The sequence below is a fragment of the Pseudonaja textilis genome, chromosome 3 (genome assembly GCF_049901715.1).
Source record: "Pseudonaja textilis isolate UNSWEBS1 chromosome 3, rPseTex1.2, whole genome shotgun sequence".
In the NCBI taxonomy this organism is placed as follows: Eukaryota; Metazoa; Chordata; class Lepidosauria; order Squamata; family Elapidae; genus Pseudonaja; species Pseudonaja textilis.
This window is the reverse complement of record NC_141992.1, coordinates 320681-458921: the sequence shown is the minus strand read 5'-3', so window position 1 is coordinate 458921 and position 138241 is coordinate 320681. Positions and strand designations below refer to the sequence as shown.

At 58.8% G+C, this 138241-nt stretch overlaps 3 protein-coding genes across 4 annotated transcripts; 2 read left to right on the top strand and 1 right to left on the bottom strand.

Annotated features, from left to right (window-relative positions):
- The first annotated feature begins 32323 nt into the window (after positions 1-32323).
- Positions 32324-102245, top strand: SLC12A5 (solute carrier family 12 member 5). Its single transcript, XM_087928770.1, has 26 exons — positions 32324-32555; positions 78876-78970; positions 79189-79320; positions 79622-79768; positions 80587-80641; positions 81325-81460; positions 83855-84118; positions 86867-87078; positions 87360-87527; positions 87971-88069; positions 88400-88457; positions 88734-88908; positions 95681-95799; positions 95961-96059; positions 96179-96298; positions 96503-96607; positions 97112-97280; positions 97409-97604; positions 97888-98057; positions 98270-98401; positions 98701-98808; positions 99155-99277; positions 100600-100796; positions 100928-100942; positions 101046-101179; positions 101813-102245. The coding sequence occupies exons 1-26, from the start codon at positions 32447-32449 to the stop codon at positions 101899-101901; spliced, it is 3426 nt and encodes a 1141-aa protein (XP_087784896.1). The 5' UTR covers positions 32324-32446; the 3' UTR covers positions 101902-102245.
- Positions 102246-108170: 5925 nt separating this feature from the next.
- NCOA5 (nuclear receptor coactivator 5) lies at positions 108171-117838 on the bottom strand. The gene is given in 9 exon segments (XM_026721764.2): positions 108171-109246; positions 109350-109673; positions 110376-110575; positions 110707-110833; positions 110935-111065; positions 111145-111184; positions 111187-111398; positions 112931-112997; positions 117735-117838. Coding segments are annotated over 8 exon segments (1698 nt in total). The 5' UTR covers positions 112969-112997; positions 117735-117838; the 3' UTR covers positions 108171-108620.
- A 5814-nt stretch (positions 117839-123652) lies between these two features.
- On the top strand, positions 123653-128561 carry CD40 (CD40 molecule). 2 transcript variants are annotated; one of them, XM_026721766.2, is made up of 9 exons: positions 123653-123716; positions 124959-125049; positions 125337-125462; positions 125722-125868; positions 126158-126251; positions 126777-126835; positions 127041-127157; positions 127683-127708; positions 127842-128561. In XM_026721766.2, exons 1-9 carry the CDS (start codon positions 123666-123668, stop codon positions 127962-127964), a joined length of 834 nt encoding a protein of 277 aa, XP_026577551.2. In that variant the 5' UTR covers positions 123653-123665; the 3' UTR covers positions 127965-128561. The 2 variants fall into 2 exon arrangements, with proteins under 2 accessions (XP_026577551.2, XP_087784888.1); XM_087928762.1 differs by having other exon boundaries at positions 124959-125054; positions 125342-125462.
- The last annotated feature ends 9680 nt before the right edge of the window (positions 128562-138241 follow it).

The following is a 138241-nucleotide window of genomic DNA, read 5'->3' as shown; positions in this document are numbered from 1 at the left end:
CTTACGTGGTTCAATGGTCCTCCCCCAACTGGTCGAATAGCATCTCTTACCTTGTTCAATGGTCCTCTCCAAACTAGTCCAATGGCATCTCTTACCTGGTTCTACGGTCCTCTCCCAACTGGTCAAATGGTATCTCTTACCTGGTTCAATGGTCCTCTCCCAACTGGTCGAATGGCATCTCTTACCTGGTTCAATCATCCTCTCCCAACTGGTCTAACGGCATCTCTTACCTGCTTCGATGGTCCGCTCCGAACTCGTCGAATGGCATCTCTTACCTGGTTCCATGTCCTCTCCCAAATGGTTGAATGGCATTTCTCAACTCCGTTGGCATTTCTTACCTGGTGAAACAGTTCCTCCCAACTGGTCGAATGGCATCTCTTACCTGGTTCAATGGTCCTTTCCCAACTGGTGCAATGGCAACGTTCAACTTGTCTAATGGTATCTCTTGCCTGGTTCCATGGTCCTCTCCTAACTGGTCCAATGGAATCTCTTACGTGGTTCAATGGTCCTCTCCCAAATGGTCCAATGGTATCTCTCAGGTGGTCCAATGGTATCTCTTACCTGGTCCAATGGTCCTCTCCCAAATGGGCGAATGGCATCTCTTACCTGGTTCAATGGTCCTATCCCAACTGGTCAAATGGCATCTCTTACCTGGTTCAATGGTCCTCTCCCAACTGGTCGAATGGCATCTCTTATCTGGTTCCATGGTCCTCTCCCAACTGGTCCAATGGCATCTCCCAACTGGTCAAATGGCATTTCTTACCTTGTTCAATGGTCCTCTCCCAATTGGTCCAATGGCATCTCTTACCTGGTTGAATGGTCCTATCCCAACTGGTCTAATGGTATATCTTACCTGGTTCCATGGTCCTCTCCCAACTGGTCGTATGGCATCTCTTACCTGGTTCCATGGTCCTCTCCAAACTGGTCCAATGGCATCTCTTACCTGGTTCAATGGTCCTCTCCAAACTGGTCCAATGGAATCTCTTACCTGGTTCTATGGTCCTCTCCGAACTGGTCGAACGGCATCTCTTACCTGGTTCCATGGTCCTCTCCGAAATGGTTGAATGGCATTTCTCAACTCCATTGGCATCTCTTACCTGGTGAAACAGTCCCTCCCAACTGGTCCAGTGGCATCTCTTACCTGGTTCAATAGTCCTCTCCCAAATGATCAAATGGCATCTCTTACCTGGTTCAATGGTCCTCTCCCAACTGGTCCAATTGCATCTCTTACCTGGGTAAATGGTCCTCTCTCAACTGGTCGAATGGCACCTCTTACCTGTTTCAATGGTCCTCTCCCACCTGGGTATCTTTCCACTCCCAACTGGTTGAATGGCATCTCTTTCCTGGTTCCATGGTCCTCTCCCAACTGGTCCAATGGTATCTCTCAACTAGTAAAATGGCATCTCTTACCTGGTTCAATGGTGCTCTCCCAACTGGTTGAATGGCATCTCTTACCTGGTTCAATGGTCCTCTCCCATCTGGTGGAATGGCATCTCTTACCTGGTTCAATGGTCCTCTCCCAACTGGTCCAATGGCATCTCTCAACTGGTCTAATGGTTTCTCTTACCTGTTTCCATGGTCCTCTCCTAACTGGTCCAATGGCATCTCTTACCTGGTTCTATGATCCTCCCCCAACTGGTCGAATAGCATCTCTTACCTGGTTCAATGGTCCTCCCCCAACTGTTCGAATAGCATCTCTTACCTGGTTCAATGGTCCTCTCCCAACTGGTCCAATGGCATCTCTCAACTGGTCTAATGGTTTCTCTTACCTGTTTCCATGGTCCTCTCCTAACTGGTCCAATGGCATCTCTTACCTGGTTCTATGGTCCTCCCCCAACTGGTCCAATGGCATCTCTTACCTTGTTCAATGGTCCTCTCCCAACTGGTGGAATGGCATCTCTTACCTGGTTCAATGGTCCTCTCCCATCTGGTAGAATGGCATCTCTTACCTGGTTCAATGGTCCTCTCCCAACTGGTGGAATGGCATCTCTTACCTGGTTCAATGGTCCTCTCCCATCTGGTGGAATGGCATCTCTTACCTGGTTCAATGGTCCTCTCCCATCTGGTGGAATGGCATCTCTTACCTGGTTCAATGGTCCTCTCCCATCTGGTGGAATGGCATCTCTTACCTGGTTCAACGGTCCTCTCCCAACTGGTCCAATGGCATCTCTCAACTGGTCTAATGGTATCTCTTGCCTGGTTCCAGGGTCCTCTCCAAACTGGTCCAATTGCATCTCTTACCTGGTTCTATGGTCCTCTCCGAACTGGTCGAATGGTATCTCTTACCTGGTTCCATGGTCCTCTCCCAACTGGTCCAATGGCATCTCTAAACTGGTCTAATGGCATCTCTTTTCTGGTTCCATTGTCTTCTCCCAACTGGTCTAATGGCATCTCTCAACTGGTCTAATGGTATATCTTACCTGGTTCCATGGTCCTCTTCCAACTGGTCGTATGGCATCTCTTACCTGGTTCCATGGTCCTCTCCCAACTGGTCTAATGGCATCTCTTTCCTGGTTCAATGGTCCTCTCCAAACTGGTCCAATGGAATCTCTTACCTGATTCTATGGTCCTCTCCCAAACAATCGAATGGCATCTCTTCGCTGCTCCAACGCATCTCTTACCTGGCTGAACGGCTTAACTTACCTGGTTCAATGGTCCTCTCCCAACTGGTCCAATGGTATCTCTCAGGTGGTCCAATGGTATCTCTTACCTGGTCCAATGGTCCTCTCCCAAATGGGCGAATGGCATCTCTTACCTGGTTCAATGGTCCTATCCCAACTGATCAAATGGCATCTCTTACCTGGTTCAATGGTCCTCTCCCAACTGGTCTAATGGCATCTCTTACCTGGTCCAATGGTCCTCTCCAAACCCGTCTAATGACATCTCTAAACTGGTCTAATGGCATCTCTTTTCTGGTTCCATGGTCCTCTCCCAACTGGTCTAATGGCATCTCTTACCTGGTTCAATGGTCCTCTCCCAACTGGTCCAATGGCATCTCCCAACTGGTCAAATGGCATTTCTTACCTTGTTCAATGGTCCTCTCCCAACTGGTCCAATGGCATCTCTCAACTGGTCTAATGGTATATCTTACCTGGTTCCATGGTCCTCTCCCAACTGGTCGTATGGCATCTCTTACCTGGTTCCATGGTCCTCTCCCAACTGGTCTAATGGCATCTCTTACCTGGTTCAATCGTCATCTCCAAACTGGTCCAATGGCATCTCTCAACTGGTTCTATGGTCCTCTCCGAACTGGACGAACGGCATCTCTTACCTGGTTCCATGGTCCTCTCGCAAATGGTTGAATGGCATTTCTCAACTCCATTGGCATCTCTTACCTGGTGAAACAGTTCCTCCCAACTGGTTGAATGGCATCTCTTACCTGGTTCAATGGTCCTCTCCCAACTGTTCGAATGGCATCTCTTACCTGGTTCAATGGTCCTCTCCCATCTGGTGGAATGGCATCTCTTACCTGGTTCAATGGTCCTCTCCCAACTGGTCCAATGGCATCTCTCAACTGGTCTAATGGTTTCTCTTACCTGGTTCCATGGTCCTCTCCAAACTGGTCCAATGGCATCTCTTACCTGGTTCTATGGTCCTCTCCGAACTGGTCTAATGGCATCTTTTACCTGGTTCAATGGTCCTCTCCCAACTGGTCTAACGGCATTTCTTACCTGGCTCAATGGTCCTCTCCCAACTCGTCTAATGGCATCTCTTACCTGGTTCAATGGGCCTCTCTGAACTGGTCCAATGGCATCTCTTACCTGGTTCAATGGTCCTCTCCCAACTGGTCTAATGGCATCTCTTACCTGGTTCAATGGTCCTCTCCCATCTGGTGGAATGGCATCTCTTACCTGGTTCAATGGTCCTCTCCCAACTGGTGGAATGGCATCTCTTACCTGGTTCAATGGTCCTCTCCCATCTGGTGGAATGGCATCTCTTACCTGGTTCCATGGTCCTCTCCCAACTGGTCCAATGGCATCTCTCAACTGGTCTAATGGTATCTCTTGCCTGGTTCTAGGGTCCTCTCCAAACTGGTCCAATTGCATCTCTTACCTGGTTCTATGGTCCTCTCCGAACTGGTCGAATGGTATCTCTTACCTGGTTCCATGGTCCTCTCCCAACTGGTCCAATGGCATCTCTAAACTGGTCTAATGGCATCTCTTTTCTGGTTCCATTGTCTTCTCCCAACTGGTCTAATGGCATCTCTCAACTGGTCTAATGGTATATCTTACCTGGTTCCATGGTCCTCTTCCAACTGGTCGTATGGCATCTCTTACCTGGTTCCATGGTCCTCTCCAAACTGGTCCAATGGAATCTCTTACCTGGTTCTATGGTCCTCTCCCAAACAATCGAATGGCATCTCTTCGCTGCTCCAACGCATCTCTTACCTGGCTGAACGGCTTATCTTACCTGGTTCAATGGTCCTCTCCCAACTGGTCCAATGGTATCTCTCAGGTGGTCCAATGGTATCTCTTACCTGGTCCAATGGTCCTCTCCCCAAATGGGCGAATGGCATCTCTTACCTGGTTCAATGGTCCTATCCCAACTGATCAAATGGCATCTCTTACCTGGTTCAATGGTCCTCTCCCAACTGGTCTAATGGCATCTCTTACCTGGTCCAATGGTCCTCTCCAAACCCGTCTAATGACATCTCTAAACTGGTCTAATGGCATCTCTTTTCTGGTTCCATGGTCCTCTCCCAACTGGTCTAATGGCATCTCTTACCTGGTTCAATGGTCCTCTCCCAACTGGTCCAATGGCATCTCCCAACTGGTCAAATGGCATTTCTTACCTTGTTCAATGGTCCTCTCCCAACTGGTCCAATGGCATCTCTCAACTGGTCTAATGGTATATCTTACCTGGTTCCATGGTCCTCTCCCAACTGGTCGTATGGCATCTCTTACCTTGTTCAATGATCCTCTCCCATCTGGTGGAATGGCATCTCTTACCTGGTTCCATGGTCCTCTCCAAACTGGTCCAATGGCATCTCTCAACTGGTTCTATGGTCCTCTCCGAACTGGACGAATGGCATCTCTTACCTGGTTCCATGGTCCTCTCGCAAATGGTTGAATGGCATTTCTCAACTCCATTGGCATCTCTTACCTGGTGAAACAGTTCCTCCCAACTGGTTGAATGGCATCTCTTACCTGGTTCAATGGTCCTCTCCCAACTGTTCGAATGGCATCTCTTACCTGGTTCAATGGTCCTCTCCCATCTGGTGGAATGGCATCTCTTACCTGGTTCAATGGTCCTCTCCCATCTGGTGGAATGGCATCTCTTACCTGGTTCAACGGTCCTCTCCCAACTGGTCCAATGGCATCTCTCAACTGGTCTAATGGTATCTCTTGCCTGGTTCCAGGGTCCTCTCCAAACTGGTCCAATTGCATCTCTTACCTGGTTCTATGGTCCTCTCCAAACTGGTCGAATGGTATCTCTTACCTGGTTCCATGGTCCTCTCCCAACTGGTCCAATGGCATCTCTAAACTGGTCTAATGGCATCTCTTTTCTGGTTCCATTGTCTTCTCCCAACTGGTCTAATGGCATCTCTCAACTGGTCTAATGGTATATCTTACCTGGTTCCATGGTCCTCTTCCAACTGGTCGTATGGCATCTCTTACCTGGTTCCATGGTCCTCTCCCAACTGGTCTAATGGCATCTCTTTCCTGGTTCAATGGTCCTCTCCAAACTGGTCCAATGGAATCTCTTACCTGGTTCTATGGTCCTCTCCCAAACAATCGAATGGCATCTCTTCGCTGCTCCAACGCATCTCTTACCTGACTGAACGGCTTATCTTACCTGGTTCAATGGTCCTCTCCCAACTGGTCCAATGGTATCTCTCAGGTGGTCCAATGGTATCTCTTACCTGGTCCAATGGTCCTCTCCCAAATGGGCGAATGGCATCTCTTACCTGGTTCAATGGTCCTATCCCAACTGATCAAATGGCATCTCTTACCTGGTTCAATGGTCCTCTCCCAACTGGTCTAATGGCATCTCTTACCTGGTCCAATGGTCCTCTCAAACCCGTCTAATGACATCTCTAAACTGGTCTAATGGCATCTCTTTTCTGGTTCCATGGTCCTCTCCCAACTGGTCTAATGGCATCTCTTACCTGGTTCAATGGTCCTCATCCCAACTGGTCCAATGGTATATCTACCGGTTCCATGGTCCTCCAACTGGTCAAATGGCATTTCTTACCTTGTTCAATGGTCCTCTCCCAACTGGTCTAATGGCATCTCTTACCTGGTTCAATCGTCATCTCCAAACTGGTCCAATGGCATCTCTCAACTGGTTCTATGGTCCTCTCCGAACTGGACGACGGCATCTCTTACCTGGTTCCATGGTCCTCTACGCAAATGGTTGAATGGCATTTCTCAACTCCATTGGCATCTCTTACCTGGTGAAACAGTTCCTCCCAACTGGTTGAATGGCATCTCTTACCTGGTTCAATGGTCCTCTCCCAACTGTTCGAATGGCATCTCTTACCTGGTTCAATGGTCCTCTCCCATCTGGTGGAATGGCATCTCTTACCTGGTTCAATGGTCCTCTCCCAACTGGTCCAATGGCATCTCTCAACTGGTCTAATGGTTTCTCTTACCTGGTTCCATGGTCCTCTCCAAACTGGTCTAATGGCATCTTTTACCTGGTTCAATGGTCCTCTCCCAACTGGTCTAACGGCATTTCTTACCTGGCTCAATGGTCCTCTCCCAACTCGTCTAATGGCATCTCTTACCTGGTTCAATGGTCCTCTCTGAACTGGTCCAATGGCATCTCTTACCTGGTTCAATGGTCCTCTCCCAACTGGTCTAATGGCATCTCTTACCTGGTTCAATGGTCCTCTCCAAACTGGTCCAATGGCATCTCTTACCTGGTTCAATGGTCCTCTCCCAACTGGTCTAACGGCATCTCTTACCTGGTTCCATGGTCCTCTCCCATCTGGTGGAATGGCATCTCTTACCTGGTTCAATGGTCCTCTCCCAACTGGTGGAATGGCATCTCTTACCTGGTTCAATGGTCCTCTCCCAACTGGTCTAATGGCATCTCTTACCTGGTTCAATGGTCCCCTCCAATCTGGTCCAATGGCATCTCTCAACTGGTCCAATGGCATCTCTCAACTGGTCCAATGGTATCTCTCAACTCAATGGTATCTCTCAGCTGGTCCAATGGCATCTCTTACCTGAATGGTCCTGACAACTGGTCCAATCAAGCTGGTCCAATGCCATCCTCAGCTGGTCCAATGGTATCCCTTAGCTGGTCCAAAGGCATCCCGAAGCTGGTCCAATGGAATCTCTCACTTAGTTCAATGGTATCCTCCAATCTGATTGAAATCACCCAGGTGGTACAATGGCATCTCTTACCTTGTCCAGTGGCTTCTCTTACCTGGTTCAATGGCATCTTGTGTCTGGTCCAATAGAGTCTTCCCAACTGCATTAATGGCATCTCTAATATAGCCCAATAGCCCTCTCCCAGCTACTCCCATGGCATCTCTCAGCTCATCCAATGGGATCTCTCAGCTGGTCCAATGGCATCTCCTACCTGGTCCAATGGCATCTCTTATCTGGTTCAATGGTCCCCTCCAATCTGGTCAAATGGCATCTTTCAACTGGTTGGATGGAACCTCCCAGATGGCTGAAGGGGATCTCTCAGTTGGTCCAAAGGGATCTCTCAGCTGGTCCAATGGCATCTATCAGCTGATCCGATGGTATCTCTCAGGTGACCTAATAGCATCTCTCACCTAGTCAAATGAATCTCTTACCTGGTCCCGTGACATCTCTTACCAGGTCTAATGGAATCTCTTACCTGGGTCAATAGTCCCCTCGAATCTGGTCAAATGGCATCTCTCAACTGGTTGGACGGAACCTCCCAGGTGGCCGAATGGAATCTCACAGTTCGTCCAAAGGGATCTCTTACATGGTTTTCTTGTTGGATCACTTGCCTGATTCAATGGTCCCCTCTAAGCTCGTCCAATGGCATCTCTCACTAGTCAAAAGGCATCTATCAGCAGATCCAATGGCATCTCTTAGCTGGTCCAAAGGCATTTATCAGCTGATCCAATGGCATCTCTTAGCTGGTCCAATGGAATCTATCAGCTGATCCGATGGCATCTCTTAGCTGGTCCAATGGCATCTCTCAGCTCATCCGATGGCATCCCACAACTGGTCCAACGGCATCTCTTAGCTGATCCAATGGCATCTCTCAGCTGGTCCAAGGGCATCTCTCAACTAGTCAAAAGGCTTCTATCAGCTGATCCAATTGCATCTCTCTGCTGGTCCAAAGGAATCTATCAGCTGATCCAATGGCATCTCTTAGCTGGTCCAATGGAATCTATCAGCTGATCTGATGGCATCTCTTAGGTGACCTAATAGCATCTCTCACCTAGTCCAATAATATCGCTTAACTGGTCCAATGACATCTCTTACCGGCTCCAATGGCTTCTCTTACCTGGTTCAATGGCATCTTGTGTCTGGTCCAATGGTGTCTTCCCAACTGCATTAATGGCATCTCTCATATAGCCCAATAGCCCTCTCCCAGCTACTCCAATGTCATCCCTCAGCTACTCCAATGGCATCCCTCGGCTGGTCCAGTAGCATCTCTCAGCTGGTCCAATGGCATCTCCTACCTGGTCCAATGGCCCCCTCCAATCTTGTCCAATGGCATCTCCCAACTACTTGGACAGAACCTCCCAGATGGCCGAATGGAATCTCTCAGTTCGTCCAAAGGGATCTCTTACATATTTTTCTTGTTGGATCACTTGCCTGATTCAATGGTCCACTCTCAGATGGTCCAATGGCATCTCTCAGCTGGTCCTAAGGCATCTATCAGCTGATCCAATGGGAACTCTTAGCTGATGCAAAGGAATCTATCAGCTGATCCAATGGGATCTCTCAGCTGGTCCAAAGGCATCTATCAGCTGATCCAATGGCATCTCTTAGCTGGTCCAATGGAATCTATCAGCTGATCTGATGGCATCTCTTAGCTGGTCCAATGGCATCTCCCAGCTGATCCGATGGAATCTCTCAGGTGACCTAATTGCATCTTTCACCTAGTCCAATGACATCTCTTACCAGGTCCAATGGTATCTCTTACCTGGTGCAATGGTCCCCTCCAATCTGGTCAAATGGCATCTTTCAAGTGGTTGGACGGAACCTCCCAGATGGCCGAATGGAATCTCTCAGTTGGTCCAAAGGGATCTCTTACATGGTTTTCTTGTTTGATCACTTGCCTGATTCAGTGGTCCACTCTCAGCTGGTCCAATGGCATCTCTCAGCTGGTCCTAAGGCATCTATCAGCTGATCCAATGGGAACTCTTAGCTGATGCAAAGGAATCTATCAGCTGATCCAATGGCATCTATCAGCTGGTCCAATGGCATCTCACTGCTGTTTCCATTACATCTCCCAACTGGTCCAATGGCACCTCTCACCTGATCCAATGGCATCTCACATCTGACCCAATGGCATCTCTCAGGTGATCCAATTCCATCTCTCAGCTGCTCCAATGGCATCTCTCAGCTGGTCCAATGGCATCTCTTACCTGGTCCAATGCCATCCCTCAGCTGGTCCAATGCCATCCCTCAGCTGGTCCAAAGCCATCTTGAAGCTGGTGCAATGGAATCTCTCACTTGGTTCAATGGTATCCTCCAATCTGATTGAATAGCATCTCTCAACTGGTTGAATGGAATCTCCCAGATATTCGAATGAAATCTCCCAGTTGGTCCAATAGCAAGTTCCAGCTGGTCCAATGGCATCTCTTCCCTTCTTCAATGGTCCCCACCAATCTGGTCGAATGGCATCTCTCAACTGGTAGAATGGAAACTCCGATGGTCGATTGTAATCACCCAGGTGGTACAATGGCATCTCTTACCTTGTCCAGTGGCTTCTCTTACCTGGTTCAATGGCATCTTGTGTCTGGTCCAATAGAGTCTTCCCAAATGCATTAATGGCACCTCTCATATAGCCCAATAGCCCTCTCCCAGCTACTCCCATGGCATCTCTCAGCTCATCCAATGGGATCTCTCAGCTGGTCCAATGGCATCTCCTACCTAGTCCAATGGCATCTCTTACCTGGTTCAATGGTCCCCTCCAATCTGGTCAAATGGCATCTTTCAACTGGTTGGATGGAACCTCCCAGATGGCTGAAGGGAATCTCTCAGTTGGTCCAAAGGGATCTCTCAGCTGGTCCAATGGCATCTATCAGCTGATCCGATGGCATCTCTCAGGTGACCTAATAGCATCTCTCACCTAGTCAAATGAATCTCTTACCTGGTCCCGTGACATCTCTTACCGGGTCTAATGGAATCTCTTACCTGGTTCAATGGTCCCCTCCAATCTGGTCAAATGGCATCTCTCAACTGGTTGGACGGAACCTCCCAGATGGCCGAATGGAATCTCTCAGTTCGTCCAAAGGGATCTCTTACATGGTTTTCTTGTTGGATCACTTGCCTGATTCAATGGTCCCCTCTAAGCTGGTCCAATGGCATCTCTCAGCTGGTCCTAAGGCATCTGTCAGCTGATCCATTGGCATCTCTCAGCTGGTCCAAAGGCATCTATCAGCTGATCCAATGGCATCTCTCTGCTGGTCCAAAGGAATCTATCAGCTGATCCAATGGCATCTCTTAGCTGGTCCAATGGCATCTATCAGCTCATCCGATGGCATCCCTCAGCTGGTCCAACGGCATCTCTTAGCTGATCCAATGGCATCTCTCAGCTGGTCCAAAGGAATCTATCAGCTGATCCAATTGCATCTCTCTGCTGGTCCAAAGGAATCTATCAGCTGATCCAATGGCATCTCTTAGCTTGTCCAATGGAATCTATCAGCTGATCTGATGGCATCTCTTAGGTGACCTAATAGCATCTCTCACCTAGTCCAATAATATCGTTTAACTGGTCCAATGACATCTCTTACCAGGTCCAATGGCTTCTCTTACCTGATTCAATGGCATCTTGTGTCTGGTCCAATGGTGTCTTCCCAACTGGATTAATGGCATCTCTCATATAGCCCAATAGTCCTCTCCCAGCTACTCCAGTGGCATCTCTCAGCTGGTCGAATAGAATCTCTTGGCTGGTCCAATGTCATCCCTCAGCTGGTCCAATGGCATCTCTCAACTAGTCAAAAGGCATCTATCAGCTGATCCAATTGCATCCTTCTGCTAGTCTTAAGGCATCTATTAGCTGATCCAGTGGCAACTCTCAGCTGACCCAATGGCATCCCTCAACTGGTCCAACGGCATCTATCAACTGATCCAATGGCATCTCACTGCTGATTCACAGGCATCTCTCAGCTGGTCCAATGGCATCTCTAGGCTGATCCAAAGCCGTACCTCAGCTGGTCCAATGGCATCCCTCAGCTGGTCCAATGCCATCCCTCAGCTGGTCCAAAGGTGTCTCGAATCTGGTACAATGGAATCTCTCACTTGGTTCAATGGTATCCTCCAATCTGATTGAATGGCATCTCTCAACTGGTTGAATGGAATCTCCCAGATGTTCGAATGGAATCTCCCAGTTGATCCAATAGAAAGTTCCAGCTGATCCAATGGCATCTCTTCCCTTCTTCAATGGTCCCCACCAATCTGGTCGAATGGCATCTCTCAACTGGTAGAATGGAAACTCCAATGGTCGATTGTAATCACCCAGGTGGTACAAGGGCATCTCTTACCAGGTCCAATGGCTTCTCTTACGTGGTTCAATGGCATCTTGTGTCTGGTCCAATGGTGTCTTCCCAACTGGATTAATGGCATCTCTCATATAGCCCAATAGCCCTCTCCCAGCTACTCCAACGGCATCCCTCAGCTACTCCAATGGCATCCCTCGGCTGGTCCAGTAGCGTCTCTCAGCTGGTCCAATGGCATCTCCTACCTGGTCCAATGGCCCCCTCCAATCTTGTCCAATGGCATCTCCCAACTACTTGGACGGAACCTCCCAGATGACCGAATGGAATCTTTCAGTTGGTCCAAAGGGATCTCTTACATGGTTTTCTCGTTAGATCACTTGCCTGATTCAATGGTCCCCTCTCAGCTGACCCAATGGCATCTCTCAACTAGTCAAAAGGCATCTATCAGCTGATCCAATGGGATCTCTCAGCTGGTCCAAAGGCATCTATCAGCTGGTCCAATGGAGTCTCACTGCTGTTTCAATTTCTGCTCTCAGCTGACCCAATGGCTTCTCTCAGCTGGTCCAAAGGCATCTCTCAGCTGATCCAATGGCATTTCTCAGCTGGTCCAAAGGTATCTGTCCGCTAATCCAATGGCATCCCACAACTGGTCCAATGCCATCCCTCAGCTGGTCCAATGCCATCCCTCAGCTGGTCCAATAGCATTGCTCAGCTGGTCCAAAGGTGCCTCATAGGTGGTACAATGGAATCTCTCACTTGGTTCAATGGTATCCCCCAATCTGATTGAATGGCATCTCTCAACTGGTAGAATGGAAACTCCAATGGTCGATTGTAATCACCCAGGTGGTACAATGGCATCTCTTCCCTTGTCCAGTGGCTTCTCTTACCTGGTTCAATGGCATCTTGTGTCTGGTCCAATAGAGTCTTCCCAACTGCATTAATGGCATCTCTCATATAGCCCAATAGCCCTCTCCCAGCTACTCCCATGGCATCTCTCAGCTCATCCAATGGGATCTCTCAGCTGGTCTAATGGTATCTCCTACCTGGTTCCATGGTCCTTTCCAAACTGGTCTAATGGCATCTCTTACCTGGTTCCATGGTTCTCTCCCAACTGGTCCAATGGCATCTCTCAACTGGTCCAATGGCATCTCTCAACTGGTCCAATGGTATCTCTCAGCTGGTCCAATGGCATCTCTTACCTGATTCAATGGTCCTTTGACAACTGGTCCAATAGCCCAATAGCCCTCTCCCAGCTACTCCAATGCCATCCCTCAGCTGGTCCAATGGTATCCCTCAGCTGGTCCAAAGGCATCTCGAAGCTGGTCCAATGGAATCTCTCACTTAGTTCAATGGTATCCTCCAATCTGATTGAAATCACCCAGGTGGTACAATGGCATCTCTTACCTTGTCCAGTGGCTTCTCTTACCTGGTTCAATGGCATCTTGTGTCTGGTCCAATAGAGTCTTCCCAACTGCATTAATGGCATCTCTCATATAGCCCAATAGCCCTCTCCCAGCTACTCCCATGGCATCTCTCAGCTCATCCAATGGGATCTCTCAGCTGGTCCAATGGCATCTCCTACCTGGTCCAATGGCATCTCTTACCTGGTTCAATGGTCCCCTCCAATCTGGTCAAATGGCATCTTTCAACTGGTTGGATGGAACCTCCCAGATGGCTGAAGGGAATCTCTCAGTTGGTCCAAAGGGATCTCTCAGCTGGTCCAATGGCATCTATCAGCTGATCCGATGGCATCTCTCAGGTGACCTAATAGCATCTCTCACCTAGTCAAATGAATCTCTTACCTGGTCCCGTGACATCTCTTACCGGGTCTAATGGAATCTCTTACCTGGTTCAATGGTCCCCTCGAATCTGGTCAAATGGCATCTCTCAACTGGTTGGACGAAACCTCCCAGGTGGCCGAATGGAATCTCTCAGTTCGTCCAAAGGGATCTCTTACATGGTTTTCTTGTTGGATCACATGCCTGATTCAATAGTCCCCTCTAAGCTGGTCCAATGGCATCTCTCAGCTGGTCCTAAGGCATCTGTCAGCTGATCCAATGGCATCTCTCAGCTGGTCCAAAGGCATCTATCAGCTGATCCAATGGCATCTCTTAGCTCGTCCAATGGAATCTATCAGCTGATCTGATGGCATCTCTTAGCTGGTCCAATGGCATCTATCAGCTCATCCGATGGCATCCCTCAACTGGTCCAACGGCATCTCTTAGCTGATCCAATGGCATCTCTCAGCTGGTCCAAAGGAATCTATCAGCTGATCCAATTGCATCTCTCTGCTGGTCCAAAGGAATCTATCAGCTGATCTGATGGCATCTCTTAGGTGACCTAATAGCATCTCTCACCTAGTCCAATAATATCGTTTAACTGGTCCAATGACATCTCTTACCAGGTCCAATGGCTTCTCTTACCTGGTTCAATGGCATCTTGTGTCTGGTCCAATGGTGTCTTCCCAACTGGATTAATGGCATCTCTCATATAGCCCAATAGCCCTCTCCCAGCTACTCCAATGGCATCCCTCAGCTACTCCAATGGCATCCCTCGGCTGGTCGAATAGAATCTCTTGGCTGATCCAATGTCATCCCTCAGCTGGTCCAATGGCATCTCTCAGCTAGTCCAAAGGCATCTATCAGCTGGTCCAATGGCATCTCACTGCTGTTTCAATTGCACCTCTCAGCTGACCCAATGGAATCTCTCAGCTGGTCCAATGGCATCTCTCAACTAGTCAAAAGGCATCTATCAGCTGATCCAATTGCATCTCTCTGCTAGTCTTAAGGCATCTATTAGCTGATCCAGTGGCAACTCTCAGCTGACCCAATGGCATCCCTCAACTGGTCCAACGGTATCTATCAACTGATCCAATGGCATCTCACTGCTGATTCACAGGCATCTCTCAGCTGGTCCAATGGCACCTCTCAGCTGACACAATGGCATCTCTCAGGTGATCCAATTCCATCTCTCGCTGGTCCAATGGCATCTCTAGGCTGATCCAATGCCGTACCTCAGCTGGTCCAATGGCATCTCTCAGCTGGTCTAATGGCATCTGTAGGCTGTTCCATTGCCATCCCTCAGCTGGTCCAATGGCATCTCTCAGCTGGTCCAATGCCATCCCTCAGCTGGTCCAATGGCGTCTCTCAGCTGGTCCAAAGGTGTCTCGAATCTGGTACAATGGAATCTCTCACTTGGTCCAATGGTATCCTCCAATCTGATTGAATGGCATCTCTCAACTGGTTGAATGGAATCTCCCAGATGTTAGAATGGAATCTCCCAGTTGGTCCAATAGCAAGTTCCAGCTGGTCCAATGGCATCTCTTCCCTTCTTCAATGGTCCCCAACAATCTGGTCGAATGGTATCTCTCAACTGGTAGAATGGAAACTCCAATGGTCGATTGTAATCACCCAGGTGGTACAATGGCATCTCTTACCAGGTCCAATGGCTTCTCTTACCTGGTTCAATGGCATCTTGTGTCTGGTCCAATGGTGTCTTCCCAACTGGATTAATGGCATCTCTCATATAGCCCAATAGCCCTCTCCCAGCTACTCCAATGTCATCCCTCAGCTACTCCAATGGCATCCCTCGGCTGGTCCAGTAGCGTCTCTCAGCTGGTCCAATGGCATCTCCTACCTGGTCCAATGGCCCCCTCCAATCTTGTCCAATGGCATCTCCCAACTACTTGGACGGAACCTCCCAGATGGCCGAATGGAATCTCTCAGTTGGTCCAAAGGGATCTCTTACATGGTTTTCTTGTTAGATCACTTGCCTGATTCAATGGTCCCCTCTCAGCTGGTCCAATGGCATCTCTCAACTAGTCAAAGGCATCTATCAGCTGATCCAATGGGATCTCTCAGCTGGTCCAAAGGCATCGATCAGCTGATCCAATGGCATCTCTTAGCGGATCCAAAGGAATCTATCAGCTGACCCAATGACATCTATCAGCTGGTCCAATGGAGTCTCACTGCTGTTTCAATTTCTGCTCTCAGCTGACCCAATGGCATCTCTCAGCTGGTCCAAAGGCATCTCTCAGCTGATCCAATGGCATTTCTCAGCTGGTCCAAAGGTATCTGTCCGCTAATCCAATGGCATCCCACAACTGGTCCAATGGCATCTCTTAGCTGATCCAATGGCATTTCTCAGCTGGTCCAATGGCATCTATCAACTGATCCAATGGCATCTCTCTGATGATTCAATGGTGTCTCTCAGCTGATCCAATGGCATTGCTCAGCTGGTTCAATGCCATCCTCAGCTATTCCAATGCCATCCCTCAGCTGGTCCAATAGCATTGCTCAGCTGGTCCAAAGGTGCCTCATAGGTGGTACAATGGAATCTCTCACTTGGTTCAATAGTATCCCCCAATCTGATTGAATGGCATCTCTCAAATGGTTGAATGGAATCTCCCAGATGTTCGAATGGAATCTCCCAGTTGGTTCAATAGAAAGTTCCAGCTGGTCCAATGGCATCTCTTCCCTTCTTCAATGGTCCCCACCAATCTGGTCGAATGGTATCTCTCAACTGGTAGAATGGAAACTCCAATGGTCGATTGTAATCACCCAGGTGGTACAATGGCATCTCTTACCAGGTCCAATGGCTTCTCTTACCTGGTTCAATGGCATCTTGTGTCTGGTCCAATGGTGTCTTCCCAACTGGATTAATGGCATCTCTCATATAGCCCAATAGCCCTCTCCCAGCTACTCCAATGGCATCCCTCAGCTACTCCAATGGCATCCCTCGGCTGGTCCAGTAGCGTCTCTCAGCTGGTCCAATGGCATCTCCTACCTGGTCCAATGGCCCCCTCCAATCTTGTCCAATGGCATCTCCAAACTACTTGGACGGAACCTCCCAGATGGCCGAATGGAATCTCTCAGTTGGTCCAAAGGGATCTCTTACATGGTTTTCTTGTTAGATCACTTGCCTGATTCAATGGTCCCCTCTCAGCTGGTCCAATGGCATCTCTCAACTAGTCAAAAGGCATCTATCAGCTGATCCAATGGGATCTCTCAGCTGGTCCAAAGGCATCGATCAGCTGATCCAATGGCATCTCTTAGCGGATCCAAAGGAATCTATCAGCTGACCCAATGACATCTATCAGCTGGTCCAATGGAGTCTCACTGCTGTTTCAATTTCTGCTCTCAGCTGACCCAATGGCATCTCTCAGCTGGTCCAAAGGCATCTCTCAGCTGATCCAATGGCATTTCTCAGCTGGTCCAAAGGTATCTGTCCGCTAATCCAATGGCATCCCACAACTGGTCCAATGGCATCTCTTAGCTGATCCAATGGCATTTCTCAGCTGGTCCAATGGCATCTATCAACTGATCCAATGGCATCTCTCTGACGATTCAATGGTGTCTCTCAGCTGATCCAATGGCATTGCTCAGCTGGTTCAATGCCATCCCTCAGCTGGTCCAATGCCATCCCTCAGCTGGTCCAATAGCATTGCTCAGCTGGTCCAAAGGTGCCTCATAGGTGGTACAATGGAATCTCTCACTTGGTTCAATGGTATCCCCCAATCTGATTGAATGGCATCTCTCAAATGGTTGAATGGAATCTCCCAGATGTTCGAATGGAATCTCCCAGTTGGTCCAATAGAAAGTTCCAGCTGGTCCAATGGCATCTCTTCCCTTCTTCAATGGTCCCCACCAATCTGGTTGAATGGCATCTCTCAACTGGTAGAATGGAATCTCCCAGATGTTCGAATGTCATCCCTCAGCTGGTCCAATGGTCCCCTCCAATGTGATCGAACGGCATCTCTCACCTGCTTCAATGGCATCTCTTACCTGGTTCCATGGTCCCTTCACAACTGATCCAATGGCACCTCTCAGCTGGTCGAATGTGGTTCCTCCTGCGATGGGTATTTCTGGCCTGGTGTACAAGTACTCTTTCAGGATCAGTGCAGGTCCTAGAGGCACCAGGGCCAAACTTTCTGCTTGGATTGGTTTACCTACCTCCCCACCCAAAAACTCTGGACGGATGATAGGGTGCTCCTGCTGGAGGAGGAGAAGGCGCTGCTGCCCTCCCCTTCCAGATCTTCCTGCAAGTGCTGCAAGGGACAAACCAGATTGTGGCCCCCTCCTATGTAGTACCTGAGCAACAGTTGATGGACATCATGACCCCCCAGTCCTTCCCCAGACCCAGGGCAGGAAGGTGCATTCGCCCCGAATCCCATCGGGGATGTGGATTCTAATCCTGGCTCTAAGTCAATCAGGAAAGCCTTTGAACCTTGGGGTAGCCACTGCCTCAGCCCCACAGCGCAATTCAACCCCCAGATCTTGCACCCTGCGACCTACAGAGCAGGACCCTGCCCTCAGGGAGAGCCCTTTTTGGTCACATTTTAGGAGGCACCACCCATGTCTCCTTCTTAGGTCACAGCTGCAATAGTGCTTGTATTTTCATCTCGGTATTATAATCCAGATACTCTTCAGAACATTGGCAGGATCATTAGTTTTAATTTCTAAACAAGAATGGAAACATTCAATGCACAGCACAGCTTTCTCCCTGTCTGTTGCTCCTGTTCTTTTTGAAGAAATTATATCTTTTAATGGCTCTGTTCCAGTCACCCCACCAGGTCTCCTATTACACTCTTTAAAATAGAATTTCCCTTTCTTTCCTGTGCTCAAGAGCCCAAATGGATTGGCTTATTTGTCTGAATATCAGTGCCTAGATAATAAAAGGATGGATTTTATGAGGTACTACACAATCCCTGTCCCACTAGGCAACCCAGCCCCTGCCTCATACCTTGTCAGCAGGGGTGGGATTCAATTTTTTTAACAGCAGGTTCTGTGGGCGTGGCTTAATCAGTGGGCGTGGCTTGGTGGTCATGTTATTGGCTGAGTGTGGCCAACTCAACATCACTCACATCGAGGCACGCATCTCCTCGCCAGGCCTCTCATGACTGTGGAGATGCTGCAACAGTCGTAAGTGTGAGAAATGGTCATAAGTCACTTTTTTCAGTGCCATTGTAACTTTGAATGGTCCCTCCACACAAGCAAAGTACCAGCAAAGGCAGGAAAAAAAACTCCAGAGAAGTTCCAGAGACAGGAAGTTTAGTCCTGCCAAGGGAGGACTGCTAAGGGTCAACGGAGAGGCAGTTTCTGTAAGCAACACCAGAATGTTTCCTTCCTGCCTTCCTTACAGGATTAGGCCAGTAATTTCTTCTAACAACCGGTTCTCCGAACTGCTTAGAAGGTTAACAACCGGTGCTAGCGAATAGGTGGAACCGGCAGAATCCCACCCCTGCTTGTCAGAGGTATTCCCTACCTGATTCAATGAAATCCTCGGCTGCATTAAGGGAGGGATTGAATCAAGATGACACGAAGTGTTGGTTCCACTTTATAAGGTCTTGCTAAGAGCACACTTGGAATATTGCATCCCGTTTTGGTTGCCCCCAAAGAAAAAAAGATGTTGAAACTCTACAAAGAGTGCAGAGAAGAGCAACAAAGAGGATTAGGGGGCCGGAGGATAAACCATTCAATAAATGCTTGTAGGAATTGGGCCTGGCTAGTTTAAGAAAGACTAGAGGTGACATGATACCAGTGTTGCAATCTTTAAGGGGCTGCCCCAGAAAAGAGGGGGCCAGGCTATTCTCCAAAGCCCCTGAAGGCAGGACAAGAAGCAACAGATGGAAATAACCAAGGAGAAGGAGGAATTGCCTGGAACGAAGGAGGAATTTCCTGACAGTAACAACGAACAACCAGTGGGATGGCTTATCTCTGGGATTGTGGCTGCTCCATCACTGGAGGTTTTGAAGAAGAGACTGGAATGGCAGAGAATGGCTCTTGCTTGGGCAGGCAGTTGGACTAGAAGCTTCCCCCAGGCTCCCTTCCGATGTCCCAGGATTCCTTCAGCAAAGGCAGAGCTGGAAATCAGGGGAGACCTTTCAATGAGGCCTCTGCCTTGAAACAGCCCATATTCAACTGCACACCACAAACTGCATCAGCACAGGAGGCCTTTTGTGACACGTTGCAGGACACTTATGTCATCAGCCCTTTGATGACAGAGTGTCAACGTTCTGACTAGTGAACCCAGCCAACTCAGCATTCCGAGACTGTTTTATTGAGCACATCATTTCGGCATGGATGAAAACAAAACCAGATCTACCTATTTCCTATGGTTTCAGTATAATTAGAGAATACATAGCTGCCTCTCTTACTGTCGCAGGTCACATTGTCCAATTAGATGTTCTGGCGTCTGTGTGGCTAGCTGAGAAACAGAAAGAGGCCCGTGGAAGGCCTGGTCGGTTTCAAGGCTGATGGTTGGATCCCCCTAGAACAGGGGTGTTAAACTCACGGCCTGCAGGCCACGTCTTGCCTGCGATGTGGTTAGATTTGGCCTGCGGAGCAAAACAGGGAAGGACTGGCTTGTGGTGCCTCAGGCCAGCCCAGGCCAGCCAGGTGCTGATCTGCAACCTGGTGGCAGCCATCCAGGCCAGAAGGCAGTGAGCCGTAGATCCATGGGGCTGCCTTAGAGCTAGCCAGGTGCTGCCCCCTCCCTGGGTGCACATACAGGAGAGCATGCAGAGCCTGATGTCCATGGGACCATCTTGCCCCACAGGCCGTGTTCTGAGTGCTTCCCTTTCACCCAGGATGCTGGCGCTCACCGCCTCCTGTGTGCATGATGCCCGGGGGGCCAGCTGAGGTGGTGGGGTGGGGTCTCACTGGCCCCAGGACGGCTGCATGGCTTGGATCTAAGGCTGGCTATGTTCCAGCCTGGATAGCCACACCAAGTAGCGGCGCAGATCAGCACCGCACCAGAACCTCCATGCCCCACTCGCCAGCCTGGCCTCACCACCCACAAGGCTTTCCTGCCCTCATGTGGGGACAGAATGAGGACCTTAAGGCCAATCGGATGGCGGGCAGAAGCCATGGTGCTTCTCTCAGCCAGCATGGGATGGGGGATAGGCGATCGTAGGGGCTTTGGGGCTGGGGGCGGAGCGGCAGGTGGATGGTGGTGGTGTGCAGCTCCTGGCATTGGGGGAGCATGTCGGGGAGCACGGCTTCTGGCCTTGGGAGGGCGTGGAAGCAGAACCGCCCTTTTGGCATCAGGCACAGAGGCAACGGAGGGGAGAGGGGACCAAGAGGGAAGTCACTGCTCAACAGGTGACTTTTTTAAGCTGACAGAAGCTCTGGGCCTTGCTGGCCGTGTTGGGCAGAGGCTTCCCATTTCAACCCCTCCCCTCACTGTTGCCTCTTGCCTCCCCCTTTGGGGAGGGAAAGAATGGGAGAGATAAGAGAAGCTGGGGTGGGAGCTTCTCGCAGCCTTCCCCGGGGCTCAGGGGTGGGGGAACTGGGGAGACAGGGTGTCGTGCCACCAGCGGCAGGTGGAGGGGGGGTGCAGGGCCCAGGCCCTTGAGCACAGGCCACTGAAGTAGTAATAGGTGAGAAAAAGAAACAAGCACTCCCTAAAAAGGAGGAAGGAGGCGATGGGAATGAGAAGCAGGGGAGGAAGAAGGGAGGGAGGGAGGGAGGAGATTATGAGAGGGAGGGGTGTGTGTGAGAGAAGTCCTGCCTAAGCACTTGGCCACTAGCTGCCCTTTCGCCACCCCCTTGCCCCTTCTGTCAACCGTGAAGCTGACCTGCGAGGCCATTTTGAGGCTTCAGTGTTGCCGTACGGGAGCTGAGGGATAGGAAGGGGGCAGTAGAGATAGAGGGGGCTTGTAGTCAAAGCAAAATACTTTCTCCTGGGAACCAAGGACATTCCCATAGGTAGCCAGGCAGTGGAGGAGGGATGTCGCCTGACCACCAGACGGGACCTTGATTGGACCATGAGACTGACTGTTTGGGAAAAGGGAGGAACATATTCTTTTAGTTAAGTGAAAATCACAGGAATATTCAGAGTCGGTTTTCACCAGCTTATGCCAATATGATATGTCCAATAAATCAATTCCTTGCGGAAAGTACTTGCCTCTGAAGCTTTGTTTATTGTGGACGCATTACTTGGAACCCTGACACCCTCCTCTCATGGTGGTCTCCCATCCCATGCTTTGATTACAAAACCAGGTCTCCTTGCGTGGAGAAGGGGAGTGGGCCTCCCTCTGACCCACACAGGCTTTGCCCTCCTGCACACACCACGAGCAATCTGGCCAAGGACGGCAGCCTCGAGGAGGAGGCGGCAAGCACAGCCGGGGGGCCCTCAGGGAAGTGGGGCTGGGCTGGGCTGTGAGGTCCTGGTGCCCTGGAAGCTCGAGGGCCAGGCTGGATCCTTGCCCTCTGCTGCCCAGGGCTCCGGGAAGCCCGCCCCACCATCCAGGGGGTCCTCCATGTGGCCTGAGAGGGATGGCGAGGCTCCTCTGGTGGACGAGGGCTTGGCACTCGCCCTGGTCTTGTCTTCCTCAGCTGGAGACCATGGATCCCCCGAAGCCCTGCCCAGGCCACTGCAGGTGCCCCCCGACACGAGTGGCATGGAGCTAGCCATGCCCCCCCCCCGCTCCCCTTCTGAGTTCACCACAACCCTGAATGAAATCGAGTCTGACACCCCGGACTAGAAAGTGAGAAGCACCCCCCCCATTAATGAAAGCCACGGACCCCTCTCTCCCTAGGAAGGGCCTTTGGGTTTCTGAGGGTGCTTCATATTCTGCGCTTTCACCCATCTAGCTTCTGACAGGGCATCTCCTTCCACTGGCATTTTCCCTTGAAGAGTCTGGAATCCAGAATTCCTTGAACTCCGTAGCACGTCCCACTGCGATTGGACCTGGAGCCGTTCTCACTACTGGCCTCAGCTCTGAGCCCACCACCGTCTTAAGTCAACCACACAGTGGACCACTGGGCGCCCTTTTCCAAGTAGCCGAGGCAGTTTTAACTCCACTGTAACAGGGTTTATGATTTTCACTGTGGGGGAGGGTCCTATGAATTTCAGGTCCAACTTTCAGCAGGGCAGCTTCAGTTTCGGGTACTTTGTGAACAGACACACTTTCTCTTCTATGTGAAACGGATCTGAGGTGACCACTTTTCATCTGCCTGCACTTTCTGGCATCTGCCTGGATGACAAAGGGCTCCTCGGGGTTGGGTGCTTTCGGACCGGTTCCTCAGCAAACAATCTCTGCAGCTCTTCCAAAGCCCCTTGGCCCTCCATCGTCCAGGTTAGCGACTGGCTTGGCCAAGGTTTTCCTACCCCGTTTATAAGAGTTTGGTGATAGGCAGGGTGATTTTAGTGAAGGAGGGGACGAACTGCCTGTAAAAGTTTGTGAACCCCAAGAAGCTCTGCAGCTGATTTGGGGTCCGAGGGGCTGTTCTAGTATGGCTTTTACTTTCCCCAAATCCATCTCTACTCCGTCCCTTGACACTCGGTAGCCCAGACAGTCTTTTTGCAGAATTCACACACACGTTCACCTCCAAAAGTTTCTTGAGCACCTGGAGCACTAACTTTACATGCTCCTCCATTATCATTTCAGTGAAGATAAGGATGTCATCTAGGTACACTTGGTACAAGGTACACTTGTATCGGCGATCATGCAGCGCCTCCTGAACATCAGTTGCCTGGATACTGCGGGGGGACCCTGGACCCCAAACTGCACTACTTGGAACTTCGTAACTGGCAACTGAAGGCAACTTTCCACTCATCATCCTTCTTAATCCTCACCCTGTAGTAGTCCTCCCTCAGGTCTAGTTTGGTGAAGATCTTCAACATGTCCTTCTCCAGGGGGAGGGAGTACATGTTCTCTCCACACAGTCTATTTATCCCCCTAAAATCCACGCACGGCCTCATCAACCCATCCTTCTCCTTAAACAGCGCCAGGGCCATCGCATGGGAATTTGGCCCGCTAGATAAAGCCCCGGATTATGTTTTTATCAATGTAGTTCCTTAGTTCCTCCATCTCCTTTGGGGTCACAGAGTACATTTTCAGCTTGTGGACTTTCCCCCCGACCTAATCCCGGTAGTACAGTCAGTAGGGCGGGTGGGGAGGTAAGACGTTGCGTTCCTTCTTGCTGAACACCTCCCCCAGGTCTCTGTACTCTTTAGGAATGAGGAGGATCTCTGGCAGCTGCGCTGAGGTGGACTTCAAGTGACCCCCTTATTCTTTGTCCTCTCTTGTCCAGCCTCTCCCTCGAGGGCTCCCACTGGAGTGGGGAACCTCTTTCCCAGCTCCATCTTTCTCTCCCTTTTCTTCCACCATGTGGTAGGGTCCCATTTGTCTAGCCAGGACAGCCCCAGGATCACTGCTTCCATCATTTTCGGCGCTATCATAAAATGGATATTTTTGATGTTGGGGTATCTCTAGCCACATGGGCTGTTGAGTGCATCACAGGGGAGCCCCCTTTCAGTGAACCGCCCACCTGCCTGAACTTCATGGATTGGGGCAGCTTTCTCACTCGTATTCATCATAGTCAGCGTGCTCTTTAAGCACCGGGTGCAGCCTGAGACTACGAGTGCCTCCCTGGGTCCCCGACTTAGTCCCTGGGATAGAGAAGGGACGGACGGTTCCACTTACCATTGGGTCGCTCTTCCCCTCATCCTCGCTCTCCTAAGGGGCTGGCTGCTGGTCCTCCTCGGCCGGAGTTCCCTCTCGCTCACTACTAGGGAAGGAGACCACCTGGCATGCCCCTTTCACTGCAGCTTCTTCGGTTTGGTGGGAGCAGGTAGCCAATCACTTGGCTGCCCTGTGGTCCCACAGGCTGGAGCAGCTGGGAACGAGGCCACCGGGGCAGGACTGACCTTCATTCCAGCGGGCATCATTCTTGGTTCCTCTTTGGCTTTGACTCCGGGACAGGCTTCTTGTATTTTCTCATGTCAAGGTCTATCACCATTGCCATCCTTGAGGAAATCTAATATAATCCAGTAAAAGAAACTTTGTATGGAAGAATTTGTCGAGTTATTCTATCTGTCTTTATATTCAGCAAGGGAATCAAAGGACAGAATAGTAAAATGATAGTGATCGCTTCCTCTTCCATCCCATATCGTAGAAGCAGGGGTAGAATATTCCTGATCCTTCCCACCCCGGCACTGCGTGGCAAGCTGAGAACCGGAAAGATGGCTGCGGCAGGCCTGATCCACTTCAAAGCCGACACAGCATTTATGTCAGAAAATGTTTTATAAAATTCGCCATATTTCAATTCCACAGAAACCATGGATCCGGATTTTGGGCACATTCTGAAGGCAGCTCATTGGGGGGCCTCAGTCCAAAAGGTTTTGCCTAGTGAAAGGCTGCGGGCACAAGAGCTCCCGTGAGGGGCCTGGGGCGTGGGGTTGGTCCTTGAGTGCCCAAGAGGCCCCATGCCAGTCCGGCTGCCACTCGCTGCCCTCTTCGTTTTTGCCCGGTTTCTTTCACTTGAACCCTCCCCCCCACCGGATTCCTGATCTACTTTCCCATGCTTTGAATAACGGAATAACGGAGTTGGAAGGGACCCTGGAGGTCTTCTAGTCCAACCCCCTGCACAAACAAGAGACCCTGTACCATTTCAGACAAATGATTGTCCAATCTCTTCTTGAAAACCTCCAGGGATGGAGCCCCCCCCCCTTCCGGAGGCAGAAAGAGTTTTGGCTTGGTGAGGTGCGCTATGCAGGTGGCAACCCTGCACCTTCCTCCTCGTTTCTGGGGGCTGGAAGGCTGGGGGGAGGGGGGGGCTTCCTTCTTCCAAGGTCGGAGGCGATGGGGTTGCAGCCATTCTTTGCAGTGTATTGGCAGAGAAGGGGAAGGGGGGCCCTGATCCTCCCCCCCCCCCACACCCGAGGGGGCAGCGTCCTTCCTGAGTGAGGGGTCCAGTCCACCCGCATCTCTCCCAACGGCTCACAGTGATGAGTGACAGCCTTGCAGGACTCCCCTCCTCCGTCTCGTCTTGTGACCCGGGAGTCTCCTGTGTGACCTTCAGGGATCCACCACCGTTTTCTCTTCTGTGGGATCTTTTTCCCTTCCTGGGGACACTCCAGTCTTCTCCGATATCCTCCTCCAAGTTCCAGCAGTCACCCGATCACCTCTCTCCTGCCTCTGGTTTCACCTTAATCCGCTGGACTTGTTTCCTCCTCTGTCCTCCTTCCTTATTCAATCAGAAGAGAGCTGGAAGGGACCTTGGAGGTCTTCTAGTCCAACCCCCTGCCCAAGACCCTATGCCATTTCAGACAGGGGGGTGTCCAGTCTCTTTAAAAAAAAACTCCAGTTAGGAGCCCCCACAGCTTCCGGTGGCAGGCAGTTCCACGGGTTACTTGTTCTGGCTGTCGGGAACTTCCTCCTTCGTTCCAGGTTGCCTCTCTCCTTGACTGGATTCCATCGGTTGCTTCTTGTCCTGCCTTCAGGGGCTTTGGGGAAGAGGTGGACCCCCCCTCTTCTCTGGGGCAGCCCCCCAAATACTGGAAGGCTGCCATCATTCACCCATAGACCTTCTTTTCTCTAAACCAATCCCAGGGGTGGGGTGCGACAGGGTTAACGACCGGTTCGGGATTCACGGGCTTCCCTGCATGCTGCGAGCCGCGTGCCTGTAAATCGTCATCAGCACGCTGGGTGCAGAGAAGCAGCCTTTGAAACAGCCCTCTTTTCCTGCTTTTTAAAGTGCAGCTGTGGCTCGTTCGGTAGCTGAAGTTGAAAATCAGGAAATAAAGATCAGGTAAGAGCCCGGGTGGGCGGGTGGGCGGGCAAAAATATCAGCAGACATAGAACCGGTTCTAGGTCTGCTGCTCTTCAGAGTGACCGGTTCTACAGAGGTGGACAGAACCGACAGAACCTTCCTACATATTTGCGTTCAGGCCTTCTGTCCTCTTAGCTGCTCTTCTCTGCACTTTTTCCAAAGTCTCCACATCCTTTTTTTTTTTTATTGCAATGTGGGTGACCAACACTGCATGCGGGATTCCAGGGGTGGCCTTACTAAGGCTTTCTAAAGTGGTACTAACGCTTCACATGACTTTGATTCCATGCCTCTGCCTATAAAACCCAGGATCCTGTTAGCCTTTTGGGCTGCTGCGGCTGCCGCACAGAGCTGGCTCACAGAGGGTTGCTTCTACTTTCTGCCCCTCCTTTCTTTAAACGGAAAGGTCCTTGTGATCGTCACATCAGCTGGCAGGTGATTCCAGGTAGATCCTTGACTTACGACCTGGGGTGGAAGCTACCCATTCCTGTCACAGGCCGCAAGGGTCACTAAGTGACATTTCAATCCTAAAGAGCCCCACCCGCCACCTCTGCCTTCCCCAATGGATTTCGCTAAATAAATGGGGGGGGGATGTGGCCACTGAGTGGCAGGGGAGGCTCGTGGAGGCCTGGTGCAGCCCCAGACTGGACCGCTCCCAAGGGGTGCTCCACTCCCTGCCCCTCGGGACTCCCCCGGGCAAGGCCTGCTCCCTAGAAGGCCATTCAGCCGCCTCGGGGAGCCTAAGGAAGTGACCAGGGCAGGGAGACCAGAAACAGCCTGCGAGCCTCAGGCAACGGCCCCACTCAGACGCGCCCCCTGCCCCCATAAGGGACTGCGGAGCCCAGCAGCCCCCAGCCTCCTCTTCTGCTTTCCACAGGGGAGCCCGAGGCTCAGGTTAGCTTCTGCAGCCTCATGCTCTTCTTCCCACCGAATACAGGAGCTGGAAGGGACCTTGGAGGTCTTCTAGTCTGACCCCCTGCTCAAGCAGGAGACCCTCTCTCATTTCAGGCAAAGGGCGGTCCAGTCTCCCCTGAAAAGCCCCCAGGGATGGAGCCCCCACCACTTCTGGAGGGAGGAGTCCTAGCAGGAGGGACTTCTGGGCCCCCCTTAGAAAAGCTGGACGGGAAGCTGCTTTAGGCTTCTGCGTGTGGCTGAACGGCCGGCCTGGGAGGAGGCCAAGGCCTGCCCGGACCTGGCAGGATGGGGGAGGTAGGTGGGGGGGGCAGGGGGGGCTGAAGCATCCCTGGGGTGGGACACAAGGATCAACAATGGCAGGAAAACTGCAGTGGCCGTAACTTTGAAAGCAGGTTTGAACCCTTTTGGGTGCCTGTTGTAACTTTGACCCGTTGTGAAGCACTCGGTTGTAACTTGAGGGCTACCTGTACTTGAGGCCCCAGCCGCCTTTGGACATTTCTTTCCTGGGCTTTTCTGCACTTGCAGCCGACAAGGCTCCTCTCAGGCCGGAGGGTTGCACGCCGGAATGGCAGCCTCCTCCTGCCCGCTGGCCCTTCCCTTTCCTTGGCAGCGGATAGCAGAGAGCCCGTTGGCGAAGGGGCGCCAGGACGCTGAGCAGAACTGTTGGGAGATCGTACAGGAGGAAGGGCCGGCCTAGGCCAGGCGCGGGAAAGGAAGCAGGCTGAGGGAGAACCCGGTCTTGGCTCTGTTTGGTGCCACGGGCCGGCTGGACACTCTGGCCGTCTTCCCAACCACGGTCAAGCGCCAGCAGTTTTTGTGGCCTCTGCTTCCTTCCCCGCCTCGAAGGGCTGGCCTCCCTCTTTGGGCCCTCCCAACTATTAATTTAAACATTAAACATTTAAAAACTGTGAACGCCTGGCACCAAGCCAAGCTTCTAAGGCGCAGTTGTCCAACCTTCTCCCAGCGTTTGGGGCGGGGGCGGGGGGACCAGGTCTTCAAAGCTTTCGGGAAGGCTGGGAGGGCCTGAGGCCAGCCAAACGTGGCGGGGCAGAGGGTTCCGTGGGGCAGGGGATGCCACCGAGAAGGCAGGCTTTCTACCGCCTGTCAGGTGGCGATATTTAGGGGGAGGGACTGGGAGGGTGCCCACCCTATGTGAACTGGTTGGGGGCAGGGTAGATGTTCAGGGAAGGTGGTCCCTCGGATAACCTGGCCTTGTGCCAGAGAGGGCTCAGCCGTGAAATGCTGCCGGTTTGGCCCGGTTCGACCGAAATGGTAGTCAAGAAAAAGCCTCCAACGGCCCTTCCATCGGCCCCTTTGCTTTTCCCTTCTTTATCCCCTCAGCTGGTTGGCGTTGCAAGTCTCAGCTGGTGCTTGGAAAGCTGCGCATGCGTATTAGGTGCGTGCGCACATGTGCAGAGTGCACGATCACCGAACTATAGTGAAACTGGTAGAATCCGAGAGGGCCCTAGAGGTCACGGTGACCACCGTCCTTTCCCTTCCTCTTGTCTTCTCATTTGCCAACTACAGGTAGTCCTCGACTTCTGGCCACAGTTGAGGCCAAAAATTATGTTGCTAAGTGAGACAATGGTTGAGTGTGTTTTTTGCCCCATTTTGCGATCTTTCTTGCCATGGTTGTTCAGTGAATCTGGCTTCCCCGTTGACTTTGCTCGACAGAAGGTCACAAAAGGGCACAAGGGCGACCGTCATTAAGTAGGAACTGGTGGCCAAGCATCCATATTTGGATCCCATGATCCTAGGGAGGCTGCGACGGTCAAACGTCACTTTTTCAGGGAAGCTGTAACTTCAAACAGTCACTAAATGAACAGTGGTAAGTTGAGGGTTACCTGTACTTGACTTCTGACTTTGGGGACACCTTAAGGTCCCTGGCAGAGGGGGAACCAGTAACGGAAATTTTGGGTAGTTCGGAGAACCGGCCAATCCCGCCTCTGACTGGCCCCGCAAACCCATCTCTTCCCTGCCTCCCACTGAGTCCCAGCTGATCGGCTGGGTCTCCTTGGGTTGCCCTGCAGAGGAGAACGGAGCTGGAAAGCAGGTCAGTGGGGTGGGGAGGGAAGGGGGATTTTGCGGTATATCCTTCCCCTGCCACGCCCACTAAGCCACGCCCTCAGAACCAGTGGTAAAAAAAACTTGAATCCCACCACTGGGCAAAGTCCTGTACACGCTCCCTGTCGGCTCTTGACAAACTCGCCCCGTAGAGGGCAGGGACACTGGTCGCCCCAAGGGAGGAGCCCCCAGCTGAGCCCCGGGCTTCTCCGATCGCACTTGCCCGGTGAACGGCTCCCTCCCTCGCCGCAGGCTGCCTGACCCGGCCTCCCTCTCCGCCGTCCCCACTTCCAAGGGCTCCTTCCGGCTCCAGGGCTGGATTCACAGAACGCTGCAGCAGACCCGCTTGCAATTCAGCCGGTTGTTGGGTGCCAGCCAGCCAGTCTTCTTGGCGCCAAGATTTCGGCCACCCTCTCCCTGCGGATGTCAGGAGGCCAAGTTGCTCGGGCCCTCCTGACCGTGGGCACTCGGTAGCCACCACTGGCCGTGTTCACACAAGGTGCTTCCCCAGGTGAGGGAAAGGTGGAGCGGCCGCAAGGGCACAAGGCCCCAAAGCCTGATTAGATTGATTTGGGTTTCTACGGCAGCCCACACGGCGATTTTAGTGACTCTGAGCAAGTGACAAGGTTAAAAGTTGAAAACTAAGAAGCAGCCCCCGGGGTTCTCGAGAGGATGCAGCCCCCAGCGTAGCCTCCTCCCCAGCACCCAGGTGGGGCCAGCAGGTCCAGAGGGCAGCCAAGACCCCCTCAGGGGACCCTCCTTGAGGAAAGGGGGCCAGAGAGGAGGGGCAGATGGGGCAATTGCAGCCCTGGGCTGGGGGGGAGGGCTTGAGGGGGCACCCCCAGACCCTCAGAAGCAGCCTGGGAGCCAGCTCCACGGGCAGCTCAGGGAGCAAAGGGGCAACCCTGCGTTGTGTGTTTGTGTACGTAGCCTGGGTGGCCGATGCGTCGGAGTCGGGTGCAAACTTGAGAGGCAACAGACTGAGCTCACGGGGGAGGGGAAACAGCAAATATCTGGCCGGGTTTCCAAAATTCAGCGATCACGTTAGGCCCGTTGGGTGAGGGCAGCTTTTCAGGAGACAAAGGGGACTCCCCCGCTGATCCTTCGGGGGGGGCTGTGGGGGCACAGGGGGCTTCTCCTGGGCCAGAAAACCTGGGGGGAGAGGGAGGGGTTGTTCCAATCGGCAGAGAAGATCCCTGCATCCTGGTGAACCCCCCACTGCAGCAGGAGCACAGAGGCCCTTTGGGACCCCTCCCCCCACCCACCCCCGAACCTTGGGTATCTCCTGTGGGGGGGTCTTGAACCAACCCCCCCTCCTGGTCGGGGAAAAACTCAGTGCAGAGGGGAAAGGATGATTCTCTGCTGGAAAGGGGCTGGCAGTTGCTCCCCACCCCCAAGTGCAGAAGGGCCTGGGGTCTTCAGTCCTCCCCCAGACCAGGAGAGAACATCTGGGGCTTGGAAAAGGGGGGGATGGGGGGGATGTGGACCAGGCACCTAAATGCACCTGGAGAAGGAAAGCAGGGAGGTGCTTCTCCGCACCCCCCCCGTGCATCCTCCACCTGGGGGGGGATCCATGTGACAAGCTCAGCCAAGGCCCCTCCCCGACGGCTTCCAAGAGGCCTGGAGAGACCAGGGGGAGACCGGCCACCGCCAGGCTGGGAGGCAGCCAGCTGCCCATTCTGGCCCAGGGAGGGAGGGGTCCCTGCCTCCTGCTTGCAGGTGCCCCCCAAGGCCCCAGCGTGTGGTGGAGCAGTGGGAGAAGCCTTGGGGGCCTTGGGGGGGGTCTTTTCCCAGGGTCTCCCCCCTTGCAGGGCAAAGAGGGTCTCGGGCAGGGCCTGGGCACCCACAGAGGGGCCCACGCCGGTCCCCGAGGCAGCAGCTGGGCTGGAAATCGAGCCAAATCAGAAGCCTAACGGGGATAACTGGGAGGCCGGTTATTGATAGGTTTCTTTCGCCCTGTCGGTGGCTGGTCTTTGCCCTGGGGCCTTTGGCTGCCTGCAGATCGAAGCAGCACAGAAGCGCCTGAGCCAAGCAGGCAAACCAGCACAAGAGGCCGGCTGGGGCCCCCAAGGAGGCTGGACTCCCCCTTCCCCTCTGACGACCCTCCACTCAGCCCACACCTCTGGGGGGGGGGAGGAGGAGGCCCCTTTGGAGGGTTGTGGGGGGCTTCCCTTCTACTAACCAGGAAGGGCCCCTTCTGGCTTATCTTCATTGGGTTGGCCTGCCAGGTGTCCAACGGAGGATTTGCCTCCTGGCCCCTTATAGGCTGAGGGCCTCCACCTGTCCCGGTTCCCACCTTTCCCAGGTAAAGGAGGCTGCAATTCAGTGGTTAGATGGCCAAGACACAGTCAGAGGCCTCCTTCACACTCAGAGTTTAGTCTGCTTTTAATTGAGGGGGATGTACCTTATGCCATAGGCTAAAGGAAGGGCCTGCTGGGGTCCCTCTCAGGGCAGGGCTGTCCCCACCCGAGAAGGCGGCTAGTCTTCCACGGGGTGCGGGGGGAGATGCGGAGAGCCGCAGCCCCTCATCCAGGGTGCAGCCTTGGTCAGCCTGCAGGGTCTGCCGGGACCCCGAATCGGCTCCTTCTGCAAGGAAGGGAGGAGCGGCGGTTGTTAGGTTGGGGGCTGCGAGCGAAGAAAAATCCGGTATTTCGCAGCTGCTCCGGGACCCCCAAGTCGGAGGCTCCCCGAGTACCCAGGTTCCCCGTTCGGCCATTTTCAGAGAGAGGCAGAAAACGGGGTGACCCCGTTCAGTTCGGGGCTCAGCATCTGACGCTCTCCTTTCCGTTCACTGCCGCCCTTAACACCTGCGGCTCTTCCACACGAAGCGCCCCCGCCCCGCCCCGCGCCTTTGTTCTACCGGCTGCCGCAGTTCCCTTGCTGTCCCTTTGCCCCGGGAGGGGCGGGGTGGGGCTGCCCTGCTCCTGGAGCCCAGGAGGGAAGGGGCTCTGCGCCCCCCGCCCCGATCGGCCGCCAGGCTGCGCGCGGGGAGTTCCGCCGATTAACGGCGAGCTGTGACGCGCGAGGCGGGGGGAGGCAGCGCGCGCTCATTCGCTCCCGCCGCCGCCGCCGCCGCCGCGTGTCTCCCCTCCCTGCCGCCCTCCCGCCCTCCCTCCTTCCCCGGCAGAGCAGCTGGGCGGCGGAGCGGGCGCGGAGCCAAGGCGCCAGCACTGCCCACCGGCCGCGGGCCCCCGCCTCAGTCCTCGCTCGGCCGCCGCGCCGGAGGAGCAGCCCAGCCACCGCCGCCGCCGCCGCCGCCGCCGCCACTCCCAGCGAGCGGCCGAGCTCGGGGATCCCGGCCGGCGCAATGAGCCGCCGCTTCACGGTCACGGCCGGCGAGGAGCTGCGCGCGGGCACAGCGCCGGCCGCCGAAGCCGCCGAAGCCCCGGCGCAGGTGCCGCTCAGCAGCGGGCAAGGTAAGGCGCGCGCGCGGCTCGGCTCGGCTCGTGGCCGGCGGGGCTGCTCGGCTGCCCACGACACGCCCTCCCCGCCGCCCGCCCGGCCCGCCGGACCTCCGCCCGCTGCCCGGCGGCCACCGAGGGGCAGAGCAGGCGCCGCGGGCGGGAGAGGCGGCGGGGCCGGGCTGGGGTCGCCTCGGCGGGCTCGATTGCCGCGACCACCCTGGGCTGGGCCGGGGGCGCTTCGGCCGCCTCGCCTCCTTCCGCTGGAGACCCTCCTGGGCCGGAGGGCGTCGCTGGGCCGCGGCGGGAAACACGCCCCCCGCCCCGAGATTGTCCGCGCTCCTTTCGGCCAGTCCGTCTCGAGCCCCTGCGCGGGTCCCGGGGCGGCGGTCGCCCGGGACAGAAACCCGGCCGGGCAGCCGATTCAGCCCCTCCCGCCTCGGGCTTCCTCTCCTCGGAAAGGGCAAGAGGCCGGCGGGGGGGCATCGGGCGAGGGGAGTGGGGGGCGAGCCGGCGGGCCTCTACTTCGTTGCGGTGCTGGGCGCCTCGGGAGCCCCGGGCCCACTGAGAGCCCCTTGGCTGGTTTGGAGGCTTTTTCTCCTGGTGCTGCGCCCATTTCCCAGACGGTTGGAGCAAAGTGGGGGAGGCCGCCAGGTGACCAGTTGGTGGGCAGTTGGCATGGAGGAAGAGGAGGAGGTGCCGGTCCTGTCCGGGTGGTGTGTGAGGGTGAAGGAGGATTGTCCAGGGAGGAGGGAAGAGGCCCCCCTTAAGCCCTGATTTGTTGAGCAAGCCAACATGGCCATCCAACTTCATAGCTTTATGGGGTGTGTGTGTGTGTGTGTGTGTGTGTGTGTGTGTGTGTGAATGAATGCAGCCCCAGTTGACTTGATGCCCTGAGGTCAAAGAAGCTGCGATTCCCTTGAGGTCTAACCCTCTCTGAAGGGGACCCCTCTCTTCAGGCCAGGAAACTGCTCCTGGGGGCAGCGAGTGCGCTTGAGGGTGCAAGAAGGACCCCCCCACTCCCACCCCATGGACCCCACCATGCCAGGCCCATCAGTTGTGGCTTCTAAGCCACAGCCCTTTTGTGGGTCCTTCGCTGGCTGGCTGGGGGGGGGGGGGGAGGGAAAAGGCAGCTGGCTTGGCCTTTGAAAGTCCAGGCCCTGGAGCCATGGGGTGGGGTGGGGACGCGCACACACACACACACACACACACACACACAGCAGCTCTTTCCTCCAGGGAGGATGTGTGGAGGATTCCCCTTGGGTGGAGTCTGTGGGACCTTGTAGTAGCGATCAGTCAGGCGGAGAAATCCACTGAGGGCGCCAAGCAATAGAGAAGCTGCTTCCTCACTGGAGGAGGAGGAGGAGGGGAGGCCCTCCGTGCAAACCTTCAAAGGATCCTCTCGGCCAAGGGAGGGCAGGGGGACAGCAGCGGGGCAGGGGGCGTTTGGGGGCAGGGGGCGGTGTCAGCAGAGGCAGAAGAAGGGGGACCTGGGGCCAGGAGGGTGGGGGACGCTGGCCAGAGGCGGCGGCTGCTGTGGGAGGGAAAGAGCCATGCTGGCCACTGCGCCTCCCTTCCTCCCGGGGGTGTCACCGTGCCAGGAGTACTGTGCACTGCTTATCCACATTGGGGGGTAATGGAAGGCTGTAGGGAAAGCCACTGGGGGTTCGGGGCCTGGAGTGGCCCCCCAGCCTAGGGGAGAAGGGTCCCCCAAGGGGACCTGCCTGATAGGTTGTCTAGCAAGGGGCCACGGAAGGGAGAAGAGGGCAGGAAACTGGCTCTCCCCCCCCCCGATGATCTTCCGGTCCTGGGTGGGAGCCCTGTAGGAGACTGGAGGGGGGGAGGCCCCCTTCCTTCCCCCCCGCCCCCGTTTCTCCTTGTTCTCCTTCCTTCCCTGCTCTGCCTTACTCCTGCCTTTACAGGGGGTCCTTGACTCACAGCAGCTCGTTTAGTGGCCATTCAAAGTCCCAACAGCTGAAAAAAAGGGACTTATGGCCGTTTTTCACACTTATGACCGTTGCAGCATCCCTATGGCCATGGGATCAAATGTCACGTGCCTGGAAACCGACTCATATTTATGACGGTCACAGTGTCCCGGAGGGGGGCAGGTGATCCCCTTTTGCAACCTCCTGAGGAGCCAGGCCGGGTTCACTTCACAAGGGCTATTCACTTAACAGGTGCAGTGATTCACTTAACAACAGTGGCAAGAAAGGTCGTAAAATGGGGCACAAAGCTCCCTTAGTAACTGTCTCTCTCAGCAACAGAAAGGTTGGGCTCAGTTGTGGGTCGTAAGTTGAGGACTTCCTGGGGGGGTCGAGGGGGGCAGAGCCCGGGGACGAGGCTTCTGCGCTCCCTCAACCCCAGGGCCTCCGGAGGAGATCCCAGCCGGGGCAGCCTGAGGTGACCCCGGGGGCTTCGGCTGAGCGTCTCTTCAGGGCTGCCACGCCCAGAGCCTGGGACTTCCCTTCGGGTCAGCTGCTGGGAGGGGGGCTGGTGGGCTTCCGTGGCTGGGTGGGCTGGAAGGTCTCGGCCAGGGGCTGCCCTGCCTTGAGGCCTGTGGACTCCAACTCTCAGGCTGCAGCCGGGCTGCCTGGGGATTCTGGGAGTTGGAGTCCATGGGTCTTAAAGGGGTCGGAGGTTGGAGAGCCCTGCTCTAGGCCCTGTGCGGGGGTGGGGGGGGAGGCTGGAGAGCTTAGAGGGGCTTCTGGACTGGGGGAACTGCTTGAGCCGCCTCCCCTTGTAGGAGGCTGAAGCCCTTCTGGGTGAGGGTCAAACCTGGCGGCCAGGTGGGGGGTGCGGGGGGGCTGCTTTGCCAGAGAAATCCGGCTTCCCAGCCCTCCGGGGTGCAAACTCCAAGCTCTCCCTGGGCGTTTCCTTCGGTCCAATCCCCTTTTCGGGGCTGCAAGGGGACCCCCAGGGCAGGTGGGGAGGGCCCGGAGGACGGGCTGCTTCCCACCCTGCAGCGGTTGCAGAGGAGCCCTTGGCCGGCTCCAGACAGCCTGACACCTGGCTGACATTTAAGCCGCACAGCCCCTGATGCTTCCGCCCACGAGGCGGCTCAGCCTCAGCCGGTGGCATCAAATGGCAAAGTGGCCGGGCAGAGGTGGGAGGCGGGAGCCTTGAGAGGCAGCTCCTGATTTCGCAGGGCCCTGCGCCCAGGGAAGCCGGCCGCTCGCCCCCCGCTCCTCCCAAAGGCACCGGACAGGGTGCTGCCCGTGACTGGCCACTCTGGCCTCCCTGCCCGGAGGGAACCAAGCACTGGGGGGTGGCTGCAGACAGAGACACCCCCTGAGGAAGAGGACCAAGGGATCCCCTTGTGGGGGTGTTTCTCTGGGGAGTGTGAAGGCAAGTACCCCCCCCCTTTCATGCATGCCTGAGAAGGGGAGATTGTTGGAAGACCCCCAAGTGTCAAGGCAGGCTGCAGCCGGCAGGCAGGCAGGCACATTGATAGGTGTGGTGGAAAACCAACGCAGCCGGGACCCTGAGCGCCTGCGGGGGCAGATAGCATGGGGAGGGGGGCTCATCTGGAGAGCTGGAAGGCTTTATTTTAGGCTGTGTGTTATCCTAAGGGGATCTGGGAGGAAGCCCCCTCCCCTCAGTCCAGTGCCATCCCTCTGTTGACCCCGGCAGCATCGAAAGGCTGGCAGCGGATGGACTGGCGTGCAGGCCCAGGGCAGGGAGAGGAAGCCCGCCTGCCCGAGTAGGTGTCCACAGGAGCTTCCGGGCCAGCGGATCCTGCTATGCCCGGCCACTCCAGCCCCCTGGCATAGCTGAGCTCCTTTGAGACTCGACACCCAGGTCTTGGCAGGCAGGGTTTGCGCCGGGCCTGTGAGTTTGGGCAGGGCTGTATTTGGGTTGCTGTCTGAATGGCTATCGTAGCTTGTTCTCTGGAGAAATGGTGTATTTCCTGGCTTTGTTTGGGTCACTCTTGGCTGTTCAGATCCAGAGATCTAGAGGCAGCTTCTCAAATCAAATCAAATCAAATCAAATCAAATGAAACCTTTATTGTCAATGCACAACATGCGTACAAGGAAATGGAAAGAGCCTCTCTCGGTGCAGCTCCCTGAAACACAAAATACAAAGAAACAGAAATCCCTAAACCCAAATAAGTAATAATTAACACACATTCCCATATTAGCTATATGTATGCCACATTACACTATATTACACCGCCATGAACACCTTGCGCTGGCACTGCAAGCTATTGGCTCTCAGATCCTCTTGCAACGTGGTTTATGAGGGCCTCCGTTTATACAACCAAGACTGACATTAGCTTTTCTGGCTGCTCCCACACACGGCTGGCTCAGGTTTAAGGGATCGCCCACTAGGACTCCAAGGTCCCCCTCACAGTCCCTGGTCTTTGAGCCAGGTTTCGCCTAATCTGATACCTTTGGCTTTTCCTGCCTAGCTGTGAAACCTTCCTTTTCTCCGCATTTTGTTGGATAGGGCCCGTTATTCAAGTCTGTCAAGATATTTTTGGATCCTGCGCTTGTCTTCTGGGGTGTTGACTATTCCCGCCAGCTGAGTGTCATCTGCAAATTTGACGAGTTCTATTCCCTCTAAGTTGTTAGTGAAGGTACTGAAGAGTTCTGGGCCTAAGAGGGAACCTTGTGGCACCCCACTGCTCACTTCCCTCCACGTAGACGTAGACCCATTAAGGACGACGCGTTGAGTACGGTTTGCCAGCCAGTTGCGAGTCCATCTGGAGGTGATGCCGTCTATCCCACAGCATCCCAAACTATCCCAGCTGGTTTTATTGCACCAGGCAAGAAATTAATTCTGAATCACTGAGCAACTTTGGATTCCATCATCTTAAGGCGTTCAGAGGTTGGGAGGAGCTGCTCTGTCCCTCAGGGCCCAGTCAGAAAAGGATGTTGGGGCACTTCTGGCGGATTCTGGGGGCCCCAAGACCAGGGACGGAAGACCTCTGGGGCCTCCAAGGGTCTTTGGCATGTAAGAGTCAGACGGGGGACCATCCGCAGAAGCTGCCTCCGTATCAGAGGGTTGCAGGGGCTGCATTTGAGGGAGGGTCTTGCTCTTGATGGGGACCCCCTCCTCTGAAGGAATAGCTCTGCAGCCCATGGCCACAACTAGACGGCTGCAACGTGCTTTGCACAGGGCAGCCCTTGAAGATGGTTCAGAAATTGCAGCTGGCCCAGAGTGGTCAGGTGGCCTGATGCTGGTCTGGTCTGGTGGGATCCATTTGGGGAAGTCCGGTTGATTGGTGGTGTGTATTGCACAGTTCCAGCTCCCCTCCGCACCCCTAAGTCCTGGGGGGGAGGGGGGGCATATTTTATAACTTCTGCATTTGTTGGCAACAACCGGTTCAGCCTATAGCCAGAGTCCTTAGACTTATCTCCCGCTTCACGGTGCTTCATTGCCCTCTCTAAGCGGTGTGGAGAGTGAGCCTCTGGACCCCAACAATCTGGGTCCTCGTTTTACCCACCTCGGAAGGACAGAAGGCTGAGTCAACCTGGAGCCTGGTGGGATTCGATCTGCCAAGTTGCAAGCTGCCGGCAGTCGGCAGAAGCAGCCTGCAGTACTGCGCTCTCGCCACTGCTCCCCTGCAACCAATTGGGATTCCATCCGCGCCGGGTGTTCTTTCTTCCCCCTGTTTTTGCAGTGTCCCTCGGCTGTCCCGTTCCCAAACGGAGCAATTCAGACAATCGGATTCTGCGGGGAGCCTGGACACAACCTCCCCCTCGTTCCGTGGAGCTCAGCCCGGGAGGGTGTGTGCTGGGTGATTGACCCTCCATTTCCCAGGTGTTTCTGGAAGCCTTGATCCCAAGCGGAGGAGGCGCCCCGATTCCCAGGCCTAATGGCAGCCTCCTGTGGTCACATGGTCAGAATTCAGACATTTGGCAACCGACTCGTATTTATGACCATCGCAGCATCCCGGGGGGGTCACTTGATCCCCTTTTGCCTCCCTCTGACAAGCAAAGTCCATGGGGGAGCCAGATTCACTTAACGACCATGTGACTAACTTAACTGCCATGATTCACTTAACAACGGTGGCAAGAAAAGTCGTAAAATGGGGCAAAGTTGACTTAACGAACCTCTTCTTTAGCAACCAAAGCTTTGGGCTCCGTGGTGGTCGTGAGCCCAGGACAGCCCAGGAGGCTCTGCCGGAGCAGGCAGGACCAGGCCTGGCTCCTGGGAGGCCTCAGCCGGTGGGGAAGGGCTCCTCAGCCCCCTTCCATCCCTGCTCGCCTGGCTCCGGCCAGCCCCGGCTGCCCTGACTCTGGGGGGTGGGCTGGTCCAGGCATGGGAGCCCCTCGGCCCTGGGCCCCCTTCGGCCTCTGCTCCGCCTGGCTGCCCAGCCGCCTCTTCCCCCCTGCCTCGCCTTCCAAAGGGGGCGACTGGGCTTTGTGCTGCCCCCGGGGAGGGGAGCCAGGGCCCTTGGGTGGCCCCTGAACTTGGACTCCCAGAATTCCTCAGGCCTTCCCTTTACAGGAATTCCTTTCACGCCAGGCACACGATCCCAGCCGATTCATTTCTGCTCCGACGTATCATAAGCACAACAGGCTGGGAGGGACTTCGGAGGTCTTCTAGTCCAGCCACCTGCTCAGGGAGGGGAGTCTGTGCCATTTATCCAATCTCTTCTTTAAAAGTTCCAGTGTTGATGGAGCACGCCCGACTTCTGGTGGCAGGCTGTTCCCACGGTTACACTGTCCTCACTCTCAGGAAATCCCTCCTTAGTTCCAGGTTGCGTCTCTCTTCAGTGGGTTCCCATCCGCTGGAGAACAGGTCGACCCCCCCCACCCCCACCCTTTGGGGCAACCCCACCCCCACCCTTTGGGGCAACCCCACCCCCACCCTTTGGGGCAACCCCCCCCACCCCCAACCTTTGGGGCAACCCTCGGATATTGGAGGCTGCTGTCCCGTCCCCTCCGTCCTCCTCTTCGTTAGGCTAGACATGCCCAATTCCTGTAGTCTTCCCACAGGTGGGTGCAGGTGGTCCTCGCCTTACGTCCACTCATTTAAGAACCATTTGGAATTACGACAGTGCTGAGACAGTGACTCGCCAGCAGTCTTCACAGTTACGGTGGCTGCCGCATCTCCCGGGTCACGGGATCAAAACTTGGGTGTTTGGCCGCTGGCCAAGTATTTGCCACGCTTGTGACCTTCCCGGTCAGCTTCTGACAGGTCAATGGGGGGACCAGGGCTCACTTAAAGACCATGGTGATTTGCTTAATGACCATGGCAAAATAGGTCACAAAATTAAGATTCACTTACTGACCACCCTGCTTAGCAACGGGTGTTCTGGCCCCAGTGTTGGTTTTGAGTCGAGGAGCACCCGGGTGCTTGGCCGACGCCCTCATTCTTAACTTGAGAATATGTATGTGGGCAATTTTTAAAATGGTACCTGCTTATTTCTTTGTTGTTTTTATTGTTTAACTCACCCAGGGATGAATGATACAGTTTAGAGGCCAGTCTGAATCTTCCCATTTAGAGAAAGGCAAATGCTTGTCATGCAATCCAGGGAGGGACTAACGAGAATTAGTATATTATGTAATCAAACTGACCTTTTTAAAGGGATGGTTCGCATTGAACTGACAGGAACAAAATTTGGTTTCTTTGCAGAAAGGAAAAACAAGTTCTTTTCAAAACATCTCTTAAAAATCTGGTGCATTTTAAAATCGGACTTTCCCCGAAGATTTCGTGTCTAATTAATTTCCCAGTAGCTTCTTTTCCAGACAAGCCAAGGGAGGAGAAATCACCGAAGTCTGGAGGCTGCCGGGTCCTTGGGGCTCTCTGCGCTGGGTGGTTCTTGGGCAGCTGCTTCGCCTGGCCGGGCGGCTTCTTCACGGCTGCCCCGATGAAGCTCCCTAGAGCGCCAAGGGCTCCGCAGGCCCAGCCTGAGCCACCCAGAGAGCCCCCTCCTCCTCTGGAGCTCTGGACCTTGGCAGCCGCATCTATCACAAAGCAGCCACGGGCTGAGCAGCAACGCGGCTGCCAATCTGGTGCAGCGATTGAAGTGCCGGGCAGAAACCAGGGGAGCTGAGGCCGAAGTCCCCCGCTCACTCCCTGGGCGACCTGGGGCCAGGGACCGGCCATGCGGGGTTTGTGTGGGAACGTGGGAGGGAGCAGTGGCACCTAGGCCACCTTAGCTAAGCGGGCTAAAAAAAATACATTGAAGCAGGCGCTGGGTGCGTTGCTTTCACACGGGCCTTTGTTTCTTTGGTCACAAAGTGTGCGCGCTGCTCCAATCGCCCTAGTGAGAGAGAAGGGAAGAGAAGCACAAAGTTGAAAGGTACCTTGTAGGTCATCTAGTGCAACCCCCGGCTCAAGCAGAAGACCCTGTACCATTTCTGACAGGTGGCTGTCAGGTGGCTCTACGGAGAAAGTCACCTGGGTCCCACTCTGCATTCCCACCCCCCAAAACATGGATAGGTGCTGGTCAGAAGCCACCGAATGACCGAGGCTCTCCATCTCCGATGCCCAGGGCATCAAGCGCCCACATCTGACTCCACTGCCGGCTCCCGCTGCCTTTGGGCTTCCATTGCTCGTTTCCCTGGCTAGGCTGGCTTATGGGGAAAGGGGCACGAGACGGAGGATGGGGGAGGCCCCATGTGGCCCTGACGGAGCCCCCCTGGCCTCAGAGAGACGGACTTTCCCTGCAGGTGAGGAATGGCAGCCATGGGGCTCCCTCTGCTGGTAACCTGCGGTAGTGACCGCGTTTTGCACTTCCCCTGGAACTGATGGCCCTTTCCTGACTGAGGGCATGTGGGCAGAGACTGGCACCACTGGCTGGAAGCGTGAGGGGGCTGCGCTTCATTCCCCGGTTGTCCCGTGTAGAAGAGCCCGGACGGGGGTTCTGGCTGGAGCCTGGCTTGCTCTCTCCCACCCGACAGTCGCTTGCCCAACCTGAGGACCGACCAGCCCTCCGTGGGCAGAGCTGCCTTCCTTGCGTCTTCTGCACACGCCGATCCAAGGCTGGCCGGGGAGCTCTGCCATTTCCCCCCAGCCTTCCTGCCATGCCAGCCCCTCCCCGCTTCCTCTGCCAGGGGCCGCTCTGCTTGGTCATGAGTGGCAGCCAGGAGGGCGTGCGGGGGATGGGAGGATGTGCGACCTCTGCATTGACTCCCCTGCAGGGAATTGTTCTGGGGGCCCCTTGGAGTCCCAGTCCCCTTGCTCAGAACCACAAGCGGGCTTGAGAAATAAAAATGCATTTATCTCCCCTGTCAAAAACGGGCCCCCTCCCTTCCCCCCCACCCCCAGAGGCCATCAGGGAGCCAACGGTTCATCTGAAGACGTGGATGGAAGCCCCAAGCAGGAATTAGTGCAGGTGGTCCTTGACTTACGACCACAGCTGAGGCCAGAATGGCTGCTGTTAAGCAAGGCAGTTGCTAAGTGAGTTGCACCCAATTTTAGGACCGTTTTATGCCACGGATGCAGCTCTTCAGTGGGTCGTGTGGCCGTTGAGCCAATCCGATTTCCCTCCCCCGCTTGTCAGAAGCCCGTTGGGAAGGTTGCAAGTGGTGATCGCGTTGTAAAAGCATGCCAGGATTTCATGAGGCCGGAGCTGCCGCTGCAGCCACAACGGCTGTGAGTTGTGAGTCCACCAGTGGTAATTCACTTTATTCGGTGCCACTGTAACCCCGAGCAGTCATGAAATGAATACTTGTAAATCAAGGACTCCCTGCAGTGGCTCCAGCCTGTTTCTTCACACACACACACACACACACACACACACACACACACGCACGCACCCTCGGCCTTCCTGAAGAGGTGAAAAACCAAAGCCCCAAAGTTTAGTCTAACCTGTTAGCGTGAAACTGCTTGGTCCTGCCTAGGATGGGAACCCCGCCAGCATTAAGCCACGGTTGTTTCAGTCACAATTGGCTTGCTTCACAGGCCACGCTAGGTTGCACACTCTCCTGGGCGAAGCCATCGAGCGCATCTCTTTCTGGTGCAGCCGTGGGCGGGCGAGGGCCGCTGGAGGCCTCTCCTCAGCGGAAGCCGGGCCACACGCTGCTAGCGGGGGCTACTCAGCAGTGCCTAGGGAGCCTGAAGGGGGGCTGAGCTTGTCGTAGGTGTGGATCATGAGTTGGTATTTCCTGACTGTCCTTGTGGGGCAGGTTGTGTAGCTGCCCGTCTCACTCTTGACTGGGTGACCGGAGCTCTCAGGGTCCAAAGGGGAGTCAACCTGTCAAGAGCGAGTGGCGGCCCTTGGGGAGCGCTCTGTGTGTCCGTCCGTCCGTCCGTCCTGGACTGGCAGAGCTGCTGGAACAAGAGGGGGAGGGCCGGCTAGGAGGGTCTTTTCCGGGGGGGCTGATTCTTGGACAGGAAAGCTGTGGTGGATTGACTGCTATAATAGACTCCCTATGGGGCCTCCCTTGAAGGGCGTCCAGAAAGGAAGCAGCTGCGAGCCCCTGCGAGGCTCCCCCTCTTTTGGCCCTTGATGGGGAGGGGGCCGTCCTGGCAGAGAGGGAGGCCCCGATGCCACAATGCTGGGCTCTCTCCTGCCTTCCGGCCGAAGAGGCGCCACTGGGTGCTGCCCGCCTGCCTGGATGCCGGGGCCGGACCCGGACCGGGTCAGTTGCCTCCCCAGGCGGCCGAAGCCCACAGAAACGGCGAAGCGTCCCGGGCCGCCTCGGCGAACCGGCCCCTTCTCCATCCCGCAGGCACCGGCGGAGGGGAGGGGAGGGGGCGGCGGCGGCGGCGGCCGGGAGGAAGCCGGGCCACCATGACAACGCCGCGGCGCGCGGCCGGCCGTCGTCGTCATAGCAACCTGCGAGTGCAAGCGGGGGCCCGCGGTTTCCATGGCGACAAGCGGTTCGCCTCCCTCCGCCCGGCTTGCCGGGAGAGGCGGGGGCGTCTCCGTGGGGCAGCCGTTCGTGGGCCGCCAGCCCCCCCCGCCCCCGCGGGTCTCCCCTCTCCGGCCGCCGGGCTGGTGGGACGCTTGCTCTGCCGGGGGTGGCCCGGTCCCGGCGATGCGTGGCCTCCGCGGCGGCTTTGGGCCGAGCTGGGCGTTTGGCGGGCGTTTGGGAGGAGCAGCTGCTCGGAAGTCCCGCTGCGGCGCCCCTTCCCTCCCCGGGAGCCGCTTCCTCTTCCTCGTCCCCGGCCACTTCGCTTCCTCCGCGGAGGGCTCCCTCCGGCATGCAGGACTGGCCCGGTTCCCCCGCCGCGCAGGGAGATCCACAACCGCCCAGGCGTGCACTGCGCGCGCACACAGAGCCTTTTGCGTGGAAGGGGCTGAGCCGGGTGGGAAGGACCCTCGCCCACCGCAGCAGGGAAAGGAGAAAGTCTGTTGCTGGGCTTCCTGCACAAGAGAAAGTCCCTTGTGGAACAGGACTCCAAGCCTTTCTCCTGGGCTGGCCTACCTGGCCGGGCTGGCCGGGCAGCCGAGAGGCGCTCAGGAGCTGCCTTGCTCTCAATGGGGGAGCTTTCTGAAGGGAGGGCCTTTGGGGCCAGTTGCCCCCCCCCCGCCCCCCCCCATGCAATCCCTGGCCTGGAGGAGGCAGAGGAGGCCGATGGGATCCAGGGCAGGTGGGCCCTCCTATCCCATCCGCCCAGGTCCAGCTGAGAAGCAGAGCAGCTTCACCCAGCTGTGGGCGGGGCTGGGAGACCCAGGAAAGGCTCGGGCGGGGCAAGGGGGCATCGTTCACGCACACACCCCTCCATGAAAGAGGCCAAGGAATTCTGGGGTGGGGGACTGGCTTGATTTAGCCACAGCTTCCTGAACAAACCATTAGGGACTCAGGGGACGCAAAGCTGCTCCCCGAATGGAGCAGAGGAGGTTTTCAAGAAAAGACAGGGCTGCCAGGGGGGGCGGGGGCTGGACTAGAAAACCTCCAAGGTCCCTTCCAGCCCTGGGACTCTGTGAGAGAGCTGCAAGGGGATTCCGTCATCCCTTCTAGCCATCCATTCAGGTGGCTGCTTGCTCCCAGGGGACCTGAGAAGGGGCTTTGGGGGACAGGAAGCCCCCAAGGCTGACAGGGTAGATGCCCCCCTCCGTGACCTGAGCAGGACTGATTGGGGGGGGGGATGAGGCCACCCACAGAGATGGCCATGGCTGACCCCAGACTCTGATTGGTTCTTGACCCCTGCCCATCTCTTGGTGGGAGGGGTCTTCATCTGTTTCAACCATTCAGCTTGAGGGTTTCCAAGGGGTCCCTGGCAGTGGATGATGGGCTTCAGCATCTGTGGCTCCTCCCCCACCCCATGGCTCCTCCATGCCTTCCATGCAATTTGCCTGGTCGGCCACCCCGTTGGACATGAAGAGCCTCCATATCAGTGGGTAGTCTACCTGCTTGGGGAGGAGCTCCCTCGTGGGCAGGTCAGACACTAAAATGGATCGGAGAGGCCATTGCTGCTCTGGGTCCCCAGACCCCTCCTCTCCCCCTCCCTCCTTTGGGGGTTGCCCCTTGCCCATCCTCCCCACCCCCACAGCCTCGCTCCAGGTGGCCCACAGAGACCCTCCCCGCCCCCTCCCCCCGCTTCCCTGCTTCTGGCATCTTTGGGCACCCGATTCGCTCGGCTGCTTTTCCGCTCAATCCTTCCGTTTGTACGGCTGCCCACCTCACGAATGGGACTCCGGCTGGCCTGCCATCCACGCAGACCCTCGACCGCTTGGGAAGCCCTGCCCGGGTGAAAAGGTATCGCCTCTAGACGTGACATACGGTGCTGCCATCTCGCCAGTTCTCCGGTGCCCGAGATCCCCAGACGGCTGACAGGTCCACCTGGGTCTCCAACCTTGGCGACTTTAAGACTTGTGGACTTCCGCTCCCAGAATTCCTCAGCCAGCTTTCAAGTCCACAAGTCTTAAAGTCGCCAAGGTTGGAGACCCCTGTTCCGGGAGATTCCCTTGCACCAAACTTTGGGGCTTTGCCGTTTCATTTTCTGGCGAGAAACAGAAGAAATAGCACGTAAGAATAGGATCGCTTCAGCGGACCTAAACACATTCAAAGCATAACCGGCCACACACAAACCAAACCCTGGAGCCGTCCTGGGCCTGGAGTGGGACTCCGCATGCCCCACCGGGGCTGGCATCCACTGAGGCAGCCTTAATGGTGGGGCACGTGAAGTCCCACTTTGTCCCAGGTGCTCCACCCCCCACCCCCACCCCGGCTCCCCAGCAGCTGCTTGGCCTGGGCCTGATGCTCCTCCCCTTCCCTCCCCAACCTCCAGCCCCTCCAGCCGCCTCATGCACAGGAGAGGCAGGGCCCCTGCGCCCTCAGCCTGCTCCACTGGGGGGCCACAACCACCTCAGCAGGACCGGCCTGGATGTGCCCAGCTGCCCAGAAAAGCCTCCGGCTGCTGGTGGGGCCCTTCCTCTTCCTTTGGGGCCGGTGGCTCCCCTGCAGGGGTCCCTGTGCTGCTCTGGGCAATGCTGATTCACACACACACACACACACACACACACACACACACACACTGCACAGTAGCCTCTGGGAAAATTTCTCCCTGCTCCCGTCCAGCTTTTCCGCCCTGCCCCCCCTCCCCTGTTTTTGTTTCAAAGCGTGCAGACCCAACCCCTGGGCTGGCGTAATGCTGGAATGCTTCTGCCTGCGTGCAACCTGAGTCCACGTTGGGGGTTAAGCACCCGGGCTCTGCTCCTCCCCGGCTCTTCCCCTCCGTGGGCATCGCTTTTCTTGCCTTGAGCCAGGAGGGTTTGGTCTTGCGTGACCTATTCCATGATGGCTTGTCGTGCCCACCCCGCCCACCCCTGCCCTTCCTGGTTGCAGAGGGCCCTGGTGGGCTTTGTTTGCTGGAGTGGCAACCTGGGCGCATTTACCGCCTTTCCAAACAGCCACAAGGCAGAACCGCAGAGTTGGGGGGGGGACTTAGAGGTCTTCTAGTCCAACCCCCTGCACAAACAGGAGACCCTGCACAATTCTGGATAAGTGGCTGTCCAGTCTCTTCTTGGAAAACCTCCAGTGTTGGATCACCCGCAACTTCCGGTGGCAAGCAGTTCCGCTGGTTAACTGTCCTCACTGTCAGGAAATTCCTTCTTAGTTCCAGGTTGCTTCTCTCGTTGGTTAGTTTCCCTCCTTATTGCTTCTTGTCCTGCCCTCGGGGGCTCTGGAGACTAGCTTGTCTCGCTCTTCTTGGGGGCAGCCCCTCCGAGGTTGGAAGGCGGTCACCCTAAATCCTCCCGTTCGCTAAACTAAACATACCCAACATTCCAGCAACGGTTCTTCCTTTGTTTTAGCCTCCAGCCTCCTAATCCTCTTTGCGGCTCTTCTCTGCCCTCTTTCCGGAGTCTCAGCCTCTTTTTTACATCGTGGCGACCCAAACCAGATGGAGTGTTTCCAGGTGGGGCGCTTGGGGAGGGAAGGAAAGATACTCCCTTTCCAAGCACTGCCATTTCCCCCCGCCTCTTGTTATGCAACCGGCTGTCACGTCACATGAAAGGCTTCATGACCAGGAAGTCACCTGGGGAAGCCGAGGTGGCCTGTCCTCACCCAGGAGATGCTGCAGCCTTCTGCCTGATGGAGCCGCCTGGGCCTTGGTTTCCCTTTCAGACATCAGCAGCTCCGGTGGGGGAAACGTCTTTGGGTGAGAGCCCTAAGAAAGCCACCTGGACCCTCCCCCCTTCTCAAGCAGTGCGGAAAATCCTCGTAAGCAGCTCGGCCACCTGTACCTGTCGGCTTTCTTCTGGAGCTCCTTTGAAGGAGCCATCTGGAGCCTCCTTTGCCGGGAGCCCTGACTCTCTGGTAGGCTAATGCTTTCCACCAGTTTATCCGAGGGACACGAACGGAAGACAGCCAGCTTGCTCAGGGGCAGGCAGGGGTCTTGGCAACCTGAAGAGGGTGGACTCCAGAATGCCAGCTGGGGGGTTCTGGGGATTGAAGTCCACACGTTTGGAGAGAGCCCCTGGTCTAATGAGTAAGGCACCGGGCTAGCCAAAGCAAGACCACGAGTTCAAGTCCTGCCATAGCCATGAAGACCAGCTGGGTGTCAGCCCAACCCACCTCACAGGGTTGTTGCTGTGAGGAAAAGGAAGGAAGGAAGCTACCCAAGCGTTACTTTGGGTCGTGGAACGTCTGCAAGAAAACAGGCAGGCTCCGAGAGCACCCAGGGCCCCTCAGGAAGGCGTGTGGGGTATGTTCATCGCCCAGAGCAGGGCTGTCTAACTCACGGCCTGGGGCCCGAACCCGCAGGGTGCTTAGATCTGGCCTGCGGGGCTGCCCTGGAAACAGCTGAGGACCGCCCCGGGGTGCCTCTGCTGGCCAAAACGGACTCCCGAGCTCCCTTCCCCTGGCAGAGGGTTGCAGGAGGCCGGGGGACCTGTTTCCCATGGCTGAGCGCTCAGGCCACCCCAGGCGCCCTGGACAGGAGGGAGGTTGAGCTAGCCCCGCCCCCTGCCCCCCCCAGACCCTCCCCCAGGTCAAACACAACCCTGATGAGGCCCTCAATGAAATCAAGTTTGACACCTTGGCCTGACCTAGAGTTATTTGTAAAAAAAAATAACAATGGCAGGTTGCAAATAAGTAAACCTTAAATAAATGTTTCCTTGCTTACTTACGCGCTCGTGTGACCTATTCCCACCCTTCAGCCTGCTGACTGGCTGCTCAAGGCAGCTCCCGTTGAAATAGGAACACAGAACAAAGGAGAAAGGAGCAGAACCGAAATACAATCCTGGATTAAAATCATCTGAAGGAAAGTGGCTCTTGGAGGCTCTTCCCCAGCCGGGGCCTTGGGCAGATGTGGCTCCCATCCGAGGGGGGGGGCGGCCCCTAAGCAGCCAGGCCCTAAAGGCCTCTGCAGCCCTGTCCAGCAGGCCCTGGGGACCAGTGCAGCAGAGGAATGGCTGGGCCTTGCAGGGGCTCAGCGCCTTGGGACGGTTTCCAAGAGCAGCCGTAGGCGAAGGGCCTTGCCGGGGTCAAGCCAGTGCAGACCGGCGTCTCTGAGATGCTTCGGGCGGGGTGGGGGGTGATGATGGAGGTGCCCCCTCCTCCTTTCCCTCCCTCCAGGGTCCGTCCTTGGCAGCACCCAAAGCTCTGCAGAAGTTGGCTGGGGAGGGGAGTCCACACCCCGTGCTCTCCCCTTGGGCCACCAGTCCAGAGGAGCCCCCCTCTCCCTCGGGGTGTTGGGAGGTCATGGGAATTCCGCCAGGATCCTCTTGTATTCTTGCTAAAAGAGAAGCACTTTCATCTTGGAAGATCTGAAGAGGGGTTGGATGGGGCCCCGTCTTTTAAAAACCTCAACGTAAGCAGGGCTGGAGATGGACACCCGGCCTGAATTCAGCGACTCCACAGTCTCTCGGCCGATCGTCAGACTGAGATGCTGCAGAAGTCTGAGAACGGCTTTGCCTCTTTTCCTCGTGATTCATAGAATAGGAGAGCGTGAAGGAACCTTGGAGGTCTTCTAGTCCAACCCCCTGCTCAAGCAGGAGACCCCAGACCGGGGGTCTTCAAACTTGAACAGCTGTAAGACTTGGGGACTCCAACTCCCAGGATTCCTCCTCCTCCTCCTGTCGTGTTAGCTCAGGGATTCTGGGAGTTGGAGTCCCCAAGTCTTAAAGTGGCCACATTTGAAGGCCTTTGCCCTAGACCATCCCAGAGAAATGGCTGCCGGGGCTCCTTGGAAAGCCTCCCGGGATGGAGCAGCCACAATTTCTCTCCCACTGGTTGATTGTTCCCCCCCCCCCCCCCCCATCGGGAAATTTCTCCTTCGTTCCAGGTTGATGAGTTTCCAGCCGTTGCTTTTGTGCTGCCCGTGGGCGTTTGGGAGCATAGGTCGCCCCCACCCCACCCCCGCTCCTCTTTGTGGCAGCCCCTCAAATTTTGGAAGGCTGCTTTCATGTCCCCCATGGCCCTTTTCAGAGTTGGCTTCTGGTTTGTAAGGGATCCGGGAGGTGGTATGGGTCATATTTACTCTTGGTGGCACTCGGGGTTGCCTTAGCGTGTTGCGTGAGCCCCGGCCATCATCTGGACGGGGCCAGAGGTTATTCCGATGACATTCATGGGGCTGCCTGGTTTCATTGCGACAGGGCGATGAGGGGGCCGCTTTTGATGCTGTCCTGCGTGCGGAGGTTGTTCAGCCCAGCCTCCCGGTCTGCTTTCCACGGGATTTGGGGAAAGGAGCCAGCAGGTCCTGGTGGCTGATGAGAGAAAGGAAGGTGGAAACTAAGAGGCAGGGAGACCGAGGGAGGAGACGCTGTGGGGAGGGGGAGGCACGGAAGAAGCAGGTTTAACGCCTGGAACCTCTGGAGCCGTGAAGGTCCAAGGGAGCCTGAAGGCGTCTCAGAGTTCCTGTGCGTCCAATCATATATTCCCCAAAGGCGACTGGACTTTCTTGGGGGTGGTTTTTTCTTTGAAAACATTTCACTTCTCATCCAAGAAGCTTCTTCAGTTCTGAAAAAGGGTTTTGGATTAAAAGCGAAATGTTTTCAAAGGAATTAAAAAACCAAGAAAGTCCAGCCGCCTTTTGGGAAAGCACCTTTGAGGGCCCCGTGACCTGAATGATTGAGACCCTCCATAGGCCCCGTCACACGGCAAACAAAACCCAGGTGGGTTGATTCGGAGTTTCCACCTTCTGTTTCTCAGGGTTGAGGTGTCGTTTCTGGAAGTCGCTCCTTGGTGGTTTGCCTCCTCCTCCTTCCTCCCACAAGGCCATTCCTTCCCTCTCCCTGGGAGGCATTTCAGGTGGCCACTGAGTCAAGAGAGAGGGGTGGGAGGGAGGGAGGGAGGGAGGGAGGGAGGGAGGGAGATGGAGATGGCTGGGTTTTCGCAAAGTCCAAGGCTGAAGGGTGGCGTTCAGTCAATGTGGAACCACGGTTGGCTTGGATGGAGGTTGCAGTCCCCCGTTGGATTCCTTTGTGAAGAAATGTCTGGTGGAAACTCACAAAGGGCTTCAATTCAGTCCCGTGGTGTGAAAAGTGGGGACATGAGAAGACGTGGGGGTAGAATGTGGGTCAAATGACTCCCTTGGCACCGCCCCACCCCTTGTCCCCCTGGTCTTCTGGGTGGACCACCTGGAGTGATACATGAGGGCCACCTTTGAAGGCCTCTTGGAAGCAGCCCGTTCTGTGAAGGACCGGCACCTCCCAGAGAGGTTGGCCAACTGATGGTCCACGGGAGACCCCAGCAAGGTTGGCCAGGCTGGCAGCCCTCGTTTTCCTTAGTCCCCAATACTGCTGTGCTCAGCCTGGGCCTTGGCTTAACTCGTTTTTGGGGTGCCTGTGATCTGGGGAGGTACAAGAAATCCTAAGCAAGATTCACACCAAACAGGTTTCACGGTGTGTGTGTGTGTGTGTGTGTGTGTGTGTGTGTATGTGTGTATCATCATTGGAGGGGCCCCCAAAGACCGTGTGCTGCTCCGGTATCTCTCTAGGGCTGAGCTCAGACAGGCTGCTCAAGAAGGGGAGGTATGTACACGCTCTCCCCCCCCCCCGCTCTTTTAAGTGGGGGGGGGAGGCAGCCTATTTCCCCTTCTCCAATCCTCTGGCACTCCTGGGGGACGACTGGGAGCCCCACAGCTCTTCCACCTCTTCCTTCAGCATTATGCGGGTATGCAGGTAGTCCTCTACTTACGACCACAATTGACCCCCCGACATTTCTGTTGCTAAGGGAGACAGCTCTTAAGTGAGTTTTACTACTTTCTTGTCACAGTGAAGGGAACCAGTTGTGAAGCACCTGAACTTTGATCACGTGGCCATGGGGATGGACGGTCACTAAACAGACCGGTGTAAGTCAAGGACTATCTGCCTTTCATCAGAGCCAAAGGCTGGAAGCGTCCTTTTACCGCCTCTCTGCTCACCTGGAGGACCCCCTCCCCTGTTTAATGTGCTCCCACCCCTCTTCCCCCCCACTGCCCCCCCCCACTTCCTCCAGGTGTAATGATGGGGGCAGAATAAGAGTTGAGCCCCCCTGATTCTCCTGCTCATTTTCCCCTTGGGACTAAGCAGCGAGGGTGCCCCTCCCCCGCCTTCCTCCTGGCCATTAAGGGATTATTTTTAAACAATGCTTCACTTTTATTATAACGTGTTATCGCTGTTAGCCTGAAGTGTTAAATTGTACTTTCCTCTGTTCTTACTGTATTTATGATCCGTTCTGGCCTCACGGGGGTTTACGTTTCTTCCCCTGAAAGTGACGGACAGTCGTAAGGTTAGAAAGTCCCCCCTTTTGAAAGACTCTCACTTAATTGGGGGAGGGGGGGAGCAGACACGCCCCTGTCTGGGGCCTGAGCCCCTCATTGATTGGGTGAGTAAGTTTTAATACCGGCTTAGTTTGCAAAATGGTAGACAATTTCTTGGACAAGTTTTGAAAACAGAGGAAAAATAGGAACACCGAGTGTTGCACCTAAAGTGGGAATGAAAATTTCAGACAGGACGTAGAGCATGAGAGCTGGAAGGGACCTTGGAGATCTTCTAGTCCCCCCGTCCCCCCCCCCCAGTCAAGCAGGGGACCCAATGCCAGATGGGCATTTAGTGTTCACAGTCCCCAATAACCAGATTACTTGGCGGGGGGTGGGGGGGGGACTCTTGTTTATATCTATTTGTGGAAAACTTTCATCAATAGGACCAGATCTGGTGGGGGAGGGGGAGTCGTCACCCAAACTGGAGAGGGGGCTGCTGGCAGAGAGGGGGTCCCCAGAAGGAAGCCAGTCATAGAAAGACCTCTGCGGGACGTGGCCTGTGCGGGTGGCAGTTGCTGTCAGAGGAAAGCTGGCATCTGCTCTGCGTCGCCTCGCCCCTTGAGCTCATGGGACGGCAGGAGAATGGAAGGGAGTGGAGGGCCGGCCTGGCCTGAGGGAGGGGCTCAGCCCCCCCGCAGCCCTATGCCAGTTCCGCCCGCACCCTCCTCTTTGCAGGCTGAGTCAGGCTCATCGGGAGAGGGGCACAGCGGGCACGGCCTTGGCACGGGGCAGGGAGGAGCTGGGCTGGCAGTAGAGCCGAGCAGCTGCCAGGGCCCAGGAAGAAGCCAGCACTTAATTACAGCCCTGCAGGAGTAATAAGGGTTTGCCATGATTGGCGCTGGGATCCCCGGGCAGAGCTGAGGCTTCTTCCCTTCCCCGCTTGGCCAGTCTTGCTCAAAGGGGGCCCAGGCTGACTGGTTCCCAGCCTCAGTCCAGACAACCAACCCTTCCGCCCTGGGGCAGGCCAGGAGCCTGGGAGGCTGGTCCAGCCGGAGTCCAGGCCCAGACAGTCTGCGCACCAGCATGGAGCTCCGGGACAGCCAGCGGAGGCAGCGACCCCTCCCCATGTGGGGCTCTGGGGGGCTGGGAGACAGCTCCTTCAGGCAGCTGCTGGCAGCAGGAGGGGGCTGGCATGCATGGGTGCGACCAGTGTGTGCACAGACTGGCGGTTCCGGTGGGGGGCGGCTGAAAGGGACCAGCGTGTCACAGGAAAGGGGAGCTGCATAACCTCCTCAGCCCCCCCCCCAGCATTGGGAGCAGCAGGTGACTCTGCATTGGTTCCAGGGGAGGCCCTGTCTGCGTCCTGGGGGGCGGGGGGGCTCTCCTTCCCTAGGCGAAGGGTGCTGGGCGGGGGGAGCCCAGCCACTGCTGGTGACACTCAGCCCCTCCAGAGGTGGCTTTGGGGCTTCCTCCGGGCTCCGGGGACCGACGCCCCCCGGAGCCAGTTCGGCAGATGGGGACCTAGGCTGGGCTCCTGGCAGCTTCTGTGCAGCCCCCTTGGCGGGAGAGTCGTGAGCCCAAAGCTCAGGCCCTCCTCCCGCTCAAAGTTTGGCTTGGGCCAGGAGGGGGAGCAAAACCGCCAGGCAGCCGGCTCCCAAGCTCTCCCCGGCCTGGGCTGGGCTGGGCCTCCTGGTCACTTGCTCTGCAGGCTACAAGAGGAGCATTCTGGGGCCCCTGGAGGGGAGCCTCCGCCACCAAACCGGGGTGCAGTTTGCAGGTGGGGTGGGCGCCTTACCTGCCAGGTCCCATTTTGTGCCATTCCTGCCTGCTGGCGTGGCTAGACCCAGAGGTGGCAAGGAGGGTCTGGGTGCCCAGAGATGGGAGGGGTAGAGTTGGTCCCCAGCACTCTTCCCCCAAATTCCACTCCACTGGGGAGGGGGGTGGAGGAGGGGAGGGGAGGAGCAGGCAGCCCCAGACGAGACTGCATCAGCGCAGGCGGATTGCGGGGGAGAGCCGCAGTGCCAGCCCCCAGATGCCCTAATTCTTCTGCCGCTGGCTCAGAGCTGCGCTGCCCTCGGAGGTGGCGCGTGGCTTCGTGGACGCTCCTCGCCCCTCCTTGGCCAGCTCGCTTGCACTGCTGCGCCCCCGATCTGCGCCCCCTCCCCAACCTACGGAGAGGTGTCTCCTGAATGCACGATGAAGTGAAGGGGGCTGAGCGGCGGCGGCGGCGGTGACAGCAGCAGCAGCGGCGGCGGCGGCGGCGGAAGGGACGGCTCTGCTCTGCACTGCAGCGGAGCACGAGGAATAGCGGAGAAGCCTCCGGACCGGCAGCCGGTCGCCGGGAACCGGGAGCCGAGAGGCGAGCCGAGCTGCGCCATGCTCAACAACCTGACGGACGGCGAGGACGGCGAGGGGGGCGAGCCAAGGTAGGAGCGCGCGTGCAGCCCGGCTCTGCGCCCCGGTTGCCTCGCCCGCGCGGGCCATGTGCGGCGGCGGCGGCGGCGGCGGCGGCAAGAGCGGAGCCTGAGGGCGCCGCGGCTGCTTTGATCGGCGGAGCGCCGGCGGCGGCGGCGCGGCCTCTGCCGCTGTCCAGGGTGCTGGAATGCGGCCGCCGTCCAGGCTGGCATCTGCCGAGCTGCGCGCCGCCCGCCCGCCCGCCCGCCGGCCGAAAAATGGTGGCAACTCGCGAGGGAGACATTTTGGCGAGGCAGCGGCGGGGATGCCCGCCTGGGCTGTCCGGGAGCCCCCTTGCCCCTGCGAGGGCGGCGGGGAAGGCGCTGCTGCGGACCCCGGCTCCGCGCAAAGCCCCCCGTGGCCCTCCGGAAGGCGCCACCCCCGCTGCGGATGCGCCTGCCCGCCCTTCGCTCCCTGGCGCTGAACTTCCGCGCTGGGCGAGCTGCCGGGGGTCGCTTCTGCGCCACGGAGGGACCCCCCCTCCACCGCCACCTCTCCGGCCCAGAATGCGGCGCTTCTTCTCCCACGGCCTTTGAGCCTGCGCTGCTGCCTCGCCGGGAGGCTGAAGGTGCCGGGCTCCCCCTTTCCCTGCCCGCCGCTGCCTTCAGGGACGGACCCTTTGCAGCAGACCCAGAGCGCAGCGCTAGTTGAGCTGCGCTGTCCAGAAGCAAAACATTTGAACCCGGGCCCCTGCAGCATCCCCCCATCCCCCCGACCTGGCAATGGGCCCCATGGGGAAAGGGCAGCCAATTGTGCGGCCGACCTCTGGACGGCTGGACGCTTGTCTCCTGCCCGGTGCCAGCGCAGATGAACAGAGAAAAAAATCCAGCGGGCGGCCGTGGCACGGCAGAGGGCGGGGGGGAATCCTGGGCCCTGCGTATCTACAGGGAATGTGTGGGATGGCATGAGCCCAGGCAGACTGGAGAGGGCCCTTCCAACCCTCTGCCCCCACTACCCCCTTGCAGCCGGGGGGTCGGAGTGGCTGCTCTGTCCTCCCTCCAGACCCCCCCTCCTCGCAGAGGCGAAGGGGCTTTTCTGGCCGTTGATCTGGGGGAGGAAGCGCTGCAGGAGCTCAGCCTTGTGGGGGGAGTGAGCGTTGCGCAGAAGCGTCTCCTTGCCGTGTTGGCTGGAGGCTCCCGCTCCCTCCCATCTCTTCTTCAGGCTCAACCAGCCCGCAAGCCCTGCTGAGATGGGGCTGGCCTGCCCAGCTGGGGTCTTGCTGCCTCCTGGCTCCTGCCCAGAGGCTCTGCCCAGCTAGAGGGGGTGGGAGGCTGTTTGGGCAGCCCTGCTGCAAGGGCTCCGCAGCCGACATCCGGCTCTCCCTCCGTGGCGTTTGGCAAGGGACCTGAGCAGAGGGTGGGGGTGCCCTGGTAGGAGCCAGGCATTTCTCCGGACCGTGATGCCCGGGGCCCCGCGGCCCCTGTGGGAGGCTGGTGTTGAGGGCCAGGAGATGGGACTCCAAGGGCAGGGGCATTCGGCCTGAGTCACAGCCCCCCTAACCCAGGAGCTGCATATTCCGGCGGGCTGAGGTGTGGGCTCTTCTTCTGCAGAAGTCTTTGCCGTGCCAGAGTGGGTGCCCAGCATCTTTTGCCAGGAGGGACCTGGGGTCTTTGATCCAGCGGAGTGGCAGGACTGACTGGGTGCCTCACGCAGGGGGAAAAAACCCAACCCAGAGCTCCTCAGAGCCTCCCTGAGGGCCAGGAACACACCTGTGGAACCCACGTTTCCAGGCCGGGGTGGCACCGATGCCACGAGCAGAGAAACATCATAAAGCAGTTTAGAATCCTGTAATCGGGTTTATTTTAGAGGTATAATTACTGGAGCACCGAGTCGAGCTGTGGTGGAAATCTAGAAGCTGAATGTGGGTCAAGTGCCTCCAAGAGGAAGACCAGGTCATTTGGGGGGGGGGGATCCCCAAAGGCAGCGGAGGCTTCTGCGCCTGGGGTCTCACCTTCCCCAAAGGGGCATGAAGAGGGAGCCACAGGTGTGCCGGAGCTGACCCCTTGGCCTGAGGGCCCCTGGCAAGGCAGGGCCAGGTTGGGGGCAAGAGACGGCGCCGCCATTCCCGCCTCTTCGTGTCAGTTGCCGTGTTAAAGAGAAGCCGGGTCTGGGGGAGACGGGCCTGCGGACCAGGTGGGTGAAGGCTGGGAGAGCGATTGTTGGGGTGGGGATCCCGGAGCTGTTGGCCTTGCACGGCTTTAATGGGGGGGAGCTGCAGTTCCACCCATGACGCTGAAGTTTCTGAGACAGCCAGGCTGGTGGTTTTCATTGCTTGTTGTGTGTGTGGTTTTTAATCAAAAGCAAAGAACGTATAAAATATGACACATTTGATTGGGAAATGAAGCGATGACTAAAGAGCCGCTAGGAAGTATAATTCGCCCACCCACAAAGCCTGCTGCTCCTCAGAGGTGGGGGGGGGGTCTTTGCAGACCCTGCTCTGCTTGGCAGGTGGTGCAGGCCTTGAAGCAGCTCGGCAGGCTGGCTGCCTCCTCCCAGCGCCAGCCGGATGCCCACCATTGGCGGGAAGCAGGGGCTTCGCTCCCATTGGCTGCCCCAAATCTTCCTGCTCTGCAGGACCCCCACAAGGACCCCAAGCAGGAGCCCCCTCAGCCCACCTCCCCCACGGCTGCTGTCCGCAGGCCTCTGCCGGCCCCCTTTCCAGACCCGGGGGCCTTTCTTTGCCGGGGAGGGGGCGGCTGCATAGAGACAGCCGGGTCCTGGGCCAGACTCCCTCCCTGGGCCACATTCGGCCTCCCTCAACAGGCCAGGGAGCCCTTCCCCTTTGGGGTTCCCTTCGTGCAGGATCCGAGAGTGAGCCTGCTGGGGCAGCCCCCTCAGTCCAAGCAGGAGGCCTGGTCAGTTCTGGAAGATCCTTGGCCAGGATGCTCCTCTGCAGGCATTGCAGGTGCCCGAACAGGAGGAGGTCGACGGGATAAGGGGTGCTTGAGGTCCTCTAGTCCAACCCCTCCTCCCCAAGCAGGAGACCCTAAACCATTCTGGGCAAATCCTCCTTGGAAACCTCCAGGGACGGAGCCCCCACAGATGGTTCTGGCTGCCCCTCCTTCCTTGCGGCTTTCTTCCCTCCTTGGTTAGGTTCCACCCGCTGCTTCCCGCCCTGCCTTGAGGCGCTTTGGAGACTAGGCGCCCCTCCCCTTTGGGGCAGCCCCTCAAATACTGGAAGGAGGCTCTCCTGCCTGCCCTGGCCAGACCTGCCCAGTTCCTGCAACGGACCCTCGCAGGTTTGAGCCTCCAGCCCCCTCCTCCTCTGGGTTGCTCTTCTCTCTGCCCTCTTTTCTATAGTTTGGTGACCAAAACTGGGTGCAGGGTCCCACCTATGATCTAACCAAGGCCTCATCAGGGGTACTAGGACTTCCCTCCCTCTGTTGGCACAGCCAGGACTGGTCGGTCTGTGGGGCGGCTACAGCACATTGCCAGCTCCATACGTTCCAGCCTTGCCCGAAGGGCAGAGGGCTGCCTTCGGTGGGCTGCCTAGCCAAAGCAGGGAGCAAGCAAGGGCCGAGGGCCTGGCACTTGGGGAGGGGGGTGAAGGTGGGCAGGGAGAGTGGGCAGAGCACCTGGTGGACTCTTGCAGCCTCTTCCTGGCTGGGCCTGGGCCTGGGCCTGTCTCGGGTACCGGCCATCTCAGCTGGCCCTGCAGGAGGGCTGTGTGTGGGGGGGAACCAGGAACATCTGGACCCTCCTGGCTTCCAAGAGGGGCGAGGAGGGAGGGTCTTGGGTTGGGGGCTCTGAGAGGGAGGGGGCTGAGCAGGCCTGCCTAGGAGCAGCAGGTGGGTCTGGGGCGGGGCGGGGGAGGAGAGGGCGGGTCAGTCCTCCCGTGGAGCCAGAGGCCTGGCTGGCAGCTGCTCCAGCTATTGACTCTGCCTGTCTCCCTCCTCCCTCGGTTGCGCTGGGGCTGCTCTTTCCTGCCAGCAGCCCATGGGCAGCCTTGCCAGCCACCGCAGAAAATTAAAAGGCCAGTTCTCGTGGAGTGATCCCTGGGGAGGGAGGGAGGGAGGGAGGGAGGGGAGGGAACTCTCCCAGAACCTGAAATGGAGAGAGGCTCAAGCCTGCTGGCTCCCTGCCCCCACCCCCGCCCCATCTCAGTCTGCCGGAACCCCCCTGCCCTTCCCCCACACCTGTTGCAATGGGCCCTAGGACTCCATTCCCTCCTAGCGTGCCCTTGCCCCCCGAGCCCCCTGGCTCCCAGACCTCCACCCTGGGCAACCGGGCCAAGGATCTGGTGGGAATTGGGGGGTGGGGGTGGGATAGGCCATGGGGGCCCCCCGAGAGGAGGGCCAGAGGGAGGAGGCGGCTCAAGGGAGGCCAGGCAGGCAGGCAGGCATGGGGAATGGGTCCCCTGCTTGCCCAACCGCAATAAGAGGCCTAAATGCTGGGGGGCTGCTGTGCCCCCCGCAGCCAGAGCAGAGCCAGCCCTTCCTCCGCTCCGGGGAGGGAGGCTGAGCCTAAAGTGTTGGGGGAGCCACAAGAGGAGCTCTGCTGGAGGGAGGGGAAGCGATGACTCAAAGGGGGAGGGGACTTAAAGAGATGCCAAAAGATCTTGACAGGTTTCAGCAGTGGGGGAGGGGCGGGAGGGAGGGAGAACTGGCAGGTTCTGCAGTGGCGGGGGGCTGGGAAAAGGAAAGCGCAAGGGGGGCTGGCTGGGAAGTGGGGGGTCTGAAGGGCTGCCCCGCCAGAGAAGGAGCAGGGCTGGCCTCTCTTGCCCCCAAGGCAGGCTCAGAGCTTCAGGCAGGCCAGCCCTGTGAGGTAGGCCAAGCTATGCCAGGCAAGCAGCTCTGCTCTACGGCCACTGGCTGCCTAGCCAAACCATGCAGGTCGGTTGGGGCCTCCCCTCCCCCAGGGGGGCCCACCGGGGTCCCTTGACAGCCCCGGTTCCTCGGCCTGTGTGAGCGGGAGACTCCGCAAGGCTCCGCCCACCAGGAGCCCCGGAGGCCCGGGGAATGCTGGGAAAGGAAATCTCCGGGAATGGACGTGGCTGGAGAACCTGCCCCAAAGTCCCAGGGCGCGAAGGGCCTCCTACTCCCGCACAACCGCCTCCCTCCCTCCTGGGGGGGGTGAAGTGGGGCGAAGGCCTGGGGCCTTTGGGGCAGGACGTGTGGCCAGAGCAGCTGCAGACTCAGGGTGACCAGAAGCAGATCCTCTCTGCTGGGGCAGGGGCACCCAGAGGCCAGCCAGCCTCCACCCTGTTCAAGCTGCACCAGTCCCTGGCAGTTGCTGTCTTTGGGACCGAGGATGAGGCGAGGGGGAAGGGGAGCACGGAGGCCTCCAGGCCGGCCCCACCCCCAGGGCTAAGTTGCCACCTGGGCCACAGAGTCGGGGGGACCCTGGAGGTCTTCTAGTCCAACTTTCTGCCCGAGCAGGAAACCCTCCCCCACTCCAGACAAATTCTGAGTTTACAGCATCTCCCTTAGGAGCCTGGCAGCTGTGCCAGGGCCCAGTCCGGGGGGGGGGCACGGAGACTCTTCAGGCTGTCAATTTGACTGGGGCAGTTCCTGGCAGTTGCAGAGTTGGGGGGCCTACTCACACACCCCCTCCTGCAGTGGCAGGGAGAGCCCTCCTGCGGGATCTGCTCTCAGCAGGGAAGCCCCCAGCGCCCCTTGGGGGCGGCACCTTGGCCTCGTCTGGCTCAGCTGAGAAAGCTTTGCTGCCTCCCCCCCCTTTCCACACAGGAGAGGAGCTGCCCCAAGGCCCCTCCCCTTTCTGCCCCAGGTAAAGGCTCCTGAAGGATGGGGGGCCCCTCACCCCCCATCATGGATGCAGTCTAGATGCCTCTTCGGTCTTCTGAATCCGGCCCTCGGCTGGGCCTGATGGGGCTTTGGTGGGTCTGGGGGGGCACAGGGAGATGGGACCCCTGGGCCTCCGCTTGGCAGGGGGTCTTGGTTGGGGACAGTCACACATGATTTTTATTATTTCATTTGTGAAATGGATTAGCTGCCCATCTGGCTATACAGGAACTCTGGGTGGCTCACAACAGAGAGGAAAAAGTTATATATTATAATAATCCAGGTACAAGACTATGAAGTAGGTCCTGCCGAAATGCTTCCTCCCTCCCTGAGCCTGGGCCAGCCAAGCAAGCGAGCAGAGGTGGAAGGGCCCCCCGGACCCTGCTGGACCCTGTGGGGGGGGGGGCAGCCTCGTTCTCTCTCTCTCAGGGCCGGGTCCCTTGAGAGCCTCGGAGCAGGAGATACTCAGGAGGGAGGGAGAGGAAGAGAGGAAGAGGCAGAAGGAGGGGAGGGAGGGAACATGGGCACACAGGGAGTCCTTGACTTACAAACACGAATGTTTTGCCGTTGTTGAGCAAATCACAGGGTCATTAAGAGAATCTGCCTTCCCCATTGGTTTTGCTGACTGGGAAGCCAGCTGGACGCGGTGACGCCCTGGCCCCAGGACACGGAAGCCGTCCCAAGCTCAGGCTGATGGCCAAGTGTGAGGACCAGGCATCACTTTGTTCAGGGCCACTGTAACTTCGAACGGTCACTAAACGAGTGGTCGTAAGTCGAGGATCACCTGTGCCTCTGTCTTCCCTGCCCCCCCACCCCCCATCTCTTGTCAGGCAGTGGCTCCCTCAAGGGGAGGGGCTGGGAGGGGGGGCGGCGGGGTCTCTGAGGGAGGGGACTCTCCAGCGGGGAAGGAGCCGAAGCCACCCGGGGCAGAAGAAGCCGAGCGGCGGGGCTCGGGGTGGACCCCGGGGGCTACTCGCCGCCCGGCCGGGCCCAGGCGCTGCCGCGGCGGAGGGGCTGGCGGGCCGGGGGAGGCGGCAGCTGGCGGCTTACATAAGCCTGGCTGGCCGCCGCCTGGGTTGCCAGGGAAACCGACCCAGGGCCGGGGGGAGCGCGGCCTGCCGGGCTCCGCGACCCCCGCCCGTCAAGCTGCGGGCCCGGCCGGGCGAGGGCCGAGAGGGCGGCCCACGTGGGCTTCTCTCTCCCGGCCCGACTGCTCCGGGCAGTGGCGGGTGCGGGGAGACGGGTCTGCCCTCCTCGGCGCGCCGTCCCGGGCGGTCCGGCTGGCTCTCCCGCCGCGGGGAAGTCCGGTCCGTGAGCGGCTGCCCAGGCCAGGCCGGGCCTAGGGGCGAAGCGGCACCCGGGCTCTTCGGCGGGCCGGCGGAGCCCCGCGGCGGACGGCCTGTGGCTGCTGTCAGGGTCGCCTGGCGCTTCGGGCCTGGGAAAACGGAGGGAGCCCGGGGGCGGGGGCTGCTGGCTGCTGGCAAGCCCGTGTCAGGGCTCATGCGGCGGGGGGCTGTTCTTAGACTGGGGCGGTGCATCTTCGACGTGGGGGGTGATTTGCGCGCATTTTCTGGGCGGTCTCCTCTGCAGGGCTCCAGGTCGGGTCTCCTGGCAGCTTCCCCCTCCCCGCGCACCCCCTCCACCTTGGCCTGGGAAGCCAGTGGATTTCCGGAATGTGATGCTGCCTTTTCCAGCAGGCTGAGATGGGGGAGGGCAGCTGGAGGGGCCAACCGGCGATTGGGGCCCCCGCCTGCCTTGCTCCTCTGCTGCTTGGGCAGCGGTTGAAGGACTCTGGCACGGGGTGTGCGGGGGGGGGGTGTTGACAGCTCCTGCGTCTGGCCAGCCGTGACCCCTCGAAGGCATCCTGCCTGCCTGGGTCTGTGACTGGGCCAGCTCTCTCCCACTGGAGCCATTTTGTGAGCACGCCCACAATCTTCGAAAAGTGCCACATTAGCCGCTCCAAATCACCCTGTCTTAGGCAGAGCTGCTGGTGGCATCTGCTGATAGCAGCCTCTTTGCTCAGAGCCACCGGTGCCTCTTTCTGGACTTCCTCCCCTTCCCCTCCGGGGCAAACCGTGTTTGGGGCCGCTGGTGGAGGAGCCCTTGACTGTGGGGACCCTGATCGGAGGCCCTGCCAGGCACATGCCCGGGCCATTTCCTCCGGCTGGACATTCCTGATGCCAAGCCAGCTGTTCAGGCTGAAGACATTGCTCTGGGGCCCCTCCGGGAGTCCAACGCTCCCCTGGGTGGGCAGAGGGAAGCCCCTCAAGCAGCCCCTCCCTGGAGGGGGGGCCTTTCTCGGTCTGAGGTGCTGGGGCAGCTTTCTCGGGGGGGCTGCTTCTTCATGGGGGGATACCGCAGGTGGCTGCTGGGGTCTCCAGCATCCCAGATGCAGAGCGGTGGCCCCACAAAGGCTGAACTGGCAGGTTCAGCTGCTTCCCCGGTTGGGCCTTTGGGGGTGGAGGCTCCTCCTCCCTTCCTGGGTCACAGGTGTGGCTGTTTGTAGAGGGCAGGTCCATGACTGGACTGAGCGGGAGTGGAAGCAGAGCCCAGGCAGATGGGGGCTGTGATCTGAGTGTTTGTGGCACAGTTGCACCCTTTCCAGAAGCCTTAAAATTGTGTGGTTTTAAAGTGATCCGAAATAAACACTGATCTCAAAGCGAAGCACCTTCTGTGAAGGGTGTAAAGCCCTTAGAGACCAGGTGAGGGTAAACGTTTCCCTGTCCAGCGTTCTCCGACTCTGGGGGTGCTGCTCCTGTTTCTTGGCCGAGGAGGCCAGTGTTGCCCAAAGGCATTTTCCGTGGTCGTGTGGCCAGCGTGGCTTATAGACCAAAGGTGCACAGAAGTTGTTTCACCTTCCCACTGAAGGGGAACCTATTTATTTACTCGCATTTGTGTGTTTTTGAACTGCTGGGTGGGCAGGAGCTGTGGCAGGCAGGTAACGGGAGCTCACCCTATCCTGTGGCAACCAACCACCCCAACGTCTTGAACCTCTGAGCCATCATGGCCACCTTTACAAACCACCTTGCAGGCCACATAAAGGGAACAATCGATTGATTGGTTGCTTGGTTGGTATTTGAATGGTTGACTTTTGACTCCTAGCAAGCGTAAAGATTGGCGTTTTCCTCGATGATGTCTCTCAACCTGCTCCTCCTGCTCCCCAAAGGGTCCCCTCCCCCGGTCACCCGTAACTGAGCCCCCTTCCCCCTCCACTGCTGGTCACCCGCTTCCTCCTCCTTCTTCTCTTCCTTTCCCCCTTCCCAGCCTCCAGGCCTCGTCCGGAGAGCCCGGTCTTCACTCCATGGGCTTGAAGGAGGAGGATTAGAGCTTTTATACCTCAAGTGACAACTGCGTGTTGGTTTATTCGGTGATCCACTTGTTCGTTTTCTTGTCTGCCATGATGTAAATGCTTCCTTTCAACCTGACTAAAATAAGACACGTTTTAAAGCCAAATGCCTGCATCTACGTCCTTTGGGGGTAAACAAGGTTGTGCAGACTGCAGGGAAAAAACAGTGCAGGGTAAACTCCTCCCCCCCGCCCCCCAAATTAAAGGCACGAGATAATGGAAAGGAAACCAGCTAAAACCTTTCCCTGCGTTTAAACCCTCCTTTGTCTCTGTGCGTTGAGATACGGCTGGCCTTCTCTTCTGCCCAGAGCGCCAGCCTCGGTCTCTTGCTCCGATGCCACGGCGTTTTTCCTTCTCTCCGTATTATGCAACCGCCTTCTCCCATCCTCGTTTCCGCACAATCCTTGGCTGACCTGCCTGCTTCGTCCGTCGCTGTTTTGCTCATCCTCCGCTGCGACTCTGGTTACCTTTTCCCCAGGCAGCTCCACGTCCTCTTCGGTCCACGTCATTCCCCTGCCTCCTTTTCCTACGGCCCTTCTGCCTTCCCTCCTTCCCTGCCTTCCCTCCTTCCCTGCCTTCCACGTGCCTTTGCGCCCGAGTGTCAGTCCTGATATTAATGCCAAGGTCCCTCTCCGGTTTGGAGCCTCCGCTCCCGCTGGCCTCCGCCGCTAATCCCCTCCGCCTTTCCTCAGAAACCATCGGATTAATCCCGCTTTCAGGTGTGCAGCCCTCCCGGTGCCATCCGCACGCGGGAATCGCCCAGTGGATCGCAAACAGGCCTTTTTCCTTGGGGATGCCCATCATCCGCAGCCGCCTCTCAAATTATTCCTGGGGTCTCCGAAGGGCTCGGTTGCTTTTCCGGCCTCCTCTCGCCTCTTTCCCACCCAGCCGCTCGTGCCGGAAGGCACCCTCCCCCTCCCTCCCCGAATCTCCCGTCGGTTCGGAGCCATTTCGGAACTCCCTTCAGACTCCTGTTTCTGGCCCTCCCGTTCTCCCCACTCGGTTGTGGGAAAGCTGCAACCGCCACCCACCGCCCTCGGGCTCCTTCCGACTTCGACACGCACCCATAGCAACCCACCAGTTCCCTCCTTCTGACGTAGGTTTTAGTCGTGGTTTTATTCTTAATCTGAACCTCCTCCTCCGCTTCCAAACCCGCCTGGCAACTCCGCTCCCCGAGAGCAGCCGACTCCGCTCGGATCGATTGTCCCTTTTGTCCCAGGCAGTTTATTGACAGGCATCTGGGCTGCTTCAAGTAGATCCTAATTAAATGTAGGCCCGCAGAGATGGAGAGTTAAAACTCAGCAACGCGATATCATTGACTGGAACAGCGGCATAACATGAAGTGGGTCCAAGGCAAGGCAACCCCGTTGTTCTCCTGTGTTTATCTCCTCTCGCTGCTTTTACTCTTCTGGGTAGTAGAGAGGACAGAGCAACCTCCTTCTCCCTTGGATAGCTGGCCTTACCTGGTGAACCTCCCTGGGTGCCGGGCTGCCTTTCAACCTGTGCCAGCTTCCTCAAGGAAGGAGTCCAGCTGCGAAGGAAGGGATCTCCCTCCCGGCCTTAGGCCTGTGATTTATAGGCCAGGAGGCCCATTAGGCAGCCCCCCCCTCCCCCAGCTGGGCAGGTTTACAGAGCCGGAAGAGGGACATTCATCACGGGCCCCAGTTCAGGCTTCAGTGGGTCTCGCTCCTTGCTTCTTTGCGGCCCTCCTGGACCTGGGAAAAGGGTCCAGGCACCGAGGAGCGGAAGGGCGTTGGGCACGTCCAGCGGGGGGGGGGGGGGGGGAACGCGGCTTAATCTTGGGCTGGGCAAGCGAGGAAGCCTTTGCGACCATGAGGATCTCGGCAGCCATAAATCCGACCGAGACAGAATCCTCCGAGTCCTTTTGAAGCTTCTGAAGAAATAGGTCACGCTTTCTGGAGACTGGCTGGTTTCATAAATAGACGCTGCCATAAAGGAGAGAAGAGCGTAGCTGCCGCTTCGCTTAGCCTGAGGAGCGTTCGCTATCAGCAGCGGCATCCGAGCGGAGCTGATGGTTCAAAGAATACTTCAGGATCAGTTAGCATCCTGGATCACAGCAGGTGTTTGTTTTTTGTTCGGTTTTTTTTTTCTGAACCTTGTTTACTTTGGAAACAACCACTCCGTCCAGGCGTTATCCACCTGAGAGTACGAGAAAATGCTCGGTATAAAACCATTTCCATATTTGTTCTTAATGACATCCATCCTGGAATGGTAGGTCAGTGAGATTATTGTCCGTTCGGGGTAAATTTAGAATTTTTATTCAGTACCTGGTTGTATCGAAGGCCTGTTTTTCCCCATAACAGAGGAAGGTTGAGGAGTCTCAGCCAAGAAAAAGACGGGGACCAGCTGGGAATCATCCAGGCTGTGGGCAGCCGTGGCCCTCACCAAACGGTTGGATGGCGTGTAATCGGCCTAGTGTCACCCAGGAGCTTCTGGGGCTGAGGAGGACCTACAGCCCAGGTCTTTACTCATGAAAGCCTCACTCCTTGGCCATGACGTCGGATGGGCTCCCGGTCAAGAGCGACAGTTAAAACGGCCAAGCCCGCCTCTTTCTTACCTGGCCAAAAGGAGGGGGGGGATCTGCCTTCAGTTGGGGTAGACCCTGAGCCCCACGTGCCACAGTTTGTGGAGACTACTGACAACCACATTGTGGAGTACGATGCAAACTTTACAAAGGGTTTAAGGCACTGAGGGGTTTTCAGTCTGTGGCCAGTAAGGAGGGAAGCTGAGAGGGGCTTATGGAAAGGGAGCTGTGTGGGCAGGAGGGAAGCCCCCCCCCACTAAGAAGGGGACCAACTCAATGGCAAGGGTGGGTGCCACGAAAATGCCCCCCCCCGGGTGGCTGAACACTTGCGCAACGGGAGGCCAGTTGCTGAGGACCCCGGTGGGAAGACGTCCCTGACCGTCAGAGGAGGAGGAAAGAAGAAGCCTCACCGGGTGACCTGGGTGGGAGGCCGTGGGAATCCGCATCAAAGCGGGAGAGTGGAGTTCTTCATGGGCCAAGTGTCATTGGACACCCAAGGAATTTGTCCTAGTGCAAATGCTCTCAGTGTGCATAAAAGAAAAGGTGCGTTCTCTCCAGAAGGGGAGAGGTGTGACTCAAGGGGAACTGGGAAGGAAGCGGCTGTTCCCGGAATGGATGGTCTGGAATGGGCCACTTAATTCAAATGATGACTTGATGGGCTGGCCATATTGGAAAGTCATTGCTAAATATTGCTCCGTCTTAATCCAATAAATGGTAAGTGTTGAAGTAATTCCCCGTTAGGAGAATGAACGCATACAGGGAGACGTATTTGAGAGTAGTGTTGGAATAATACAGAGCACACAGATACACTGTACGGTAAATGTAGGTTTTTACTTCCAGAAAGGTTTAAGCAAAGTCCAAAATAAGCAATCCAAAGTCATTCACAGGTTAAATCAGTCAGTTTTCAATCCAGGGATAATCCAGTAACAAAGTCCAGTGTCAAAAACAGTTCAGTATCAGACTTTCATCAAATCCAGAAATATCAGTCAATTAGAAGAAAAGGAGGAACAGCAATACTCTCCAACAGAAGGAAACAGAGATACTCTCACACTCTCTTCTGAGACTCAGACTAAGACTAAACAACCCAGGTTTCTGGCTCCATCTTATTATGGCCGTTTGAGTAATTGCACCCAATTGCAGTTTTTAGCATGCTCTTAAAGAGACAGTATTAAAATGTATCCTGGTTTATATATTTCCATCCCAAATAGCTGTTAGGTTACTTACATTCCTAACAATAGGGTCGCGTTTAATGGCCTCCGTCTCTTAAAGGGGCCGCAGCGTGTGCCAGGGGTGCAAACAGCTCTCTCTCACAACTGGCTCTGTGGCTTTCCCTGAGATCACACTCAGGCTGCTTTAAAGAGAGGCCAACAGATGTGCTTCAGGGCAGAATACTTCAGACCAGAAAGGCTGCATGGCCTCAACATCTGTCGGACTCAGTCTGTATCCTTGTCTTATTAGCCTTCGTTGTACCTGTGCCCCACACTGCATTCCTGCCAACAATGGCCAGACTGGTCAGCCTGCGTGCATTTTGGCCACTGCGCCACAAGCATAATGCAAAGCCCACCCGTCTGATTTTACTCCAGCCAGGATCGCCTCCAAAGACCCAGGTTGCAGGTCAGCGCACTGTTGCCTGCCTTCCTGTAACTCGGGTGAGACACGATCCAGATGGATGCGAGAAGGAAAAAGCAGCATCCACCGACAGGGCCAGATAAAGCGGGGAATAAAACGGATGAGCTTGAATTATGGAATGGGACTTGCAATGAAACGGCCTCAGAAGCTGCTTGCTGGATGTGGCCGATGTGGAGCACGAAGGCAGCAAAGCTTCAGGGTAATTGCCAAAAAAAAAATTGCTTAGCAAAGGGCCCAACCGTAGGTGAGGAGAGAGATCGGATGTGTGATGCCCCCCAGTACTTTCCTCTATTTATGGCCAAATGGGTCAGGGGGATTGGCGGTAAGCAACACAGGTGCACATGGAGCATCTGTCACACCTGTCCCAACCTGGGCCTCTATGGAAGGAAGACCCTCGACTCCTCCCTTTGGGCGAAAGGTATTCCTATATGGAGAGCCCAGTGGTTTTTATATCGATTATGCCGGGTGGTGGATTGAGACTGGGAACGTTCTGCAGCTAATGGTAGAATGTATGATGCAGCAAAGAATATGGATTTGAAAATTAACATATCAAAGACCCAGGTAATTACTGCTTGATGAGGAAAATTGGGCAAACAGTTGAGAGCTATGTGTAGATAGTGAATCACTAGAACAAGGAGGGAGAGAGAGAGAGAGAGAGAGTTGTATTATGGTTCAAGCTCTGGGCCAGAAATGGGGAGATGCTGGGTTCCAGTCCTGACACCTGCCTTAGACACAAGGCCGGCTGGGGGCCGGCCACTTTCTCTCAGCCCTGGGAAGGAGGAAATGGCAAACCACTTCCCAAAAACCTCGCCAAATGAGCTGCAGCCACCAGAATCGAGGCTGACATGAAGGCATTTAAAAGAAAAAAAAAGGCAAAGAAGAATGTCTGTCCTAAAGAGGAGAAATCGTTGAAGAATTTTACACACACACAAATACCGTTAGAGGATCCGTAGGTCATTTGTGGCCTGTTGCAAGGAGTGACTGACTTCTAAGAGGCCAAACGCCTGCGGGGAGATCGGGAGGGGGGGGCTCCCCCCTCCCACCCCTGAGTCACCAGTTTGGCAGCTGCTTCCCAGGTTTGGGCACAGACACCAAGGAACAGCCCCCCCCTCCTCCCCCCCCAATGCCTCCTACTGCTGACCCCGGCGGAAGTTTTCCTCTTGCCTCAAGCAGACGTTGACAGCAAAAATCAGGATTTAGCCTCTCCCCTCCGTCTGTGATTGAATTCCCAGGCAGTGACCGAAATGAAGGAGAATTAGATTTCAGGCCGATTGTTTCTTTCTCTCTCTCTCTTTTTTTTTTTTCTTTCTTTCTGTGTTTTGCATAAGAGGGAGGGAGGGAGGGAGCCTGGCTTTTGGGGGGGGGCTGCGGACATGTCTAGCGAATAACAACAACATTACACCAATGTCCGTCCTGCCTTCGGCGCCTTCAGGGCAGAAATATCCTGGGGTCGCTGGGACATAAAGGGTGAGGAGTGGGAGCCTGAGGGAGCTGGAACCGGGGGGGTGCTTGGAGGGGGAAACTCTGGTAATGCAGGAGGACGGGGGTTTGTGTGGGTGGGGGGAGGTGTCTTGTTTGGAGAATTCCCTGCCGGGACCGGCCTCGAGCACCACAGAGGACCCGCAGACTCTGCTGCACCCCGACTTCCCCGCCCCCCACAACCAGGGCCCCCAAGGGGCTGCAGGGCGGAGAAAGGCAGCCTCGCCAGCCAGGAGGGGAGCAATTTTGTCGCCTGGATTGGATTCCCACAGCCTCCCATCCCGATCAATGGCTCTGCCAGGCTCAAGGTTCGAAAGCTGCACTGCAATTACAAGGACAAAAACGTTCTCAAACACGAAAACAGCAGCCCCAGTGAACACGCGGAGAGAGCAGCCGAGATCCTCAGCCACTGGGCCATAAAGCCAGGAAAGGGACTGGGGGGCAGGGGGGGCTCGCCCATTCAGGGCCCCAGGCTGAGGAACAGAGCCAGGTTGGGGAAGAGCCCCTGGACTGCTGCCCGGAGTCCTTGGGTGGCTGGGCCTGCAGGGGGTCAGAGCCTGAGAGGAGGAGGAGGAGGAGGAGGAGGAGGAGTCCTTCCCCCTCCCCTGATGTCCACGGGGCGAGCGGGGCACCGTTTCCATTGCTAAGCAAGGCGGTTTCAAGCAAGTTAGGACCAATTTTGTGATCTTTTCTACTACAGTTGTTAGGCAAACCATTGCAGTTGTTAAGTGAATCACTTCATCATTAAGTGAATCTGAGTTCCCCCAGCGGCTTCGCTTGTTGGAGGCCGGCTGGGAAGGTCAGAAGTGGCGACCAGGTGAGCAGGAGGGCCTTGTTTCAGGTGCTGTTGTCACTTTGACAGTCGCTAAATGAACGGCCCATCGAATAATAGGCTTGGATGGGACCCTGGAGGTCTTCCAGTCCAGCCCCCGCCTCAAGCAGGTGACCCCCCCCATACCCGTGAGGGTGAACCTGTGCCACGCGTGCCGGAAGTGGCACGCAGAGCCATCCCGCTGGACACAGCAGCTCTTCTGGTTTCTGGTGCTCCCACACACACACACACCAGCTCCGGTGCTGACAAGGTTCACTGACACTGCCTCAGACCCCTGCAGACCCCGGGCTGCCCAGCCGCCTCTTCAAACCCTCCCGGGATGGAGCAGCCACAACGGCTGGAGGCCACTTCGGTTCCCCTGGTTCCTTGTCCTCCCGGTTGGGAAGTTCCTCCCCACTGAAGTTTCCCTCCGTTGCTTCCTGTCCTGCTTTCGGGGCTGTAGAGAACAGGTTGTCCCCCCTCTCTGTGGACTGTCCCCCGCCCCCCAGTCCTTCTTTCTCTAAAGTGGCCAAAATTCTTCCTTTGTTTGAGTCTCCAGGCCTCCGATCGTCTCAGTTGCTCTTCTCTCCACTTTTTTTCCCCCAAAGCCTCAACATCTTTTCTGTAATGTGGTGACTGAAGTGGATTGACCAAGATTGGTTGCAGGTTCTACCAGAGAGCCCCCCCACCCCCCAGTCACCCAGCAGCCCCCCTGATTCTGGCGAAGCTCAGTCCATTTCTTGGGCTGGGCTGTGGGGGCGGAATGGCTGAGTCTCCTCCTGGGTGCTGGGGGAAGCCCCCCCCTCCCCTCGGCTCTTGCCCCCCCCCGGATGCCAAGAAGCCATGAAGCCCCCAAGGCTGACATTCTAGCCGGGTGGGATCTTTCTGCTTCTGCCCCCCGAGCAACTGGGAGGGGGGCCATGGTTGCTTTCCCCACCGGGAGTCGTGGGGTTTTGGAGAGCAGGATCTCTTCTGTGGCCTATAGATATTTGGGGGGGGGGTCCCTGGGGGATTTATACTTGGGGAGAGCAAATGTGGGAGGTTACTCAACTCTTTGCTGCCTCTGCAGGGTGCAGAGCAAAGGTCAAGATTGTGTCTGGTCCCTGGAAAGCTGCTCAGATGCCCCCAGTTGGGGCCCTGAAGGAGGCTTCTCTGGGAGGGGGCTCCTGGCGGGCCTTATCCATCCTCCCCTGGGGTGGGACCCTCGGGGGGCCCTTCGGGTATTGTGGCCTGGGAGCAGGCTGAGTTTTGGCAAGGCGGTCCGAATGGAGGAATTTTGAACTGAGCCCAGGGGCATCCCGTGCAGCAGCCTCGGGCTGGGGGCTGTTAGGCCAACGGTCTGGGCACCAGGTTCTAGTCCAGCTGGAGCTTCTGCCTTCGTGGAGGGCATGGCAGGGTGGGGGTGATGGGGGCCTGGGATGCGGCGGCCCAGTGGTTAGAATGCAGTACTGCAGGCTACCTCTGCTGACTGCTATTTGGCAGTTCAATTCTCACTCCGCCTCCCCTCCCTTTGAGGTGGGTAAAAGGAGGGGGCAACAGGCTGGCTCTGTACACCGCTTAGAGAGGGATGTGAAGCACTGTGAAGCGGCATATAAGTCTAAGGGCTCCTGCTAGGGCTATGCTCCCTGATCTGGGCACAGGTGCCATCCCTGACTGGGGGAGGGCTGCCCCGCCCCTCCTCTTCTACCCCAAGGCGAGCTCCGTCCCCTCCAGCGCAGCTGCTGAGCCAGGATAGGCAGTGCCATCCTGGCAGAAATAAGGCTGCATTTTTTCCCATCCGGTCCGTGACTCTTCCAGATTCCAGCTCAGGATTTCCACAGCATCCCCACTCTGGCTCAGGAGGGCAATATATCATTGGGTGGCGTCAGCCAATTCACTGGCACCCCAAAGCGGCAGGTGGCCTTACCCTGCCATTCACAGTGGGGGGGTGGGGGGTGGACTGAGCCCTGGACGCCTCCACTGTGGAAGAGTCCAGGGCTCATTGACATCACCCCCACCCTTGGCTACTGACCGGAGACAAGGAGGGGCCGAACCATCCGGCCTATGTCCAGAAGGCTAAAAGCTGGAGCCATCTGCAGCAGGGGACCCCAACCGTGGCAACTTTAAGACTTGTGGACTACAACTCCCAGAATTTCTCAGCCAGCATGGGAGTTGAAGTCCACACCACGACCCTTCAAGTTGCCACGGTTGCGGACCCCTAACATACAACATTTTATTTATTTTATTTATTTATTTTATTTTTCAGTCGCTTACAAGATAATAGGTATAAGTATAAGAATACATGAAATGGATAAGAATGGGGACAATAGGACAGGGTCGGGAGGCACCGTGGTGCCCTTATGGGCGCCCCTTCCAGACCTCTTAGGAATGGGGTGAGGTCAACAGTGGCTAGTTGGAGGTTAAAGGAGTCGGGGTTAGGGGGTGTAACTACAGAGTCAGGTAGTGCATTTACATGCAGGGTAAAGACAGCAGCGGCCACTCTAGGACAGAGAGGCAGAAACTAGCAGAGAAGATCTATAAACGCTAACCAGCAGTCGGAAGACATGGGGGACCTGCCTTAATCCCACCGTGCACATGGGCGGCCTCAGCCACAGAGCAGGAGCCATGCTTTGCAGCAGCCAGCAGCCCGATAAACAAAGATTAACACCAGACAAACAAACAGACAACAGTAATCAAGGAATCGGCAAGGAGAAAACGAGATCCCCACCCACACGATATATACAGGGCAAGCGACTGTATATAGACTGGGGGAGAGAACCCCCCACTCCCTCACTGAGGGTGTGACCTGGTTTGGGTAGAGGCAAACTGTCCGAGTAGATTCCTGAACGGGAATAGGGCTTCGTACCAAGGGCACCAATGAGAGATGAGTTGGGTGCAGAAACCCACTTTGAGACTCCTCTGTTCTGTGCTCAGCTCTAAAGGGAAAGAGAAACTAACTTGCTTGCTTGCTGGAACCGAGTTCTGCTCTCAGCTGCTGCTGCTGTGTGTGTGTTCTTGCTTATGTTACCTTGAAAGAATCTGCTAATGGTATGGTAAACTTTACTTCATTGATTATGTTTATAAAGAAGTGGGTGATCCTGCTGAAGCAATCGTGTTTTCTGCTGCAAACTCTAACACAACCCACTGAAAGGCTGAGAGGGCACCAAGGGCTCCACCGCTCAGCCCTGAGGGACAGAGGTTGCCTTCTATAAGAAATAGGCTTGGAAAAAGTGGCCATCCAGCGCCGAACCTAACTGCCCAAATGGGGAGGGGGTCCTTGTGGGAGACCTCCGTGTCTCTATGACCATAGAGCTATTCTTTCTCAGAGTGGTTTACGAGTAAAGCTGACTCGCTTGGAACATGGTTGGATGCTCTGGGTCTGGTGGCAGAGCGGAAACTTGCTGAGCTGGTGCCGGGCACCCTGGCCAACTGTGCCATTTGTCACTGGAGGCCGGTGAAGCAGAGCCTCCGAGAGGAGGATGCCGGGGTGGATTAGCAGCAGCCCAGAGAGCGTCTCGGGGGCCGCCTGAGAGGGCAGCTTCAGCAGGTTGGCCAGGAGGGGCCGGGAAAGCTGCTGGGCTGTGCCAGAGCCTTGTGGCAGGTCAACCTATCCAGCAGGAAGCCCCTCCAGGGGTTGGGAGGGGGGTGGCGGGGTGGCCCGGATTTGGGTTTGGATTTGACTATATGACGCCACCAGAAGGGGACATACAGCAGTTTGGGGTGCAATTCCATCCATGTGCAGGTGAAACCAGTTGCATCATCAGCGTAGGGACGGGGTGGTTGAGACATCATCATCTGTACTAGAAGTTGTGGGTGCTCCATCGCTTGTGGGGGGGGGAGCGGGGGGGCTTTGGGAAGAGGCTGGGCAGCCATTGATCTGAATTGGTCTAAGGTCTCCAGCTTGAGCAGAGCGGGTGGACTAGGAGACCTCCAAGGTCCCTCCCACCTCTGTTAAATTCTGTCTATCCCTACCCCAGACCCATCAAAGTCTCCTCCTGGGACAGGGGTCCCCAAACATGGCTACTGGCTGGAGAATTCTGGGAGCCGAAGTCCACAAGTCCTACAGTTGCCCTGTTTGAGGAGCCCTGTCCCAGGGCCTGGGAGCGGTTGGGCTCCCGAAGGAGTCAGCCGTACCATGGACGCCCCCAACTCAAAAGAGTGAATGAACAAATGAAGGGGGGTGAGCAATGGCTCCGGAGCCTCCGTTCATCGGGCGCTGCAGGGGGACGGGCAGGTCTGGGCTGGGGGAGAAGCCAGGGCCTCTGGTGGGCACCCAGGCGAGGTCAGGGAGGGGGAAGCAAGGGCTGCGAGGCTCAGCAGGAGGAGAGGAAGGGGAACTTCTCCCGTGGTCTGCACGGCGGTTGGGTGAGGAGGGGCCGGAGTTGCCCCCGAGGTCCTCGGGAGAAGGCAGAGAGCCTGCAGTGAAGCAGCGTCAGACCAATCCCAGAATGAATGGGGGGGGTCTACATGTCCCAGGATAACCTTGCAGTGTCCAGCCTGGCTCGGTCCCCGGGACCCCCCGAGGCTTTGCCTTCCGAGCTTTCGGACTGGTGCCAGGGCCCATCCTGCGGGAACGTCTCTCTGGCCAAGAGCCCAGAACAGCACCGACTCTGCTGAGCCCCAGCACCAGTCCGAAAGCTCAGAAGGCAAAGCCTCGGGGGGTCCCGGGGACCGAGCCAGGCTGGACCCGGCACATCTCGGAATATTCTTTCTCGGGAGACCAGCCTTCAGTGGCCTCCGTCATCAGCCCACCCGCTTTGGGCCGAATCCTGGAGGATAAGGGTGGGGGTGCTGGAGACCCTCTCGCCTAGCGCCCTTCCCAGTGCAGGGGTCTCCCACAATGGGGTCCCCGGCCAACAGCCTTGGTGGAGTGAAGGAGGAGCCACCGCTTCCCAGGCAGCCTGTCAAACCGTTAGCCAAATTTTCCTGGTCTGTAGCGAACTCTGCCTCCTCCTCATTCCAACCCACCGTTTCTTATTTTCCTTTTGGGATCCATTCTGAACATTTCTGCCCTGATTCCCCAGCTGCAGCCCTCCGGATCCTCACGGACAAAGATCCAGGCTCCACGGAATCTTCTTTCCCCCAGACCAGAGTTGGCCAACTTCTTCCTTCCTTCCGGGCTCCTGGGCATCCCAGTGGCTCTCCTCTGGACAGGCTTTCGCCCATCAGGGTCCTGTCTGAATGGGACGCTGCATGATCCTAGCTAAGGCTGGGCCACCGCAGGGTAGAGAGGAATGGTGGTTTCTTTTGAGCTTGACGTTGTTCCCTGCCTGGATCTGCCTTCCTTGCAGCTGCGTCATCCAAGGCTCCGAGGTCTCTTCCATCGGTATTTCTGCCTAGAATCGTCCCTCCCCTTCCGTACTCGGCCCTCTGATCACTCTTCCGCAAGTGTCGGCTTCTGCCCATTGTCCTACCTGGTCAAGAGCCTCTCCGCCACTAAGTGTGGCTCTCCCCAGTGTTCATCTCGTCATCTCTGAGTGTGATAACTATTATTATTTTTTGTGGAGGGTCTTTGGTGCTCTCTGAGCTTAGTGGTTTTCTTGCAGATATTTCATTACTTATCATCAGCACTGATGATGTTCCCTGGTTAGGCCATGAAACGTCTGCAGGAAAACAACAGAGGTCAGAGACCACAAACCCCCCACAATTGTCGTCTTCTTCTTCTTCCTCCTCCTCCTCCTTCCCTCCACAAACCCCACTCCTTTCTAGCACTGATGATGTTCCCTAGTTAGGCCACGAAACATCTACAGGAAAAGAACCAAAGTTAGAGTGCACAACCCACCCCCGTCAGTTCAACCCTGAGCTGTAAAGACTGTCCTCTACCACTTGTACTTTTTAACCCCTCTTGCTAGTGGCTTGTCAAAACGATGGTCATCGCAGGCGCCAATCGGAGCCAGGATGCCCTCGCAGCCTGATTTCTGCCCACCTCTGTACAGGACCCGTGTAAGGGCCGTGTTGTCCAGGCCACCCTTCCTTTTTTTCTTAATTAGAGCCTCGTGAAGATTTTGACCTATTTCGCTAAAGTCTAGATGTTTAGGCCCCCTGCGTTCCCCATGTCAACTAAAGGAGGCTGTTCTAACAAAAAATAAGTCCAGGTTTCTTTGCCATGGTTTATTTCTCAGGCTAAAGAGTTTTCTAAATGCTCACAAACTGACTCCTCCAACCTTGTCTCTGGTGTTTGTTGACGTCCGGCTGAGATGTCCGCAGCCACCCGGGTCCTCTTTTCCCATTTTTGAGGACAGGAAAACCCGTTCCCTTCTCCAGCCCTCTGGCCCCACTCCGGTGCTCTGTGAGTCTCCAGAGGTCACAGCCAGGAGCCCAGCGGGTGAGGCTGGCTGGCCCTCTCAAGACTGGCACGTGCAGCCGTCCTGTTCTGGGCACTCCAATCCTTCATGGTGCTAAATATTACAGCTAAGCTGGACACCCATCCGTCAGGACAGGGGGGCTGCGCATCCTGCCTTGCAGACCTTCTCAGGGATCCTTCCAGATCCTTCCAACTTTGCTTATCGGCCTATATTTCTCCAGGTGTCCTGGATGGAGGCAGGATTGGGCCAGGCTGCTGGCGTGTGGAGTTATCCAGTTGGAGCTCAAATGTTTGCCACAGGGAGTCAGTCAGGAAGGGCCTCCGGGAAGAAGCCATGGGGCTGTTTGGAGCAGAGGGCAGCCAAGCAGGGCAGCTCCCTTGGACCCAGCAGGGCATCCGGGAAAGGGGGACATTTGTTTTGCTTGTCAACTGGCTAGTACACGGTGTGGGTCTGTCGTTTTGATTTATGAAGCCTGGGTTTCGCTCAGTGTATGAAGCCGCCATCCCTGGCCGCCCACCGGCTGATGCCCACCAGGGCTCTCCGCAGCGTTTCTGCCCCTGGTGGCCTGCCGTGATTCCCAGGGGGCTGCAGGAGGGATCCTTGCTCCAGAGGCGAGACCATCCTTTCCTCGCCTGCCGTTGGCTTTTTCGTTCCATGGGCGTTTCTCCTTCCTAACCCTGAATCCCAGCAGCGATACTGGAGGCGACCGGGGGGGGGGCTTTGAGGGGCCGCTTGCATTTCTTTGCATGGAGGTTTCAGAGCGTCGGAATTCCTCGGCCATTCCCACCCACCGAAGTGCTGCAATCTGACTCGCCCAGGGTGCCCACAAACGTGGCCTGGGTGCCTCGTGACCAGGAGTGGCCTGTGCTGCATCACCCATGGGGATGGGGCAGGGGGCGAGGGCTCCCAATGATCTCTGGCCATCCATAGGCACTACTCTGTGTGTGTGTGTGTGTGTGTGTGTGTGTGTGTGTGTGTGTGTGCCTGCACAAGGGATGAGCCACGGACAGCAGCAACGTTGAAGGTTCTGGAGAGACGCCATCTTTCCTTTGGGTGACCCAAAGGGACCTCAGGCCGATCTTGGCCCCCGATGGACCCAAAGCAGCCTGGCTGCTCCTCTGTCCGGAGTCTGCCGGGAGCAGAAGGGCACCTGCTAGGCCACTGGGAGGGGAGGGGGAGCCTGTTACACACCTGAGCTGGCTGTAAAGCTCCCAGAGTCACCCCGGAGCCCTCTCCTCTCAATCCATCCACCCATCGGAATAGAGCTGGAAGGGAGCCTGAAGGTCTTCTAGTCCAACCCCTGCTGAACCCTCGACCATTTCAGACAAGTGGCTGTCCAGTCTCCTCCTCCTCCTCTCCTTCTGGCAAGCCGTTCCACTGGCTAACTGTTCTGACTTCGGAAGTTGCTTCTCTGCTGGATGTTTCTTGTCCGGCCTTCAGGGGCTCTGTGGGATTCTTGGGCCCTCTCTTCTAGGGGGCAGCCCCTCCAATATTGGCAGGCTGCCCCAGTCCTTCCTTTCTCTGGACTGGCCGTGCCCAGTTCCTGCGGTGACCGTTCTTCCTAGGTTTCGGTCTCCGGGCCTTTCATCCTTCCAGTTGCTCTTCTTTGCCCCGTTTCCAAAATCTCCCCATCCTTTCCGTCCTGGGGCGTCCCAGGCGGATGACACCAGAGCAGGCCAGCCCGGCCATTGTGCACACATGGCTCGGATGTCCTGGCCCTTCCTGCCCACCACTGGCCGCTCCCAGGGGTCCCCCACCCCGGAGTCAGCCCCCCCGGGTCTTCCTGCCTTTTCCTGCGAGAAAAAGTAGGAAGGAGGCCCTAAGCGGCAACTCGCTCTGCGAATCCTATCACTGGTGAAGGGGGCAGTAACAGACCTCCGAGCGTCACTACAGGTCTCCGCCTATCTTCTTGCGGGGGGGAGGGGGGGCATAGAAGCATTTCAGCGTTTGTCCCTTGGATACGAGGCAGGCCCCGTCTTCTGACCAGACCTCCTTCAAGCGCCTCCCCCCCACACCCCAGGGCGAGAGGAGGCCATTTGTGGGTCAGTGGGGCTGGAGGACACCTGTGTCTCTCTGGGTGTGGCTAACACCTTCCTCAACACACTAGTGTAGCTGGCAGGCTGGGCTGTGGAATGCGAACCTGGCCACTCTTCTGGGGTTAACCCAGGTTTGGATGTTAGGGCGTTGTGGGAAGCCTTCTGGAGACGGGGGGGGGGGCGCTTGGCTTCTCTGCCTCCTCTGAACATTGTGTAGTGTAGGGTCTTCAATCTTGCAAGGTTAAGACCTGCGGACTTCAACTCCCAGAATTCCCCACCCAGCTATCCTATGCTGCCTGGGGGATTCTGGGAGTTGAAGTCCACAGGTCTTAAAGTTGCTGAGGTTGGAGGCCCTGAGCTGCCGTCTTCTCCCCGCACAGCAACGCACCCTTTGTGGAAAGCTTCTTCCTGCTCCTAGGAGGGGCTTTGGGTGTCCCATGGCTCCAGAACTGGGGGGACACGGAGACCCGAATGCTTAGAACCGTTCCAGAGGTTGGGCACACACCTGTGGGGCAGGTGGCATCAAGGTAGTCCAGGCTTTCTCAGGTGGAGAGCCAGCGTCCGGGTCAAAATGACACACACTCTCCTTGGCAGGCAGGGAAGACCTGCTGATCCTGGGCACAAGGGCCGGTCAGCCAAGGGGCGCCAATCAAGCTGGACTTGATGGGCACCAGGATTCACGCCATGCCAGGCGCCCAACTCTTCTGTGAGAGCTCTAGATCCTCTCAGAGGGGCTCTGCTTCTCAGCCCCCCCCCTTGGCCAAAGCCTGCTGGGGCACCTGGGCAGGTTCTCTGGGTCAAGCCTGGGCTCACGCCTGGTCTGGGAAGGCCGGGTGGGCCCCTCCGGTAGGTGCGTCCTGGCAAAGGCCTGGCCTTCTGGGGGGCCTCCAGGGCTGCTGGCTGGGCTGGGCGAGGCTGGTGAAAGAAACGGGGGGGCAGCCGGGATGGCGGTTCTCAGCCCTTCTCTCTCTTTCCCTGCAGGCGATGGGAACCCCAAAGAAAGCAGCCCCTTCATCAACAGCACCGACCTGGAGAAGGGCAAGGACTACGAGGGGAAGAACATGGCGCTCTTTGAGGTCAGGAGGGGGGGCTGGAGTGGGGGGGCTGGCCTGCAGGAGCTTCATCCTCCCCCTCCTGAGTTGCCAGAGCAGCCCACCCTGGGCTCCACCAGGGCTGGGCGGGGGAAGCTTCGGCCGCAGGAACCCAGAGGATGGACGGGGCTGGCAGGCCAGAGGGGCAAGCCCTCCCCCCCCGAGCGGCCGCCAGCCCTCCCCTCCCTCTGCTTCCCCAACAGGAGGAGATGGACACCAGCCCCATGGTCTCCTCCCTGCTCAGCGGCCTGGCCAACTACACCAACCTGCCCCAGGGCAGCCGGGAGCACGAAGAGGCGGAGAACAATGAGGGGGCCAAGAAGAAGCCGGTCAAGGTGCGGGGCGGGGGGACGGGCAAACGGTCCCCACACAGTGGGTCCCATAGAGCAGCCAGCTAGGAGAGCCCCCTCGCCCACCCCCCCGGGGCAGATCTGGGCTGCCGCCGAGCGCGGCCTTCCCTCCTGTTCTGCACACTGCCCTCCAGTGGCGGTGTAGGGTAAGAGGCGCCCCGGCTTGTGGCTCCTCCCCCGTTGCCCGGGGATCCCGCAGGGCGGAGCCAGGAAGACACCTGCTAGGGGAGGGGAGGGAGCTCCCCCCCCTTTGGGCACAGCCTCAGGGCCCCCACTCCCCCTGCAGGCCACCCGGATGGGCACCTTCATGGGCGTCTACCTGCCCTGCCTGCAGAACATCTTTGGCGTCATCCTCTTCCTCCGCCTCACCTGGGTCGTGGGCATCTCAGGCATCCTGGAGTCCTTCTGCATGGTCCTCCTCTGCTGCTCCTGCGTGAGTGGGGCCCCTCTGGCCGTGGCGCCCGGCCGGGCAGGGGAGGGTCTGGCCAGAGGAGCCCCTCCTGACACAGCCCCAGAGCCAGTCTGGCCCAAGAAAAGACTCCTCACCCCGTCACCCGCCCCGTCCCCACTGGCCCACAGGGGTGCCAGCCTTTTGGGGGGGTGGGAGCACCCACGTTAGACCCGGGAGGGCAGCCAGGCTTGGGGGCACCTGGCTGGGCGGAGGAAGGCACAAGGAAACAGGTGGCCAATGGACCCAGCACCCTCCCCCAAGAGAGCCCCCTCCCTCTTGGGCAGCCAGAAGTAGCCGGCCAGGCCCGGCTGCCCAACCCAGGGCCCCAGAGGCAAATCCCAGCGGCCTCCAGGCGACCCCCCGCAGCCCTCAGCCTGCCCTCTGATTGTGGGGTGAAGCCCCAGCTGGCCGGCCAGCCAACTAGGGGGCCCTGGCAGAGGTGGGGCAGGCGCAGGCTGGGGCCAAGCTGGCTGGGGGGATCCTGCTCTGAAAGGTGGGGCTCCTGTGGGCTCTGGGCCCCTCCCAAGGACTCCCTGGGGTTTTCTGCTCCCCCCCCAGCGTGAAACCCCACCGGAAGCCCTGCAGTTGTAGGAGAGGCTAGCAAGCCCCCGCCCCTTGGCTGGAGAATTCATTCCAAAAATTGGGCCTCAGCCTCCCCACCCCACCTCTCCCCAATGCCTTCTGCCCCCTCCTCTCTGGGAACCAGCCAAATCGCTCACGCGCAGGACGGTCCCAGGGGCTGGTCGGAGCTGGCTTCCCGCTCCCTGCTGGGTCCCCACGGCTGCCCTCTCTTCCCACAGACCATGCTGACGGCCATCTCCATGAGTGCCATCGCCACCAACGGAGTGGTGCCAGGTGGGTAGCAGCGGGGCAGAGGGGGGGCTGCCTCCCGGGAAACCCTCCCCCGCAAAGGAAGGGACTGGGGGGGGCTGCCAGAAGCCGGGCGCAAACAAGGATCGGCCTGGCACAGGAGCACCCCTTCTTTGGGGGGGAAGGAGGCCGCCTGGGCCCTTCCACGTGTGACCTGCTCCCCCGTTGGCAGCATTAAGGGGGTGCAGAAAGTCAGGGCCCCTCTGAGGGTCCCACCTGATGGAGAGGGGGGTCCCGGGTGGAGGGGGGCAGCCCCAGGAGGGAGGAGTTTCCTTCTCTGGGGAGGGGTCCTTGCCTTCCCCCCTCCCTGCCACCTGGGGATGGCGGTGCACCCAGGCAGGGTGGGTTAGTGGCTCCAGGGGGGGGAGTGAATTTGCTTCTGAGACCTCCCCCTGCGGAGGGGTTGGGAGAGGGGTTTGCCATCTCTCACCCCCGGGGCGTTTCTGGCCAAAGTCTTCTTCCCCATGGGGTGAACTGGGCAAAAAGAAAGGGGGCGCCCCCTATTGGTCCCCACAGAGCCCCACAAGAGCCTTTGGTGCCCCTCCCCCGCAGAGGAGCAATGGGTGCCTTGAGGGGCTGGGGCAGCCAATGCCCTCCTCCCCGGGCAATACGGGGGTCACTCCAGCTGATGTTTTCCCCTCCCTCCCTCTCTCCCTCCCTCCCTCCAGCCGGCGGGTCCTACTACATGATCTCACGTTCGCTGGGCCCAGAGTTTGGAGGGGCCGTGGGACTCTGCTTTTACCTGGGCACCACCTTTGCAGGTGCCATGTACATCCTGGGTACCATAGAGATTCTGCTTGGTGAGTGTGGGGATGGGGGGGGGTGGGTGGGCAAGGCAGGGCAGGCGGAGACACCACCAGGGAAGGCCCTGGCCTCTGGAGACAAGAGGAGAAGGTGGGGGCTGCCCTGGGCGCCCCTGGAGCTGCCAGGGAGAGGCTGGGCAGGGCGCTGGCATGCAAACATTTGCCCCGCGGCTGCCAAGGAAGCGGAGGGAGGGAGGGAGGGAGCCAACTCCCGTCCTGGAGGCTGCGAGGTTCACCCCACAGAGCTGACTCCCTCCCCAGGTGGGCCGCTTCGGGGCTGCCTGCAGTGACCCAGAGCTGGCCTTGCTGGGCCCATTCAGCCAGCGCCTGGGGAGCCCCGGAGTGCTTCTGCTGGAGCGAGTTCTGCCAGCGAAAGGACTGAGTGGGCCGCAGCTCTCGGCACCTCCGGAGCTGTGAGGGGGAGCCAGGGACCCTCCGCACCGTCTCGTGGGCCCCTCCTCCGTGCGAGGATTCCCCCAGCAGGGGGTGGCAGGAAGGGGGCGGGGTCTCTGGATCCGCCCCTCCTTCAAGCCCCAGCCTTACGGGGGGGCTTTAGCCCGGTGGGGTGGGAGATCATTCCCCCCCCCCCGTTGTGGATCCCCAATGCTTCTCCTCAGGGAAACGGGCCAAATGGCAGAGCTGGCTCAGGATTGCAGCCAGCCGGTCCCAGACGTTACCCACGTCCGTAATTGGAGAGCCGAGAAAAGCTCCGGCCTCCCCAGGTGCCCCCCTCCCTCAGCCCCCTCCTTCTCGGCGTAGGGGAGAGGCAAGCCACTGGCCGCCCCTCCTGGCTCCCTGGCACTCTCGGCCCTGCCGGGCTCCCTGGGGCATCCCCAGGCGGGCTTAGCCGAAAGAGCTGAACTCGGGCGAACCTGAGGGGGCCGGTCTCGGAGCTGCGGCCACCCGAACCAGGCCGGGCCGGGCCAGGCGGAGCCGGTGAGGCCCTTGAGCTCAGGGCTTCAGGCTGGACACAGCCAGTGGGCCTCTCAGCCTCCCCCCCACCTCCATCTCTACAGCAAGCGGGCACAATCTCTAATCTCTACGGGCTGCCAGGATGGGAGAAGCCATCTTATCCCCCCTTAATAAGAAGGGGACCCCAGAGAGGAGCCGAATCGGGGATCTATAAAGGGACAAGAAGCCAAATATCCGACTTCAATTCCCTTTTTCACCCCTTTGAAGTGGCCTCCCTCCCTCCCCCCCTCCCTCCCTTGTGAAAGTCCAGGAAACAGGAAGCACTCACAGGGGGGGGCGCTTGGCTGCTTCTGGGACAGAGGGGGGGTTTCTGCCAAGCCCGTCTGCTGCTCCCCAGGATTCCTTTGCGGACCCCTCCTGGCTCAGGGTGCTCAGCAGCCGCGCAAAGCCTTGCGTGGCGGGAGGGGGGCTTCTGCATGTAGTGTAACCTTCCCTCTCCGCCCCGAGAGATCCAGGGGCCCTTCAGATGGGGCCCCTCGCTGGAGGAAGGGCCCAAGCCCCACCGCTCCTCCCAAGAGGGCAGAGATCTTGCAGGCTTTAGGGCGACCCCTTCGCCTTCTTTTCCCTCTAATGGCCCGTGGAGGCTTTCCCTGAGCAAAGACCCCCTCCTGGAGCTGCCCCCCAGACTCCCCCCAGCCACATGTCCCCTTGGGCAGGCCTCCTCGGTGGAGGGGCTGAGCCACAGAACCCCAGTTGGACCTCAGAGCCCTCCCAGCTAGTCCCTCTACAGGAAGCCCCCCCCCCCAGAGGGCTCTTCAAGGGCCGGGAGGGACCCCCGTCAGCAGAGGTACCTCCCTGCATAACCCTTGGCTGAGAGGGGATGGGGACTAGATGACCTCCGGGGTCCCTCCCAGCCCTTGGGTTCCAGGGTTCTAAGCCAGCCGTGGTTTGTCCCTCCAGAGTCCCCAAGAAGCCTGGCCACAGGGGCCGAGGGCGCCGCTGGGTAGCTCATGCAAGACCCCCACCCACCCAGGGAGGGCAGGGAGGCTCAGGAAGGACCGGCCTGGGGAGGGGGGGGCAGCAGCCTCTTCATCTCCTCCATCAAGGCAAACAAGAACAAGGAGGAGGAGGAGGAGGAGGAGGAGTTTGTGCCGGCCAGTGGCACCTGCTGCAAGAAGTCCCAGGATCCCCCGCGGGAGTCGGGTGGGAGAAGACAGACCTGGCTGCCTCAACCTGACATTTAATCCCCCCCAAAATAAACGCCCCACACTGAGCAAAGGGGGAGAAAGAGACACAGCCCCCCTCACCAAAGTGATGGGGAAATGGCCCTTTGGGGGCCACGAAGAGCCCCCCCACCTCCCCTGCTGGGGGGCCCTCGGGCTGAAGGCTGACCAGCCTCTGTGCTGGCTTGCAAGGGACCCGGGCAGCCTTGGGGGGAGCAGCTCCAAAGAGAAGGGCTGGAGACCCCCGAGACCCCCCTGAGCGCCGCTCCTGCCTCCCGCCAGGCCTACATCTTCCCCCCGATGGCCATCTTCAAGGCCGAGGACGCCAGTGGGGAAGCGGCCGCGCTGCTCAACAACATGCGGGTCTACGGCACGTGCGTCCTCACCTTCATGGCCACCGTCGTCTTCGTGGGCGTGAAGTACGTGAACAAGTTTGCCCTGGTCTTCCTGGGCTGCGTCATCCTCTCCATCCTGGCCATCTATGCGGGGGTCATCAAGTCCGCCTTCGACCCGCCCTCCTTCCCGTAAGTGCCTGGTGGGGGGGGCGGCTCTCGGGGCTCCTGGCGACAGTTCCTAAGGCTGGAGAAGGTGGGAGGGGGGCGGCTTGACCGGGGGACTCTGCCTCCACCAGCGTTGCCCACCGCCCGGCTTCCCTGCGACCCGGCAGGCGCCCCAGGGAAGGCCGGAGTGCCAGGGCCGAGCGCTGACGAGCCAACGGAAGGCCTGAGCCCAGCGACCAGCACCTGCAGCCGGCACCAAGGGCTGCAAAAACGCCTCCAGCTGCCTCCTGCCAGGTCCCGTCGTCCTTCTTCACCCTGTGGGGCTGAATAGGGCAGTGGTGCCCAGATGTGCTCGGAGGAACAGCTGCAGGGAAAGGAGTTCCGGCCTTCCCCAGAAGGGCGTTGGGGGGACTTGGCCTGTTAGGTGAAAGTGGGACTCTGGGCACCTTCAGCTCCCATTTGCACAAAGCAAAAGCCCCACCCAATCAGCAAACAGGAGGAAGGGCTACGCACATGCACACACACACACACACACACACACACACACACACACACACACCGTCCTGGGAAGTCCAGGGTGGGAGTGGGCTGGAGGGCCTCCTGACCATTACCAGACAGGCTCCCCCAGGGCTGCCTGGAAAGGGGGGCCAGGAACGGGGTGCAGGGCCGGCCCTCTGAGCCCTTTCCACGCTCGATGAGAACGGCAGGCGGGTATCTGAAGGTGGAAAGTCACGCAGACCCTGCCCTGTTTCTATGCCACAGGTGTGCAGGAAAAGGACGCAATGCAGACGAGGCAGCCGGAGGGTCTCCAGACAGGAAGGAAAGCGGGGTGGGCGGCCCCAGGAGTGTGCGGAGGGAGGCGCTCGGTGAAGTGTTGATGCGCCCAGAAGGCCAGGGGTGGGGGGAAACGGGGCAGAACCCCCCCCCCAAAGCCAGGAGGGGCTCCCCAGGAGAGCCAGCATCTGAGAGGGCGAGGGCCGGCTGAGACCGAAGGGAAGTGTGGAGCAGACCGGCCTTGGCGGGAAGAAAAGGTGGCAGGGAATTAGAGCACCAGGCGCCTCCGGTGAAGAGCATGGAGTTAAAAATAAAAGGGAGGGGGGAGAAATGGGGGCCTTCGTTGGGGATTCGGGGCGGGGGGGGGTGAGAGTGAAGCGATGGCCCTGATGGGAGCCAAAGTGACTGCTCCACTTCTGGGTGCCTAAGGGAAAACCAGAGGCTGCCACCAGTGGTGCCAGGAGGCTAAACAAGGCCAGAGAACGGTGGTGTAACTGGGGAAATGCTCCATTATGGATGCGCTCGGCTCTGGGAGGGAGGCGGAATTGGCAGGAGGCCCTTATTGCTCCCCTGCGCGAAGGGAAAATGGGTTGAAGGGTGAATTCGGGGTGGGTGCGGCAACCGCCGGGCCTGCGAAGGGGCTTCCCAGGGCCCACCCTGAGTGACTTCGAAAGACGACAGGGGGCAACTTTAGGGCAGGGAAGGTTGGGCTCCTGAGCGCCTCATTAAGCGGGGCAGCAACGGGGGATGGAAAGTTTCCCGCAAGCTGATTAGTTTTAGAAAAAGGCTGCAGCTCGACTCAGAAAATGCTAAACATGAATAATTCACAGCTGATTGCTGAATGGAAGTAAAATGGAGAGCGAAGACGGGATGCTTAGCTGGAGGTTCAACACCGAGTAAGAATCCCACAAGGATTGTGGTGCCCCAGTTTAATTTTTTACGAATGGGCACACAAGCAACCCGTGACACGAACGGACTCTTGATCAGGGATGCCCGCAGAGGGCCATTCTCTGCCGCCCACGGAGATCTTGAAGGTTTTGCCACAAACTCTGCGTTGCAGTGAGGATTATGGCTCTGAAAATCAGCTCATCGAGAGGAAGGCTGGTGTGTCTGGTGGGGAAATAGGAGCCAACAATTGCAACTTAGACGGCAATTGTGAAATCCTTGGGGGAGCAAATCAACGGGAGTGAGTGTGGTGGCATGTTTGTAAAGGATCAGAAGCGGATGGTGTGCGGGGGCTGCTTGGAAGGAGGCGCTCGTGGTCTGTGACGGGGAAGGAATTGTTGGTTCAATTGAACTGTGGCAAATGTTCCCGTGGCAAGTTTGGCTGCGGTGAGTTGCCCCGTTCTGGCACTGAGTGGGGCAGCAGTTTAGGAAGCTGCAGGAGAGGAGGAGGAGGAGGAGGAGGAGGAGGAGGAGGAGGAGGAGGAGGAAAGCTAGGTTTGGGTCAGATCCTGCCCAGGAGAGCGGGGAGAGGGAAGAGCCCTGTGCCGGGGGTGCCAGGATGCTGGCAGGAGCCAGAAGTGATGGAGAGCGGCGAAGGGATTCCCTCCCCTGGGTGCCCTCTTCCTCCTGCCTTTCACTTCAGCGCCCATTTACTTTGGGGGCTCCCTTGGCCCGAGAGGGGGCGGGGCAATGGGCAGCAACAGGGGCCCCACATTCTCCCAGAGGCTTCTCGGAGCCAGAGTGCCGTTGGGGCCTGGAGATTGCCACACCCGGCTTCCAGAGGAGTTGGAGAGAGGCGGGACGACCCAAAGGGATCCTGGCTGCCCCACTGAGCCACCTCTCCGCTGGGCTGTTTGGGGGGGGGCGGCAGAGAGCCCTCCTGGGAGCAGAAGCACCCCGGGGTTCTGGGTCCTCAGCTGGCTGCCTGGAAACGCCCTGTTGCAAAGGCTGTCCCTGCCTGAGATGGGGGGAAGGGAGGGGAAGGGGGCCACTTGCAGGGCGAATTTGAGGAGCCGGCCAAGAGCCCTCAGTTTCCCTTCGGCTTTTGGGCAGGATTTGCCTCTTGGGCAACCGGACGCTGTCCCGCCACGGCTTTGACGAGTGTACCAAGGTGGTCCAGGTGGGCAACGAGACGATGGGCTCTCAGCTGTGGGCTCTCTTCTGCTCCTCACGCTTCTTGAATGCCACCTGCGACGAGTATTTCAGCCAGAACAACGTCACAGAGATTCAGGGCATCCCCGGAGCAGCTTCTGGTCTCATCCAAGGTACCAGGAGCCCCGTACTGGGGGGGCAGAGAGACCCTCATGATTCACTGGGGGAAGAGCAGCTAGGCCCTCCCCTCGAGGGCAGCGGGGGAGAGCCGGCATCCACGGGGGTCTGGCTAGATCTGGTGGAGGATTTGGGGGACAGGATGTTCCACTTTAACCCCACAGCCGCCATCAGCCCGGGGGTCTCTCCTATTCTGGTGGGGGCAGAGGAAGGCGCAGGGAGGAGGGCCCCGGCAGGGGAGGATGGGTCCTGGAGCTGCAGCCTCCTCTCTCCTCAGTGAACCTCTGGAGCACCTACTTGCCGAAGGGCGTCTTCATCGAGCGGGCGGGGATGAGCTCCGTGTCCCCCACCGAGGGGGTGCCGGACATGGACCAGCCCTACGTCTTCAGCGACATGACCTCCTACTTCACCCTCCTGGTTGGCATCTACTTCCCTTCCGTCACCGGTGAGAGGCTCCCCCGGAAGGGCTGGGAACCCCTTTCCGGAGCGGAAATCCTGGCGCTTGGCCTCCAGCTCAAGGGGGAGGTCAGCCTGGTCAGCCTGGGGGGGGGGGCTCCTGGAAAGGTGGCTGGCGGAGGCTCTCCTGCTCCCCACAACGCCTGGAAGAGGAGCTCTCAGACTGCCCAGGTTGACGCCAGCCCTGCCAGGCAGCCCAGACGAGGAGCGCCAAGGCAAACCTTCCCTTCTTCCACTAGCCCAACTCTGGCCAGGAGTCCAGCAGCACCAGGCCTTGGTCGGTCTCCACACACACACACACACACACACACACACACGGCCAGCGGCCTTTCCCTCTGGTCCTTCGGCCGCCTCCTTCTCCCCCTGCCTAGATTGGGGGGGCGGAGGAGCCCCGGGGGAAGGCAGGCCTGAACCTCCAGCTTCCCTCCGCAGGGATCATGGCTGGATCCAACCGGTCTGGGGATCTCCGGGATGCGCAGAAGTCGATCCCCACGGGCACCATCCTCGCCATCGCTACCACCTCCGCTGTCTGTATCCTTGGCTGGCACGGGTGGGCTGCCGGGGGAAGGGTGCTGCCTCGAGAGCCCTTCCTTGGGGTTGCAGAGTGACGGGGCCCCTCCAGACAGGCTCCCCCAAAGGCCCCGTGGGGTGTGCACTGGACCCTAGGCCGGGCCCTGGCGCTGCAGGCAGACCCTCTCTTGGGGGGGCGGGGGGGCTGGGGGCTGCCAGCAAAGAAAGTGGCCCCGCGGGGAAGTTGGCCTTCCCTGGGCACCACTGAGTGGGTGTGGGAGGAGGGCCCTGGCCCCCTGGCACAGCTCCTCCTGCCTTCCTGCCCGCCTGACTTCCTTGATGCCCCTGCAGACATCAGCTCCGTGGTGCTCTTTGGCGCCTGCATTGAGGGCGTGGTGCTGAGAGACAAGTGAGTGCCCGGGACCCCCGTCCTCCTGCAAGCCCACCCTCCCCACTGCCTCCTGGGGGGAACCCAGCTCTGCCTCCAGCCTCCCCCCCCCCGGTCCAGGTGGCATGACCGGCTTTCGGGGCTAGGAGAGACTGGCAGGGGACACCTGGGCCTGGGACAGGTCCCCCGGTTGTGCGGGGGAAGCCTCCTCAGGCCAAGGCCAGCCCTGGGGGGCCCCTGGAGGCCAGGGCTCCCACCCGCGAGGGGCCCACCTTCAGCGCCCTTTTGCCCTTCCAGGTTCGGCGAGGCGGTCAGTGGCAACCTGGTGGTGGGCACACTGGCCTGGCCCTCCCCCTGGGTGATCGTCTTCGGCTCCTTCTTCTCCACCTGCGGAGCTGGGCTGCAGAGCCTCACGGGGGCCCCTCGCCTGCTGCAGGCCATCTCGCGGGACGGCATCGTGCCTTTCCTCCGGGTAGGTGGGGGGAGCAGGGGAGGGGGCGGGACCAGGGGGCCCTTCAGGACGAGCGAGCCTGGGACTCCCACAAAGGGAAAAAGGCGGCTCTGAGGTTTGTGCCCCAAAACTGCCTACTTGTTTTCCCCTTTCCTAGGTCCTTCCCCCCCCCCACCTGTTATCTCCCCGATGTCCAATTGGATTCAGGCTGATTGTTTTGGTTCTGGTGCTTGGCGGGCTCGGTGATGGTCCGCCTCCCATGCCGGCGGCCTTGGGGTCTGCAGACGATGTCTCTGGCAGGCCCCCCGGAGTGGTTTCCGCCTCTGATCTCCACACACACACACACGCACACGCATGCACACACACACACACACACCAGGGTTCATGGCAGTCGGGCAGCAGCAAAGCAGCCATGGGGCAAAGCAGGTTGGCAGCCCTGGCACATGTGCCTCCTCTTGGGATAGGCTGGGGGGTCATCCTGGGCATCTGGGCCACCGAGTCGAAGGGCCCCTCAGGGTCCCCCAGTGGGATAAGCTCCTGCCGTGACTCGGCAAGAGGGGCTGCTGCAGCCCCCCCCCCCCGTCCCATTGCCCAGAGTGTGCCTGGCCTGCCACGTTCTCTGGAGAGAGAGGAGCCGCTGGTTGATGCAAGGAGACATCCGTCCTCTCGCCCTTCGCACAGAGACACGCACACACTCAGCAGGGGGGGGGGAAATCTCACACACACACACACACACACTCTGCACTGACCAATGAGCATCTGGCTGCAATTGCTTTTCCTGCAAAGGAGCATTTTACAAAGGATGCATCCCTCGAAGCCGCTCTAGAAGCAGCCTGGGAGGAGGTTACCTGGCTGCTCAGCTGGGATCCGCCCCCTCCTGAGGTTATCTAGTCTAGCCCTTGGCAGGGGAGGAATCTGCTACTGCAGCCCCACCCACCCCCAGTCTCTTTTTCCCAGATTGGGAAAGGACCTCCAAGATCCTCCAGTCCAGCCGTTCTCTTCTGCGCCGCCGCCAGAACCTTCCCTCCTTCCGAGGATTGAGCCTCCGGCTGCAGCCGCGGGATAGAGGGAGGCCCAGGAGGCCAAGGGACACCCCCCTCGCCCTTCCCTCTGGCGCTGTGGGCCTCTCTGGCCGCCCGTCACTCCGTGGCCCCCTCCTCTTTTTCAAGGACACCCTTTTCTGCCACGTCTTCTTTGCTCTTGGACCTTCCACTTCCGTCCTCCTTCCGCCGCTCTTGCTGACCACCTGGGCTGGGCTTTTTAACCCTGACGCTTCTTGTCCAGTCATTCATACCGGTTCATTTTGGGCTCTCCGGCTCCTTTTGATAAAGTTGGCTGGGGATCCATTTTGGGGAGAAGGTTTGTAGACCTCCTGTTTCCTTGTTCGGGTGGTCTCGCTTGCTGCAAAGGTGCTTCCTCTGGGGCCCTCTGGACTTCCTGGTTTTTTATTTTGAAGACCTTTCGCTTCTCATCCCAGAAGCTTCTCCAGCTCTGACTGGAGGGTGGGGAAGGGAAGGATTGTTCCATTCTTCAAATCCTTCCCTTCCCTCCCCACCATCCAGTCAGAGTGGAAGAAGCTTCTGGAATGAGAAGCAAAAAAGCCTCAAAGCGAAAACAAGAAAGTCCAGTTGTCTTTTGGAAAAAAAAGGCACCTTTGACGGGACAACCAGGACTTGGAGGGCAGAGGCTGCTTCACATGACACAGGGAGCAGACACACACACACACACATACACACACACACACACACACACACACTCAGGCGGAGAGCGTGACCTCCTACCACCAAACTCCGAGCACACCAAGGACCACACCAACAGCCCTTCCTCGTAACAGACTACATAGAATCTTTCAATCAACACATGTCCATCTCAAAATTTCTCCCTCTTTAGTAAATATCCTGCCTAGCTATGTAAGTTCATCTCTCTCTATATGTATATGTATATGTATGGTGTTCAGCTTTGTTCGGGTATTTTCCCACGTCATTATAGTTGTGCTTTTAAAGTTGTAGCAACGTTTCGGCAGAATCTCATCTGCCATCATCAGGCTTCTGTATTGTGTTCATCTGTGAGTCAGACTTTCACAGCCATTTCTGTTTTAAATTTGGTGCTAGCCTACTGCTGTGCCGGAAATGGTTTTTTCTTCATCCTGATTGGTTGGGAGTCTTGGTCTGTGTTTATTGGTCTTGGAGTTTGCTGTGTTTTCTTGATTGGTGTTTCTAATATCTTCTGTATGTTTTGTAGCATTTTTTGACTGGCTGGCAACATTGAGTTTCCTGTATTGGAGGCTTTTAGTGTGGCTTGGCTCCGAGTAAATGGACGGCTATCATTTATTAGGAAGCTAGGTTTCATCTGGGTGCCTGGTTGGGGTGTGTTTGAGCTGGAGGTGTCAGGTGGGGTCTGTTTGTGCCCAGGTGTTTGCCTGGCTTGTGGTGTGGAGATTTTGTTTGTTTGTGAGTGCAGACTTCCAAATAATTGACAGTCTGGTGGAATCATCTCTTCTATTCATGCTTTCAGGTCTTTTTTCAATCTCTATGGCTTCTCTGATAATTCTGTAGCTGGGGTTTTCTATAGTGGCTAGGGTTTTAGTGCCATTGAAGTCAATGCTATGACCTGTGGCCTTCATGTGTTGGACTAGTGAGGATGTGTGTTCCAGCTTTTTGACTGCATTTTTGTGTTCATCTAGGCGGGTACTTATTCTTCTATTGGTCTGTCCAATGTATGTGGCCGGGCATGATGCACAGGGGACTTCATATATGCCTTGGTTTTCCAGGTCAATTTTATCTTTGGGGTTTCTTAGGATGGCTGCTATTTTTCTGTCTGTTTTGAAGGCAGTCTTGATGTGATGCCTGTGTAGTATCTTACTGATTTTGTCTGTAGTACCTCTTATGTAGGGCAGGACAGCTGTTCCATAGGTCTGTTCATCTTCTAGGTCTCCATTATGTCTCAGTGTGTTTTTGTGGATCAGGCCGGTGATTTTGCTTTTGCAGAAGCCGTTGGCTGTCAGTACTTTAGTCAGGGTGCATAGTTCAGTCTTTATGTGTGTCTTGTCTTGTGGTGGTGGGATTGGGCATTGAGGTAGCAGTTGGTGTGTGTTTTCTTCCAGTATATGGTGTGTCCTAGTGTGCCATCTGTTTGTTTTTTTTTGTGTGTGTGTAGATTAGTACATCTAGGAATGGTAGTTGTTTGTTTGTTTCCATTTCCATGGTGAGTTTGATTTTGGAGTGTGTACTGTTTAGGTGTGTTAGGAAATTGTTTAGGTTTTCTTTTCCATGGGGCCAAATCACAAATGTGTCATCAATGTATCTTAACCATAGTTTGGGTTTGTGGGTGGCATTGGCTAGGGCTCTGGATTCGAATTCTTCTATGAACAGGTTTGCAATGACGGGTGACAGTGGTGATCCCATAGGGGCAATTTGCTTGTATCTTTGTCCTTTTTATATGAAATGTGTGTTGATTAAGCAGTGTTCTGCTAGTTCCATGAGGTGTGTAGCTGGTTGGTATTTATTTTTGATGATTTCTAGGGTTTCTTTTATCGGGACTTGAGTGAATAGTGAAACCACGTCAAAACTTACAAACAGATCTTTTTGTTCCACATGTAGATTTTTGATCATTTCCAAGAAGTGGTATGAGTTTTGTACATGTGAAGCTGCTGCTTCAGCATGGGGCTATAGCTGCTTTGCTAGGTATTTGGCTAGGTTTTGTAGCGATGCTCCTCTGGAGCTGACTATGTCTCTGAGAGGTATGCCTTCTTTGTGTATTTTTGGGAGGCCGGATAGTTTGGGGCATCTGGAGGATTTTTCTCTTGGGATGATCGTCCGTTGGATCTCTTTGCTCATGTGGCTGGTTATAATTTTCTTCTTGGTTATTTTTTCCAGATATGTGGTTGGGACCGTGTTTATGGGTCTGTATGTGGAGTCTTGGAGTAGGTCTGTCAATTTTGTTTCGTAGTCTTTTCTATCCATTACTACTGTGGCATTACCTTTATCTGCTGGAAGTATGATTATGCTGCTGTCATTCCTTAGGGCTTGCAGGGCTTTTAGTTCCTCTTTGTGCAAGTTGCTTTTGGGTGGTTTGCTTGTGCATTGGATGTTAGTGACTTGGTGTCTTATTCTATCAGCTTCATCTGTATTTAATTTAGTTAGACTGTATTCCACTCCACATATGATGGATTCTGTGGGGATTTTTTTGGGTGCTATAGCATAATTGAATCCTTTGGTTAGGACATCTCTTTCTGTTTTGGTGAGTTCTCTATTGGAAACATTGTATACTAACTGTTTCAGGTGTTGTGAGTTGTTGGGGGCTTTCTTTTCATGCTCTAATTTCTTTAGTTTCTTCAGGAGTTTGTCATTTTTGTAAGTGGTTTCAGTTTCAGCTCTCCAAGTTGTAAGTTGTTTTATCTTGTCCCAAAGTAAAAGGTGGATTTTGTTGCTCAATTCCAGATGTAGGGTTAGGAGGTCTTTGTTTAACTGGTCGAGTTAGAATCTCTTTCTGTGGAGCTCATTCCTGAATAGAGCCATTTCAGTTCTTTTCAGGATACATTTGGTAGCTGCTATGCTGTGATGACGTATTAATTTGAAGCAAGTCGGTGTTGCATTGTTGTCTCTGCAGCTGCGTAGGAATTTGAGGTCACATAGTATTCCTGCTCTTTTAACTTCCAGCTTCTCATAGGTTTTGGTCTGGCTGTTTATTTCCTCCCCGTAGAAGTCTGATATTTGTTTTCTTAAGTTTTCATGGGTATTTATATGCATGGTATTCAGCTTGGTTCAGGTATTTTCCCACGTCATTATAGTTGTGCTTTTAAAGTTGTAGCAACATTTCGGCAGAATCTCATCTGCCATCATCAGGCTTGTGTATTGTGTTCATCAGGATGAAGAAAAAAACATTCTAACTCAGCAGAAGGCTAGCACCAAATTTAAAATATAAATGGCTGTGAAAGCCTGACTCACAGACAAACACAATACATAAGCCTCATAATCACTACAAAACAAACGACCCAGGAGATCACAGCACAAGATCCAGGATATCTCCACAACACAACTCACAAGGCCACCACACAGCCCATTATACCAACATCAACTCCATCAACCAACCAGTATTTATAGAGAGATGGCAGCTCCGATCACACACTGCTTGCACTGACACGAAGCCGAAAGCACCAGCCTGAGGATGGTGAGTGGGACCTCGCTGAAATGTCATCAAGATACTCTTAATCTTACATGGGAAAAGACCTGAACACACCTAGACCTGCATATCTGTACCCATGAAAATCTACGAATATATATAAGAAATATATAATATATAAGAATATATAAGAAAACAAATATATATCACAGACAAACACAATACAGAAGCCTGATGATGGCAGATGAGATTCTGCCGAAACGTTGCTACAACTTTAAAAGCACAACTATAATGACGTGGGACAATACCCAAACAAAGCTGAATACTATAGATACATACATACATACATACATACATACATACCGATATATGAATTTTCAGATCCTCCAGGTGATCTATTAAATATTGCCAGCAAGCCCTTTGCTTTCTTAGCTGACAACGTGGCCTTCTCTGTGTATAAAAAGGCACCTGCATTGCCCTCCTTCACCGAGGTCCCTTTCGCAGCCCAGCAAGGGGCCCAGGGAGAGTCTCAGCCACCCAGGTCCTGGCTGCCCCAAAGGTGCTTTCCCAGGAGGCAACTGGACTTCCTTGGTTTTCCCCTTGAAGACGTTTCGCTCCTCATCCAAGAAGCTTCTTCAGTTCTGACTAAAGGGTGGAGGATGGAAGAATTTATATTCCTTGCAGTCATCTGGTCATTAGCACTCCCTCTGAGAGTCATTGAGGCCACTTGGGAGGTTTATCGGTGCCCTTGGGGTCACCTGAATCAGAGGTCAAATAGGTGTGCAGCCAGGGGTGGGATTCTACCAGTTGGCACCTATTCACTAGAACCGGTTGTTAGAAGAAATTACAGGGCTAATCCTGTAAGGAAGGCAGGAAGGAAACATTCTGGTGTTGCTTACAGAAACCGCCTCTTCGTTAACCCTTATTACATTCTTGGCAGGACTAGACTTCCTGTCTCTGGAACTTCTCTGGAGTTATTTTTCTCTCCTTTGCTGGTACTTTGCTTGTGTGGAGTGACCATTCAAAGTTACAATGGCACTGAAAAAAAGTGACATGGCCGTTTTTCACACTTACGACTGTTGCAGCATCCTCACAGTCATGAGAGGCCAGGCGAGGAGATGTATGCCTCGATGTGAGTGATGTTGAGTTGGCCACACCCAGCCAATAACAGGACCACCAAGCCACACCCACCCAGTCACATGACCACCAAGCCATGCCCACCATCTAAGCCACGCCCACAGAACCGGTTGTTAAAAATTTGCGCAGCCTTCTTGGAAATGCTGAAATTGCCCCTCTCTCCTGCCCCTGTTTCCTCCCCCCCACCATAGCCCCCTGCCAGGCTCTGTGCCCGCTCTGCCTTCCCCATTCCTCCTTACACCCCCCCTGGCTTTCCCTCCCCCCGCCTTGGGCAGCAGATGCCAGCCCCGGCCATCTCGGCAGGCGACTGCAGCCCACAGCAAAGGGGATCCGGACTTGCAGGGGGCAGACAGAATTCGGGGGGCGGGGCTGGAGAACATCCCCAAGACCTGGGAATGCTTGGAGCTGCAAGGAGGAATTCAGTCGCAGCTCCCCTCGCGGGGATGGGGGTGTCTGGCCCACCCCGGGGGGTCCCAAGGCAGGGTCTCTGGAGACTGTGGCCCAGTCCCCCTCTCCTCCTGCACTTTCTCCGCAGGTCTTCGGGCACGGCAAGGCGAATGGGGAGCCCACCTGGGCCCTCCTGCTCACGGCCTGCATCTGCGAGATCGGCATCCTGATCGCCTCCCTGGACGAGGTGGCCCCCATCCTCTCCATGTACGCCCCCCCCCATCTGAGCCCCTTCAGGGCCTAGAAGGCCGGCAGGGGAGCCAAAGGAGGCCTTGGAAGCCGGGGGTGGGGAGGGGGCTCTGTCCTTGCAAGCTGGGCGGGGGCTCCTCCACCTCCCCAGCACTGAGCACCCCTCTTCCTCCTCCCAGGTTCTTCCTGATGTGCTACATGTTCGTCAACCTGGCCTGTGCAGTGCAAACCCTCCTGAGGACCCCCAACTGGCGCCCACGCTTTCGCTACTACCACTGGTGGGTGCCCTCCTCCGGGGGGGGAGGCACTTTGGCTCCTGCAGCCCTGGGGAGTCCCACGAGGGGGGAGGGTCCAGGGGGCAACCTCCTGCCTCAACGTGGCCCCTGGGGTCTTGCAGGACCCTCTCCTTCCTGGGCATGAGCCTCTGCCTGGCGCTGATGTTCATCTGCTCCTGGTACTACGCCCTGGTCGCCATGCTCATCGCGGGGCTCATCTACAAGTACATCGAGTACAGAGGGTGAGTGGCTCATGGCTGCCCCCATCCAGCCCCCCTGGCACACTGGCCAGGTGGGCAGGATGGTCCTGCTGTGGGGGGTGGAGGGGGGGGTCACCCGCTGGGCTTTGGCCCCATCTTGCTGAGGAGGTCTCTCCCCCCTCCTGAGGGACACTGGGGGCCGTGGGGGGGGGGGGCAAAGCTCAACCCCCACCCTCACTCTTCCAGGGCAGAGAAGGAGTGGGGCGATGGCATCCGGGGCCTCTCGCTCAGCGCGGCCCGTTACGCCCTGCTGCGCCTGGAGGAGGGGCCGCCCCACACCAAGAACTGGAGGTGAGCCGGCTGTGCTGGGGGGGGCCACGGCTGGTGCTGGGCCTGGGCAGGGGGTCCCAAAGGGTGGCCAGCCGCTCTTGCCCTGCTGGGCCAGGCTCGGCATTTGGTGGCAGCCTCCCGCTTTTCTAGGGTGGCACCTGGAGCCGAGGAGAGGGGCAGTTACGGCTCCAAGGAGCAGAATCCGGGCCCCCTCCAGGCTCCAGGGGGTCTGGGGGCAGCCAAGCAGCCTTTTCTCAGGTCCAAAGAGGAGCCAGCTGTGTGACTGGCGCCCTGCGTAGGAGGCCCCTCGGGACCTGGGCCTGGAAGGGGACTGCCCGTCCTGGGTTTCTCCCAGAGGGAAAGAGCAGAAGAGATCGGGGGAGGGGGCTTGGCAGAGGCGGAGGCTGCTCTTTCGTGTCAAAACACCAGGGGGAAGGGCCCCATGGGGGTGGCTGGGGGCAGGCCAGGCCAGGCCTCCGCTGGCACCGGAGCCGGGCTAAAGGCCTCCGGCTTCCCTCTTCCCAGGCCGCAGCTGCTGGTTCTCATCCGGGTGGATCAGGACCAGAACGTCGCTCACCCGCAGCTGCTCTCCCTGACCAACCAGCTCAAGGCCGGCAAGGGGCTGACCATCGTGGGCTCCGTGCTGGAGGGCACCTTCCTGGACAACCACCTGCAGGTCCAGCGGGCCGAGGAGGTGAGCCCAGCCGGACTGCCTGCGGGAGACCGTCCCCTCTGCCCAGCCTCTACCCCACGGGGCTCCCGGGGAGAAGGGCAAGCGTGGGGCGCCAGGCACGACCCCCCCTCTCTGCTCCCCCCGCCCAGTCGATCCGGCGGCTGATGGAGGCCGAGAAGGTCAAGGGCTTCTGCCAGGTGGTGACCTCCTGCAACATCCGGGACGGCATGTCGCACCTCATCCAGTCCAGCGGCCTCGGAGGGCTGCAGCACAACACGGTGCTGGTCGGCTGGCCACGCAACTGGCGCAGCAAGGAAGACCACCAGACCTGGAGGAACTTCATTGGTGAGAGGGGTGGGGGCCCCACAGGCAGCAGCCGGGAGGAAGCAGCTGTCCCCCCCCCCGCACCCTATTGCAGCTGGCCTTCTCCGGCCAAGAGGGGGAATCTCTGCGTCCGTCCATCACCCCCGTTGCAGGCCCTCTCCGCCCTGGCACTGAGGCCTCTGCTCCGTCCTCGGTTCTGCCTGTGGCATTTCTGCTGTTCTTGGGGGGGGCGGGGGTGTTCCTTGAGGATTCCCTCCCTTCCTGGGCATCTTGGCACGTCTTCCCCTTTGCCTGTCTCCCCCAGAGCTGGTGCGAGAGACCACGGCTGGCCACATGGCCCTGCTGGTGGCCAAGAACGTGGCCATGTTCCCAGCCAACACGGAGCGCTTCCCAGAGGGCCACATCGACGTCTGGTGGATCGTGCATGACGGGGGGATGCTGATGCTGCTGCCCTTCCTACTGCGCCAGCACAAGGTGCCCCCCGGAGGGGTCGGGCCTGGCAGGGCAGGCGCAGCCCTGGGGCCTCCCTTCCCCTGGCACCCCTGCCCTCCAGGGGCCCAGGAGCCCAAGTGGGGAGGGGCCCTCCTTGCAGGGAGCCCAGCGCACCTTGGAGATGGGGTGGCAATTGGGAGGGTCCACATGACTGAGCCCACGGAGTGTGTGTGTGTGTGTGTGTCCCCATGCAGGTGTGGCGCAAGTGCAGGATGCGCATCTTCACAGTGGCCCAGATGGACGACAACAGCATCCAGATGAAGAAGGACCTGACCACCTTCCTCTACCACCTGCGCATCACGGCCGAGGTGGAGGTGGTGGAGATGGTGAGGGGCAGCAGCCCAGCCCTGCTCTTCGGGCTCCTCTTGGCCGGCCCCTGCCTGCACCCACCCCCCACGCCACCTCCTGAGCAGCCCAGAGCCTCCCCGCTCCTCCCCCTTCTCGGCCCAAGAGGGGCAGGGGGACCCCGGTCATCACTTGGCCAGGCCGCCCCCTCTTCCAGTCACTGGTTCCGGCTTTCCCACCTCAGGGCTCCTGGTGGGGCCTCTGCCACGGGGGACCCCCCGCTGGTGCCCACCGATGCCAGCCCTGCTGAAGGCAGACGCTGCTCCCTCTTGTCCCGCAGCATGAGAGCGACATCTCAGCCTACACCTACGAGAAGACCCTGGTGATGGAGCAGCGGTCGCTCATCCTCAAGCAGATGCACCTGACCAAGACGGAGCGGGAGCGGGAGGTAGCCTGGCCCCCACCCTCTCCCCCCGCCATGCCGAGAAAGGGGGAAATCCGGGATTTTCCTGGCTGCCCAGGCCAAACCCCCCACCCCCTTCACACAAGCCGGCCCTCTGCTGCCCACCTCTGCCCTGGGCCCCTGGGGGCATCTCGGTGTAATTGGGCCAAAACGCCCCCAAAGGGCAGAGAAGCACCCAGCAATTTCTGGGTTGTGCATTTTTAACCGGGGGGGTGGGGGTGGGGGAGAGAACCCAACATGTGTCGGAAAGGCGCTGCATGCGCTGTGCTGCCACTTGAGCCTGGTTGGCATCTGAGCAGAGAGCCTGAAGCCGCCTTGCCTTCTGCCCCAGATCCAGAGCATCACGGACGAATCCCGGGGCTCCATCCGGCGCAAAAACCCCCCCAACACCCACCTGCGGCTCAGTGTCCCAGACGAGCAGGTGGGCGACAGCGAGGAGAAGCCGGAAGAAGAGGTAAGGCGGCCAAGTGCGGGGAGAGGGAGGGGGGTGTCAGAGACAGCAATGGCAGGAGAGGGGAGGGGGAGCCGGCAGGGCAGGCGTGGGTGGCATGGAAGGTCAGGATTGGAAGGGCTGGGGGGCTGGGGGGCTACTTGCCCCGCTTGTTGTGAGTTGTCCTGACAGGCCCCAAAGCCTCTTCCATGGGGCAGCCCTTCAGCAGCTTCTACCCAACCTACCCAACCTTCTTCTTTGCCACGTTAAGGGCACCCAAAGCAGTTCAGACTTTTCCCTCCAAGATCTTGGGTCTCCTCCTGATGGGCTCCAGCATCTCCCTCTCCCTCTCCCTCTCCCTCCCCCCATGGGGCCCTGGAGCCCAGGGGCCACCTTCCGGAGTGGCCAGAAGAGCCATGGAGGGAGGGGGCTGGTCCTCTCCGGATGAAGTCCAGCCTGGGTGGGGCACACCCCCCACCCCCACTGCCTCTGACATGGCCCACCCGGTGGGCTGCCTGCACATCTAGGCCTCCCCAAGGGGCCTGCCACCAGACCCCACCTGGGCAAAGCCAGCAGCAGCGCTCTCTCCAGTGACCGAGAGAGACCGGACGCAGCCCAAGGATGGGCCTCTCCAAAGGGGAAAAGTTCGCGCACACACACACACAGGCACAGAGAGAGAGAGAGAAAGGCAGGGGTGAGATGCAAATACTACCGGTTCTGTGGGCGTGGCTAGATGGGTGTGGCCATGTGACTGGGTGGGCGTGGCTTCTTCTTCTTTTTGCAACACCCCTCCTCCCGGCACTCTGGTTTTTGGCCTCCTGGGCCTCAGGGAAGCCTCCTGGGCGAAGCAGTTAAGACAGCGAAAGGGATCCTGGCACAGCTGATGATCAGAACAGCTGATCGTTGGAAGGAAAAAGACCCTTAAGGAGGGGCTGGGTGGGGAGAATGCAGCCAGTGATGTCGCACATGTGTGATAAGGACGGACTGGGTGGAGAGGGGTGGGGCCAGCCATTTGCCGGTTCTCCGAACTGCACAGAATCGTAACAACCGGTTCTATAAAACCAGTCCAAACCGGTAGAATCCACCCCTGCACACAGGCATCCCTCAGGGTCTCCCCATTCCCCCTCGTCCCCCAGCCACCACAGCTCAGGCAGTCCCCCAAAGCCACAGTACCAGCTCTGCTGAGCAACCCGGGATTCAGCTCTGCCTGGGGGCTGTGGGAAGGGGGCCTCACAAGCGGGGTTGGGGCCTGTCGCACCCAGGTGGCTCCGTCTTCCGAGCTTTTCAGGTCTGGAGCAGCCACCTTGCAGACAGGCGGGCTGAGACACTGCTCGGCCACTCAACAGGTGCAGCTGATCCACGACAAGAATGCCACCGGCTTCTCAAGCGACCCGCAGTCCCCGGGGGGAGAGGAGGAGGCCGAGGCCGAGGCCGCCCCCGAGAAGGTGCACCTCACCTGGACGAAGGAGAAGGAGGCCGAGAAGAGCAAAGCCAAGAGCCCCGTCAGCTCCGAGAGCATCAAGGACTTCTTCAACATGAAGCCGTGAGCGGGGAGGGGAGACTGGGGGGGAGTTGGGGGGGGGTCAAGGGAAACCCCTCCCCCCCAGTAATGACACGCTCTCCCTTCCTCCCTCTGCCTCCGCCACTGCTCCTGCCTGCTGCGGTCGCTGCCAGGGAGTGGGAAAGTCTGTAAGTGCCCTGTTGGCTGCTCGGGGGGAGGGGGGTCTCCCTTCTGCCATCCCCCCTCCTGGCAGGCTGTGCCCTTTCCCACCGGCCCGTCTTCCCCCCCCAGGAACCAGTCCAACGTGAGGCGGATGCACACGGCCATCCGGCTGAACGAGGCCATTGTGCGGAAGTCGCAGGACGCGAAGCTGGTGCTGCTCAACATGCCGGGGCCCCCCCGGAACCGCAAGGGGGACGAGAACTGTATCCTTGGAGGGCCCAGCTGTGGGTGGGGGCTGGGGGGGGGGTCATGGGCTGCCAGATGAAAGGCTTCCCTGCCCAAGGGAGCTCCATCTCCCACGGTCTCCCGGAGAGCAACCGGGCTGGGCTTCTGCCCCGTCGAGAGGAGGGGTGCTTTCTTTGCAGCCGCCAGCACCGCCTGCGGAGGTCACCCTGGGGAAGGAAGGAGGCCAGGAGTGCTGCAGGGGCTCCAGGGCAGCCCCTCTTAAAATCAGAACAGCAGAGGGGCAAAGCACTTAAGCGGTCATCTAGCCCACCCCTCCCCTCTGCTCAGGGAAGGAGCCACCAGAGTGGTTTGAAGCCTCCGAAGGCAGGAGAGCTCCGCTTCCTGTGGCAGCCTGTTCCGCTGGCCTTCCTGCCAGCCCTCCTGGGCCCACAGGGCCCCCCGCCCCCTCCCTCCCTCCCTCCCTTCCTCAGGCCCCCTGCCTCTGGCTCTTCTGCTCCTGGTGGGGCCGGGTGTCCTTTGGCCTTTCGGAGGGGAGCGCTCCCCCACCTCCGGCTGTGCTGCTCCGGCTGTCCTGGGAGGGGCAGGTCTGGGGGAGGGGCTCTGCCGCACAGCGGCTCCTGCAGAGACAAGCCTTGACACCCCTCCCCCAGATATGGAGTTCCTGGAGGTGCTGACGGAGCACCTGGACCGGGTGCTGCTGGTTCGTGGGGGGCGGGAGGTGATCACCATCTACTCCTGAGTAGCTGGCCGAGGCCCTTCCTTGCCCAAAGGTTTGTGCCCCAAGGGCCTTGCCCCCCCCTCCTTTGTGCCCACCGCCCCAAGCTGCAGCAAGCCCCACCCGGCCTGTGTCTTGGGGTGGGAGGAGGAAGCCCCACCCGCAGCTCATCAGGGCCCAGATCCGCCGTGGGGGTGTGTGGAGAGGTTCCTGCCCGCCGGCCGGCTTCCCAGGTGGGGAGAGGGTGCCAGCCGAGGCCACCAGCATGCTTCCTTTGCCAACGCTGGCCTCTCCCCCCACCTCCTGTGCCAGGCTCTGCGCAGGGAAAGCCCCCCCCCTCAGGGCCCTGCCCCTCTCTGGGGACCCGAGGTGGGCTGGGGGCTCTGTGGAACAAGGAGCTTCACTTCCCCCAGGCAATTGGGGAGAGCTGTCCGGGCCAGGGGCCTCTTGGCACCCACGGGGCCAGCTGACCAGCCCCTCCCCCAGCCTGACCCCCAACCCCACCAGCCCCTCCCCCAGAGGCCGGGGAGGGAAAAAGGGCTCCACACAGCAGCTTTGCAACCCCGACCTTTCCGGTTTGTCTTTCGGCCCAGGCTCCCATCACACACACACACAAATGGGTGTGTGTGTGCAAGGGGATCTCTGCCGCTCCTCAACCCCGTTGCACTTAGGGTCTTCCAGCCAGCGGCTCCCCTCAAGCCAGAATCCTAGTGAACCCTGGACAGCTGCAGGCCCAGGGATAATGGGGGGAGCTTGGCTGCCCCATGGATGCAGAGTTGTCCCCCCACCCCACCCCAGTAGGAAGGAAGGGGTGTGCTCTGCTTCTATCCCCACCCCCACCCTATTTCTGGTGCCTCACCTTATACCAAAACACACGCATTGGACCCCTGGGGCAGCCCCTCCCCAGAAGAGGAAAACTGTGGAGCTTTTAACCAATGTGAATAGTTCTCCAAAAGCAGAACGCTGCCCCCCCTCCCGGGAGGCTGTAAATATATAGATATATAGATATATATATATATATTCTGTACATAGCACAGGACTGTATTTTTAAAGTTGTCCTATTTAGGTGAGAATAATTGAGAGGAAGCTGCGGGGTGGGGGGAGGGGCGGTGGAGCTGGGGCGGCTCCAGGACACTCCAGCATCTTCATGGACTGGATGGGGGGGGCTTTTCCCCCCCACCCGGGTCGGCCTGGGGCCACAGCAAAGTCCCTGCTCTGCCACCCGGGGGGGCGGAAACGTCCTCTGGGTGCTGAGGCCAAAGGGCAGGGGTCCCTCCCGGGCACCCCAAGGCCGCGCTTCTTCTCAGGACAAGAGTGGCCCCCTCCCCACCTTGCAGAGCTGACCTTCCACCCTGGTCCAGCCTGCTGGCTCCAGGCCACCCCTGGCCGCCCTCTAAGCAGCTGGCCCTTCCCTCCCCCCCCCAGCGACTAGCCACCCCACAGCTGAGGGTGAACCAGGGGGGACTTTGGGAGAATGCTTCATGTGTGGAGGGATGCCCTGTCTCTCTCTCTCACACACACACAGACACGCACACACACACGTGCACACACGCACTCTGCCCTCCAAGAGCAGGCCCCTCGTCAGCACTTTCCAAGGGACGCAGCCCCGACACACACACACAGCCCGGAAGGCAGGCAGGCTTCTCTCGCTTGGTGGCAGAGGCCCAGCCTCCCTCTGGCCGTCCCGGGGGAAGGCACCAGGCTCGGCTCCTGGCGGTTGCTGCCCCTCTGTGCCCACAAGCCTCCTCCCGGCCTTCCGTTCCAGAGGGCCCCACAGCTGGCTAGCCGGAGCATTGCATGCCCCCACTCCCGACCCTGCATGTTTGGTCCCGGCGCTGGCTCCTGCTGCCCTCTGGTATGTGGGCATCCAGGGGCCCCTTGACCAAAGCCGGAGGAGGAACTGCAGCCCTGCACGGAAGACGCCAAGGCCGCCTCGTGCTCTGGGAAAGCAGGGAGGGGGCCTCGGACGCTTGCCCCCCCACGGATCCAGACTGCAGCCCACTGTACTGTTGCTGCACCCCCTTCCTCACCAGGCGGAGGCCGCCCCTCCTGGCCGGAGGGCGCGTGAGCGAGGCGGCCGGGGGCGAGCGAGGAGGGCCCACGGCTGGGTCGGCAGCAGCTCTTCTTTCCGTGCTCCTGTGCAATATCTTTGTTATGAATGTGGCACCAGTCGGCTCATGACGTACCTTTATAATCAGTCACCGTAGCTCCCGTTTTATGTCCATCCGAGTGACTTTGACTCCCGTGCGATCTTGCAGTAGCTGTCGTGAGCTTCTTCATAGGCCTTGTGTTCTAGGGAATCCTTGTGCAGCGCAATGCCAACGCCGCCCCCCCTTTGCTCTTTGTAAATAACCCCCGTTGTCCCCCAGGGAGGCGCATTGGGCTTGCGTTTACTTTCCGCGAGTGTTTGTGTGGCCGGTGCTGTTAGGTATCCGGGGGGGCGACAGCCCCTCTTCGCTTGTGTTGAGGCTTATACCGTATACTTTGTTTTCTAGACTTCTGTCTGCACAAAATGCAATAAAAGGATTTTATTACACCCTCCCCTTGCTGGTTGTGGCAACTGTTGTCCTCCGGGCTGCCCCAAGCAGCCCCACCTCAGTCAGGCTCTCAGGGTTCTCCCGCCGCCACCATGTGTCTTCTTAGATCCCCAAACCAGACTGGCGCCTGCAACGCTTTGCCCTGACGGAAGGCGTGTGTGCGTGCATGTGTAAGAGAGACTCAATCCTCCAACCTGGCTGTGCCACCCGCACTCTTGCAGGGGTCCTCTGGCTGCCCCTGGGGGCCGTGTGTTCAGAAAGCCTCTAGGAGCAGCACCTCCCTTGCAAAGGCAGGATTGGGGTCGAGACCCCCCGGAAGAGGCTCCTGAGGGGCTGCTGGGGAACGGGATGCGGCGCAGGATGCAAATCCTGCAGGGCCAGTGAGGTGCTCTGACGCAGCCTGGGGAGTCCCAGGGAGCGGGAAGGGGCTCCGTCTGCTGGGGGTTGGGGGTCTGGCGGAAAAGAGGGGCTGGGGTGGCCCTTGGTGCTCTCTGGGCTTGCTCGTGTTCTGGCAGACCTTTCATGACCCAAACGAGGGAACCTCATCGGTGCTAATGATCAGTGACATTGACGATGTTACCTCGTTGGGTCGTGAAACGTCCGCAAGAAAACCGAGCTGAGGGAACACCAGGAGCTACAAAGGCTCCCCTTTACTGGACGCTGATCCAATTCAGAGCACGGTGAAGGGAGAAGAGGGTCCTTCAGGAGGCCACATAGAGGAGGAGGAGGAGGAGGAGGAGGAGGAGGAGGAGGAGGAGGAAGAAAATAAAGCGGGGAGCTCATGAACAAGAGACAGGAGGGGGCAGGAGGGAACCGGGGGGCTGTCTCCCAATCGAGGAAGAAGGAAACCAGTGAGGGAAGTGGGAAAGGGGGAGGGAGGCAACAGGGCACAGAAAGGAGCCCAGCCGAGTGGAAGGACACGGGCAGCACTCTTGGGGGCAGGAGGCAAACCCCCACGGGGAGGGGAGCTGCCTTGCCGCCATCGTCTTCCTATCTCGGTCGGTCGGGGGAAGCAGGCCAGCTGAAAAAGGACCAGCCCTGGTGGTGGAAAAAGCAGCCGTGGGGAACTCGAGGGGTCGCCCTCTGTGGCGGGAAAAGGTCAGCTCTGTGCTGAAAAGGGGCTGGCCTGAATCGGCCACCGTTGTGTTCCCCCCCCCCAAAAGGCCGAAGAGGTGAGGACATCTGGCCTTGGAAAAGGGGCGACCGGAGGGAGGGAGGGAGGGATGCGAGCCTGGTGCAAACGTTCTTGCAGGTGGGCTCTCCCCCGATCCTCAACTGGGGGATTCATTGTGAGAAGGCTCCATGATGGTGGCCTCCAGGCTCAGGGAGGGAGGGAGCGGCCGTGTCCCTTGCTTGCGACCCCTCCGCCATCCAGGCCAGCCAGGGGGAGCAGCGAGAGGCTCCCAAGGGCCTCGGCCTTCTGCTCATGCACAGAGAGCAGGAGACGTTCACTAACTGGGGGCTATTCCAGGGACAGGTATCCCTCTTCCCAGAACCTTTTCCTTCCCTCCTGCAACTGTCCGGCCTTCCAGGGACTGCCCCAGAGAAACGGGGGGCTCAACCTACTCCCCAAAGCCCCTGAAGGAAGGAAGGGAGGCAGGACGAGGAGCAACAGACGGAACTAAGGAATGAAGGATGGAAGCGGCCTGGAACGAAGGAGAAATGCTCTGATCATGGGGAAGAATTAACCAGCGGAGCGGCTGCCTCCAGAACCTGTGGGGGCTCCATCACTGGCGGTTTTCAACCGGAAGAGATCGGACAGGACGGGATAGATCTCCTGCTGTAGCAGGGGGCTGGACTAGAAGACCTCCAAAGTCCCTTTCAGCTCTCTTATTCTGTTCCCACTTCCTTGCTGGAGCGGTTTGGTCCCCTCTGACAAGGGCCGAGCCCGGCCTGGGCCTCTCAGGGGAGTTGGGGGCCTGGAGCTTGCCTCTTCCAGGCAGCCTCCGCAAGATGGCGCTGCCGGCCCGCTCTTCCACCGCACCAGCGTGGTGGAGCTGAAGGGGCAGCTGCCCCGCTTTCCCCTTCCCTGGGCCTGAGCCGGCAGGAGAGCCACCCGCCTCCTTTAGCCCCTGTGGGCAGGGACCCCCCTGGGCCCCGTGGCTGCTGAAGCCCCCTCCCTCCGAAGCCGGACTCTGGGTGCCTGGCGGGGAAGAGGAAGCCCCGCGGGCCCATTCTGCCCTCTCCAGAGCCTGCATCATGCCAGCAGACTCCCCTCCCCCCGGGGTCCCTGTCCTGCCCGCCCCCCAATTCCAGGGGGTGGGAATGCTGGAAGCAGGCGGCCCTGTCCCGGGAGGGAGGGTGGGGAGCGACGGGAGCCCAAGGGGGGAGCCCCAATCGGGGTGTGGGTCGGTCGGTGCATGGCAGGGGCTCCGGTGCTCCTTGCCAGCGGCTGCCCCCCCTCCCCCCAAGGCCCCTTGCAGGACAGAAGGGAAACTGGGCTGGCCTGGGCTTCTGAGGAACCAGAATGTGGGCCAGGCCAGGCTGGTGCTCATCGCTCCAGGCAGCAGCCCTCCCCCCCGTGACTTCCACCATCCCTCTCAGACGTCCCAGGACACCATAGCCCATCATCCTGAAGGCCTTGGATTTCACCCGCCTCTCCGCTTGGCCCACCCACTGCTCCCCAGCACTCCTGCCCAGAGCAATGCAGGCCGCTGCCTCCCTGCTCGGCCTGGGCTCCCAAGGGCGGCCAGGAACCACCGTCCCCCGTCCCGCCCGCAGCAGCTCCCGTTTCAACTTCACTGCCAGGCTTCCCTCGCCTCCCCCCTCCTGACCCCCCCCATTTTTCCTTTCAGTCACTTCACCTGCCAGGTAGTTGGCAGCTATTCTGGACTGAAAGGCACCTTGGAGGGTCATTGAAAGGAGGCGGTGGGTAAATGACGGAAACCCCCTGAATCAGAGAGAAGCTGTGGCCCGTTTGGGGGTGGGGGGACCAGGAGGAGGAACGCTTGTTCAGGCCTTTCCGGGTCCAATTATTCTCCTCCTATTCGCTGGCCTGAATCTTTTGCGAACGAAGGTGTGGAATCCCAGGCGGTGCTCAGGGCCTCTTCTCTCCCAGCCTCAGGGAAGAGGAGGCCGCCCTCCTGGGATGCTCGCAGGGTGGACTGGGGCCCCACCGCCCCTCCCTCCCTCCCTCCCTCCCCCGGGAAAGCCGGCCACAATTCTAGGCGCCTGGTCATTTTTAAAGCAACCGAGCGAGCAGGAAGTCAAGGCCGCCGGGCAACAAGGCCCAGCCAAGGGCTGGAGAGCCCCAAAGCGAATGCAAGAGGAAGGAGCCCCCCACCCCCAGGCTGGCGGCACCTTCAGGCCGGGCAAGAGCTGATCCTAAAGAAAAGCCCCCGCCCCCCTTGGGTTCAGGAAAGGCAGGACACGTCCAGGAGGTCCTGGTCCTCCCAAAGGCCACTGGAGTTCCTGGGTGGTGGTGGTCGTTGTTTCTTTCTTCTTCTTCTTCCTCCTCCTCCTCCTCCTCCTCCCCCTCCTTCTTCCACTTGGCTTCCAGTTTCCTTTGGAGAAGCGCCCTGGGAGGGAAAGGTGGGAGCCCCCACTCCCCGTGAACTGGGCTGGGGGCAGAACCGCCAAGTGGCCCCAGACCAGCCCTGGTGGGCCAAGGGGGGACGTGGGTGCCCTGGCGGCTAACCCGTGGCATTTCGTGACACAAAAGAACCCCCGATAACTGAGGCGGCCACTTTTAGGATCTACGTGGGCGCATACGTACACCTACATCCACACACACACACACACACACACACACACACACACGTTATGTAAGTTTTATTAAAAAGTTACGTCCTCCTGCCTCTACATAACCGAACCATCAAAGAACCGGCCTCCGCCAAGAGCCACCCGGGAAAGAATCTGAGCTGCCCCAAAACTTAACTTTCAAATTTTACAACATTAAACAGAAAGGGGGGGTGGGGGGTGGGGGGTGCGGCACAGCCCAGCCAGGAAACACGCACAGATCGGCCCCTATGGCCCCCTCCCCCACCCCTTTTGCCAGCTCTGGACCGCTCCTTCTTGCTTGGGAGAGTGCAGCCCTTCGTGGTCCCCTTCCCAGCTGAAAAGGAAGGAGCGGGCGGGGGGGGGGGTCCAGCAGAAGAGTGGGGGGGGCTCGCTGCCTTCTCCAGCCCTTTCGTCTGCCCAGGGAGGAGAGGGGGACATGCACCTTCCAGAACATTCAGCAGCGGGCAGCCAAGAGCCCAGCGGGCATCAGTAATGCCGCTGGTAGGAGCCCAAGGCCTGCTGGGCAGGGGCCCCCGCCCGGGACTGGCCCGCCGACTGGCTCACCAGGTGGGAGAGGGCGGGGCCGCTCTGGATCAGGGTGTCCAGGGCCTTCTGCACGCTGGGGTTGTCGAAGTTGATCCCCAGGGAGGGAGCCTGGCGCGAGGCAGCCGTGTTGTTGAGCGCAGGGGCCCGGCTCTGGTAGTGGGTCTGGGAGGAGGGCTGTGGGGGAGCCGAAGGCCGGGCACCGCCCCCCGCCCTGGAGGACCCCGCGTGGCTGGAGTACTGGGAGCCCTGGGAGGAAGCTCGCTGCTGAGACTGGGAGCCTCCAGCCACGCCCAGCTGGGGGCCACGGCCAGGCGTGCTGGGCCCGGAAGTAAACCCTGTGTTTGGAGACCCCCCCACCCCGGAGCCGCCCCCGGTCGCCACATTCACCGCCCCGCTGGCCGCCCCGCTGGAGAAGAGGCTGAGGATCTTGGCCTGCAGCTCCTGCTGAGGATTGGAGGCCCCGGTAGACGTGGCGGAGGCCGGCAGAGGCTGGACGCTCTGGTGCCCCTGGGAAGCGGGCCCCAAGGACCCCGACGCGGCTCCCATCGTCTGCCTGGGAAGCGAAGCTGTGAGGAGGGAAGCCACAAGGTGAGCCCTGCCCCACAGCCTTGCGCACCTCGACTGCCCAGCCCCCAGCATTCTGTGCAAGGGGCCGGGGGCAGGGCTCACCGGAAAGGGGCTCGGTGGTGGCGCGCAGCTGCCGTTCCTTGCGTTCCCGCAGATAGTTGATGATCTTGTCCGTCTCCTCCCCGGTCAGGTAGCGGTTGTCCGCCAGCAGGTTCAGGAGGGCCTGCATGGCTGGGGGGTGGGTTGCGCGGAGACCCTCGTCGGCCGGCAGGGATCGCTCCCGCTCCTGCAGGATGGTCTCGTCGGCCATCTTGGCCGCCCGCCTGGCAATCTCCTCCCGCTCCTTCTCGCGGACCTCCGACTTGTAGCGCTCGTAGTTCTTGGCCACCAGCACCATGGCGTCCGCCTGCGGCATGTTCCGGTGCTCTGCGTGGGAGGCAGAGAAGCCGCCCTGAGTCCCCCACCACCACGCCCACTTCTCTGCCCTGACCCCCCCTCCCCATCAGTCAACCCGGAAGAAAACCCACCTGTATCAAGCAGGAGGATAAACCCCGGCAGGCCCAGGGACCGGACTGAGGGAGGGGCTTCCTGCACCCCCTCCCCACTCTGTGCTCCTTAACCTCTCTGGAGGCTCCCTGGCCAGGCCCTGCCAAGGCTCTCCTGGCCAAGACCCCGAGTCAAGCCCCCCCCTCAACTTCTTCCATACAATAAAGTTCCAGACGAGGAAGCAGGCGAATGACCCAACTTGGGAGGGCCGCTGAGTTCGGAGGGCGAGGAAGGGCGGGACCCACCCGGGATCCAAAGGCAAAGAGCGCTGGAGGCAGCTCGACTCGTGCCGCAGCTCGAGGCTGCTTTTTGGTGGGTGGGGGGCGTGGGGTGGAGCGGAGACTTAACTGAGGTCAGAGAGAGGTTCTCTGTCAACCACAAACACAACCTCACCCACACACACACATGTACACACACACACACACGCACACACACCACGGGCAGTTTGTACGATGCCAATGATGTCCTGCTGAACCAAACTGCTAAGCTGGCCAGCTAGGCTCAAGCCAAGCGCCGGGGAGGGGGGGGGCCTGCCTGGCCCTCCCTGGATGCCCCGGGTGGGGCCGGCTGAGGAGCCCCTACCTTGCGGGGTGCCGAACATGATGTTGACGGTGCAGGAGTGGTGGACCTGGTGCTGGGGGGTGATGACGATGGCGAAGGCCGAGCCCCCCTGGCTGACGTCGTCCAGGGCCTGCTGCAGGGACATCTCCGAGTTGAGGAAGATCAGGTCCACCATCATGCCGAGGTCGCGCACCTTGCGCCCCACCGACTCGGCGTAATCCCTGCGTCGGGCAGAAGCCCAGAGAACAGCGTCCACCAGAGGGCCCCGTCAGGGCCCTTGAAAGGAGCCCCTGGCCCGCCCTGCCCCCCCCCAGTTGGATGGCCTCGACCCCCCCATCCCCCGGCCACCTACTTGGTCTGCTTGTTGACCACGATGACGGAGCAATCTACCGGCCGCTCGACATCGATGCACTTCTTGATGTCCTCAAAGTACTGGCGGTAGAGCTCCTCCCGGCGCCTCTCCTCTCTCTTCATGCGTTCTGCAGGGGAAGGTCACCAGCATGAGGGCGGCCCTCGCCTCCCCCATCCCACCCCACCCCACCCCACCCCACCCCCCTTGGGCAGCCGGGCGTTGCCTGACCTTCGTTGCTCAGGGTGGGCCTGTCCAGGGCGTCCCCAGTGCGGGGGGCCACGTAGCGGTCGTAAGAGGGCTCCTCCCGCCGGCGGCAATAGTCATCCATCCGGGCATAGCGGTCGTAGCCTTCCTCTCTCCTGCAGAGGCCAGCAGCAGCCTGTCAGCCGGGCGGGGGCCTGACCCCTCCCCCGCAGCCTGCCTCCCCCTTGCACCTACCTGTAGGGGGCCTCCCTGGGCTCCCTGTAGCGGTCGTAGGGGGCTCTCGGGAATCTTGCGTGTCCCGGGAATCCCTGGGGTCTCGGTGATCTCTGGAGCCCCGCAACTCTCGCCCCCGAAGGTCCCGTCCGTCCCGGGAATCTCGGCCGTTCCTGCCATCCCGGCGTGGGCTGCCCCGGTTGGGAGAGCGGTCCCTCCGCGCGTCTCTCTCGCTGAAAGGGACGGGCTCCCTGCCGGACGGACCGGGAAAAGCCCTTAAGAGGGAAGGGGGTCAGGAGAGTGAGCCAGGCAGGTGTCCACGTCCAAGTCTAGAAAGGCAGCCGCGCAATCTCGGCCTCCCTCTGGAGCAGGCGGTCTAGTGCTCCTCTCCGGAGCAAGCAGGCAAGCAAGCCGCGCACGGCACAACGATGGAAGATGCCCAAGGCCGGAAAGTGGCCCGGGAGGCACCTTCAGCCCTACACGTCCCTCCCTTCCTTGAAGCATGAACAGCCCCACAAGGAAGCTGGCGTGAGCAGCCCCGGAGGGAGGGAGGGTGGGTGGGTGGGTGGCTCCACCTTGGCCCCAAAGGAAGTTTATGGGGGCCACCGAAGCCGGTGGCTGGTGGAAGCTGAGCATCCTGGGAGGGAGGGAGGGAGGGAGGGGCACTTCCCAGGAGCCACGACACGGCCCCGGTGAGGCCAAACTCCTGAGAGACAGGCAGGGAGACCACCATCTTCCAGGAGGGCCAAACCAGCCACGGAAGCCCACCCCACCCCAGCACCAGCGCTCCTGGACCCCCGGCTGCCTCTCCACCAGCAGCATGGAGGGTAACTGGAAGTGTCCCCGGCCCTGTTCCCTGCACAGCGACCCGCGGAGAATCCAGGAGACGTGGGGAAATGGCACTTCAGTGCGTGGGACACCTCACCGAAAGCTTTTGCCGGTTGAGAGGGTGACCTTGGGGGTTCTTGGACTTCACATAAGGCAAGTCTGATTTCGCCAAGTCCAAAGGAACCGTCTACTCCAGGGGGACACAAGAAGGGCCAGAGAACCGGAAAGGATGCCCAAGGTCGCCTTAAAGAGGAGCCAGGCAAACTTGGGGCAGGACAGCAGCAGGTAGAACCGTGAAGAGAAGTTGGGGCGATGCCCTTCGCTGCGCTCGGCAGATGTGGGGTGAGCAGGCGACGGGGGCTCCGGAAGGACTCCAACCAGTTGAGCCCCCCGAACACTGTCGCTTTCTTCTCACCGGCACTGGGTCAAGGCAAGGCCCAGGCGCCCGCATGCGCGCTGCCCGCAGCCTCCAGACAAAGGCAGGCTCAGGCACCTGCGTGCGCAACCCCCCCCGGCATAAAGAGCAACGTTTGGGCCCGTGCTTGCGCTTTGACCCAGCCCCCCCAGCCCCCCCGGTACGTCCCAGCTCCTGCCCTGGTGGGAAGGGTCTTCTGTGCTGATGCCAATGTGGTGGGCACAACGCAGCTGGAGTGCCAAGGGAGGGCCGAAGAATCCTCTGCCAAAGGAGATCTCGCGTCCATCTTCGGGGCAGCGTGGCGGCAAACCAGGGCCGCCTCTGTAAGGGGAGCTGCTCCCCTGAGGCCTCTGCCCTCAACGCACGCAACCCCCACGGCGGCCCATGGCGGGGCCACCCGAGGCGCTCCGCAGGGAGGCCCCCGAGTCGAAGAGAGAGGCAGGCTCCCCTCCCTCAGGAGCGGGCCGGGAATCCCCCCAGATTCCCCTCGGAGAGAGAGAGGCTCCACCGGGGCCTGGGAGGCAGCCTGCTCAGCCAGGCAACTGGGGGCTTCAGGTACTTTACCTTCGCGACGGGCTGGACCTTGAGGGAGGCTTATTCATTTCTCTTCTTTCCGCTGCTTTTTTAATATCTGAAAAGAATAATCAACCCATCTGTTCAATGCTATGAAACAAAGAGAAGAGCGTCAGCATATTGAAAAGAAAGCAACAAACGTGAAGCCAGGAAATCCACGCAAGGAACCAACGAGTGTCGGAAAACCTTTATTTACATCCAGGATCCGGCAGGCGGAGACGGGCAGGGAGGGCCGCCCTTCTGAGGCAGCCCAGCGGCCGGGGGCCTCCTGCCCCCAACACAGGTCAGCCCCTCACCTGCCAGGGGGACGCGAGCGGCTTCAGCCCCCAAAGCCTTGCGACGAACCCAACGCGGCCCCCACAAATGGGCAGAACGGGCTGGGCGGGACGCCTTCCCCAGTGGAACCGGGCCGTCAAGCCCCAGGAAGGGCCTCCCTTAGTTACACAAATCTGAATGTACAGAAACAAAGCCCCCCCCCGCCCCCCCTTTAAACGGCTGCGTCCAGAGACGCAAAACAGGATGGCGGGGAGGAGGGCTGCTTTTGAAGGGAGAGAGAAGGAAGGAAAGGGGGAACTCCGGCCGGCTTCTCAGGTGGGACCTGACTCCCAAGGCCTCTGGAAATGCTTGCCAAGCCCCCCCCCCAGCCCCCCACTGGGTGAAAGAGTGGGAGCCTCGCCCCCGCTCAGCTGTGTTCGGGGAGGCCTGCCAGGTCCCGCTACAGAATGAGGAGCAGAGGCCTCTTTGGAGGAGAGGAGGAGACCCCGAAGGGAGCCGACAGACGCGGAGACCCCTGAGGCCTGCAGAGCTTCCTCCCCAGCCCTGGGGGACAGGGCTCCTCGGAGGGGCCGCCCAGAGCCCTTCTCACACCCCTGGATTGGAAAGGCTTTCACAGGGCTGCCCCCCACTATCTCCGAAGGGGACCCCACTTCCCTCCCAGGCAGGGGCCCAATCACGGGCCCGATGTGCCAGCACACGCAGCCAGGCGGAGCACAGGGACACGAAGCCGTTTCCCCCTCAATAAAAGTCCATTTTAGCAATAACACTTATGCTCACACAGGGCTCCGTAGTGCTTCACAGCCCCCTCTGGGCAGAGTCAGCACCTCCCCCCCAACACACACCATCTGGGTCCCCATTTTACCGACCACAGAGGGAGGCAGGCTGAGTAAATCTCAAGCCCCTCAGGATCGAACTCCCGGCTGTTAGACAGTTATTTGTCTGAAACAGTAGGGGGGCCTGAGGAGGGGGCTGGACTGGATGACCTCCAAGATTCCCTCCAGCTCTTATTCTGATTAAAACTGGTTGAAGGTGGAAAGCAACCTTGCGGGTCTACCCCAAGAGTAAGCCCAGAAAGGGCCAGTGGAGGCTGCCCGCCCCCAGCCCCTCCAGCCCCAGCCCCCCCCCCAGAATTACAGCAGTACCCCCCCCATCGCCTGCCCTTGGCCACCTTCCCTCCAGGGCCTCCACTCTCACCCCCGGCTTCCAGCTCCATTCGGGTCCCGCTAGATCCACCCAGGTGCGGCCACCCAAGATTGGGCTGGGCAGGGTCTCTGCCACACCCAAGCAGAGGCAAGCCAGGGGGCAGCTCCAGGTGTGGCCCAAGGGGCATGCTTCATCCATGGTGGGGGCAAGAGGGCAGCCGGGGCAGGGGAGGGCAGGGGTCTTGGAGCGCTGCGGCCCAGACTGGTTGGGGGGGTTACCATAGAGAGGCCTCGGGTCTGAGGGGCCAAAGCTGGAATGGATTGGAGCCGGTCAACACTCAAAAGAGCCATTTTGACCAGTTTCCCACAGGAACAAAAAAAACTGGAGCCAAAACCTGGGTGGGCGTGGCCAACTCAACGCCACTCACTCCCACCCAGTCACATGACGATTCTCAGTTAATGACCGCAATGGGGAATGCCAGGAGTGCAGGCTGCCTTGATCTGCCATGGCAATCCCAGTCTAAACCGAGGAGAGCCTGAAGACGGGAAAAGGGTTTGTAGCTGCAGGGCTCCTTCCCTGCCTTGCTGTGATCCAGGGGATAGGAACCTGCTAGCAACTTCTCCAGAACTGCTGCCTTCTCAAGGGAGACCGAGGGGAGCAAGTGGCCAGTTTTAGGTTTCTGGGTGTTACCATAAAAGAACACCTGACCTGGGGGGCGGGGGTGCCCACATTGCAGCCCTGGTCAAAAGGGCCCAGCAGAGATTCTACTACCTGAGGCTTCTCAGAAAACAACTGAATGGAAAACTGCTGGTGACCTTCTACCGCTGCACCAGAGAGAGCATCTTAACATACTGCACCTCTGTCTGGTTTGCCAATTGCACAGGGGCAGATGGGACACAAACTGGGCAGATCTCTCTGTTCAATTGTATCATTAATGGGGATCTCAACAGTATCACAAAAGAATTAACAACAAATGGGGGGCACTGCACAGGGAAGTGTCCTACCACTGCACCAGAGAGAGCATCTTAACTTACTGCACCTCTGTATGGTTTGCCAATTGCACAGGGGCAGATAGGACAGCGCTCCAGAGGGTTAACATCATTGCCCAGAGGATCCTGGGTTGCCCTCTCCCCTCTTTGGAAGAGCTTTAGAGCTCCTGCTGCCTTAAGAAAGCTCAAAACATCCTCAAAGGTCCTTTTCATCCTGGGCACCCCCTTTTTTTGAACTACTACCATCTGACAGACGGTACAGGATAATAAAAACAAGGACAAATAGGCTGAAAAACAGCTTCTATCCCAGAGCAGGAGCTCTGTTGAATTCCACTGTATAGTGCAGGGCTGTAGCAGTGTCAGGAGCTTTCAATTCAGTGTGTGGAGTGTTTGTGTTTATTTTCATGGTCATGATGTGCACTGAAGATGGTGCTTGATTTCGTTGCATGAGGTGCAAGGACAATAAACTGAACTAAACTCTCAGACCCTTCCACCCTGTCTGGCTGTGGAGGATGAAAGGGAGGGAGAGCCATGATGGGCACCACCTTCCCTCTTCCTAGCTCTGGGGGTGGGGGGAGGAAGGAAGGAAGGAAGGAAGGAAGGAAGGAAGGAAGGAAGGAAGGAAGGAAGAGGAGAGGGAGGGAGGGAGGGAGGGAGGGAGGGAGGGAGAAGTCGCTATACTAAAGGCTGGAGAGGCTGCATGGCCTCCAGGCTGCCCTCTTCCTTCTAGGGGCTCCTCTCAGTGGCTCTCCGGCAACCTGCTCTGAGCCAGCGGGGCAGAGTGTGGCCGTTGCCTCTTCCGAGGGAGTCAGCTCTTCCTTTCCAGCTTTTAGATTAATCCTAGCCTGCTGATCCAGAGTCCTTTCTCTTCAACACTCTCAACAGCCCCAATCCTCACACGGGGCTTGAAGGCAGGCGGGCCGGCCGGCGCCTCTCGGGAGCATCTCCTCCGTTGTCTGGTCTTCTCTTTCCACTTGTCGGCTGCAGATCTAAAGTTACCAGGCACTTCTACAGAAATGCCCCAACGCTGACATCTTCAGGCTGCAGCCTTCACTTGCTAGGAATTATACTCCGTCCCCAAAGGCCCTTGCCCCCCCCCCCCCCCCCCCCAGCTCTGCTTTGCCCCTCTGGATGATAAGGGGACTGGAGACTAAAACAATGAAGAACGGTTACAGGACCTGGGCCTGGATAGCCTAGGGAAGAGAAGGACCAGGGGAGACAGGAGAGGAAGTCTTCCAATAGTTGAGGGAGGGGCTGCCCCGGAGAGGAGGAAGGGGGTCAGGCTATTCTCCAAGGCCCCTGAAGGCCAGAGAAGGAAGAATGGATGGAAACTGACCCAAGGAGAGATTCAACCTGGAAACAAGGAGAAACTTTCTGACAGGAAGATCAACCAACCCATGGAGCAGAAGTTGCCTTCGGAGGTTGTGGGAGCTTCAGCCCAGGCGGCTTCCAAGGGGAGGGGGTTGGACTAGATGACCTACAAGATCCCTTCCAGCTGATTATCTGTTGTTATCTGATTCTCCGGAGGGTCCCAAGCCGCCCACCGGCCGCCCCTTCGGCGCCCCGAAGGAGAGACGGGGGTGGGGCGCAACCAAAGACGCCCCGCGAGGACGGGCCCCGGAAGCACGTGGCTGGCGGGGGCGGGGGGTCCCGAGGTCGGACACCGAGGCGCAGACACCGAGGCGCGCGGGGCTCTGGCCGGGGAGGGCGGGGGCGGCCCAGGGAAAGGCCGGTCGGCGCCGAGGGAGGAAGGCGCCGCAGCCTCGCCGGAGCGCCTCCCGCCGCCTCCCAGGCGAAGCCCCGTCAAAGGGATCCGGGGATGCGGCCGCGGCGATCCAGGCGGCGAAACACCGAAGGCGGACGCAGGAAAGCCTTTCCGCGGCAGGCAGGGCGACGGAGGACCCCCAACCGGCGGCCCAGGCTCCCCGCCGGCCCTCCTCGGCCGGGGAAAGGCGGCGCTCCGGGAGGGAGGCGGGGGGCCTTCCGGGGACAGGGGCGGCAGCTGGGAGGCCCTCCGCCGCCGCCGCCGCTTCGCCCACCGCGGGCCCCCCTCCTCGCCCGGGGAGGCCGCCGGAGAAGGGCTCCGAGAGCGGCGACGCTTCGCAGGCCGGGAGACTCCAAGGCCCAGAAGGCCCGGCCGGCGGCGGCGGGGATGCCGGGGCTGCGGGGGGAGGGGGCCGTCGGACGCGCGCGGAGGAGGAGGAGGAAGAAGAGGAGGAGGAGGAGTCGGGCACGAGCGCCAAAGAACACAACAGGCACAGGCGGGAAGGAGCGTTTATTGCCGGCCTCCCGGAGGGGGAGGAGCGCCCGCACGCGCCAGCCCCGCCCCGCCCCGCCCCGCCCCGCTCACGCCGCCGCCGCGCTCCCTCGCTCGCTCGCTCACTCACCGGGAGGCCCGGCCTGGCCGCGCTGCTCTCGCCTCACCAGACTGTAACGGCCTCCTCGCCCCTCGCGACGCGTCGCCCACCGGAGGGTGTGGCCGGCCTTTCCGCTTCCGGGCCGCCCCCCCCCGCGTCGCGAGACCGCGCAAGCGCGGTCCCGCCCCTTCCGGTGCTGGCCAATTCGTCCCTGCGCCTTCGTCTGGCCTCCCTCGCGGCGCCACGGACTTTAACTCCCACAATCCTCAGGGCAGCTGGCCGGAAGGGAGGGGCCGGAAGCTCTGTCTCCGGACGGTGGCCCAGGGTTGCCATCTGGCCGTTTTTCCAGCCAAATTCAAGAAATCTGCCTTTATAGAAATCTGTTTGGCCCTGAAAAAAAATTATGTCTCCGGCCAAATATATTTGGCCATTTGAAAGTTGCTTGGCCGTGAAATCGACATTTTGGCCAAATACCGGTTTTGAATACAATATATTCGCATGAAAATGACGGTCAGGTCATCTGAAAACCTCTGAAAAACGACGCGCTACACAGGCCGAAGCCTTCTGACTGTGAACAGCGCTGCATAATATAAGCGGATGTTAACCCGGATGTAAACAGCTCAGTATTGGATTGTTTTCTCGCCAGCCGGGCGCGGCGTCACGGAAAATCCCGGATGTGCAACCGAGAGAATACGCCTGTGGTACATGTAAGCTAGCTAAACGCACTGTGCGTGTACTCTGCATGCGTGGTAAGGCAGCTATGTGTAATGTGTATGTGCACAGCGCATGTATGTTAGCAAGCGGAAGCCTTACTTTAGCGTTAGCCTAGTCTCTAAACCATATTTTACCCGAACAAGTGAACAACTCTACATCTACGGAAGATGGCAGCAACGGGAAAATGGAAAGGGAAATATGACAGTGGTAGAAAATATAAGAAATCCTGGGAACAAAAGTTCTTGTGGCTCACAAAATCTAGCGATGGAAGTGAACACGGATTGTGCAGGCTTTGCAAGACACAAATCGCACCAAAGCTTTCTCGCCTTTCGGACCACGAAAAAACGAAGGGGCATACAGAAAGAGCAAGTGCCAGTTCTCATTGTGCAGCGTTACCCTTTTTTCAGAAACCGAAAATAGACAAGGATATTGAGATAACCAAACGCATAGAAATTGAGCTTGCTGTGACTATAGCGTGTCACTGCACAACATCCACTGTTGATCACCTGGCAGAATTTATGAAGAAGAATGGGGAAGGTAGCAAACTAGCAAACCTTCAAGTTCATCGCACTAAGTGCAGTAAACTTATCTCTAAAGTAATTTCCCCTGCTTTGAAGGAGACTCAACAGCATGATGTCAAGAACAAAAAATTTGCAATCCTCATCGACGAATCAACAGACATCGCTATTGACAAGCATCTGTGTATTGTCATCAGGTATTTCAACCAGTCAAAGTTACATATTGTGACTGAATTTGTTGCTCTAAAGCCCGTAGTTGGGGCTACAGGTAGAGAACTCTTTGAAATACTCAAGAACACACTAGATGAACTCGGTCTGAAGCTGGCTGACTGCATCGGGTTCGGCAGCAATGGTGGATCTGCGATGACTGGGGAGCACAACTCCGTGTGGTCTCGAATTCGTGAGCAGTCGCCTCATTGTCAGCTGAACCGATGCATATGTCATTCGCTTGCGCTTTGTATCGAGAAAGCGTTTGATAAGCTTCCATCAAACCTGGGGTATCTCCTAGCAGAAATTCCCAAGTGGTTCAGCGAGAGTATCCTCCAGAGAGAAGCATTCTCAGATCTGTTCAAAGTGATGGATGCTACAGATGAGCGAAAGAGAACGCCTCTTCCTTTCCAGAAGCTGTCTGCAACGCGATGGTTGGTGAGGGGCAAAGTCATCTACAACATTCTTATCAACTGGGAAGAGCTGAAGGCTTACTTTTCGGCAGTCGTCCCCACTGCCGATGCCTCCTGCCGGTACAAGGCCAGGGAGATCCTGGGGATGTTGTCAGATCCCGTGAACGCCTTGTACTTTCACTTTGTGTCCCCCATCGTCGCCGAATTTGAGCGGGTCAACACTTTTTTTCAAGCACCTAATGCTGACCCAGAGGAGATGGTGCAAGAATTGCTCATGCACTACAAAAGTTTGAAAGGTCGTATCATCGACAGGGAAGGGAAACCACTTGACCTGGACAGAATTGATTATGGGGCCAAATTTACAAGCGAGCTTCATTCCTTCGTGAATAGCCAAAATCGTTCCCCTGACGCACTCAACAAGGCAACGGAGATGAAGACACACTGTGCAAGCCTCCTGAGTGAAGCCCTCAGTCAGCTCGAGAAGCGCCTTCCGGCATCCATGGAAGTCTTCAACGGTCTAAGAAGCTTGTCACCGAGTCAAGTGTTGAGCCAGACCGCCAGGGTTCCATTTCAAGATCTGCCAATGCCCCACCTCCGAAGTGCAAATGAAGCTGTGATTGAGGAGCAGTATCGGAGAATTCTGCTTGTGCATTGGGCAGAGGAGTCGGTGTTTGATGGAAGAATCCCAAGTGACACAGCCACCTTCTGGGCAGGGGTGTTGCAGTACAAGTCCAAAGCGGGTGAGCAGCCGTTTGAACAGTTGGCAATGTATGTGCTGTCCTGCCTTGCAACACCAACGAGTAACGCCGTTGCAGAACGCATTTTCTCTGCAGTAACACATGTGAAGACGAAGGCTAGAAATCGCTTACAGACGGAAATGTTGGACGCCATCATCAGAATTCGTACACATCTACAATTTCAGGGAAAGTGCTGTACGGATTTCAGCGCAACAGAACGCATGCTTCAGCTGTTCACGTCAGAGAACATGTACGGAAACCAAGCCTGTCAACCAGATCATCCTGAGGATATTGACGAGGATATCGTGAACATTCTGTGTTAGAGCACTTCATTCATGACTTTGCTCCTACTTCAGTCTTCCTTGACAGACTTGATCTTATAGTTTGTTTGTTTCTTTACCTTTTTCTTTCTTCACATTGCTACATTAGATGTACTCTTTGTTTTCATGTGATTATTGGGATAATTCCTCTCTTTTTGAAAAGATGGTTATTGAGCATTCAGTTTTCATAAGGATTCTATATATAATTGCTATTTTTGTGTCGTTTTATTTGTTCAGTGATTATATTTTTTCAATCGGGGGGTGGGGGGAATCCTCCTAAAAACCCTCATACCCTGGCTCCCCCCTCCTCAGGATCGCTGCATTTGGCCCTGAGCTTTCCAAACGGTAGTAGCGGTTATTTGAAGTGAGCTGCCTAGCCTGGATGTGAGTAAAGAAAGGCACAAATTCCCAGGACGTCAGGTCACGACGAATAAAGACTATTTTTTATGATTTGATTATTTAAAAACAGTTAAACAAAAAACAATACATTCTCATGTTATATTGCATAAAAAAATTTGGCCGTGAGAGAAAAGAATTTGGCCGTATTTTGACTTGAGTTTGGCCACAGAGCCAAGCTGAGATCTGGCAACCCTGGTGGGCACCTTTCTCCCCCCCCTCCCTGGCAGCCTCCACCCTCTGGGCTGGTGGGACCCTCTCTGATCGGGCCCCTTGCACGATCCTTGGGCTGCGTGGCGGATGTAGGCGGGGCTGCTTTCTCCTGCTGCCCTCAAAAACACACCTTCTCCCAGGCGCCCCTGTTGGTGGGGCTGTTGGAAGTTAAAATCCACCCCTCTCCGAGGAAAACAAAATAGTTTAGGATGTACTAAGAAGGCAGAACACTTTCCCTAAAAGAAAAGCAGAAACTCAGCCCTCCCCCCACCTTTGCTAATGGGCCATTACTCTGGCCTGGGCCAATCTATTCTACATAACAAAGATCTACTCCAGGTAGAGCTATAATAGGAATTGCCCAAAGCCTTTTCATTACATCACCATTATCCAGCCGGGCTCAACCAAGCCTGGGACTCAGGACAGCCTACCAAGTTGCCCCTGCACGGCCCCACGGGAGCCTGGCCACCAATCAGAACAAAAGGCAGCGATTCGAATCCCAAGAGAGGGCATAAACCCCAGGGACCCCCCGCATTCCGGGAGCTCCAAGGCACGGGGTCCTGTCCACCCTGAAAGTGTCAGGGAGCCCTAGTGCAGCCCCCCGGCTGTCCGGTTCTCTTCTTCAAATCCTCCAGGGATGAACAACTTCTGGAGGGAAGCCGGACCAGGGATCCTCAGGAAACCCGTAAGAATTAAACCAACGGGGAGGGGGGAGTCATTCAGAATTCCCAGGAAAAAATTGCCTGGAGCCAGGTGGGCAGCCGCAAACCATGAATCAAAGGGTCTCAACAGGTGGGCACCCGCAGGTGGGGGCAGCTCAGCGTGGCCAACCACATGTTCTGTTTTCAGAGCTTACTAAGGGGAGGGGGCACGTCTGGTGCCCAGGACAGCAGGAGCCCCTTCCTATCCTTTGAAATAGAGCTTTTACAAGGGGGGGCAGTTGCAGGGCTTTTTCTGCTGAAGAGATGGGGGTGCGGAGGGGCTTTCCAAGGCTGTGGGGCCACTTCCCAGCAAGCCTCCAGCCAAGCGTAGCGCCAAATGGGGAAGTGGCCCCTACTGGGGTTTTGAGTCCTGGATGGGGGGGGGGGACGCAGCCCTCTCTACCCTGCCGGGTGGAAAACCCCAGGCTTGGGGGGGGGGAGGGAGGGGCCATTTCCCCTGCTTCCTTGTCTTCCCCTCCGGGGTTCTGGTTTTCTTCCTCAGGAGCAGTAATAGAATTTGGGGTGCAGAATTTCACTGTCCCCTCCACAGTTGGCTTGTGGCTGAGCCATGACAAGAGGGAGCGGAGACCCCACCCCATGAAATCAGCGGGGGGGGATGCTTCCAATCCTAAGTGGGAGGGACAACAGCTGTGGCCCCTTCAGCTGACCAGCGGGGGCTGGGTGACCTTTCCTGAGGCTCCGAGCTGAGGTGCTGCATCACTCCAAATGGCCCCCCACCCACAGGGAAGCCTGACAGGCGAGGCCCCACCCCTCTCCCATTGGGGGTGACACCTGAAAGCAGTGCAGGCCCTGCAGGGGCCCCCAGGACCAGTCCAGGCCTTCGCCCAGGGCAGGGGCATCTCCTCTACTGCAGCGGGTGACAGCTGGGGGGGGCAAGCAGAGCCCCAAAACAGGCCCCTCCCAGGATGTTTGGGCTCTGCTGCAGGGGGGTCTCCCCAGTCCTTTTGCCTGGGCGAGGCAGGCTCCGTGCTCAGGTTCACCAGACAAGCTGCCACGTGGAACCGTGAATCTCTCTGCTCGGAAGGCCGGAGGGACTGCTTGGGGGGTGGACTAGATGGCCCACAGGTTCCTTCTGTTAATCTGCATCTGAAAATAACTAGGACGAATGTGACAGCGGTGTTGCAATGTCTGAGGGGCTTCCCCAAAGAAGGGAAGGGTGTCGACCTGTTTTCCAAGTACCAGGAAGGATGGGAGCTGAGCAAATAGAGAAGCAACCAAGAATGCAGGGAGGTGGACTAGAAGACCTCCAAGGTCCCCTCCAACTCCGTGGTTTTCTTTGCTTGCTTGAGGTGAAGCCCGCTGCTCGCAGGCCGAGGCCCAACCGGCCCCTCGCCCGCCCGGGAAAGCGGCAGCAGCTCTTCGCCGGGTCGGCGCCCCTCCGTCCCCCGCCCGTCCCGCCCACCCGGCGCCCTTTCGCTCAACGACCGTACCGGGGAGGCGATCGAGCCCCGGACCCGACGGCTGCCGGGGCCCCGAGGCTCCCCGTCCCACCACAACCCCGCGGAGAGCCGCCCCGGGGCGAGAGACGGGCGGGCGGGGGGACGGGGGACTTCCCTCGGCGGGGGATTCCCGGCAGGCGGGTGCGAGGGGCGGCCAGAGTGCGGCGCCGCCCCGGGAAGCCCGGCGCCCCGCCCGATGGGCCGGCGAGAGCCCCGCCGCCTTCCCGCGCCCATAAAGGGCCCGGGCCGGGGCCGGCGGTCGGGCGGGCGGCCGAGGCGGCGCCGATGGAGGGGCGAAGGTGGCCGGCGGGGCTGAGCGCGGCGGTTCTGCTGACGGTGAGTTTCGCTTTCGCCCGACGCGGCCCGGGAGCCCCCCGCGAGTCCCGGCTGGCGCCGCCCGAGTTCCCCTTTGGGCGCCGGGGCTGCCGGGATCTCTCCGGCCGGCTCCCTTTCCCAGACGTTGCCGCCCCGCCTTTGTGGTCGTTCCTCAAGACCCCCGAGCGCCCCCCCCCCCACCGCCTTTCCCCACCGCCCAGGGAGGCACTGGCGCCCCCCTCGCCCCGCGTCCGGGCTGGCTGGCTGGCTGGCACAGAGGGAAGCCGGTCCCCGGGCGAGGGCAAAGGGCGGCAATCGCTTTTTACCTGGCAGAATCGGGCCCTTTTCGGGGGGTTAGCCATGCTCTTCAGATCCTCCCCACCCCATCACCTCCTCTGCACCCCCCGTGTGCTACTCTTATTGGGTCTGTGAAGCAGGGGGTCCTCCATTCACCCGGTGCCCCTGTGATCCAGTTGGGGGCAGAGGTGGCCACTGTGTTGGCTCCATGACAGTTCACCAGGATTGGGCCAGGGAATGAAAAAAGGGAGGGGAAGGTAGCCTGGATTCCCCAAGGGGGGTGCATTTCAGAGGGCAAAGAGGCATCTAAAGAGGGGGAGTTGGGGAGGGAGCCCGGCCGTTGGGGGCTCCTCCCTAGAGATTCCCAGGGGACTCTTTGTAATATGCAAATAGTTGCTTCAGTTTGGCCAGTTTCTGTCTGGGGTGGGGTGGGGTGAGGAACCATAAAGGAAACTGCTCAGATGAAGAAACTGCACCCGCCTTCCTCATTTGGGGGCCTGACAGGAGGTTAAGCGAAACGTGTCCATCCGTCCGTCCGTCCTGTGTGGATATAGCCCAGATGCCAGGAATGGTTCCCCATTGGCACTGGGGATCCCCCTCTGGACAGGCTGGCTTCTGGGCCCAGGGCAAGGCGGGCAGCGGAAGCCGGTGTGACACACACACACACCCAGCCAGTTACGTCAGGAGGCCAAGGGGAGAAGTGGGACTTTCCCAGGAGGTTGGGGGGGGGGCTCTCCCATGGGCAGCCCAGCAGTTGCTGAAGCTGGTCCTGCCTGGCCCTCGCAGGCGGCTCTGAGAAGAGCAGACCCTGCAGGCTGAGCCCACCAGATGTGGGGACCAGCCCCTGTCCTGCCCAGGCTGCTTGAGGGGGAGCGCAGCCTTCCGGGCCCTCGCAGGCTGGGGGAAGGAAATGGGGGTGGGGGGGCGCATGCCTGCGGGGCCACTAACCCCCCGCGCTGTCTCTAGTTGCAGGGCCTGGCCTTCGCGCAGGGGCCCAGCTGCAGCAACAAGCAGTACCAGTTGAAGGACGGCAGGTGCTGCAACCGATGCCCTCCAGGTAGAGTGGGGGTGCGGGGCAGCCGTCTCCCCCCCCCACACGCTTTCCGGTTCTCCTGCCCCCTGACCTGCTTAGAGCAGCTCCTGAGCCCCCTTCTGCGCTACCTTGGTGGGGGGGCAGCGGGGGGGCAGACCCCCCACCCCATCTAAATCCAGCGCCTGGGGTCACTTCCCCTTTGCAAAGTCCCCTGCCAGCCCCCCTCAGGTTGGGGGCTTCCGAGTGCCACCCCCCCCCACCGTGCTGCCCCGTCCCGGCCTCATCCTGCCTGTTTTCTCCCCGTCTTGCAGGCGAGAAGGTGGCAGCTGCCTGTTCGGCGGAGTCCAATACAACCTGCAGCCCATGTGAGGAGGGTCACTTCCAGGCCGGCTGGACCAAGGAGCTCCACTGCACCCAACACCACACCTGCAACCTGAGTGAGTGCAGCTGGGGGGGGGGCTCCCTTTGCTCCCCTGGATACCCAGCTCCCTTCCGGGGTCCTCGGAGTCTCTGAGCTGGGTGGTTTCCTTGCAGACGTTTCATGGCCCAACTAGGGAACGTCATGAATGACGTTGGTGTTTGCTGATGACGTTACCTACTTGGGTCATGAAACGTCTGCAAGGAAACCGACTCCGTGGACCCCTCATGTCAACCCTGAGCTACAAGCGTGTCTGTTGGTGCCCCCTCCCCTTTCAGAAGCCGGCCTGACTGTCTATGAGAATGGCACCGAGAAGCAAGACTTCATTTGCCGGTGCCGGGAGGGCACCCACTGTTCCAGCCCCGAGTGCGAGACTTGCAAGCCCCACACCTCCTGTGGCGCAGGGGAAGGGGCCCAACGGGAAGGTGAGGGCAGCAGCCCTGGGGCCTCCTCTTTCGGGGGAGCCCTGGGCTGGGCAAGGAGCCCCTGGCCTCCCTGAGAGATCCAGCCGGACAGGGCTGGGGGAGCCCCCAGCTCCGCTCTCTGGGGCCTGGAAGCTTCCCTCCGGGCGGGGCTCCTCCTGTCCTGGCTCTCCCTGGGGGGAGCGGGGAGGGGGGAGGCTGGGGGGAGGGCAGGGTTGGCGCCTGGCCTGCCCTTTCCTGCCTGCTGGGTAGGCCACCAGCCTAACGGCGACTCTGCCTCGCGTATTTCCAGGCAACCACCTCCATGACACGCTCTGCGCCCCCTGCTCTTTGGGCTCCTTCTCCAACGTCTCCTCCTCCACAGCTCGGTGCCAGCCCTGGAGCAGGTATGCCGGGCGGGGGACCATCCTGGAATGGCCACTGGCCTCTTCAATGGCCGCCTCGCCTGGCCCAAGGGAAGAGCGGGGGGTGGGGGGCAGGAAGGCCACGGTGTCCCCCCTTGCAGGCCAAGAGATTGTCGGGATTGCCGCTCCTGCGGGCGATACAACCATCGGTCCTTAGCAGGCAGGCAGTAGCAAGGACCCTCCCCCTCCCCCCCTCCCTCCAGAGGTGCCTGAGCTAGCCACAGGGCCACCCAAATGACCGTGCGCCCCACCTATGCGCAGGTGATGCAGGAGCTCCCCCCAAAGGGTCGCGGAGCCCCTGGCTCTTGCAGGATGTGCTGCTGGTTTGGCTGCCTGGGGGATCCCCCGCCCCAAGACCTGGCAAAGGGTGCAGTTGCGCCCTCCTGCCCAGAGTCCTTGGGTGGGCCGCTTGGCTGGAGCCCCTGCGGTGGGGGGGGGGAGGCTTGGCACTCTTCCCCAGCAGCAGGTGGGGCGGAGCTGCCTTCTCAGCCCGCTCTGTCTTGGCAGGTGCCAGGAGGGGCAGCTGCAGAAGGCAAATGGCACCCAGGCCACGGACGTCACATGTGGTAAGCAGAGGCCACTCAAGGAATGGGGAGCGGGGTGTACGTGTGTGCGCATGCGCTTGTGTATGTACAGAGAAACCCAGCTGCCAAACTTAGCCCCCTAAGTGCCCTACTGTCCCGGGGGGGGAGGGGCTCCAAGAAGCCGAGCAGGGGAGCCCATTTGGGGGGGCTGCAGCCGGCAGCCTTCTCCTTCTTCTGCTTCCCACAGAGACCGCCCCATTGAAGCCCCCCGAGGACAGGAAGCGCTACCTGCTGGTGCTACTGGTCCCTCTTGGTGCCTTCATGCTGGGAGGCCTCCTGTTCTTGTGGCGTCGATTTGGCGGATGTGAGTGATGGAATGCTGGGAAGGGGGTGGACAGGCTGGAGGCGTGGGGGCTCGCCCTGGGGGCCCTCGGGTTGTCCATTTGCAGCCCTCCTTGCACCTAGGGTGGGGAGGCTTTCCAACCTGCCTCTGTGGCTCGGTCGGTGTCTGTTAGCCTACCCTTCCCACGCTCAGCCCCCCATCCCAGGCCTCTTTAGGGGGGGAGGGGAGGAGCAGGAAGATGGGGGCCCCAGGGAGAGAGCAGGTGGGTGGGGAGGTGAGGTGGTCCTGGGGCTTCCGATGTTCCCCAGTCCAGCCTGAACCCCAAGTCTGTACATGCTGAGGCAGGTGGGAGGGAGACTCGGCCACATGCAGTGGCCCATTTGGCCCGAAAATCTCTCCTCCCCGTTGCTCCAGAGCAGGGCTCTGGGTGTGAGGGAAGGGGTGGCAGCCCTCCAGCCCCCTCCCCGATGGGTCCAGCAGCCCAATGGGTAGAGCAGGCCTCCTCCGGAGGGTCCCGCGGTTGATGTCTTCTCTCCTCCTGCCCAGGTCCTCGGGAGCGGCACCAGGATCTGGTAGGTGCCCCTTTGGGGGGGGCCCTCCTGGGTGGAGGGGGGCAGGGCCAGACCCCTGGGCCAAGGGTGGCCGCCAGCCCTGCCGTGGATGATGACCGGGGGGGGGGTACATGCCCTGCTGCTTCTCTTGCAGCCGCTGGAGCCCACGGAGAACGAGGAGGAGGCCCCCACCTTCCCCACCCAGGAGACCCTCTTGGGGCAGCAGGCGGGCCTGCAAGAGAAGGACGGCTGCCTCGCCCAGCTGGAGCAGGTCTGACCCAGGAGCCGTGGGGAGGCCGGGCTGGCCAGGGGCCTTCTCCCCATTGGACAGGGGCAGCCCTGCGGAGGCCTGGGCTCTGCCACGCGGGTGACCCTTCCGGCGGCCTCTTTGCCGTTTGGCGGAACTGCGATCCCAGCCGGCTGAGAGTCGAGTCAAGCCACCTCCGCTTTGGCTAAGAACCTGGCACGGTGTGGGTCTCGGCCAGGGGAGACCCCCACCCCTCCCCTCCCTCGCCCAGATCTGCCCTGGAGGACGAGGCTCTGGTGGGCTGTGCGGGGCTCCAATGGGAACTGGACACCAAGGGCAACGAAGCCAACGACTTCATGGGAAGGCAACTCCCAGCAGCCTGTGGGGGTCTCCAGAGCAGCGACTGGTCCTGCTGGCCGGGGCCTTTGGTGGCAGCCAGCTCTGCCCTCCCGGCACGGTCCGGGTTAGAGGTGGCAGCTGTGAGGGAGGCCTCCGTCCTCCCGTCCACCCCTGGGCCGGCCGGCCGCATCTTGGAACAGCCGGGATGGAGCCCCTTTGTTCTCCCATCTGTGTGTTTCTCGGACCGCAGCTCCGTGTTGAGCTCTTATAAATCTGACCTTTGGAAAAGCACGTTCTCCTGTTCTTGGGGTGATTCGAAGTGATGTTAAGTTGGGGGGGGAGAAGGTGCTTTGCCTCTGGGTGACTTCTCAGCCTCCTCCGGGGTTAGAAAGCCGGCACTGGGCATCGTCTGCTGGAGGCCAGCCGGGGCCCAGGGCGGCACTGGGCATGCGAACATCATGGGGAGGGGGCTTCCAGACAAGCCCGGTTCCTTGTTTTTCTTAACCCAGCCAAATCTGGGTGGGAGGGAGGGACGGGCCCCACTGCTGACCTAGGCCTGCCCCAGACCACTTGGGACGCTTGCAGAGCCGGCTGAGTCACCAGGCAAGGCCTTTCCTAGAAGTCCCAAGGATGCGACTTCATTTTCTGTCATTGCACGCGCGCCCGCGCACGCACGCACTCCCACACACACACACACTGGCTTCGTTTGGCTTGGCTGCCGCTGGGCTTCGTGGGCCACAGAAGGGAAGTTCCTGCCTCCCTCCAGAAAAAGTCCCGCCTGATTTACAAGAAGCTGGAAGCCGGAGCGCGCGAACCGCTCGGCCGAGGGTTCAAACGGCTTCGTTGCACGCCTGAATTCGCAAGAGGGTCGTTTTGAGGAAATGCAACCCTCGGGGCGGGGGGGCTTCCCCCGGGCCACACCCGCCCTGCTCTTTGGGGGCGTTTCTTTTGGCAGCCAATGGCCGGATCTCCGCCCCCCCCCCCTAACCTCTGGAAAGGCTACAGAGGCGGAATTGCTGCAATTGTCGCTTCGCGCGCCGGCCAGCGCCCCCCCCTCCCCGGGGACTCAGTCTGGCTCTTCCCCCGCCCCGACTCGGTGGCTTCTGCCCTGGAGGGCTGAGCGCTGACCCTACCCTTCTCGGCTTCGCTGCTCCGCCTCCGTCCGGAGCAGTCCCCTCCTGGGAGAGGGGCTGCAGGCTGTGGGGCCTTCGTGCTTGTCTGCCCCCACCCCACCCCCCAATTGCGGGCCTCCACCCGGCCATTGAGCGCCTTGGCTCCACTCTGGGTCTGAATTCCGAGTCCCACCCTGGGGACCTCCGGCGCCTGCTCTGCCCTCTTCCCTCCCTCCCTCCCCCCCTCTTGGGCCAGGGCGGCCCGTCGCTGAGGGGGGCAGCCCGTGCCCCTTGCCTGCCAGCTTCCTGGGCAGGGTGCGAGCCCAGGGAGGCCTTTGGGGTGAAGGTTCTGCCCAGGTCTGAGCGGCCTCCCTCTGCAGACCAGGACTCGGAGCCTTGCAGCCGGGCATCGGGCACCGGCCCCTCTTGCGTAAGTCGTGTTCTCCTGGTCCCATCTTGCAGAGGGGGTGGGGAATCCTCTTGGGTGAACTGGCTCTCCCCTATTCCCCCCCATGCCCAAATTCCTCTCCAGGGGTGAATGGTGAGTCCAGCCCAGCTGTAAATTGCCAAATTCTGCCAGATGGCTGAACTGAGTAACAGCAACCAAGCTGGCCAGACTAGCTGTTCTCCCGAGGTCCCTCTGCCTCTGAGTCAGCTGGATTCTGTTTAGGAGCAATTTTGGAATTTGTTGTTGTTCCATTGCATTGACTTTTTGCAATCTCCTGGACCCCTACGCACCAGGCCCCAATCCCCGTCCCCCGCCCTCCACTTTCTCCCAGGTTTTGTCCAAATTCATGTCCGTTGCCTCGATGCCCCTCCCTAGCCACCTCCTCTCTCTCTGCCCTCCCCCTCTGGCCTTCTCTGCCTGCTTGAGGACTCCTCTCTTCTCATTGGGTGGGCAAAGCGTTGGAGCTGAGCTTCAGCTCCAGGTTCTGCCCGGGGCGGATTTCTCCAGCGCCCCAAGGGCCTCCATTCTTCGCCCTCCGCCTTCCTGGTGGTCCAACTCCCACAGCCGCACGCGACTGCCGGGAACACCGGAGCTTCCACTATACGGACCGTTGTTGGCAAGGTGATGGCTCCGCTCTTACGTTTGCCATAGAATTCCAAGTTGCAGCCCTGCAAATGCAGCCTATTCATCAAACAACGATGCGAAGGAACCGGTGAACAGCATCATGTTTGACGTCAGTCCAGTCCCTGGAAGAGGCTTTGATGGGGGGGTGGGGTGGGCAGAGGAAGAGGAGTCAGGAGCCGCTAGGAAAACCTGTAGGTCAAGAAGAGCCAGACGGAGGGGGAGGGGCTGTTCAGGGATGGCCAAAAGGAGGGAGGCCGACGAGCATGGCTGCTGCTTTTGGGGGGGCTTGCAGAAACGTCTCTTGGATTATTTTTCTTCCATCGCAGCGAAGCTTTGGGGGCATTTGTGAACGCTGGGGGCTGCTTGCCCTTCTAAGGGCCTGCCTGCTATTGCCTGCCTGCCTGCCAACAAACCTTGTATGTGGCATTCTCACACCCAGATAGGTGTGTGTGTGTGTGTGTGTGCACGCACAATTCCAGGCTTGGTTCCATAAAGGCTAGGTTAAAAGTTGTGTGTGTGTAAGCAATCTGCAGGTGATACGGCTGTATCAAGGAAAGGCAGGCTGGCCGCTTCCCTCCTGCCCCCCCCCTGCCCAGTGCCAGGATTTCTGTCCTTTGGGCCCCCAGAAGAGGCCCGGGAATGCCGAAGCCGCCGGTGGCTTCCTGGTCTTTGCTCCTGCTTTGCTCCAGAGGCCCCTGCTGCCTTCCCAGGAAGGACGGGGCTCCACCGCGGCTGAGAGAAGGGGGAAGGCAGCCGTCCAACAGAAAGAGCAGCCCACCTGCCCTCCTTCCCTCCCCTGGCCTGAGCCCCCAGCCCAGAAAGCTAGGAGAGGATGAAAGACCCCCGTTGAGGTTCCCCCCCACCCCCACCCCGCAGCCCTAGAGAAGGGGCCCCCCAGGCCGGTTTGGGCTGAAGGGAAGTCTACAGAGGGGCCCCACCCAATAGGCCCTCCCCCTCCAGAGATCTGGGTGAAACGGAAGGCCTGGAGGAGGGGAAGCGGAGGGGGGCATTGCCTGGGCTGGCTGCAGATGGCAGGCCTGGCTTGGCTGCTGCCTTTGCGTCCAGGGACCAAGTGGCAGGAGGGCAGCTCTGGTGTCCTTTGAGAGCCCCCCAGTGCAGGCCAGAGAGCTGGGACTGCTGGGCCTCAGAGGCGCCCCCCCGAGCCAGAGCCCCCTCCTGCAGCCCCCTTGACTGTCAGCCGCTGCAGGGTTGGGGAGGCCTGACTGAAGGCAGCTAATTATTCACCCGGCCAAATTGCTGGCTCCTTGAGGAGGAGGAGGAGGAAGGCAGGGAGAAAACCAACAGAGGGGATGGCAGCGCAGCGGCTCCAGAGCTCCCCCGAATACCAATGACAGGATAAAGTGATTGGATAAATCTCAGTGCCGCCAATGAACTGTGCAGTCACTTACTTCTGTCCGGCTGTTATTAGCCCAGGTGAGAAATGGCTTCCATCTCGGCTCGGCTGACCCGGCCCTGCCCTCCGCTGGCAGCCCTGCCCGCCCCAGGGAAGCCAAGAGGAGCGGGGGTGCTCCAGGCCTTGCTGCGGGCAGGGTCCCTGCACCGCCTGTCCCTCGGACCTGGGCCAGGTGCGCCTCAGCTGCTGGTGGGGAGGTGGCGGCTGCTGCTGCTGCTGCTGCGTCCAGGGAATGCCAGGGAGGAGGACCCTTCTCCTTCTCTGGGGGTCTCTCGGCAGAGCCCAGGCGTCCCACGCGATGGCTGTGGGCTGAAGCCAGGCCTCAAACTGGATCAGCTTTGCTCCCCTCCCTGGAGACCACCCAGGCCAAAATGGCCGCATGGAAGGCTCCTGCAGAGGCCCCCCGTCCAGCCACGCCTCTCAAGGGTCTGGCTAGAACAAGGGGGGCCACCACCCCCACGGAGGAAGCCTTGGGGCTGCAGAAGGGACCACCATTAGGAGGTGGGGGGTGTCCCAGCACGCTTGGTAGCCTGACGTTCTTACAAAGGAACCCCAAACCTGCTTCCTCAGCCGGGGGGATTTGGAGGGGGAGTTTCTTGGAGGACTCTCTCTGTTCTTGGTACTTTAGCCATGTTGGTTTATCAGCATTCAAGACTGATGATCATCCACCCAGAGTCAGCCTTGTGATCTATGAGCCTTCCCCACCTGGGATGAAGTGGGCCTCTCTCAGGGGCTGCCTCCACCCGGTAATTTCTGCAGCCGGACACGGAAGGAAGAGGCCACCGAGAAGAGAGGAGCAAATTGGGAGGGCGGCCCTTCCTGGGTGTCCCAGGTGCTCCCATGCCAGCACAGCTTCTCTCAGATAACAGATAACCAGTGTCGGAAGGGACCTTGGAGGTCATCTAGTCCAACCCCCCACCCAAGCGGGAGACCCTGTACCATATCTGACCAATGGCAGTCCGGCCTCTTCTTGAAAGCCTCCAGGGATGAAGCTCCCACCACTTCCGAGGGCGACTTCTGTTCCGTGGGTCGATGGCTCTCGCTGCCAAGGACTCAGCAGCCTTCAATCATCACCCCCCACCCCTATTATTGGCTCCTTTTCCTAACGGGGTGTGTGTGTGTCTCCTTTTAGGAAGAAAGCTCCACCCCATGAAGAGAGGCTGCGTCTTCCTCTGGGACTCTCTGGCTGGGCCTGGGGTCCTTCACCTCTGCCTCTCCCCTCTCCCCCCTCCCCAGAAGGCGTGGCCCAGAGGGGCTTCGGAGGGGAGAGGCTGGAGCAACCAGGAAGCAGGGGAGGCGCGACCTGCAGCCCCCGGGGGAGGCTCCAGGTAGCCTCGGCTGACCTCACACGGGTCTGTTGTGAAATGCTGGGTTGTAAATAACGGCTCCTCGTCCTGTCGCGGTCATTGCCAAGCAGGGCAGGGAAAAGGTTACGGAAGAAGAGAGCGATCGTGGCGGCTTCGGGGTTTCAGACCTGGAGGGAAGGAGAGAGTGGGGGGGCAAGCTCCTCAGGGCAGCCTTGTGGGGGGCAAAGGGGGAATGCAGCCTGGGTGGGGTCTGCTCCGGGGGGCAGCAGGAGTGCCTTTGCAGCACTTGTGTGGCCCCACTAGAGAAAGCAGGTGGCGGTTTGTGCCTGGCCCTGAGACCCGGGGGAGATTTCCAGGCCCCGCAGAAGGCGTGGATTTTGCTACGGCAGATCTTTGGGGGACCGGTGTGCAGCCCCAGGCCAGCTCCCCCCTCCCCCCCCCAGTCTGGCCCAAGGCTGCCCTTTGCCTTCTGAGCCTCTGGCTCTTGCGGGCCCAGCGGTGGGGGGATGGGCTGCGTTCTGGACAGCAGAGGCTGGGTGTTCCGGGACGCTGCCCTGCTGGCTCCCCTCGCTTGGGGCAGGAGCTCCCTGAGCCACCCAAAGGCCTTCCAAGCCATAGCTCAAGAGAGGCCCCTCCCCCTCCCCCCTTCTTCCTGCTCATCCTCCTCCCACAAGCCCCCTCCTCCTCTTCCCCATTCCAATCACAGGCAGGGAAGACAAGGCCACCCAGGAGACCTTTTGAGATGGGCACCCTGGCAGGAGCCGCTCAACGCTCACTGGCAAGGCCCTCCCCGGCTTTTGTGCCCAGGCCGGCCGGCCGGCCGGCATGGTCAGCCTCCATGGCCAGGAAGGAGGAAACACGTGCGTGCGACCTCTGCTGGGAGTCCGGTGGACTTGGGAAGGGGCTGCCCATTGAACCAGCAGCCGGGGGGAGTCTGACTCAGGAAGGAAGTCCCCAGGCCCAGAGGGTTGCCCCCCCCCCCCAGATGCAGAAGGAAGCGGGTGAGAACTCCTGGGGGGACTGAGGGTTCCCCAAAGGCCGGGCAGAGCAAAGAGGGCCCCTTCCTTCTGAGGAGGAATGAGGGGGATTCCCACTCCCCGTTGGGGCTGCCACAGCCTGGGTCCACCCCTCCCCAATTGCCTTAGGCGTCCAGAAACCAGCAACTGAGGAGGAGTGGGGAGGAGCCTTCCTTTGACCCCCAAAGAGGCCAGAATGCTCTGGGGCAGCTGCAGAGGGCTAGCTGGGCCTGGGCAGGCAGGGAGGGGCTCCAGGAGACAGCCCCCCATCCAGTGGAGCCTCTTCTGAAGGCCAGAGGGCTTGGGGAGGAGTGGTCAGGCTGCCAGCATTGTCACCCTCCATCACACAATCGCTCGGCCAGCTGCTCCAGTGACCCCCGATTTCCCAGCATCAGCCCCTCCCCAGTTATCCTGCTGAGTGCCCGGCTTCCCTCGTTCTTCCTGGCTTCTGGGCTTCCTTCTGTTTGTCCCTAAATGATTGCTGGGACACAAAAGGCTCTTATGAAGAGCTACTAACCGGATGGCCCCCTTATCAGCGGGGGGGCAGCAATGTTGACCGCTGGGGATACGTGTCATCCACCAATCACCGCAGCCACCACCCCAGCCTTTCGGAGGGAGGAATGAGCAGAGCTGGCTGGGGGGGGGCCTGGCCCTCCTGGGAAGGGGGGCTGGTGGGGGCCAGTCTTCTGGGCAGGGGAGGGAAGCCCAAGAGGAGCAGGATGCCCAGAGGCAGCAGCCGGGCTTCCCCCGGGACCCCCCAGGCCAGCAGGGGATCCTGTGCTGGGATCCTGAGGTGCCCCGTGCAGGCCTTGGCCCTCCGGGGCTGGTGCTCCCAGCCGGTTTGGTGCCCTTCCCCTCTGCCGGCGGAGAAGACGGATCCCGATGGGCAGGGATGAGCAACCCTGGCAGAAGAGGCGGCAGGAAAGGTCTGGGATGAGGGCGGGCTGCTCGCTTGGGGCGGCTGGGAACAAGGGGATCCCTGCCTCCCCAAGGCCTCCTGGGCCACACGGAGCCCTTCTTCCGGCCCAAGTCCGGACGGGTGGGGGGACCCGGCTGCTGGTTGAGCAGGGGGAGCCTGGATGGTGGGGCCCCAAAGGGCATCCAGCTCCCCATCGGGGCTTCCTTGGGGGCCTCATGTGAGCAGCCTGCCAGGCTCCCCCAGGACCCCGTTCAACCCTGGGGCCTTTCCTGCTGCCTCCCCCCAAGACCAGCCTTGCTTGACTGTTGCGGGGGGGCGGTTTCCATCACAACCAGGTGGGGGGCAGCGGCTGCTGGAGAAGAAGCGGGGGAGCCGCTTTGGCGCTCTTCTTTCAGCCCTGCCCACCTCGCTGCGAGAAAAGCAGGCGGAGGATTCAGCTCCTCTCTGCAATTGAGGAGGGGACGCGGCTGGCCTGGCTAAAGGAATAGCCCCCTGCCCCGTGGAGGGCAGCTCTTCCTGCCTGATGCCCAGAGAGTCCCTGGAGGACCAGCCTGAGCTGAGGGGAGGTGGCTCCAGCAGGTGCCAGCCGCCCTGCCTGCAAGACTGGCGCATTGGACAGTGGAGGGCACCCTTGCACCAGGCAGGAGAGGCTCCTGCTGCAGCTCCTCAACAGGAAGGCAGGGAGCTCTGGGAGGGAGGGGGGCTGCACGCTTTCACTCCCCCAGGGCTCCTGGCCAGGGAATGGACCCTGTTGTGGGGGCAAGAGCCCTTCCTGCGCAGGCGGTCACTCTGCAGGGTTGCCTGGGCAGCAGAACGCTCCCAAAGGAGCCCTTCTGCTGGCCTGGCCAGTCCTGAGGACCCCGTGAGGCACCCCGTGTGGCCCCCTCCTCCTCGTCCCCCACAGCAGCCTAGCCCGGATGGGGTCCGGCACCCCTGGGGCCCATTTCCAAGTCAGGCTGGCCCTGGCACATCCGCCACAGCCCCCCTGTGCGCAGGGGCCTTGCTCCGGGTGGCCTCTGGCCCATGGGGGTCTTCGCCACCCACCACAGGAAACGGCACAAGGCAGCAGGTTGCCCTGCAGGGAGAACCCGGCTGACCCCTGCAGTCAAATTGGGCTGCGGGGGGATCTGGCCAGTCCCTGGGGGCCCCTCTGCTGAGTTCTGGGCTGCCCCAGCCCCCTCCTCTCCTCCTGGTCTCTCCTGGGCCAGGCGGCTCCCCCTCCGCCCCTCCCCTCCATTAAGAGGCTCTTTCTCCGGTTCCGCCTGCAGGAGCCGAGGGAGCTAATCTTGCCGGCTTTGGGGTTGAAAAGCAATTTAATTTCTCTCTGCCTTTTGGCCCACGAGACTCTTCCCCCTAAATCCACACACAGAGGCCACTTCCCAACTCCAGACCGAGCGCATCAGCCAAGTCCATGGGGGCAGCAGGTGCCAAGGCTGCTCCTCTTGCCAGCCTCCCCGCGCCCCCCCCCCCCAGGGTCCTATGGCCTCTGGGCCCCGGCGTCTCCCCCCACCCTGGGCGCCACAAGAGAAGGGAGAGCAGCCGGTCCCTCCAGGGTGCCAAAGCCCTCCTGGTCTATGGTGAGGCCACCTTCGCGGGGGATGGATGCTAACTAGGTCGGGAGAAACCTCAGAGCCTCAGCCACACACCGTGTCCGGCTTCATTCACTCCAACCTTGGCTAATTGGGTGTGTGTGTGTGTGTGTGTGTGTGTGTGTGTGTGTGTGTGTGCAGATTGTGCAAGACCAGGAAGGGGTCACTTCATTTCTGAAGTTGAGCTTGTCCAGCCCAGGTGGGCAACGATTCCTCCTGCCAGGACGACACACACACCCCGCCCCGGTTGGGAATGGAGGAGAAGCAGGCCAAGAGCCGAGAGGAGGCGAGTGTGAATCCTGCCATGGCATCAGCCCCTCTGATGTGGCCAAGCCTGTCCAGGCGGGACAGGCACAAGTGGGGTGGGCACAAAGGCATGTGAGGACGGTGGGTTCACCAAGGACGCCTGTGGCCCTGCGTTGCCCCAGCTGCCCTGGGGGGCTCTGGGCCACACAGGAAAGAGAGCCTGGCTCCTGAGCTGGTGTGGGGAAAGGCCCACCTCCTTGCAGCCTGGCCTCCCAGGACGCCCTATGCTCCTCTCCCCGCATTCCATGGGGGGCCTGGGCTGCAGCCCCTCTCCCCACTGTGGTCCCGGAAGGGAGGAGAGCTGAGCCCATCAGATGCTGCTGGCTTCACTAGGCCCCACCCGGCGGTTGCTCTAGGGCTCCTGGGAGAGAAATGTGGGTCTTTCAGTGGAGCCTTGGGGCAGTCCAGTTTGGGCTGCCTCTCCTTCCCCCTTCCGGGTGTTTCTGCTAAAGGGAAGATCCAGCTGCTGGGCCCAGGGGGAGCCTCAAGGGCAGGAAGCCTCCTGAGACCCCCAGGGGGAGGGGGAGTCTGGAGAGGAAGGCACGGCAGCCCTAAGCCCACTTGGCTTTTGGGGGGCTGGCTCCCACTCCTGGCTCGCCCTGGCTTCCGTGCCCGTCCTGTGGCTCCAGGGAGGCGGCCAGCCTGCGGGAGCGACGGCAGCCCCACTCCAGAAACCCGGGAGGAGGCGGCTGCCCGACTCCCCCGAAAATGGCAACAAGAAAATTTCCAAAGCTTAGGTCGCCCGCCCCCGCTCCCCCCGCGCTGGAGGTACTGGCAAAGCTGCAGGGCCGCCCTCGGAGATTGTCCCGGGCCGCCAGGCGAGCGCGCAGGGGAGGCGGCGGCGGCGGCGGCGGCGGCGGGAGCACAAATTTACGACGCCGGCGCTGCCTCCCCGCTCCGATCCGGGGCCATCCGTCTTGCTGGCGCTGAAGATGGAATTAAATTAGAGTAAAATAAATCTGCGCGGATGATGGAGAGCGTGTCTGCGGCGGGGGCGGGAGGCAGGGCCGTTGACAGCTCGACTCGGGCCGCGCTAAGCGAGCTCTGGCTCGGGCGACGACCGGAGAGGAACCCCCGCCCCCGCCCCCCCGGCCAGCCGCGCATCGGAAGCTGCGGTTGCTCGGAGGCTCGGCCCCGGCGGGAAGCGGGGAGCCCAGCCGAGACCTTCCCCCAGGAGGTGGGCCGGATGGATAGGGTCACCCAGACCGCCAGGCCCGAGTTTACGCGAGAAGC

Excerpts from the sequence above, each read along its gene's own strand:
- SLC12A5 (XM_087928770.1), top strand. The coding sequence starts at position 32,447 with ATGAGCCGCCGCTTCACGGTCACGGCCGGCGAGGAGCTGCGCGCGGGC. Across the intron at positions 81,461-83,854 it reads ATAGAGATTCTGCTTGGTGA|CGCCGCTCCTGCCTCCCGCC; the intron begins GTGTGGGGATGG and ends GACCCCCCTGAG. Across the intron at positions 97,605-97,887 it reads GACCTGGAGGAACTTCATTG|AGCTGGTGCGAGAGACCACG; the intron begins GTGAGAGGGGTG and ends TGTCTCCCCCAG.
- CD40 (XM_026721766.2), top strand. The coding sequence starts at position 123,666 with ATGGAGGGGCGAAGGTGGCCGGCGGGGCTGAGCGCGGCGGTTCTGCTG. Across the intron at positions 126,836-127,040 it reads GGCCACGGACGTCACATGTG|AGACCGCCCCATTGAAGCCC; the intron begins GTAAGCAGAGGC and ends TGCTTCCCACAG. Across the intron at positions 127,158-127,682 it reads GTGGCGTCGATTTGGCGGAT|GTCCTCGGGAGCGGCACCAG; the intron begins GTGAGTGATGGA and ends CCTCCTGCCCAG.